Consider the following 124878-nt stretch of genomic DNA (forward strand, 5'->3'; position numbering starts at 1 on the left):
AACAATGAAGAATATGCTTCCCGGGTGGGAGAACAAGGACAGGCTTCAGATGATGCACACGTGCCGTACAACACTGTTAGCTATGGGCTGACGTAGCCCATTTATTTTCTGTACATGCAATTTTAGGTCAGGAAGTCAGGCAGCACAGGACTGTTCGGCCTAAAGCAGGCCGGTGTACTTTGGCCGGTGATTTTCTGTCCGGCCGTTTTCCGGCCGCCATGTTCGGCCCATGTCCAAATGTGGGCCTTTTGGCCGTATACGGCCGTACTCCCATGGCTGTCCAACGGCCAGTGTCCGTCGGCCAGTCGACCGGCTTACGGTCATACGGCCAGATTCCATCCGTAGGGCTCCGGCCATTCCAAAGCCACCCGTGTACGGCCGAAGTACGGCCTCCGGAGGACAGCCGAGATGCGGCCGTCGGACTCCAGCCGGACTACAGCTACCGGAAATACGGCCGTGCTACGGGCATTGGAGTTCAGCCACAGTACGTTAACTGTACTGAGGCCGGTCACTGCATGTCGCGCAAGCAGATGACTCATTCGCGCAGTGCAGAAGCAGCACAAACCCAGCATTTTGGGTCCAATGCAGCCACATCAAAGTGAGTTCGCGCGCAACCACCAGCCGTCAAGCTTTCAGCGCAGCCTTGCTTAATTACCAGCCTCAGATGAAATCAAAATTAATTTATTAAACAGTGCTCACAAATTGTCGTTCCTTTAATTGCTGTGCCTCATTTACTGCCGAGCACAGAAAATATTCAGTTCTTTGTAGAGCTTGAATAGATGTATTGTCCAGGTCCTGATATCCTCTGTGGGGCGGCTTACCTGTAATAAACGGGGAAAGAGGAGGGGGGGGGGGTGGCGGAGGGCGCATACTTTAGTGGGTTGAATTTCAGAGAGATAAATTGCGCCGCTTTTAGCCAATTTCTTTTAGGGCAATATTCCGGAACACTTTCATGCTATGACTACATAAACTATTTTTATAACAGTTGCTTGACCAATTTTGATGTATATAAAACCGGCGTGAATGCCTTTATGAAGCGTTTTGGTTCTCAACAAAACACTCAGGAGCATTTATTATAAATCCTTCACCCCCGCACGGGGCACCTTGAGCAATCTTGGTGGCGGTACTGGCGATACCGCGGACCCCGAGCCCCCAAACATAAGCTGGATCCAACCGTGGCGATGTGTTTATAGGTGGAGGGTTAGAAACCACGAACGGTGGCCGTCGGAGCCCAGGTCAAGCTCCGGCGGATGGGCTCCCTGTCTGTTCACCAGGCAGGGAGCTCCGGGACCTCTTTGGCTACCAGGGTAAGGTCAGAGAAGAAAGTACCCCCGTCTCCCTGCTTTCCAATGTATCATATGGCATTTTCCAAACCCCCCCCCAAACGTGATCGGCCCCCGAAAAGGGGCCGCACCGAAGCTTCGTTCCCACCACTTCCCAACTTGAGTATTTCGAAACCGAACTACCCTCGCTTCTTAGTAATAGAATCCGTTGACCAGTTGAACCCTCTTGCTTCAAAGTCAGTATTTCTCGTCTCCAAATTTCTTGAAGGTGTCATCGGCGAATCATATAAAGCCAAAAAACAAAGAACCGGTGAAATCCTTGTTGAAGTCAGTAGCCAGGATCAGGCTGGTAAACTACTTGCACAAACCCGCATCGCCGATCTGGCCATCCGAGTCACGCCCCACCGCAGCCTAAACAGCTCCCAGGGCGTGATTTCCGAATATGACCTAATCAATGAATCTGAAGCTGACCTGCTGGAGGGCCTTCGTAGTCAGGGCGTAACAGCGGTCAGGCGCATAACCATCCGCAGAGACGATAAACAAATACCGACAAAGCACCTCATCCTAACCTTCGACAAGGCGACCCTTCCTGAATTCATCAACGCAGGTTACATTCGTTGTTCAGTCCGGCCTTACATCCCGAACCCACGGCGCTGCTTCAAGTGCCAACGGTTCGGGCACGGCACAAACACCTGTCGCGGCCGACTTACCTGCGCAAAATGCGCCCAGCACGATCACCCGGCCGAAAACTGCAACGTGCAACAACTTCTTTGTGTAAACTGCCAGGTTCTACATGCGGCCTACTCCAGAAAATGCGAAAAGTTTCAATTAGAAAAGAAAATCATTAACATCAAGGTCACTGAAAACATCACTTTCCCAGAGGCGCGGAAGAGGTTCGCCTCTTTCCCTCTGGGGAGGTACGCCGACGCAGCTCGCCGGGGGGCGGAGCGGCGTCTGGTTTCGACGGGGACCCAGTACCGCGAGTCGGACTTGGTCCCGCCCCCGCCCCCCCCCCCTGGGTTGCCTCTGGCAGCCCAACCCGCCTCCGCACCACTCGCTGAGCCAGCAGCGGCTGTGGTGGCATCCACGTCCGGTGGGGATGCTGCTGCACCCACCGTTTCCCCCTCTCTACCGGCCCGAAGCACATGCGAGGGCCCGGACGAGATGGAGACGGAGGCAGTCGCAGCGACCCCCTCCCCCGCCTCACTGCCTGTGCCATCTGTGGTGCTCCCCACGCCTTCGGCACTGGCAGCACAGGCAAAGAACACCCGAAAGGGTACCACGTCAAGGGGGCCCAGTCCGCTGGGCACCCCCTTGCCTTCAGATGATGACATGGACGTCGAGCCCTTCCGGCTTTCATCGCAGCGGAAGGAACGGGCTGCGACGTCCAGGTCAGTAGAGAAGGCCAGAAAACCCCTTCCAAGAGTCCAAGCCCCGAAAGACCCTACATAAATAGTCACACTCCAGTAGCTCTGAACACATAATAATGGGAAGAGAAAACATTGTTCAATGGAACTGCAGAGGCCTTCTGAATAATCTTGACGACGTTTATGAGATTCTGCATGCCAATCAGCCAAGTATAATGTGTGTCCAGGAAACACATCTGAATTCCAAACACACAAATTTCTTGAATAGTTACATGGTATACAGGAAAGACAGGGATGGCTGCACACACTCTTCTGGCGGTGTTGCCATAATCACCCGCAAATCCTTAGCATGCCACCCTGTCACCTTGAACACCGTCCTTGAGGCTGTAGCAATACGCTTAATAATATTTAAAAGGTTGATAACGGTATGCTCCATATACATTCCTCCTGATGTTGCACTTACGAGCTCCGACTTCGAGGCGCTGGTTGACCAGCTGCCCGAACCATACATCCTTACAGGCGACCTTAATGCTCACAACTCTCTTTGGGGCTCTTCCAGAACGGATGCCCGAGGTCGCCTGATAGAGAAATTCCTGACATCTTCTGGAGCATGCCTCTTCAACAATAAACAGCCTACATATCATAACATAGGACACAACACATACTCATGTCTTGACTTGGCTATTGGCTCCGCAGTTCTCTTTCCTCTTCTCGAGTGGGGTGTGGGAACTGACCCATATGGTAGTGACCACTTCCCCACCTCACTTAGATATATAGGTAAAGGCCCAAGCAGTTCATCTTCCCATAATAGGTTCAATGAAGCACGAGCTAACTGGAACACATTTACAGAGTCATCGAAACTACACCACACATCCATAGCACACCTACACGTAGATGAAGCCGCACAACTCCTCACGGCGCACATCCTCGACGCCGCCGAAAAGTCCATTCCCCACGCCTCTGGTGCCCCGCGCAACCAGCGGAGGCCGTGGTGGAATGAGGACTGTAGCCGGGCGCGAGAGGCCCAGAACAAGGCGTGGGGTGTCCTTCGTCGGTACCCCACGTCGGGTAACCTCATTTTGTTCAAACGGGCCAAGGCGTTAGGAAAACGTGTGCGCCGTGAGGCAAAACGAGAGAGTTGGCGCTCATTCATAACATCTATAAACTCATACACAGACACACGCAAGGTATGGACACGTATACGCAAACTCAAAGGACAACATACACACAGCCTGCCCCTGGTCAGTACAACAGGGGACACACTGGAAGACCAGGCTGACACACTCGCACAACACTTCCAACACGTGTCCAGTTCAGCACACTACACGAACACTTTCCTGAAGTATAAAGCCTCTTGTGAAAAGAAGTCCCTACACGACAACAACAAATCACAGACTTCTTACAACTCCCTGTTTTCACTACATGAGGTGAGGGCTGCTCTGAGCACGTGTAAACCCTCAGCTCCAGGCCCAGACAACATTACATATACAATGATACAGAACTTACACACAGACACTCTTGTAACACTTCTTCACCTTTTCAACAAGATATGGCTTTCGGGGCACATTCCAAAGTCTTGGAGGGATGCCATAGTTGTAGCATTTTTGAAAGAAGGGAAGGACCCTTCTTCTCCCGCTAGCTATCGACCCATTGCCCTGACCAGCTGCCTGTGCAAGCTTCTCGAGAAGATGATAAACCGGAGGCTTGTGTACTTTTTGGAGTACAACGGTCTTCTTGAGAGCTGCCAGGCAGGCTTCAGGGCAGGGAGATCCACAAACGATCAACTTGTGGCACTAGAGTCATACATTAAGGATGCCTTCATTCACAAACAATTCTGTCTTACGGTGTTTTTTGACATAGAGAAGGCCTATGACACCGCATGGCGTTATGGCATACTTACTGACCTTAAGTCGTTCGGTGTCTCTGGTAACATGTTAAATACCGTTATTAGTTATTTGTCAGAGAGAACCTTTCGCGTCAGAGTTGGTTCTGCACTGTCAAAGGTACACGTGCAGGAAAATGGCGTGCCGCAAGGTGGAGTTCTAAGCTGCACTCTCTTCATAGTAAAGATGAACTCCCTTGGGAAGGCACTGCCGCCTACAATTTCTTACTCTATGTATGCAGATGACGTGCAGATATCGTTTAAATCTTGTAATATGTCAATATGCGAACGTCAAGTCCAGCTCGGCGTCAAGAAACTTGCCAGCTGGGCAGACAAAAATGGTTTTAAATTGAATCCTGCAAAAAGCTCCTGCGTTGTGTTCTCTAGGAAGCGCGGGATCCTTCCAGACCCAGACATTACCCTTAATGGCGTGTCGCTTCCTGTGAACAAGGAGCACAAGTTTTTAGGTGTTGTGTTTGACCAGAAACTCACATTCATTCCACACATCAAGAAACTTAAACATAAATGTCTTAAAACAATGAATATCCTGAAGGTTCTCTCCCACAATTCGTATGGTTCCGACAAAGAACTCCTACTACGGCTCTATACTGCTTTGGTTGGGTCTCGTTTGGACTATGGCAGTGTGGTATATGGGTCGGCGAGTAAAACAGCATTTCGAATGCTTGACCCAGTACTACACTTGGGGCTACGGCTTGCGTCGGGTGCTTTTCGCACTAGCCCTGTCGAGAGTCTATATGTTGAATGTAATAAGTGGAGCCTTGAGAACCAGCGAACGTACATGGACTTACTTTATGCTTTTAAAATTTCATCTCAGAATAACCACCCTTTTTATCCTGTCCTTAACGATACATCCACATCTGTGCTGTTTGTAAATCGCCCGTCCGTTACTCCGCCTTTTTCACTTCGAGCGAGAGAGCAAGCCTCGGATCTGAGTGCTTCGTTTTTAGACGTGTACAGGTCATCCTCTTTAAACATTTTACCGCCTTGGCAAGTTCGCCCTGTGTCCTGTGACCTTTCTTTTATAAAGCTTGACAAAAATCGTGTACCGCGAGCTGCAATACTGCAGCACTTTCTTTCTTTGCAGTTCAAATACCCACGTGCTGAATTCTACAGTGACGCTTCTAAAACCTCCACTATGGTGTCGTGCGCTGCTCATGGTCCGAATTTCTGTGCAGCCAGAACCATGAGCGTCCACACGACAATTTTTTCAGCAGAGGCGTATGGGATTTTGCTGATTGTACGACATATCCTTGAAAATCAAATTCCCAATTCTATCATTTACACAGATTCTTTGAGTGTTGTTCGCGCATTGTCATCGCATACACCCCCCAAAAACCACATAGTTAATCTTGTATTCAACACTATCATGTCGGTGTATGCAGACAAGCATCGGCTGCTCCTCTGCTGGGTCCCAGGACACGCTGGGATCGCTGGGAACGAGTTGGCAGACGAGAGGGCCGGTGCTGCTGCACTCAGGAACACTTTAGACATAACAAGCGTACCATATACAGACCTCAAGCCACACATAAGACAACACCTGCGCAGAACATGGCAAACACACTGGGACGAACAGACAGACAACAAACTACATGTAATAAAGCCACACTTGGAACGGTACACAGCTGACTCGCACAACAGAAACACAGAAGTCGCCTTGGCTAGGCTACGGATGGGGCACACGCATGCAACTCACTCGTATCTGCTGACGGGATCTCCTAGACCCCAGTGCGGCAGGTGCGGAGAGGCCCTATCCGTAGTGCACATACTAATAACATGCAAGGCACTTCACACCACACGACGCAAACACTTTCCAGAAATCTACAGACAACAAATCCCACTCCACCCATCGCACCCCTAGTGAAAATCTTTCAGCTGGTCTTAACTGGGATCAACTGGTCCCAGTTGGGAATTAACTGGTCCCAGTGGGGAACTAACTGGTCCCAGTTGGGATGCAATTGGTCCCAGTTGGTAGGCGACTGGTCCCAGTTGGGAAGCTGAAAGGGGGCAACTGGTCCCAGTTGGGAGGCGACTGGTCCTAGTTGGGAAGTTTAAATGGGACAACTGGTCCCAGTTGGGAGGCATGGTCCCAACTGGGAATCTGAAAGGGGCCAACTTGTCCCAGTTGGGCTTAAGCTGGTCTCATGTGGTAGGCATGCTTATCGTAGAATCAATGTATAATGTTACAGATCATTGTGTCCTCTGAATTTGCGCAAGCTTTTACAAAGCAGCTTTTAACCCGAGGTACCCTTAATTAACAAAATCAGACGTCGTAAAATTGCCGTTCTCGCGCACCGGCGGGTGGCCCGAACTCTCTCACCGTTTCCTGCCGTTGCATATTATTTTCTCCTCCCTCGGCTTTGTAAATTATCATCCCTCTTAACTTCTCCTCCTGTGTCCTCATCCATTTATACTTTTCTTCCAGCACAACTCCGCAACACCCAGTCGACGCGTATGATGTAGGGGCGCGCTGGCGATCGAGACGGCCGTCCTAGGGCCGCGAGAGGGACGGTCGCGACGGCGAAGGACGGTCTCGCGAGCACGGTAGCTGAGAGGCGCGCTGCAGGGAATTAGAGTTTCGGATAGGAGGGAGATTTCACGACGCCTGCGACGCGCCAGAAAATTTTTTTTCTTGATGTGCGGGAAAACAAATTAGGCAAGAGCGCTTTTACCGGGCATACAAGCAAATACAAGCATAATCGCGAGGAACGCCAGCTGGAAACAGGTAGCAGACAGAAGTGCAGATGTCGCGGCCACAATTGCCGTGGCAGAAAAACCCCGTGATTAAGACTGCCTTCAACGTGTGATTTTTATGAACTACGTTTATGAGCATGGAGGAAAACCTTTTCTTTCCGTCATGTTTATGAGCCACAGTAGCGTCCATTTTGATACGCCACTACGATGTTAAGTTAGCCGTTTTAGAGGCGTTCAATCATCGTTTATCCAAGTAACAAACTGGTGTACAATTTATATTTTAAACAAACCTAAAAAATATTGCATTCTGTAATTTTTGACATTTTGTTGGGCTAATTAAATGTTAAATGACATATTTATTCAAAATTTTAGTCGTGCGGTTTCTGCAGTTTCGTACAAAGGCAAATGGCGCCGTACAGGTAAAACGTGATCGCAGTAATCGTGGTAACGCTACTGTTCTCTGATAGCCTACGTTTAAATATTTCGTGGGAGCACTATAGATTATATGCATAAGCTCTATAACAAGCAAGTTGTGCTTGAGGTCTCAAGGATTTTTCCCCAGCAAGGTGCAGCTATCGCAAGTTGAATAAGACTGAGGGACAAAGGATTTTGCCTCGGCTGGACTCTTGACAGTGCAGGTACGTGTCTCTGTTTTTTTCTTTTTTTGTGTGCGTGACTATCATGAACTGGCCATTTAATTGCTGCTTGAACTTTAGTTCTACAAATATACTGTGCTCAACAAACGTGTTTTCTACGCGCTTTCGTTCTTGATTGCATCGGCGACCGCTCATGAAGGAAGTTGACCTAAATTTTACTTTATTTTGATTTTATTTTCACAAACCACACGTCCTAGGTATGTTTTTTTGACGCTGTGTCTAAAGGTACGTCGGACTTACGCCGATCCTAGAATCTAACGATACGTCGGACGTACGCTGACCCATAAAATCTGGTTGTCGTGCTGCATATCTAAATTGCCAAATTACACATTTTCAGAGACCGGAGCCTAGGGGGCGGATGCTGAGAACAAGTGCAAGCCATTCTTCCACCTCACCCTCGCCTGCTGATACGGGGACACCATCGAAGCAGAGTGAAAAAATCGTTGTGAGCCAAGGAAGCAATGAGGAGGAACTATATTGATGCAGTTTTAATAAATGACACCATAGAAGCTCTGCTGCCTTGTGCCATTTGTTGGTGCTACCTGGTTGCGCAGTCAAGTGCAGTTGGGAGAAACGTCCCGCTGCAGATGATTGTGGAACGGGGAGTGCCGAAGATCAGCTGCGAGTGGAGTAGGTGAGAATGGCCGCAACTGGTCCCAGTTGGGACCAGTTGCTGCCATTCCCAGCTATTCCACTTGCAGCTGGTCCCAACTGGGACCAGTTTCAACTGGTCCCAACTGGGATTTACTGCAACTGGGACCAGCTGCAACTGGTCCCAACTGGGATTCCCAGCTGGTCCCAGTTGGGACCAGCTGCAAGTGGAATAGCTGGGAATGTTTACTATCAAACGTGTTTTTAATTATCTGTCAGAAGTTAAATTTCTGAATCTCATATCGTATCATGCATAATCACAACCTGGCCCTCTACACCAGCCATCCTCATTGTCTTTATTTGTTTTTACTTCTGGTGCTATTCACTTCTAGTATTGACTTTAATATGTGGTAGCTAACCATCTTTTTTTTGGCGCTCTTTGCCCCAGTTGGCCTTGCGCCATTAAAATGCAACGATCATCATCATAACTCCTTCACAAAAAAGTATGTCCAGTTTTTGCCCATTTTTTCCCAAAGACATTTTCTACTCGATCAACTTTTCTGATGATCTTGCGCAGGGCTGATCCTAAGAAGGAGTGAACAGGTACTTTCATTTTCAATCTATTTTAATGTTGTTTTCATGAGTATACGTCCACACCACTTAATAGTCCAAAAAAGCTTAATTTTCTTCTAATGTCATACTACGTTAAAAAAATTCTAGACGCGTTGCGAATGACGCCCTGCTTCAGGTGGCTGCAGTTGTATCCCTTTGTGTTCACGCAAGGAAAGGCGTAAAATTAGAGTTACATAGTTTGTTTCAAACCAATAACATAGCAATGGTAGCATGCATACAGGAAACCTTGCATACTGCAACGAATAGGGCAATAAATATTTTATTGGTCAAGGTTGAATGTGTAGGGTTCTCAACCCGTCGGAGGCAAACTTGTGCCCTGGAAGTTTATTTATTTATTTATTTATTTATTTATTTATTTATTTTTATTAATTTATTTATTCATTGTTTTATTTATTTATTTATTTATTTGATGCCTGCTTGCCTTTGCATGCATTACAGAAGGGAGATACATAGCACTAGGCATTAAATATGAGACAAAATAACAAAATAATTCTACAAAGCGCGCTTAAAATCGTCAATATAAACAGTTAATGCAATCATACGTGGAAGATAATTACACTGCAGTATTGATGTAAAATAAAATGAATCGCGCAAGGCGTCACCTTTAAAGGAAAGTTAATAATTTGCTTTAAGCTAGCGGTCCCACTTTGCGATATGTAGAATGGCGCTTGCACATACTTCTCCCCTTCTACTCCAGTTTTCAGATGATAGATATTACGAAAAAAGTCCAACCTGTGGTTTCGTCTGTGATCTTTCATGTCCTGCAATTTCAGTTTACTTTTACTTTCTCTCATGCTAAGTTGAGCATGCCAATTACCTAATACGAACCGCACTGACATATTCTGTATGTTTTCGAGCGTATCAACCAGCTCTTTGGTGTAGGGATCCACGAAAAGACATGCGTACTCCAAGATTGAGCGCACATGAGTGAAATGCGGTTGTTCTTTTCAGTTAGATGGAGGTTCACTGCAATTTCGTCTCAGAAAGCCAAAAACATATGCAGCCGTAACTTTTTTGGTGTGAACCTGCCTATTTAACCTCTAACCACTCCCTAAATAAACTCCTAGGTATTTATATTCCTCGGCCGTTGTCACAGCAGCATAATTTACGGTATACGTATTCAATTGGAATGAAGGTTTTCTTGTAAAGGTGCCGTTAACACACTGTTTAACATCCAAAAACTTTTTCTGGATCAGCACACCAGGATGTTATTACATTCGAATAAAGCTGCAGGTATACGGAATCACGTTCATTCGCTATAGTCCAGCAAACTACACGGTACTTTTGAACAAAGCTATAGGGCCAATAGTAATAACAATGCAAAAACCGATTCATTCAGTTCATAGGATGAAATGTACTACGCAGAAGGTGATATGGAACACCATCATTTGCTTTTTTGCACTCCAAGAATATAGAGTCAACCACTTTAAGCTTATCTATTGCAAGAGCCAAATCGTGCGTGAACTCAACAATCTGCGTTGAGCAAGAAAATCCTGACAAAATCAGTGTTTGCTAGGATGCTGGCGATTATGTTTAACCAAATGAGTCATATCCCAAGAGTAGCTAAGCTCACCTTCACACCGGAACTAAATTAACAGCTAGGCTTCGTCAGTGACAAGGCTGTGTTATTATCGCAAATTTAAAATAATTTTTTTTCTAAATAGGCAGTCGTAAAATCCCATGAAGTAACATAGTGCAGGGCATGAAGTTGATCCTACCAATGCACGAGCGAGTCTCTTCTACGTTTATCACCAATAACGTAGTGCAACATTGCTTGTCGCAGTTTAATTGTAAGCAGAATAACTTGCGCTTTTGCTCGCACTTGCCTTTCTTTGGTGGGGAGTCCTTGACATGGTGGCGGTTTAGCTCCTGCGTGGTGGCCGCTTGCTCGACGCCCTTGAAGGCCTGTTATTTTGGTGAACCATCTCCATCTCGCATCGGACATCTCTGCCGGGTCGATGTCTCCAATGCTCTCCATTTCTTGAGGGGGCGAAAGCCTCCAGCTGATGCGTCGATGAAGCCGGCGGCAGAGGCGTGGTAGCGGCGATGACTGGCGAGGCCTAGCTCACCCGTCGGTGTGGCACAGTCTTCTTGTGGCAATAATTAAATGACATTTCGATGGCCTAAAATGTTCCCTGCTAATGTCCAGTGAGTCCTTGCACCTTGCCCGTTCACCGAGAACACTCATTACTGTTTGACAAACGATGTTCGTTCATTTAAAACGTAGAAACACGGAGCGGATAAAAAAGACAAGCATTTCCCAAGTGAGAGGGAAGATGGCAAAGTGCGAATACCCGAGTTTGCCCGAAGTTACCCGAAGTTACCCGATTTGATCCGGAGGGGCGCTATGTTAAAGTCTTTGGCATTCGCACGTTACGTACCTCTCACTTGGGAAATGCTTGGGACCGTTGCTACGCCGAGACCGTTGCTACGCACGCTCTCTCTCCTCCTCCGCGCCGTTGCTAGGGGAGAGGGGGAGCGCGGACGGCGGACGAGTGATTCAGGGTCGCTTATAAAGTGCAAACGCGTCCCCGTCGTTCGGCTCCCTAACGGCTTTTTCTCCCCCCAGGAAAAAACCGGTCGGTCTCCTTCCAAACGCGTCTGTGCATGAATTCTCGGCGCCCAGGCGCGAGCCGTTCTTCGGCTGTATGCCGTTTGCCGAAAAAACTACGTATAACCAGATACCTTACGTAGGCCAGTCTCCTTTTGAACACCGGGGTCCAAATATTCTGTGGCCATTCGCTTGCCGTAATTCGGCCGAGGACAGCTAACCGAATGAAAAACGTATATTCTGGGGCCGTACGTCGGCCGGTATCCTTCATAACAATGGTTGCCCGAAGAAAACGAATATTCTACCGCCGGACGCGCGGTTCACCGTTGAAACAACGAACGCACGGCAGCCGCGCTCCGGCCGGTCTCCTTTCGAACACCAACTGCCGCAAGAATACGCATATTCTGTGGCCGGTCGTTTGCCGTGCTTCGGCCGATTACCGCTTCCCGAAGAAAAAACGGATGCCCTAAGGTCGTACTTCGGCCGTTCTCTTTCTCAACATCGGCAGCCGTAAGAGAACTGAATATCTGGCAGCCGGTTAGCTGCCGTTGTGCGTCCGGACACGGGCGGACGGAAAAATGCCGAAGCGCTGGTTGCCGAATGTTGGCCGTTCAACGCATGATCAGTGGCTGCCAGAACCTGGATGCTGGCCGGACATGCCAGAAAGCGGCAGACGGGCCGGTCTTGGGGCACACTTTCTGTGCCGCCTGGGTAACTATTTTGGCTTTGTATTTTTTCGCGCGTGGCAATATCAGTCCGGTAATAGTGTGAAAGAAAATAGAAAACAAATATTCTGCAACATGCTGCAACATAACATGCTGTACATCCAGCCGTAGACACTGCCTCGTATGCGTCTCTAGTAAATTTGGTTTGATTTGGATTTGCAAAACCTTGTAATCAGTCTGGGCCAACTTCTTCTACGAAGAATGATGAAAACCAGGAGATCCAAGTTCGAATTAACCGCTATGGATGCCGATGTGTTCGAATTATCGGGAGTTTTCCCCATTGAAATATACAGGGCTGTGCCGGGACCAGGGCGTGAGTTCGAATTAACCGGAAGTTCGCGAGGTCGAATTAAGGAGCTTTTACTCTATGCTCTTACATTTAATCTACTAACTTAGTGTTTTCAACAATGCAGGAGTCCAACGAGCACGATGCACGGAAAAATAAATTTGAGGGTTTAATGTGCCGAAGGTAAACCTGGCTATGAGGGGGAGGGGGAGGGCTGTGGATTAATTTTGAGCAACTGGAAATCTCGAACGTGTGTCAAAATCTCGACACACAGGTGTGTGCTATCGCTTTTCGCCTCCATCTGCAAAGCAGCCATCACAGCCAGGACCAAACGCGAGTCCTTGGGCTCAGCTGCACAACGCTTGCAAACAGAAGCCACGTATGCAAATGAAAGCTGCTTTCACAGTAATAGAAGTCCTCGACAAAAATATGTCAGAAATGTAAAGTATACCTTTTTGTCAATTTTTTTAGATCGCCGCTGGCAGCCCTTACAAAAAGAAAAAGTAGGTAGAGAAACCGAGTATCATTAACTCAATTGGATAGCAATTAACTTGTGCCGTGAGTGGGTGTGCGGCTTATTCTTGGTGTTCCATTTGTGCGAATTGCTGCATTCGAAACTAAGCTTTGCCGTTGTATTAAGCAGAACACAGTTAAGCAGCAGGGCCAGCAGGGCCGTACCCAGAAGGGGGGTTTGGGGGTTCAAACCCCTCCCGAAATCTTTTCCAGGCAGCACGTAAACAATACTTACTCTTGCTTTCAGCAAAACTACCCCCTTCCCAAAATCCATAACCCCTACCGAAAAAAATTTCTGCGTACGGCCCTGAGGGCCAGTTGATATCTGTGCTGCGACAAACTGTGTGGGTAAATGTACGGCCTGCTGAGGCGGGTGACTGGTGCCAGTGGCACCACTTTGGCAGGTGCCACCCTGTTGCACCTGCCACATTTATCATTGCAAGTGCAGCTCACAGCACATCCCCTAAAGTATCGGCTCCTGTATTTTGCCGATATCCCACGTTACGTATCGCCCCCATCTCAAAGGGACCACCTAGTCCACCGACTAGCCTTTATATAGTTCCACCAGCCTAATTTGGCTCAACCAGCTGACTATCGGAACCACAAACTCGCTTCGATACTAGCTGGTGTATGGTTAAGAAGGCCAGCAATGCTTGACACCGCTGAAGTTGCGGCGCTCTGACCAGCGATACAAAAATAAGGGCCGTGGCGAAGCACTTCCTATGGAGAAGTGCAAGTACGTAATGTACATGATGATGCTGCTGCTTTCCACCACGCGTTACCTCAAGCTTAACTAAAGCTCTGGGATGGCTAGCACTTGGGGAAGAGTTGCAAGAGTAGCAAGAAGGGGATTGGTTTCGCATGCGGGGCTGATGTGTCTGGCATTGCAAAAATGCAGGAGGCGATGTGAAAAGTCGCACTGTCCGTATTTATGGAACACTGTAACACAGCCTGGGAACTGATAGAAGGAGAAACAAAGTTCCCACTATTTTCACTCCGAATTGTTGAGAAGCCTATACGTTCCATTGCAAACAAATACTTAGTAAAGTATTCTTTGGTGCTCTGTTCGGTGAAAACGATTGTTTGAGAAGGTGTACGTGTCGCACTCCCAACCTTGGTCCCTAGTTTAATTACACTCTTGAGCGCAAGCTCTGGGACCCACCCAGGCCGGGGCTTTCAACCTCCATGGCATGGGCAGCACTGGGTTTTGCGCCACTACGACAAATTTTTATGGACGCAAATAAGCATTGGTATCGATTTCAGCTATGCTATACCTAGCACTGTGCAAAACACTAAGAAGCTCAGCAAACTAGGTCGATGTAATGAAAGCGTCAATTCTAGTTCTACTCTGTGAAGTCAGCACTGGCAGCCCTCACAGCTGCCGCGGAACAATTTTCCAGTCATTTATATTTTAATATTCCTCTTCTGTGCAGTCGCTATTACGTCTACTTTAATGCTTTCTTCGTATAGAGCGCTGTTTTTGTGTGTGTGTGTGTGTGTGTGTGTGTGTGTGTGTGTGTGTGTGCGTGTGCGTGTGTGCGTGCGTGTGTGTGTGCGTGCGTGTGTGTGTGCGTGTGTGTGTGTGCGCGTGTGCGCGCGCGCGTGTGTGTGTGTGTGTGTGTGTGTGATAGCCATCCACCACTTAATACCGCAAGCCGCTGTGGTTATCTGATAAATAATAGTACTTTAATTTGGTCCTGAAAACATTACCGATGCGTTAATACTGTTGTCATAATAAGGCAGGTGTAAACGCACCCAAGCATCGCTGCATCCCATGCAAAGGGAGAAGAGGGCTTGTAGCACAGGTATGGTCCTCGGAGCATCACGAAAGGCTTTCTCCAACGAACAGTCAAAAAACGACGCTCCAGGTGAATGATGAGCGATTCAATGGCCGAGTTGACAGGGTTATCAAATGTGCGTCAGTTGGTTGCCCCTGAGCATATAGCACACACCCTCGCGGGGGATTGGCCAAGAATTAAGCTGCATAGCTAATGAGGACGTGACCAATATTATTTTAGATACCAAAATTACCCAATTAATTGAGAAGAAATTTAATGTTTTTTTTGTATGTGAACGCGTAGAGTCAGGGAGAAGAAAAATAACCAATTGAACAGTTAGCCGACTATCAAGGAAACTGGGTTGTCGCCGCAAAATAAGCGTGAAAAGCATTTTGCGTGGGAAACGTGGGAGCGCCACGGATAAAACTGCTGATGTGTAGAGCGGAAAGCGGCGGCCTAGATGTGCGGGTGTCTCATTGGGAAGGAGCTGCGGCAATTAAAAAGAAAGTTTCTATATTTTCTCGTTCGTCGCAAACGTGCGTTACATCGGCAGCTTTATCGTCATGAGGTGCATAGCCCCTCACAACTGAAAGTTCAGTGATGATCGGCACACTAACACGCGGGGGAAGGACGCTCTACCGCTGTGCGGTGAATTCAGACAAGCGCAAACCCGCAGCGCTAGCGCAGCGGAGCGCTGAGGGTTTGCGCACGCGCAAGCGCAGCGCCCGCACGTCAGCCAACGAAAAAGTACGGGCCCCTCCTCGCACGGGAGGGCTAGACTGCGAGATTGGCGAATGGAGTTCGTTAGTGCAAAATTTTCACATCGCTTTTTGTATTAACTCAAAGCTGGGTTTGAAAACCAAACCAAATCAAGTCAGTAGTATTAACTCTATGCCAAATCAAATTCAAAACAAGAAGTGTCTTCGATTTACCGTTATGAACTGCCTGGAACTGCTTCAGAAGTGCTCGGAATCAACGCTCGGAACTGTTCTTGACAGGCAGGTAAAAGAGACGTTTGCTTCTATTTACCTTGTTTTTACCGTTGCTTCTATTTACACAGTTTTCACCGCTGTAAAAACAAGGTAAATAAAAGCAAACGTCTCTTTTATCTGCCTGTCAAGAACAGTTCCGAGCACTTCTGGAGCAGCTCCAGGCAGTCCATAACGACATATCGAAGACACTTCTTGTTTCGGATTTGATTTGGTTTGACTTGGCTTGCAGATGGTTTTCAAAACAAGCTTTGAGTTAATACAGAAAGCGATGGGAAAATTTATCACTGGAATTTGCCCAGAAGTGAGAAAAGTAATGAGCCAATTTGAGTAAATTGTTGTGACGGTTTAGAATTTATATGCACAGTTTTGCGATGTTGCGACTGGACTACACGAGGCCAATCCGCCAAGCCGTTTGCTTTTTTTTGTTGCACACTTGTTTGGTTTGTAAACACCGCATTGTTTTGTGTCAGATTTTCTCGCTGTACAGCCAGCGCGACCGCGTTGTTCAGTTTCTGCATTTGAAATCAGTGTTCGGAAGAAGGGCTCATGGCGATGCCTCTTCAATTTCACGGCGACCTGAACGTGCGCGAACAACCGAGCGGGCTTCAGTGCTGAAAGGTGGTGTATGCTTGTCGCCTGTTTGCCTTCAAGCACTGCCGGCGTCGCCCATGTGTGAGCGGCCGTGTTGACTTCCATGCACTTCTGGCGGCGAGGTTGTTACCAGTGGCGATCAGCCTTCGACAGCGAAAGTGTTGGGTGGTGTTTATTTTGCTTCATTGACGGTAGCGGCTATTCTGGTGATTGCAACTTATGTGAGAGATTTACGACGTCTACCACCTTTGATGTGCATTTCAAAGTGAGATGGTTTCAGGTAGCTATGTCCTCTCAGAAAGGCGAATTGGAAAGGAGTCGCAATTTTTGTTGCACGCACCATTGAGTCGTTTTAGACTGTTCAAAAAAGCGGTGGTGAAAAGGGGCAATTCGTCGATGCTTGTGTATCCGCAGTCACGCAACTGCAAGTCTTATCGTGCTACTAACCGTTAGCATTTGGGAATCGAAGCAGCTTTAAGCAACGCTCGGAGCAACGTTTAAAACGAACAAGTGGTGCAAGTTGGAAAAAAAAAAAAAAACAACAATCGTACGCACCCGTGTCTACAAAAATAGAGCAAGGACTTCCAGGTTTGATTGCGCTTATCAACATACACCCGTGCGGATTGTCAATTTGGAAATGGGTATTTCTTGTAGCGTACCCGTTTGGCCCTCATTTAACTATGAATTTAGACTCCCTGCTCATCTTGTCGGGTGCCAAGTTCAGCTCAAAGAACAAGAACGAGAACATTGTGTACTTGTTATAGCACTTAGTATACAGGGAGGCTGATTAAAAATATTCCGATGTAGTCCCTGATTAGTGACATTTGAGGGCCTGCTGCAGTTGTGAAAGGAAAAGCTCGTCTCCCTTTACGCCTGTGGCGCGGCAAAATAAACTTGCAGGTGCTGCAGCAGAATCTATTTTACCTCTGCATCCCCTTGAAAGCGAGAGGGAAGCCATTTTTGTGAACAACTCCTTAACCATACGGCAGGTTGGCTAGAGCATCTGTGTTTGCTCGAAACTCCAAACAACGTAATAGATGCATGAGGAAGCAGGACGACATGATACGATAAATTCCGTTACCCTGTCTGGTGAGAACAGGATTAAGTGATTCTTGAAGAAAACAGCTCAAAAAGAAAAAAAGAAACAGGAGAAACTAAGCACGAGCTACACCAAAGCACATCGCTGGCGTAGTTTGCTTTTGGCGCTCTTTTTTTTTTTTTTTGCAATGTTCTAACTAGCCCAACAGCACATTTTATTGAGTGATTCGCATGTGGGCTACAAATTGTTCTGCTTATATGGCGACTCGATCTGGTGAACAAGGTGTGGAAATGTGTAGATATTGGGGGGTGGTGCTGTTGAGGGCCATGCCAGTCGACATACTACGTGCAATTGACACCTGACAATTTGAGCCAAAAAAACGGGTTTTTGGCAGCCTAAAAGTGGCCATAGTTTTTGGGCCACATAGATGTAGGCTTGTTACCGTGGCTTAAACTTGATATCCGCTTTCACTAACAGCGCAAGGGACGAATAGTAGCCCGAATTTCACCCCTCGGCACCTTTCTCGAGTGTGTAACTAGGTCCCAGCAGTTCTGTACTGGAGAGCGTTAACCAGCTGTAGCTCCAGCTACCTCTCAATTCTTATTTGGAGTGAGTGCTGCGTTGCTGCTGGGTGCTTGTGCATCATGCAGGTGTCGTCTGTAACTGCGCCAGTGGCCGACGTATGTGGGGTACATTTTATCGAACAAAAAACAGTCCACACAGTTCTTGGCGTGCTGTTTAGTTCCTCAGTGAAGTGTTCCTGTATTCCCAGCTGCCTACTTCAAAGCACAGGGGTCTATTGGACTGATAATACAGTCGAACACGGATATATCGAACTCCAAGGGGATCGCGAAATAGTTCGATATATAAAAAATTCGATATAAAAAATATGGGCTCTGAGACCTCACCTATGGCGGCCGATCACTTACCGATCGTCACATTCAAGAATTAAATTAATTCCGCACTCATGACGCGACAGGACGCTTTATTTCCGTGGGAAAAAAAAGTCGCTGATCTTGGCCTGCTTCTTCATCCTGGAAATGAAATAAAAGACGCTGGTCTCGATCTTCTTGAGGCTGCACAACTAGAAAATTCCAGCAGTACGCTGCGCCTTCGCACACCATGCACAACACGCACGCAAAAGAAGAACAGCGCGCACGTACTACAAAAACTTTGAAGGTAACAATTCCAAGGCTCTCTGAACGGACTCCAACAAAGTGCTCGCGATGGTCATCTCCGAGAGAAACAGGGATCTCCGAAAGGTGCGGGACAACTCGCCAAACAGCAGTAACAGCAGCAAAATGCAAAAGAAGGAGGCCGCCAGCGCCTTCGTTCCCTCTTCCCTTTCCCGAGACGACATCGGAGGGAGACAGACCCAGAGAGAGAGAAAAAAAACCTTTTTCGGCAAGCCGGGGAACGTACGCAGCCGCAAAACAAAAAAAAAAAAAAGGACGTGCGCAGTCGGGGCATCCCTACCTGGCATTGTCACATTTTCCGAGCGTTCGGGCTTGTGTGCCTAGAGAGATTTAGAATACCGGGCTCCGTCCACTAACGTTACGGCGGCCGGTAGCGGGCCCGACTGGGCAAGCGCAAATTCGTTCCGGTAGGGGGGATTAGTTCCGCGAGCCATTCTTCACCATGCCGGCGCATTCCTGCACATCCTCCTCAACCTCAATCGGGGGTGCAGCGACCGCTGAAGAGCACCTCCCAGCTCGCGCAGCGTTCGATATACGCAATGTCGGAAAAAATACGGTTCGATATAAACATACGAATTCCTATACTTTTACACATAATTTTCAAGGGGATAATTTATGAGTTCGATATAGACAATAATTCGATATAGCCGTGTTCGATATATCCGTGTTCGACTGTATAGGTTACAGTGGTTGAATTGTTGCATTCGTAAGTACTGTTTCGAATAGGCCGCACTGTATCCAGTTTTCTGAAATGAGCAGAACAAGTAAACACTCATGTCCTGTCTAGTAAATGTCTGAATTTTTGTCTGTGTTTGGGCTGCCCACTTACAGAAAACACGTGTCCACCGAGAGGCGGGAAGCCCGTCAGCTGCAGGGACATCAGGGTGACACCATGACCATGCTGATGGAGCTGGGTCAGGGCCAAGGAGTGTCCTGCTGCCAACTGACACAGGCCACTGTTTGGACTACTACCACAGGTACTGCCTCCTTTTTTAAGTGCAGAGCACTTTAGGGGCTCGGCTTTTCGTCATAGCTCGTTCGCTGGACCTAAGTAGAGCCACACGGCGTTCTGTCGGCGCGACGTTCCACAGAGGCTTCAAAAGCCAAGTGGTGTATATAGTCACAAGCATTCAAAACTCATGAACTGCTGGCGCTGGCCATACATGTCCCCATTGTTTAGCGCAAAGAAAACTGAAGGTACAATTGAGGCAAGATATATGTAATTAACCGGCAGCACCCACGTTCATTTAGTTAAGAATGCTCTTGGGCTGACTTTTACGATAGTAAGCAAAACAAGTGGCAGTGCAACGCCGGCACATGTGCGGGAGGAAAAGCAAGCACAAACAGAACAAAATTTCCGCTGGTGCCTTTTCAGACAGAGGGCGCGTGAACACTGCGAAGGCGGGAAATTTGAACTGCATTGGGTGGTAGCAGTGAGCAGATAACGGTGCCACAATCCATTATGGCAAATCACTGCTCTGCACTTCCGACAGCTTTTACATTGAGAACAGCTTTAGATTTTTTCACAGTTTGCCTCTGTGTGTTGCTGACACTTGCGTTTTAGAGTGAAGCTTTATTACTCCAGGTACAAACCCAAAAAAACGACTCGTTCCTCAGTGTTAATCTGACAGTCACGTTCTTTCTTTGGGTTCCATGACAATCCATGAAAGACTCTGGGACTTGTTGCAGGATAGAAGCAGCTTCAGCAGCTACACAGACGAAATTGAACGCTGCAGCTCGCTATATGAAAACCGCTTGTGCGGCCGCTCGTGTATTCTCACCACAACTTTGTTTGTGGACACTGCGAGGTGAAAGGCGCACTTTTCATGCTAGAAACTTCCTGGAGACCTGCCAGCTCTCGGTCCAACATGCTGGGAAACCCCTCTGGTCAATGTCTGGCTCTCGACTCCGCTGCTCCAACCCGGAAAACCCTCAGCTCGTTCTTTCCCCACAAAGGAACAAACCAATCAAAACACACATCAATGCAATGATGACTTTCAGTTGCACACCAGGCTCATGGAGCTACCGTATTTACTGTAAACTAGGCCGCCCTCGATTCTAGGTTGACCCTTGGAATTCGGAAGGTCAGAAAATAAAAAAAGATTACCGCAAATGTTCAGTGCTCACCTGTCATCGTCGTTGACATCACTGTCCTCTTTGTCACTGTCCTCTTCCCACAGCACGCTGTCCTCCCTTGCATCCAGCGTGTTTGAGATGCTACACTAACAGAAGGCCCGCACAATTAGCTTGGCTGGAATTTCGCCCCATGCTGCGGTGACCCAGTTCGCCAGTTGGCTGAGTGAAGCGGCTTGATGCACCCAGTCGGTTTGAGTTTGTGATCTTGCAGCGTCAGCCCGTCATTACAATGCTTCCACAGCCTGTCTATTTGCTTGGAGTCACAGTTGAAAAGTTCGTTCCGCTGCTTCCACCATCGACACACGTTCTTCTCATTGACTCCGAAGTCACGCTGTGCTTGGAGGTTTGAAGTTCTTTCAGCCTCCAAGACTACTTTCCGCTTAAAAGCCTCTGTGTAGTGGCACCGCTTGGTGGGCGCCATTGTGCCACCGCTTCTCGAGGTCACGTGGCAACGTAAGCAGGCAAGAAGGAACACTGGCAGCTGGTTTCACAATGTTGAAACAAGCAAAATGGAGCCTGCTAACCTGCGAGCTGCAAGCACTTTTTCTTCCTCCATGGCTGCAAGCCAGTGGCCGCGAGTTGGCGTTGAGTGTCTAGTGGTGACAGGAAAGTTTCATCCTCAAATCTAAGCCAACCCTTGACTTTCGTAAACGACTTTGAAAAAAGAAAGTACCGGCCGAGGTTTGAGTAAATACAGTATTTTTTCAGAAATTGAGTTCCTCAACCGCTCCCCCTCAAGCTAACGCCAGCTCATGAAGTTATTTCTTTCGAATAGGTGGTATACACAGAAAAGTTTAGTAGGTGATTTCTTCGCTTGGGGACACTGAAAACCGCCATAACAGTGCCCGCTGTGCCAGTGCATGCGCTTTGCGCAGATCTCGCAGAAAAAAAAAAGAAGAAACACCAACGTGCATCATGTGCCACGTTTTAACCCAAATCTCGGAGGTGGCGTCGAGAGACATGTTATTGCTTGTAGTACTCACATTACGTTGTGGCACACTGCTTTCCCTTGAGCACTGCACATCCCTGAAGAATGAAATCGCGGCTGCGGATGAAGGCGACACGGCACGCAAAACGCCGACGCTGCAGTTGCCTGCGACCACGAATGGTGCCACAAGTGACCTCTAATGCGTGGTTGAATTCAAAAACCAAATAATGGTTATGAAGATATGTTTCATGCATTTGCCAATTTAGAAACGACGGTAGAGTAGCAGCTAGTGCATGTGAGGCCATCTCGTGAGCTGGGCCGTGCTCGCGCTGCCCTGCCGCACAAGCACTGTTGAATTGCAAGCGCCCTCAGAACAAATCACTTAAGTTTGACTCCCATGCGGCAACATTTTCTGCAATAATATGTCTATTGTCCTTCCAACAGGGGACAGACCTTGAGTGGCAATCAGCTTTCACTTGCATACGCATGCAACTTGGTCCATGACAACACAGTTGTACGCTCGCATATGCAGGCTCCAAATTTTTAAATGCTCTACCTAGTTGTGCGATGATTTTAATTATGTATGGCAATAAGTAGATTGTATGATGCTGCACTGGACAGTATTTGGCATCGACGTATTTCTTCGCGCTAGGTGGGGCTAGTTTGGAACGTCGAACAGCTCGCAATTGTCATGGCCTGTGCTTTATCAAGTGCCTGCACGAACAAGTACTGCCATTTCCTGGAGCTCGACATAACCAGCGTGGCGTCACCTTAGCAGCACAGGCGCTTGGGCAAAGCATGGCGTTGCACGCGCATGGTTGCCTGCATGCCTGCCATGCCAGTGAGTGCAACTTATATCATCAGCAGCAGCAGCAGCCTATCTACGCCCACTGCAGGGAAAAGGCCTCTCCAATGGATCTCCAATTATCCCAGTCTTGTGCTAATAGCGACCAATTTATCCCCGCAAACTTCTTGATCTCATCTGCCCATCTAACTTTCTGCTGCCACCTGCCACGCTTGCCTTCTCTGGGGATCTACTTTGTTACCCTTAATGACCAACGGTTATCAGCCTTCGCATTACATGCCCTGCCCACGTCCATTTCTTCTTAATTTCTAGTAATATGTCCTTAACATGCATTTGTTCCCTGACCCACTCCGCTCTCTTCTTGTCCCTTAACGTTACACCTATCATTTTCTGCTCCATTGCCCGCTGAGTCGTTCTCAATTTAAGTTGAACCCTCTTAGCGAGCTTCCAAGTTGCTGCCCCGTAGGTGAGTACCAGTAAGATGCAGCTGTCATACACTTTCTTCTTCAGGGACAATGGTAGGCTGCCATTCATTATCTTATTTATATGTCATGTACAAGAGTGCCTCAATTACCTTTCTTCCTGTTTTTGGTCGCCACTTCTATTCCTCACCCTGTTGTCTACGGTGCCCTGACACAAAAATCCTTGACACTGACCGTCGAGCTCAATGAATGTCAAGCCAGTGCCTCATGTGCGGCGTATGCGTCTAATTGTTCTTTGGTCGAGTCGCCCTTGCGCCAATGAACAACACATGCAACGAAAGTGTTTAATTGCACACTCCTTCCAAGGGCAGAGGTGCGGAGAGGAGGATGAGGGGAAAGAGCAAGGCCCTGTGCCATCATTCAAGGAAGCACTGGCTGCATCAAAGTTCAGTGGCGAAAAGCAAAAACGCCCGTGTGTACAAGATTTCGGCGCACGTTAAAGATCCCCAGGTGGTCAAAAATTCCCCCGCATTTCCCCGAGGGGGAGAATGTGAAAGTGCGAATGCACGGTTGTCGGCCCGCTTGCGGCGCTTGCGCTCGGCCCCCGCAGCCCACCGCCTCGCCGCCTTCTCTTCCATCTCTTCCATCGGGTTTGTAGTATCACGTGTACACCACGCAGTTATCAAGCCGCTATAACGCCGCTGAGTCGCCAACGCACGCCGCTGACGACGTAGTTTGAATGCGTTAAAGATATAAGGCGCGTTACTCACACTGATATCAGCGTGGCTTCCGTGGCTTAGTCGGTAGCGCGTCGCGCTGCGGCCGCAAAGTCCTCGGATCGAAACCTGGCGCCGGATGCTGTTTCTTTTTTAAATATAGAGGAGCACTGCGGACGCCGCCGACGCCGCCGCCGCCGCCGCCGGCGGTGGATGGTTTGGGGTCGCTTATAAAGTGCATTCGCACTTAAAATAATTCAGAGTCCTCCATTATGGCGCGCCTCATCGCCTGCGTTGCGTGGGCGCGTTAAACCCTACCATCAATCAATTGATCAATCATCCAAGTTCACTGTGCGGTCGTGCCAAGTGTGCTAAGTAGCGCCTCTGTCATGTCTTGCGGTGCAGTGAAGTGCACATTCACTCGACAAACTTGGCTTAACCACTTTCAACCACAGTACTTTTTGCTCTTTTTAGGCACGCAGTGCTCTCTCCGGCTCTTCAGCAGTACAGGAGCCCAAACAGGAGAGGAGTTTTCAGGTAAGGATGGGTGATTTTTTTTACATGCACACTTTAGCTACTTTTATGTTATTTTATGCATGCGGGCTGTCCTGAAGTTTAAACTGTGCTTGCTTTTTCCTTAGAAATAAAAAAGCACCAGTTTTTCCTCTCCTTGGGTGTGTTCATCAACAGGGGAGGAAATTGTAAGGCAATCGTTCTGCTGCGTGCGGTATAAGTGTGGTTCACCTGTCTGTGAAGCAGAATAGAAAACTGTTGCACTGGGGAAGTTCCGGATGTAATAATGCAAATACGACAAATTGAAAGGGAAGGCAGCTGTACTAGACTGGGTGCTTTCTGTTACTTTTGTGCCCTCTTTTACAGTGTTACATCACGAATCTCCAGCCCTGTGTTTGTTAAGAGAGAATATAAAAACGAGTGCCTCTGTTGCTGGTGTGATAAATGGAAAGGCACATTCTTACGTTGCTTCAGCTTCAAAACTCAGCCTAGCTCAGCTGTTAACAACTGCATGGGGGAAGCAAGACGTGGTTGAGGTGAGCCAGTTTACGTGTTAATGATTGGGATGGTAGGTTGGCTAGAAGGGCTGTGTCACAGCCCCAGGTATGACAGTGACTGCTGATGACTTTGTGGAAAAATAGCTGAGGCGCTTCGAAGGGCACAGTGCATGTGACAAAGTAGTGGTCATTGTACATTCTTGGGTCTCAGTTGTGGGCTGCATGAGTTGGGTGCTTTGTCTTCTTGCACTTTTGCGAGGAAAAGCCAGCCGTTCTAAGTTTTTTCATCACTTGAAGGGCTCAACGACTGCAAGCCAGATGATGTCTTTTGTAATGGGTTGCACTGAGAACAGAGCCATACTGCTACCTGATGATGGCTTTTTTCGTGGGACTCGGATGATTAAACTTTGCTTGGGCAGTCATCCTGATGCATTAAAAACCTGCAAAAATTTGGATCTGAATACATTAAAAGTATCCCAGCCCAAATTAAAAGAAAGAATTAGAGTAAGGCTGGACTTGTGTTGTGGAGAACTGACATCCGATGGACCGCAACTTAAACGGAGTGGCTGTTGAGAGATAGATGTAGAAATACCGCATTTACTTGAATCTAGGCCGGCCTTGATTCTGGGCCGACCCCCGAAATTCGGCAGGTCGGAAAATAAAAAAAACTTACCTTGAATGTTAGCCGAATTGAAAAAGCTAATGGATTGAGACTAGAACATGCACTTTATTTTTTTTAGGTGCTTGTCGCAGCATTGTCAATGCTCACTCGCTGGCTGAACCCAAACTGTGAGCTGCTTCATAAAAAGAGTGACCCAGCCCCTGTTCGCCTTGAACTGAGCCCTCACGATGCCTCGAACGTTGCAATCTCCCTCACCGTTCCCTGTATTATCTCTGTCGTCACAGGCATTCCACCCTCTCTTTACTGCTTGGTAAAGCCAGCGACTTGTCCACCTTGGGGTGTAGATCTTTCTTGCGTCTTGTGAAGGCCATCCGCTTGGTGGCGCAGTCGAAAAGTTCGTTCCGCTGCTTCCACCATCGGTGCACATTCTTCTCGTTGACTCTGAAGTCGTGCTGTGCTTGGAGGTATGAAGTTCTCTCGGCCTCCAAAACTACCTTCCACTTGAAAGTTGCGGTGTAGTGGCACTACTTCGTGGGCACCATTGTACCGCGAACACGGGTACTTCTCAAGGTTATTTCTTTCTCAAGGGTACTTCTCTCCTTGAATCCAAGCTGACCCTCGACTTTCGTAAACAACTTAAAGAAATAAAGTATTGGCCTAGGTTCGAGTGAATACGGTAGGCAAAGACGAATAATGCCATGGAGAGGTGATAGGAGAGCTTGATAGCAAAGAATGGATTCAGGCAGCGCAGAATGGGAGCAGTTGGAAGTCTGATGAAAGCGCTTTCATCCTTTCGAAGGCTGCCTAATTTGTGTTCAGTGCACATCTTTAAAAATTTCTGGCGCTGCATTGCCAAGTTCTGGGCTTTGTAGCTGTTTGCGCACTCAGCAAGCGAAAAGCAAGTGTGGTCTTTTGCTGCCGCATCTGGTGCCGTGTATTTGCAGTCATAAAACCGCACCTTCCACTTTCAATATTTCGCCCAGACAGATGAATCTGATGGTAGCAGTACAGTAAAGCCCCCTTATATCGAACAGCGCGAGGATTGTAAAATAGTTCGATATAGCAAAAATTTGATATATAAAGAGAAGCAAAAAAAAAAACTTACATGAGAGCAATCTTGCTCGCGGAGTCACCAGCTAACGCTGAGCTCTTACCACCCTGCAGTTCACTATTGATACAACACTTTTTCGGAAAGAAAATCATTTATTGGGGCGGAAGAACTACGTGAGTGTAGCCTGCTTCTTGGAGTGCAACGCGTTGCTGGTGACTGCTTGCTCCACGGTATCTAAACAGTCGACAAGCACGAGACCGCTGCCCTTAATGGCACTGCAGTTTCGCTGTAGCAGGGCCGCGGCTTCGACAGAGCGGCGACAAGCATGGATACACGCGAATAACGGCGAACCCAGCAAACCGAGCAAGTGCGGGCAGCGAGTGGGGCGGACTTGAAAATCGGTGACACCGCAGCCCACAGAGCCCAATTTGGCGCTTCCAGATCCAATGGCATGCATGCGTGGAGCTGGTCCACTCTGCCACTGCCGGTTTGGACGCACCCGAGCTCGCGCGGGAGTCGCAAGCGACACTCGCGCCACCGCTGCGCGCCGATGTATTGCGGGAAAGCCAGAGACCGTGCACGAATACGCAAAAACGTGCGGCCTCAGTTGCTCACCGCAGAAATCAGAACTTCTGATCATCAAACCAAGACGCAAGAACGGTGAAAAAGACAGCATACGACTCGCCCTAGACGGCGCCAACATAGACCCAACCAACCAAGCCCGCATCCTGGGAGTCATCTTTCAAAACAACAGAAAGTCAGAGGCATCGTTGTATAAGCTCAAACAATCCACAGATCAAATAATCAATATGATCAAGCGGGTAGCCAACAAAAGAAGAGGCTTCAAAGAGGATGATGCCTTAACACTAGTACAAGCGTTCATCACGGCACGCATAGTGTACATGGCACCTTACCTCAAACTACTTAAGAAAGACAAGGATCAGCTCAACGCTATCATACGAAGAGCCACCAAAACGGCGCTGGGAATACCAATGCACTCATCAACGGAAAGACTCCTTGGCATGTCAAAACACAACACGGTAGAAGAAATAATCGAAGCTCACTTATCAAACCAAAGAGTCCGACTCAGTCAGACACCGACAGGTCGACGAGTCCTCGCCAAAGTAGGATGGCAAGAAGCAGAGAGTAAAGAGAAAGACCGCCTACCCAAAGAATGGGCCAACAGAATAGAGAGTAAACCTTTACCCCGGAACATGAAACCAGGACGCAATGATGGCCGCCGAGCAGCGCGTACAAAGACCATCGTAAAGGAAATAGACCGAGAAGAAGATGACAGAACGCTTTACACCGACGCAACAATACCTAAGGGCACCACAAGGGCCACCCTGGCGATAACAACACGGAGTGAACTCATCACCTGCGCCTCCATCAAGACGTCTCATCCAGAAGTGGCCGAAGAAACCGCAATCGCGCTTGCACTAACGCAACCACAAGTAAAGAAAATAATCACGGATTCCCAAAAGGCATACGCCAGCTACAGAGCAGGTTGGGTGTCTCTCGAAGCACTTAAGGTACTGAAGAAATGCCGCACTCCCACCAATGGAAAGGTGGAGCTTATATGGACGCCGGCACACTCCGGGTTGGAGGGCAATGAACTAGCCCACCAACTCGCCCGAGAAATGGAATACCGGACAGAGGAGTCAGAGCCACGCGCCATCACCAGCTATAGCGACATAACGCACTACTATAAAGAACAAAGAAAGCGGTTCCCTGACCCACACAAGTCACTGAACCGAGACCAACAGACAGATACAGGCTAGGTCCTTTCCACACCCTCTCCTTCAAAATAAGATGTTTCCTGAACGCTACACCCGAAATTGCCCCTTTTGTAAAAAAGAACTCGGCACGCTCCGCCACATAATCGGAGAATGTGATTTTACCAAAAACACCCCTCCACCCCTCAACCATTCCCCCACTACCCCCTCCCTCACCGAGCGATGGGAGACCTTGCTGATCAGCCCCTCTCTGGAAGACCAAATCAAGCTGGTTGCCAGGGGACAAGAGGCCAGAGAGGCATATGGGTCTCAAGAATAGGGAACCACTCCCATCGACGACGCCGGGAGAAGGCGTCGTAAAATCGGTTCAATAAAGTTGTTTCTCTCTCTCTGTCGCATGCCTAGAGAGTGAAAAATCTCGCGTGGGAGAGTTCGATATATCCATTGTGAGCAAAATCGCGTTCGATATTAAAAGCTTTTAATGCACGTCATTTTTACCAGAATTATGCTCGGGTTCGATATAGGCAATAATTCGATATATCCGTGTTCGATATAAGCGGGCTTTACTGTATTGCGCCTTTGGACATTCCAACGCATGATAATAGTGCAGTGTGGAGCATATAATGTAGCTGAACAGCTTGATGCACAGGACCAGATATAAAGCGGGTTTTTAAGGAGAAAGCGTGAGATTTTTTTTTCAAGCTCGTGTGTTGGGAGGCACAGAAAATTGGCGGTATGAGCAAAAAAGTTGCAGTTGGGGTCACTGTGAGGCAGGGATTATGCGCCGGGAAATGGGAACAGCAGTGCGGGAGAGGGTCGAAGGAGGGCCCTGAAAAAGGCCATTAGAGCGTGCGTCAGAAAAAATTGCGCCCACCTCCCCGCGAGGGGAACCCTGTGTAGATGCGACGCATCGTGGGGTTCACTTGGTGTTTCCGTTGTATTGATTCTGAAATTGCGTGAAACGTGTTGGGAACGCGTATGATTATTATGTTTTATGATTATTATTATGTTTTATTGGCCAATCTTGGTCAATCTCTCTAAGTGGTATGCTTGGGGCTTCGCTGTCGCAACGACCTTTACTCCATTATTGTTGCTGTAAGTGGGAGCTTCTTTTCTTTTATTGCAAGTGTTAATCATTGCCCCATCATGCGTTGTATCAGTAGCTTCTTGACGTAGTTTGAATGAGTCAAGGATATAAGGCGCATTCGTAGCATTTGATTCTGTCTTGGTTTTGTGGCGCAGTGGGAAGAGCACCATGTACCTTGCGTTCCGCCCACAGGGTCGTAGGATCGAAACCGGGCGGCGCTAACTATTATTTTTTTTTATAGTGTAGGGGGAGGGGTGTGGACGGACAACAACGCCGTATGGAGGGACAAGGCGAGTGGATGAGATGCAGTCGCATCTAAAAGGAAGCAGCAGTGGCAAAGGAGGGTAATACTAACTGCCTTGAGGAGGCTTCTGGTGATGGCTAGTGAGTAGGATGAGCTTTTCAGGGTGCTGTCGGGGGGGGGGCTGGTCAAGTGGTGAAGGTGCCGCTGCAAACTTCACATCCACGGGACGCCCAACTAGGCTTTTGCCTTCCCATTTCTAAAAAGCTCCAAGGGTCCCCCAGTCCCCCATATTGTGACCAACAGTCTGCCTTCTGTAGGACTTTACGCATAAGCATAGTCCTTATAAACACAGCGACCCAATCGTATTAATGGTTGCAGTGGAGTTTTGGGGTGTCCGCTGATTGATCAGAGCAGCTGGAAGCTGATTTCAGCGTTGGAAAGACGTAATCAGGCATCAAACGATTGTGCGCTCCTCTGCTTCAGCCAGGGCCCAGAAAAGAGGAAATGAGGCTCACAAGTCGCATGAAAACCAACCATTCCTTTCTTTGGCAAGCCTGCACAGACAATGATTTGCGGCGCCACTAGTTGTGTGTGAAACATTTTGCCTGTAATTAATGAATGAATTCATTGTCATCTACCATAGAAAGGAAAGTCCATCAGCATGTGTAGTTTGTCTCTTCTAATGGAGCACGCCAGAACACCTCCTGGTGTGGTGGTGTGGGAGCATAGGGGTAAAAGACAGGCAAATGAGGGAGAAGAAAGAGTGGGCGAGGATACATGTATACATACAGTGGAATCTAGGTGATATGAATTTGGTTGATATGACTTTTCCCATGAAGCGAATTTTTCAAAATTCCACAACCAAATTGCATTGTATATAATGTCAGAAAATTTGAACGATCCGTACGCATTTATCACGCTGGTGCGGGTGACATGAAAGCGCGAGCCGCATGCAGTCGACCGTGGCGTGGAGGGGAGGAGGGAGTGTTGGTGCAGCCGTGCGGCCTTGGTTGCGCGCAGGCCCAAAAGCATGAGTCCTCTCCCATCGACGGTAATCCTTCTCGGGGGGGCGTTTACAATAGCGGCAGGAGAGGTGCTCCGAATGAATGGAACGTTTACCCTCTCTACGCCTTCCTCCCCTCTCCCCCCTCTATTGTTATCTCCCGCTACGTACGTTCCGTTTTCGTTGTGACTTCTGTTTCCACTGGTTGCAGCTCAGGCGCCTCTAGCTTCCCTCTTGTGCGATACTTTTCAGTTCAGAGCACATCAGGGGCTCGCCTTGTCGCCGCAGCTCGCTTGCTGGACCAAGGTAGAGCCACACGGCGTTCCATCGTAGCGGCTGTTGTTGCGGCGTAACCCAGAGGCTTTGAAAGCCAAGCGGTTTATATCGTCGTAAGCATTTGTAACTCCTGAACCTCTGCCACCTGTTATGCATCTCCCTGTTGTTTAGCGCAAGAAAAACTCCAGGTACATTTGAAGCAAAATATATGAAATTAACTGACAGCACCTGTGTTCGTTTAGTTCGGAACGCTCGTTGGACTGGTTTTTTGCGATAGTAAGCGAAAAACAGTGGCGGTGCAGCGCCGGCACATGCGGGAGGGAAAGCAAGCGCAAGAAGAACAGAACTCCCGCTGGCGCTGTTTCAGGCAGGGGACGCGCAAGCACTGCGAGGGCGGGAAATTTGAAATTGGTCGGACAAACTCCGTTGAATTCATCAGGAGAGGAGCGAGACAGGGTGGCGAAGAGCGTGATGGGTGGTAAGAGTGAGTGGATAACGGTGCCACAGCCCATTATGGTGAATCACTGCTCTGCACTTCCGACAGCTTTCGCATTGAGTGGAACGGCTTTAATTTTTCTGAATAAACCACGGCTGGGGTGGCGTTCAGGCGTTTCCTCTCGTTTCTTACGGTCTCGCCGTTTTGCCTCCTTCACATTCCTCGTTGTCCTGCCTTGCCGTGGTGCCTGTGCCGCTTGTGCGCCGAACCGCATATGGCTCGTTTTTGCATGAGGTGGCGATGGACGTACGTTCTTTTGACGCCCGCATTGATGATTCAGCCCAGCACCATTGCGGAATCTTCTGCCTCGGTTGCTGTGCTTAGCGGTGGGAGGAGCCTCACAACTTGCGCCAATGGGGAGATGTGCGCCTAATGGTGGCAATTTCGAAACTCTCATAGCAGCTGGCTGGGCCTCCTCCGTTGCAGATATTTGGTGTGGATGACATTTTGTGGTGCAGTTTTTTGCCCACATTATCAGCTCCGTTCTCGCATGATCAATTTAATTTACGCCTTGAACTGCATTTAACAAAAGGTTTGAAGCAGTCCGCTGAGCTACCTGCCCCTCTTTACGGCAGGACCTAATGCCATGTTGCCGCCGCCTGTCACATGGGCGGCGTGTTTCTATGTGCAGAGACCTTCTTTTTTCTCGTTTGCTGGTGATACGAATTTTGTGGTGATATAAATATCTTTGCAGCCTCTTGTGATGTGTATCACCGAGATCTCACTGTATGTACAGGGCAATAGATTATAGAAAAAAAAAAGTACACTCACGGCCACAGTTCTGTTTGCTATTGGGAGGGAGAGTGGAGCGCTGGGAGGAATCCTGAGGCGTCCATGTAGGAACCCAGGGCCAGCTGCCTTTGTCTTTTTGGCACGTCTGGAGATAGCGAGCCACTATGCCACAAGTTGATGCTTTCAGAACGTGCTGATAAGCGGCCATCTTTTGCATCGCCAGCAAGTGAGGCAGTGGGCAAAAGGAACAGCAGCAAAGTCCTGCGTTCTGATTGGGCTGCATCATCACTACCAGCAAGCTCCTGCTGCTGTGGAATTCGCTCTTCCTAATACCAAGAAGTGGCAAATGCGCTCCTCAACTGAATAAAATTAAAGTCAGGTCTGCGATTTGTTAAAATCTTGCAGCAGCAGCAGCTGATGTTTACATTGTGCCCGAGTTTCTGAGTTTTAAGTAGCATCCCTTTGACTGATGGTGATTAAAGAAAGCTTGATGGGTACTTGGTACACGCATGGTTTGTGCATGTTTTTGTTATAGTGTGCTGCTTCTTATAGTGTGGATTTTCGTTGCTCCTGCAACATGCAATGCACGCTTGTTACAGCGGATCTGGCAACAACGGACTTCCGGTTACAACAGACTGTTTCTGTTGTTTGTTTGGTCCCCATGCATTTTAAGTGGAAGTACTAAGCTCATCCCAGTTGTAGTAGGCTACTGGCTACAACAGACTAAATTTTAGGCGAAAATTGTTTTGACTGAATGTTAATAGCAGGCTTCCACTGTGCCAGCACCCAGTATGCTTTTGCTTTGATTATTTTAGTGAGGAAACTGCTATGTCTCTCAACATTGTTGGCACAGAACGGGTTGTTCGTACAGCCAAGCGAAGCCAGTGGCGGTAGCCTTTGTTCTTTTTTTTTTTTTTGGAGGGGGGGGGCGGGGCAATTAGTGGCAGGGTAGCTGATTTTACTGTCGGATAAACTAAGCATAATACGCTGTTGAGCATGGCAACAAAAAGGCACCATTACCAGCATTACTGGCCTGTCTAAGCAGACAGTCCGCTCAATCGTCAAGAACAATGTCACTGCCAAAACACGCGAGTGCGGTGAGATTGAAGAACAGCGCTCTCGATTGCACAAGTGGCGGACCCGGAGGTCGGGGCTACCCTCGTCACAGTTTTTTTTTATGTAACAAAAAACTCAGGTTTAGTGAATTTTGGCATTTATTATTCCCATGCGCGCGTAGTTCCCGTTCCGTTCAGTGGAAAAGGTAAGAAATGCCTCAAGCAGGGAGATGGTTCTCAGCCATTATGTGAAATCTTCCGCTGGCTCTCTGCAGTGCAACAGGTTTACGTTGCAATTTCACAGCTGTCTTTTATAAGTGTATTTTGGATCGGCCGTTTTACGGGCTAGACTAAGATCATTAAAACTTCGGAAGCTGCATTAAGGGAATGTCAGGCAGCGATCTGAATTGTTTGATCAACAATTTCGGGTAGACCAGCCTCGTCGCTAAGGGTTTGAAAAGAGCCTGGCAAATTCTGCTGGCCTTGACTGATTTTTATAGCTGGTTAGTAATGGCTCCTAGTTATATTCTAGCTTTATTTGCTCAGCTTTGCGTGCATTTCTGCACACTCGGCCGCTAGTCATGGGCCTTTTCCAAGTGCTGGTGCTAAGCTTCAAAACAGCGTTACGTGATTCTTTTACCCCGCTTGAACGCCGTGCAGAGATACTGCAGGTGTGTAGAAAGTACGAATTGTCTACAGCATTTATACGCAATACTGGGTAAAGTTCCCACATGGCGCTTCTGTTCAAATACTACTGCCACCCCTCCTGTTCAAATACTACTAATACTATGTTGCTGAGCACGAGGGTGTGGGTTCGATTCCCGGCCGTGGCGGCCGTTTTTTTTATGGAGGCGAAAAGCAAAAACACTCGTGTGTACGAGATTTCGGCGCACGTTAAATATCACCCAGGTGGTCAAAATTAATCCGGAGCCCTCCACTATGGCGCACCTCATCGCCTGTGTTGCGTCGACGCATTGAACACAAAAATCAATCAAATCAAATACTACGTACTTTGAATGCAGTGGGCATTTTTTCCAGGTTAAGAGGGTTTGTTGCAACAAACGTAGACTGTATATAAGCGGTGTACTTGGTAAGTAAAGTGGCAAGTTGTAGTAGTGCCTCTCACGTCACCAAGACTGCCGTACAGGTTACCATTCGAGGTGGGCCTTCAGGGCATTTGAGGAAATTGTGCCCCTTGCTGCAGCTCCGTGGCTTTAGTGTTATGCTTCTGAGCACGAGGTTGCATTCGATTCTTGTGTGGAGTTGCGGTTTTGTAGATGGTGATCATAACACACATGGTTAACGTTAATTCTCGGGCGAGTTCATGGCTTACAAAAAATGAAAGGCAGAATACTGATTATACACAAGACAATGGCTAAATATGGCCACAAGCGCTCACTTGCAACCACAGAGCAAGAACAAGACAGGAGAGGAAATGAGGTTTCCTGGCACGGCCAGATAATATCACAAGCACTCGTCATAGGTTAAAGGAGCCATGAAGACAAAATACAAGTTGGGTTTATTAGAAAGACTGCTTAGTCCCGATAACAATGATGCTGATATCATCGCAATCTTCGAACAAATAACGGAGATATTAGAGAAAACGTGTGAAGCAGTCGCGACCCCCTAGCCAATTTCCCGCAACTTTTCTATGACGTCACGAAACCTTGTTTGCGCGATTGGCGGCCGCCTAACTGACCTGTGGCGATGACACATGACTGGACGTCTGTAATGGGGCCTCTGGTTCCATTTGACCGCATCACTTGAATGCTAACGTGCAGTTAACGCACTGAAAATTGTTTTATTGTTGGCCCGTATGACGTCATTCTTGCTCATAACACGTCACTGTGGCGCAAAATTTGAAAGTTTTTAAATACTTCTTGCTTTTTTTTCGCAAAAAAAAACATCTTTTGTGGCTGTAATGGAGCTGAGTGAGATACTCAATCCTAGTTCTTTCAAATTAAATGAAGTTGTATTTTCTCTTCATGGCTCCTTTAAAGGGGCCATGCAGACAACAAAAGTTTTTTAAGTGCGAATGCACTTTATAAGCGACCCCAAACCATCCACCGCCGGCGGCGGCGGCGGTGGCGGCGGCGGCGGCGTCCGCAGTGCTCCTCTATATTTAAAAAAGAAACAGCATCCGGCGCCAGGTTTCGATCCGAGGACTTTGCGGCCGCAGCGCGACGCTCTACCGACCAAGCCACAGACGCGACGCTGATATCAGTGTTAGTGACGCGCCTTATATCTTTAACGCATTCAAACTACGTCGTCAGCGGCGTGCGTTGGCGACTCAGCGGCGTTATAGCGGCTTGATAACTGCGTGGTGTACACGTGATACTACAAACCCGATGGAAGAGATGGAAGAGAAGGCGGCGAGGCGGTGGGCTGCGGGGGCCGAGCGCAAGCGCCGCAAGCGGGCCGACAACCGTGCATTCGCACTTTCACATTCTCCCCCTCGGGGAAATGCGGGGGAATTTTTTTCATTAGAATCATACTGGCAGCACTTTTAATGCACACTTCACTTAAATGAGCTACCTAATTTGGGAAAAAGGGAATGACCATGCGATCCACTAGCTCATTTCCCACAACAGAACCTATGATGTCATGTGCCCAGCCCGGCGATTGGCTGAGGCCGGCAAAAGCAAATGCAAATTAGGCAGAACTTATAAGCTTGCTGAACGAGCTATTTGCGCTTACATTTAAATCAGTAAGAAGGTAAAAAGTGGAAGTTACGAAGTTACGCGTAAACATTGAAGTACCGATGCATACGGTTGTTGGTACTGCGCGCACTATGCTGTTTCAGCTGCATAGCGCTGCGGCCTTTTGGGGTTGTCTCAGACGATGCTGGCCGATTGGCGTAAGTGATGGTGTTTTACGTGACCATGTTTGTCGAGTGAACACGTTTCACGAAACAATTATTTTCTGCATTAGCAAAAACAAGCCAGGTACAAATGCAGTCAAAAACAAATGCAGAAAACGGCCTGCCGTGGTGTGGTGGCAACATCTAGGTTGACTGACGCTAAACAAGGCTCTCCAGAACATATGACATCATTGCAGACGTCACGAAAACGCATGATTTGGTGGGAGAATCAAAATTTTAACGGAAACTTATTAATTTGTCAGTGAATAAAACATCATTTGCTTCTGGACAAGTGCGGGGGGCACCACAAAGCATGAAATCTTTCGAAAAAAGCAAACTTGTATTTTGTCTGCATGGCTCCTCTAAGCTAGCGGCATCTGCCGCATGAGAAGAAACTGCGGAGCCGTCGCGATCGGCATTTCACTGCGCAGCCACCAAGTGAATTGTGGCCACTATCATTTCATCCATCAGATGCGGCTACCCTATCCTTCACCATCACAGCTATGAAACTTTGCATTACGCCTTGGTTTTCATTGCAACATTATGGGGTCGCTTGCCCACTCTTGCCGCAAAAGGCCGTTTCCCCTCCAATGTATTCTTGCTCCACGCTTAATACTGAGTAAGTGCGCACTTGTGGTTGCCCTTTTTTTTTCGTCTTTTATCATCTGTTTTGCAGTGTGTCCTCTCTCTTTTTCAACCAAAACAGCCTGTTTGTGCCTGGTTGAGGCATACTTTAATAGTTCTGTGCTGATCTAAATAAATTAGTAGCCATCTTCCACGTTCTGCCTGCAGTGTGGGTGTACCTTTGACGTGTAAAATTACAGTTAATGTCTCTAACCGAGTTGTGTTAACAGTGGCTTGTTACTGTTTTATCGCTTTTTTTTCCCCAGGACGTGAGGCCACCAGTTCCCAGCCCAGTGTTTCCTTTGAAAGACTGCCCACTGTGCAACTCGGTGTGGACAACACAGCAGGGGCTTCAGCGCAACTGCAAGGGAACCATGCCGGCTCCAGCTTCTCACACATTAGCTACACAGGGTGAGTAGTGTTATAGCTCCCTTGTTTGTCGTCTTTGCATTGCGAGGGTGACATCCACAGAAACAAAATGCAGTGGAAACTTGGTAATACATACCACTTTGGATGTGGCAAGTACTCTTGGGACGTGGCAAACCATAGCAAGAATATTGCTTCAGATTCATTGTTGCTCTGGAGGAGGTTATTTCTGGGTTTATCACCAAGCGCGAAGTTAGCACGTGCTTTCGAGAGGGAGCCTTGGGGGGCACAGGCGTGTAGAGAAGGGAGGCACGGTTGTGCTCTTTTGCTGCGGCCATATTGGCTCCTGGTGTGTTGGGATGTCCGGGTAGCATCGTAGTAGTGGAGATGCTTTCACTAGATTGTGAAACTCTGTAGACGTTGGTCTAACAAAACACCCATCCATAAAGTGAGTGCTGCGACACCATAAGCCCAATGCTATCACCGAGCAAAGCAGATGGAAGGAATTGTGCAGTCGAAGCACCGCCCTCTCAACATGCCACTCACCAGAAGGTGTTCACATAATGAAGCGCCTTTATGTGCAGAACAGCAAGGCTTTTGTAGTACGAGGTCACATTCTGTGGCTGATTTATGTCAACATGACTGCCTGTGCAGCACATTTTCTTGGAAACTTAGTACTCTTTATTTTATCCCCTTGTTCACGTTTTCTGCAGATTTGCCTGTTTATGCCAGTAGTGGTTGGCAAAAATTGTGAAGGCTCTTCTTGCAGTGCCTGTCTTGGGGTTCATGGACCAATTCTGAGTGGTTCCTTCCAAAGTGCGAACTCTGTGTGCATTTGTCTGCGCCCCATCTGTGGTGGCCACCCACTCGCTTGTACTGCTCTATCCGGTCTTTAGCATCTTTCAAGTTGTAGCGATGGAGTCATTCGGGAATGTGCGGTGCAAATGGCCAGCAGATGACTTGAGAGCCGAGAGGTTGAATTCAGTGGTATGATGTGGCAAATGCTGGCTTTGTTTACGTTCCTTTTTTGCTCCACTAGCAGTAGTCAGAGTTCCGGTGTCTGGTTTTGCGGCTGTTGGCTGGTGGGAATGTCAGGTCGTCCGGGAAAGGCTTGGGCTCCGTATTGAGCTGCGCCTGCAGACCCAAAGGAGGGTCATCATCATCAGCAGCAGCAGCAGCGTATGTACACCCACTGCAGGGCAAAGGCCTCTCCCATGGATCTCCATTTATCCCGGTTCACTGCGAACTGCAACCAATTTATCCCCGCAAACTTCTTGATCTCATCTGCCCATCTAACTTTCTGCCGCCCCCTGCAACGCTTGCCTTCTCTAGGGATCCACACTGTTACCCTTAATGACCAACGGTTAGCTTGCCTGCGCATTACATGCCCTCCCACGTCCATTTCTTCTTAATTTCTACTAGTATGACCTTAATAACCCGCGTTTGTTCCCTGACCCACTCTGCTCTCTTCTTGTCCCTTAATGTTACACCTGTCATTTTCCGCTCCATTGCCCTCTGAGTCGTTCTCAATTTAAGTTGAACCCTCTTAGTGAGCCTCCAAGTTTCTGCCCCGTAGGTGAGTACCGGTAAGATGCAGCTGTCATACACTTTCTTCTTCAGGGACAATGGTAGGCTGCCATTCATTATCTGAGAATGTCTGCCATATTCACTCCACCCCATTCTGATCCTTCTAATTATCTCTGCCTCATGGTTGGGATCCGGGGTCACAACTTCGCCTAAGTAGATATATTCACTTACCACTTCCACTGCCTCGCCACGTATCTCGAACCGCTGTGCTGTCCCGAGATTATTCATCATTACTTTAGTTTTCTGCATATTAGTTTCTACTGGGTTGGGTTGGGTTGGTTTTTACGATAGTAAGTGAGAAAAAGTGGCAGCGCAACGCCGGCACGTGCGGGAGGAAAAGCGAGCACAAAGTGAACAGAACTCCCACTGGCGCAGTTTCAGGCAGAGGGCGCGCGAGCACTGCGAAGGCGGGAAATTTTAATTCCATTGGGTGGTAGTAGTGAGTGGATAATGGTGGTTTCAATGCTGTCCACAAAACTAAGTGAGCACCACTTTGTTGATGTCCAGAAAGGCCACAGCCGTTGCTGTTTTGTTTTGCCATCGATGGTTTTGCGCACGTGTGCCAATAAAGAGTGGTGTCCTTGCTTTCCAAAATGGTAGAGCGAGCTTCTGGAGGTTTAAAACTCGTCGCCACTATCCACCCTTTTTTCACTTGGGCCACTGAATTGGGCAGTGATGGCTGCCTTATCTTGTGGCGATAAAAACTTCCACTTTTGATTGAGAGTAAATGTGCAGATTGCCACCCACACAAGGAACGCATGCACACTGTACAGCGGTAGCCAGCTAGTGTAGCCAAAGCCAAAGCCGTGCCGTGAGTCACCATCTGTTGACCCATGGTGGTGTTGTTGCAAGGCTGCCTCCACGGCCGTCTGTTGCAGTCTTTTATGTAAACAAATTGGCGGCGACCATGCAAGCGCACTGTGGCAGAAGTTTATGCACTTTGAATCCGGAAAAAATGCATTTGAGCACTTTTTGGACACTTAGCCTCAAATGGATAGATAAAATGTCGACCAGACTCACAGCCAATTTCAATAATGCGGGATCGCTTTCCAAAAACATTTCGCTGCTGCGAGATATGAAACGTTCGCCAGGGACACGAAAATATTTCGTTGCTGTGGGAATTTCGTACTCGTGGGATTTCATTGTCGTTGAGTTTGACTAAGTTTTTTTAAATTGGAAAGTGTTTATCAAAATAGGGGGGGGGGGGGGGGGGGAGGGGGGGTGTCTGCTTGCACGAACTTGCTTCAAACAAAATCGATAGAGGTGGGTCATGGTGACGTATACAATGATCAAAAACTCTTTTGGAGGAACATTTAATTGCTTCGAAATCCATCAAAGGACTCGAGTTGTCAAAGTATAGGCTGCAGCATTTGGCCTACAGACCATTGTGATGTTCTGGAGGAACGGCACCAACGTCAGAATTGTGAGCCATGCAGACAACTGTCCTCTGATCCGTCAAACACAGTAAATACCGTATTTATTCGAATCTAAGCCGATAGTTTTTTTGAAATACTGATGTATCAAACTCGAGGGTCGGCTTAGATTCGAGGATTTTGAAATACGCGCCAATTTCCAAGTGAAGTAGCGCGCAGCTAGCGCCACCCAGAAAAGAAAGTATTGTAGCCATTACTAGACGAGCCAGTAGCCACTTAAGGGCTATAGGCCGCCATTTTGAATTGTGCGGACAGTGGCCTGCGTGCGGTGTGGCGTTTGGTTTCGACAGCGCAAAAAGAAGCGGTGCCATTATAGTGCCGCTTTTAAAAGAAAAGTTGTTTTAGCCGCGGAGTTGTCGTCAAACGTTCGGCGTGGATGAAAAAAATGTCCGTCGTTGGAGGACGCAACGGGAGAGGATATTTGCGTGCGCCGCAACGAGGTTGGCAATCACCGAACCACGAGAATGCCGTCACCATGAAATGGAGATGGCATTGGCTGACTTCGTTCAGACGCAGCGAGCAGCTGCCCTTCCAGTAACGACGGAAGTGCTCCAGGCAAAAGCAAGGGAGCTTTTAAGGGAACGAGGCTTATCGCGGGCACACTTCAAAGCCAGTCGGGGCTGGCTACAGAAATTCATGAAGCACTTCGGCTTTAGCCTCCGTCGTCGAACCTCAATCGTCCAGAAGTTGCCCGGTGATTTTCAAGAGAAACTGATTGAGTTCCAGCACCGCATCTTCCTGTTCAATTAACGTGTTTTCTTTTAGTGAACGCTGACCTCGCCTTTTTGTTCGGCCTACATTCGAGGCAAGTTTTTTTTTTTTTTTCGCGCCTTTGGACTTTCGGGGGTCGGCTTAGAATCGGGGCCGGCCTACATTCGAATAAATACGGTATCCTGGAGCCCTTGAAGCTCTGGAGAGCAGTTTCTTCTGGTAGTTTTGCATTCTGCGACCTCAAATATGGGGACATCTTGACGTGATAGTTTCTGCAGATTGCCTTTCACAGCTTTTACAGGAAAGCTGTCTATGACTAGGAGCCAGCAGGCCGTCACTGGCAAACAGAGTGATGTAGACGAGCTGCATGCGAGTGTAGTGCCATGTTGCGGCGCTCTCTCAAATCTGCGCAATTGTAAAATTGTGCGCTACACCTTTAGCGTATGAAAAAAATGTGGTTGACCCCTCTGTCATAGGAAGGGGTAAAACACGAGAGTGAAAGGTGCCTTCACAGGAGCAGTTAAATGTTAAAGAAACCTCGTTCATGTGCGAAGGGTTCGCGAGCCTGATTGGTTTATTCCGGGACAACAAAACCAAAAATGACATGCACAGAAACAGCAGCTTGAAACACAACGGTCATGGGAGCAACGCCACATCGCAGCCTTGCCTCAATTCACGCACGTCCCCTGTACACGAAGGCGCTGGCATCGAGACGCGAACTGTTGGCACTCATCAGCGTCATGATGCGCTACTTCGCTTCACCTGTCCTAGACGGCAGCACCATCTGAATGAGTCATAGGGAAGGACATAAGGCGCATTTGTAGAGCTGCTCACGTCGCTGCTCCTAGCGCAGTCGGTAGAGCGTCACGTACCTCTCGTTGTGGCGAGAGGGCATGGGCTCGAAACTGGGCGCCGTAGTGTCAGTGGCACTTTTTCTTGCAGCATCACTTCCGTGACGGATATGACATGACTGAGATCTTGGTATACCCAGGCATAAAACACTTTCGTGTTAAAAAAATTCATCAAAAATAAAAAGAAGTCCTAGGTACTTCAAAGTTAATATAAAACAGCTTTTATTTCGCTTGGGAAAATATCTTCCTAGCAATGCATCTGTGCTTACAGGCGAAGCCGACTTTAAGGGAATCGTTGTAAGCTTGGTCTTCGTAAGATGGCTTTCCCACATTGAGTGTTGTACAGTGAAGCGCGTCCGCCTTAAGAGGGTGTATCATTACAAAAAGTGGCTTTGACTCTTGTTTTATTGAAACTATCCTGAAACCAGTTATATGACAATTAGCCACTATGACGACTCTAACAGTACGCCAAGCTTTATTTAGTTTTCAGAATTACATAGTTCACAGTGAAGTTTTAAATATTGTGGAATTCTTGTATGCGGTCAAAACATGGGCTTCTGTGGGAGGAAAACGGAGAGCTCCATGTTTGTCTACTGGAATGAAACTCTAGGTCGTTCAAGTTTCATTGCGTAGTTCGGTGAGGGAGTGTGCTCAATGGCAAGTTAGAAACACGTGTTTTGCTTCGTGCACTGCCTGGACTACAACCCAGTCAAAGCATATTGTAACTCACATTGAGGGCTCAGCACCCCAGCTTTGCTGGTCATCCTTCGTCACAGAGTGGGAGGACAATAAATTTCTTTCTGTCCTGCGCATGAACTCCTCCCAGCTCGTGTGAAGGCTAACTTTGAACAGCCGGTTCCAGTATAGGTAGGCTGGGTGCAGTAGGCTCGGTCAGCCAGCTGCGTGCGTGCAATGACCATCTCCCATTCTACTAAAGCATGCCTTGCTGCCTGTGTCTAGAAGTAAGGCACTTGATCTAGCACCAGCAACTGCTTCACATTGTCAATGTTAGGGCCCGAAACCTTTGACAGTGATTCTTCAAATTTGTCTAATGACTTCATCTGTTAAATGCATTCACATGGACATTCGCTATGAGGAAAAAATGTGGCGATTAGACCTTACGGTAAAGAAGTAGAAACCCACACGGTGCATGAATGTTCGTGAAAACCTTTACCGGAATCTTGCAGCTGGGCATCTTCAAAATAATAAAGGCGGGGAGTTTTTTGGCCAGGTGCACGGGCATTTAGTGCGACTGCGAATTCTCTCCAAGCATGTACGGTATTGGCAATGGCTACAGAAATTTCACCAATTATTTTGTTCTTTTGGATCATTGTTCTTTCAGACACGCAGACCATTGTCTGGTCTATGTTGTCCACATTGAATGCAATATAGCCGTGACCAAATCGCAGCATGTTCAAAAATGACCGAAAGGCACTCACTTGTTTCTGTAGCCATCTGGCGTCTTCTGGCTTCCATTTGTCGCCTGTCGCACGGAGATGCAGAAACACTGCTTTCACCTGGCAATACAGGGGTTGAAGCTAGCAAGTTTCCCATCTGCAGGCTCCTGGCCGATGCATGGCTTCTTCTGGTGGCAATGTATTACTAACAGCACGTCTGGCAGTGCTGTCATGCTAAGAAAAACTCGAACAGGGCAATGTTTACCTTCACTGAAAACTGGCACACTGCTGCTAGTAGTGCGTTGCAACCTTGCCATGCCGCAGTTTTGTTGCAGCAAGGTTTCACACTTGCTTTCAGCTCCCACATCCGCTTGCAATCAATGCTGTAGTGCCATAAGGCCTTGTGCGCATTTTGTCCAGCTTTGCAATGTGTCACGAAATTGAGAGGTGGTTTAGTGGCCGATGCCTCGGATGGGAGGAGCGACAAAGAACTCTCCCCTACGTGCAAATCAGATGATGTGGTTCAGACCTGCTAACCGGTGATAGGTCCACGCCTCATTCACTGCTGATTTCAGGCATGAGACGGGGCACAGGATGGCCATTTCAAATTTCAAAATAACTTTCACGACACGCATAGAAAATACAGAAAAGACCAACACGGAGGGTAATACACACAAAGAAAACGAAGCTCAGCTTAGGAACTAGGCGACTGTAACACGAGAGGAGGAGAAAGCAGACAATAGGCAGGCTTGGCGGCTTCTCCCAACTACTTACAACTGGCCTGCTAGATACCCCCCCCCCCCCCCCCCCCCACACACACACACACATACACAACACGGTACACTAAGAGAGGCGGATAATCAAGTCCGGTGAGTTTATGTGAAGGAGGATGGTAATAGAGAGGGAGGATGTCTTAGCTGCAGGTCAGTCAGTGAGCTCACTGGGTGCGTCGGTCCGCCGGTCATCGGCGGTGGGGTCCCTTTTATCGGCAATGCAATTCGGGTACACCTTGGCCACGCGCAGTTCCCTCCTTGAGGGGAATTCTCAGGGCCCAAAGTCGCCGCTGTCATCGCTCTCGGGCCGCTACGTCAACCGCACAACCTTCCACTGCCGCTTCTCCCTTCTTCTCCACACGAGTCGCAAACGCCGTGCTGCACCGAGCACGGAACTCTCATCCCTTTTCCGCCAAAACAAATGGCCCATGAGCCGCAATGGCGGCGAAGACACTCCTACTCTGCCGGCATTCCCCCACTGACCCCAAATATGGCAAGCGAAAAAAAAAAAGAAAGTCATGGAGGGACACGAATTTTGCGACGCAATGCCACTGCAAAACCTTGTGCGAACAAGAAAGATTTGACGCAAGACCGTGACAACAAACCAGGTGCTGCAGTGTGAACGGCCTCTTGTCAAGAAAGCTTTATCTCAGGTTTTAGGAGCTTGGAGCCAGACAAGTTCGTTTTTTTAAGGCCTAAAATTTAGAAAAAAGTTGTGCACACCTTCACCTAACGATGACCATGGTTGAACGCAAAGCTTTCTCCTGAAGGATTCGTTGATTGTCATTCGTTGAGTTTGGGCTTCCACTCCCAAACGGTCTGGCACACCTCAACCTAACGATGACCATGGTTGAACGCAAAGCTTTCTCCTGAAGGATTCGTTGATTGTCGTTCGTTGAGTTTGGGCTTCCACTCCCAAACGGTCTGGACTTTGACTCTTTGACTATGACTCACAGTGGCTTTGACATTGACCCTTCGCCATTTGATTTCACACAAAAAAAGCTTCACATTCAGCCATTGTCATTATTAGGCTTCGCCATTTGATTTCACACAAAAAAAGCTTCGCATTCAGCCATTGTCATTATTAGGCAGAGGGGTGCATGATTTTTCTTTCTAATTTGCACGTCCATGCACCCCTTTCCAAATCTAAACTGGTTCATGCATGTTGGAAGGGTGCAGTTGGGTAGATGTTGGCTTCATAACGCGAGGGAACCAGGTTTGATTACGACCACTGGAAGCATTTTTTTACTTCATTCAGGATCACCATGATCATCAGGGAAAGTTGCATTTCATGCAGTGCGTTTGGTGCGTGTGGATGCCATCAGTGAGACCTAGAAAGCTTCGATTTAAGAAAGCATAACAGGTTTAAAAAAGATCATCTTTCTTTATCATTTAAACAGGAATCAGGGTACTCGGGGACTATGCCAGTACACAGGTAGGCTTTCTTATCTAGGCAGTGTTTATTGGTTCAGCTTGAGTCAAACCACATTATCAGGATGCGAAAATAGATGCACAAGATGTTACATTGGAGAAGGTGTCCAAGAACTGCCTTCCTTCATGTTGTGGTAGTGCGGTAAACGAGCTGCTTGCAGGAGAGTTTCCTCCGTTCTGACGGTCAGAACCAAGAGCCAAACTATTTTGTTACCGCGGGAAATAGACATATTTTTGAGGGCCTAAAAAATTTTTTGTGTGCTGAATTTATTTGTTAGACACATGTTGCAGTCACATAAAATTCAGATGATTGAATGCCCCATCCAGAACCCAAGTTTTTATAATGTTTTCTTCAACGGTGGTTGCATAAAATTATCAAATTCAAAATTTTTGTCCTGACATCGCAGATAATGAAAAAAAATGTAGCAAACCATCTGTAGTAGAAAAAATTTAGAATATACATTTTGTAGGCACACACTTCAAAAACCCGTCTGAAAAAAAGGATTGGGTTGTATGGAACAATTTGTCAGGTGTGAAAGAAAATGTTAGCATGCAGACTGCTCGCAGGTTGTGGTGAAGCCCAACCTCCATTTCAAAATTGCAGTTTTTGATGGTTCTCTGGAAGAAATCTAGTGGTTTGACTATATTAGAGGCACCAGTTATTCCCCGCTCGATGTAAACGCCAGCACAAGCTCCAAGACAATCAAGCGATCCACTTGGAATTGACTGTCTAAATCAGTGGTGGATGCTTGTTGACATTCGAATAATCACTTATCTGTCAGAATTTTCACTTGCGGTTTATTATCTTATGACTAACAATGGCAGCCCTGCCTGCAGGAATAAGTTGCAATGTCTAGAATCATGCCCTGCAAGCCTTCACCGTGCACCTGTCGCGCGGCGAAGAGTTCAGCACTACAAGCCTTCTACATTGCAGCACTAGCTGGCATTTTCAAGAAGAAACAATATCAAACCCCTCGGAGACTGTCAGAATAGAAAGTTCTACTAAGAAGCGACACTAGACCTCTGGAAATACCCTTGTACGGAAACGAAAGTGGCCGGTGAACAGCTGTCGGTGCTCAAGGCTGATTGGAAGTGCTGTTCTTGTCTGAAATGATATCCGACAAACTTGGTGTTATCTTTTTGTTTTAAGCTGGAACTGTTGTCACCAGAAGTAAGGTGTGGGCGAAGTAAAATCATGAGCGTCATCCTTTTTTCGATGAACAATAACGGGCGATGGAGGTGCCACGGCAAATCTGCTAAAGTTGTGTAATTGCGTAGTAGTACCAAATATATAAGCTTTGGCAAAATAAAGCTACCGTTTCTCCAGACCAAAGGTCACAAGTGAATGGCTGGTGTCATTTTCAGGTAATTATCAGCCCTTATTGCTGTCAGATTAGAAAACTGGCAGCATAACTCAGTGTTTAACTGGCTTAGCACCTTTTGATCAAGAAAATGTGATGGCAATGTAATGTAAATATAAACGAGAACTTAACCACGAGTGGCATGCTTTTTTCTCAAGCGCAGCAGCCATGCCCCCTTTCAAAACACACGTACCACCTCAGCTCGCAAAAAATGCTGGCAAGAAACAACTACAACGTGTCGAAAGTGGCACTCTAAAGCATCAACCACCGGTAACCAATTTTACTAGGCATGGTAACGAAAGAGTTAAGTGGCACGGCCAGAAAAGAGCAGCGATGATACAGGAAGGAGCACACTGACGTGCTTACAACTCGAGCGGACAGAGCAACCTCCTCAGCGGTGGCCCACGATGCACTGACTGACTTGCGGAGAGGCAAGCTTTTATAACCAGAGATCCCAGCGGTCAGTGCACATCTATTGTGTTGCGAACGACACCTCAAAAGTACAAACACACAGAATACCCTCCAAAGGTCTCATGATGGAAGCCGGTGCACACTGTGCCTGAAAGAGGGTTGAAAAAGAGGAGTCTAACAGATAGTAAACGCACACAAGCAAAAGCACTTTTGAAGAGCTGGAGAAACAATAAATCGTGCTGCTGCTGTCACTGGCCACTCCTGCAGGCTCCTGTTTGTTCACGAGGGTTCTGGCCGCGCTGTACTCGTGAAGTCGCATGTGCGAAGCAATTAGTCTTCCTGTCCCAGCATCAGTGCTGTGCAAAAAAGTATCAGGGTGTGCCACTGCGCTGTGGGAGGCAACACACACACTGTTGATTTGTAACAGCTTCTCCACCGGGGGCTGGAGATCCCAATGGATAAGAGTCATCAACCATTGGCCAGAGGGCTGGTTTTGCTGAGTTGTCCTTGGTAGGTGCTCATTCCCAGACCTTGGTTTACTGATGTTGTGCTGGTCTCCTAGGTGAATACATCAGGTCAGGCACTGGACGAAGCGTCCAACTGGGATGGCTGTGGCTTAGTAAGGCATGCAACAGAACAATATTGAAAACACAGCCGCATTCCGGCAAGCACGAAGACCAATCAACACTAAAGCTTTACCAGGCATTTAGGTGCGACAAAAATATGCAAGTAACTACAATAGTTCATATTTTAGGCCAGCAGAGCTTTAGCCAGGCACACTAACTCTTAATAAAAGGCTGACATTTCGCATCATCGGAAATACCCAACACAAAAAGAAATGCAATCAAAACCTGAGTCGGGAAGAACACAGCAGTCGAGAAAGTGAGGTGTCTGGAGCTGGAGGCCACTTCTCTTTTTGAGAGCCACGACTGAAGCTCTCAAAACCACTGCGGTGACTCAGTGGCTAAGGAATCGTGCTGCCGAGCCCAAGAATGGGGGTTGGATCCCAGCTGTGTTGGTCGCTTTTTTTATGGAGGTGAAAAGCAAAATTGCCCTTGTGTTCGAGGTTAAAAATCCCCAGGTGGATGAAATTCATCCGGACCCCTCCACTATGGCCCGCGTCATAGCCCTGGTGTAGCTTTGATGTATATGACAGCACATGAAAGAAGACTAGAGCTCTCAGCATTTCTCTGAGCTTACCCCCTTTTGGGTAGCACCATAGGTGTACCCGTTCTCTAAAGGCTGCTGCGACCGCATGAGAAAACAATGGTCAGTCTCTGCGACAACTGTCAAATGTGGAGAAAAATGCCGAAATTTCCACCACTCGAGCTAGGTGCACGCATTTGCTCTTGGAAGCACAGTATGCTTGGCAGGACGTAAGGCTCTGACAGTACTCATTGGCATGCCCACACTGAAACACTCGCTGCAAGTTTGCCCGAAAATTTCTGCTTTCTGATCGTCCCTTGCCTCTTTAGCAGCATCATCAGTAAATAAACACTGAAGGGTGGTAGTGTTCTCCTCCTTGGCGACCACGGCTGCACTAGGCCCATGCTGCCGTGTTTCCACCGTCGGCTCAGCTGACTGTGGACTGTCGTCGGGTGCCTGGACATTGTTTAACAGGGTGTTGTTTAACATTGTTTAACAGGGTATGGGGAAGTAAACTTCTTGTGATGCTTTGTTTGCTCAATTTAAATCTACATGAGTAGGCAAGTAGTGAGCTTATCCTTTGCATACCTTCAGCAACCCTCCACCTATCCCTTTCTCAATTTTTAAATTTATGGCTTTATCAAAAAATGCTACTTTCAAGGTGCCAGCACCATAAAAATGAACTACGTGTCAACCACTGTATTGCATGTCCTGCCAGTTGCTTCTATTTCTCTCTTGTAGTACAACTGTTAGGCTAGTTAAAAATAGCATACATCAGTGACCAGTATGGCATAAAACTTTGCTTTTTTTCTTTTTATCAACATAGGTACCCAACCAACAATCTCGAGAGGATCAGTTTCGAAGGGAAGCCATATGCGTGTAAAGCCAGTTAGCAACACAGCCTCATGAAGACCACATTCATCATTTATGAAACCACGGACGCCAGCAAACGGCCCTACACCTGCAGTGTCTGCATAAAAGTCTTTGCTAAGGAATGCTATGTTCTCGCACACAGCAGAGCACACTCTCTTGAGAGGCCTTACTTATGCGAGATCCTCCAGAAGAGATTCCCACAGAAAGGGATACTCGTGAACCACATGAAGCTGCACAGTGGTGAAAAACCCAATGTGTGTGATATTTGTCAGAAGGCATTCGTTAAAAAAGGAGACCTGAGTCGGCACAAGAGGTCCCACAGCGGTGAAAAGCCATTTGTATGTAGTATCTGTCGAAAAGAGTTTACCCATAAAGCACAGCTGGTAGCCCACAAAATGTTGCATGCAGGGAACAAGCCGTACACGTGTGGTACCTACCAGAACAGCTTTGCAAAAAAGGATAATCTTGTTAAGCACGAGAAATCTCACTCTGGCGAAAGGCCATACGTGTGCGATAGCTGTCAGAAGAGCTTTGCGAAGAAAGAAAGCCTGCTGAGGCACCAAAAGCTACACGCAGTCTCAAATCTCCACGTCTGCAGTACCTGTGGCATGAGCTTCCCCACGAGGGATAGCCTGCTTAGGCACGAGAAATTGCATACTGGTGAAAGGGTGCACATGGGCAATGTGTGTCAAATAAGCTTTGCTAATAAAAATACCCTGCTTAGACACGAAATATTGCACAGTGGTGAACGACCGTATGTTTGCAGTTTTTGCCAAAAGAGCTTTGCTCAGAAGGTTACCCTGGTCAGGCATGCAAAATTTCACTCGGGTGAAAAGCCGCACGTCAGCAAGACCTGCCATAGGGGCTTTGCTAAGAAAGGTAACCTGGTTAGCCATGAAAAGTTGCACATGGTTTAGAATCCAGGTGCCTGCAGCTTCTGAAGCAGTTGTAGAACTTACCATTATCATGTTTCTCCAGGGCTTGGAGATGAGGAGAGAGATAGGTAGTTGGGTCGTATAGGCAGAGCCCATGGCTTGCACTTTAGGGCTCGCCCCCTCAGGCAGTTCGTACTTGAGCGTCCGGCTGAGAGGCCATCCAAATAATTCCTCTTCCTCATTTGGTTGCCCTACGAGACCTGTTTTGCCGACAGGTTGCGCACTCCGCGTGGGTCGTCGGGTGATGCAAGTCAGACATGAAATCGCGTCGGATAACCCAGCTTTTTAATACATTTTTAATGCAGGGACTTTGGCAAGACTCGACTTGCCCGTCGTAAAACCGGCTTGTCGTGAAACCCGGGGACATATAACTAAGGGTTCCACTGTATTTTACAGTGTGAAACGTTTGAGGCCGCGAGTGCCTCAAAGATTTGAGCGAAAAATCATTAAACTTGTCAGCAAGCTCAGCACACTCTCATCGCAAGAATACTTAAATTGGTTTTCCAGATGGTTTGTTTACGTTTTTTTTTTTTGTGCTGTCATTTTTAACGCGAGCTGTCAAAGATGCGCTTACCTCTGTCTTTTTTGGCTCCCGTTTTCTTGTTACATTTATTTTTGAAAGAGCTAAACAGCAGCCATTTATTTGTATCTCTAGCCTTGACAAATTATTACACAGTGCTTACTTTGTGAATCAGTTTTTGTGCACCGTGTAATTTAAGCTTGCACGAATTTTGGAGTTTTTGAAATTCTATATTTGTAAGTGAAGGATATAATGGGGATGTATGTCCCTCAAGTTAGCATTTGATGTATATTTGTCAGAAAGAGAAGGCGTGTAAGATTCCCGGTGGTAGTAGAGGTTATTTAATGCAATGTGAATTGTTCAGTTTTGTGGCTGAGTTGTGCAGTTCAACAAATACTCTCTACTCTCAACAAGTATTTTGTCTACTCTCTATTTGGATAAATAGCCTGTCATATCACTTGTCAGGAGACAACTGTGATTTTATGACTAGATAAAGGAGTACATCTGTAGGCTATGCCCTCAGTTTTTTAAGTGCCGAGCACTTTAGGTGCTCGCCTTGTCGTCGTAGCTCGCTGTAACGCTCAATGTTAAGCGATTGCCGAAATAGGTGGCGCAGCGCGATATTGGACGCAAGCAGAGCCCAGCATACACATAGTAAGGTGTCCCGCTGAAGCTTCGAAAGCCAAGCCGTTTAAATAGTCATAAGTGTTCGAAACTCGTGAACCGCTGGCGCTTGTCATACATCTCCTTGTCGTTCAGCGCAAAAAAAGCTGCAGGTACATTTTAGGCAAAATATACGTAATTCACCAGCAGCGCCCGCGTTCATTTAGTTAGGAACGCTCGTTGGGTTGGTTTTTGCGATAGTAAGCGAAAAAAAGTGGCAGTGCAACACCAGTACGTGTGGGAGGAAAAGCAAGCATAAAAAGAACAGAACTCCCGCTGCCGCAGTTTAAGGTGGGGGGCGCGCCAGCACTGCAAAGACGGGAAATTTGAATTTCATTGGGTGGATAGCGGTGCTACAGCCTATTATGATGAATCGCTGCTCTGCACTTCTAACAGCATTCACGTTGGGTGGAATGGCTAACTTTTTTTTTTACATTTAACATGGATTTTTGAATTGGAAAAGTGGATTTGCAGGTGCCATTTATCTGCATCATCTTTCTCACCAATTTATGGATGTCAGCTATGTCGACAGGCATTCCAACCTATGGGCTAAATTTAGTAGAATACTAACATGTTGAACCTGTCAGGCCTGTGCCTGAATAATCGAAAAGTAAGTAGCTGTGATACAATACAAAGTAAAAATTTGGAATGCAGGAATAGCAGGAAAATGCCATACAATATAGCATGACAGTTTAATTGTCAGCTCAGCGACTGGAACAGGCACATGGTGTTTTCATTTTTTTCAGCAAGTGCCAGTGACCTAATGCTCTAGATTTTGGATAAAGAGTAATATGATGGGGCATATTTGTTGAACTATACAATGCAGCGACAACTAAGACTTTTACCACACTATTTTCAGTCGCATTTAGGTTGAGTGCATAGTAGAAACTTTCAAATATCAAAGCAAGCATTAACCTAAACTGATTGAGCTGGATAGCGATATATTTGAAAGCTTGGATTGCGTTCTTAGTATTTGAGGTACAAAAATATACCGTACAATGCGGAATATAGGTAGAGCCGGAATATAGGTCAACCCCCTTACCTTGTAGCCGAAAAATTCAAAGAAATATTTCGGTACCTGACATCAATTTATTGAAGCTATAACTTGTTTCGTCTCAGATTACTCGTTAGGGTTGTCTGAAATGTCGTCAGACGACTGCTTCTTGCTGGATGTCGCCCACACAGCAAGTCGTCCTCGATGCAGTCCAGGGATTTGTTTATGCGGCATTTCTTAACCTTGCAGTCCCGACGTTTTTTTGTAAGCACAAAAATGTTTTCTCTGTGTTAAACTAATTTCTACGGCTCCCCTAAGCCCATAAACAAAAAATAGAGGAGGTAGTGCAAGTAATTACTGATTTATTAATGAGGACAATAATCGAAGACACCTGGCAATTAAAAATGTTATTTTGAGTGGAAAAAAAATCCCTGTTGTGCTAACTTTTATGGCCACATAAGCCTACAAGCAAAAGATGAGCTCCGCAGTGCAAATATTTACAGATTTACAAGCCTGGGAGGACTTCTGGTTCTTTTAGCCTCGACGTCGTAATTTTGTGTTCACTGGAGCTTTTTCTTCTTTGTAGCGTCCGGCTACACTACACTACTACAATGGTGATGTATATCGCAAAACTCATCCTTGAAGGACAAGTCCCAAAAAACTAGCAGTCTTGGCTTTGTTCTCTATGCACTAGAGTGAATACGGCAATGTGATTTCATTTGGAATCACCGGGACAGAATGGATTAAACACAAGACCATGTCATCGTGAAGCAAACACAAAGCAAAGAACACTCATGTGCAGACCGCGTAGTGAGAGCCAGTCTGTGCAGGCGGCCAGCAGGTATCTTGGGGTATCCAGTAGTAGAGATATCGCAGGACACTCGTGGACAGAAGTCGCCACTTTGTATGGGTGCACTGGTGCACAGGGCAGCACCCATGAAATGAAGTCTTGCGAGCGTCGCATACGAAAAGCCGCCCCTTAGCTAATGCCAATAGCGTACACTTCCTTTGGTGACACTGAATTAGTGCAAGGCTGACACCTTGTTGGCTATGGAAAATGCCCAAATTTCCTTTTAAATGCTGCTGTGAACTGGCACCAAGCACCTAAACAGCGCCTAAACTCATTTTGAGCTGGAGGAAAACAGCACGCACTCATTTACTCACAGCGAGAGAAGCAACAATACAAAGATGGCAGCACGTCCGATTGATGGTGGTGGTAATGGTACCTTTACGGTTTGGATGGGCTTGATGGGCTGCCCAGTTGCCAGATGACAACTAGAATTAAGCCAGTGACCTCTATATAGGTCAAGTGGTGACTTCGGCAAATTTTTTGGGTAAAATATCTCGCCCTATATTCCGCCTTTATGGTGGTAGTTTAAAGGAGCCATGAAGAGAAAATGCAAGTTGGTTTTATTCGAAAGATTTCGTGTTTTATAGTGCCCCCAGCGCTTGTCCGGATACAAACGGTGCTTTATTCACTGAGAAATTAAACAATTTAGGTTAAAATTTTTATTTTCCCGCTCAATCGTGCGTTTTCGTGGTCCCAACCCCAAAGCCCCGCAGTGCTGGGCAGCTAAACCATAGTGCGCGGAGTACCAACAGCAGTATGCATCAGTGCTTCTATGTTTACATGTGCTTTCGAAACTTCCACTGTCGGTCCCACCATTCCTATTGCTTTAACTCTTTCAATAGGGCACCATAGGCCATCGGACGCCGGTGTCCGATGATTTCAAACGTCCCACGAAAGCTAAAAAGGCGCCTGGTGGACAACTAACGCCATCTGGCATATTTATTGAAAACTCATTCTTCGATTTTATTATGTTTTGTAGATATTTCGCATGCAGAGACCGCAACAAGAGTGAAATTTGAACCCATGATAGTGGCGAAATGTGTGAAAATGGCGTCCATCGGACACGGAATTCCTGATGATTTCAAACGTCCCACGAAAGCTAAAAACAGCGCCGGTCAGACAACTAACGCCATCTGGTGTATTTATTGACAACTCATTTTTCGATTTCCTGATGTTTTTTATATTTCGCGTGCAGAAACTGCGCCAAGAGTGATATTTGAACCTGCGGTAGTGGCGAGTTGTGTGAAAACAGTGTCTGCTGTATTTGGGCTGTATTTATAAACAAAACGGGCTTCCTGTTCGACGACTGTGGCTTTACACATTGATGTGTATGTAAAGTCTGGACAACATACGGTAGGGATATTTTGCCAGATGCGCTGTGTCATATCGCGTTATCACCTTTATGATAGGCTGGCACTCGTGTCAGATTACCGCTACGGAGCGATGTGCGACACTTCTCAAGAGCGCTGGATTTTTTTCTGGTTTTTTACCACTAAAGTGAAAAGGATTTAGTGTCAGAACACAAAAAAATGTGCTTGGATGCATGACCGACTTGCACATGAGTGGCTTCGAGAAGTGGCACAGCCGTCAGTTCCGCTAGGTTGCGAGTTGCAAGGTATTCAGAAGGAAACGTTGCCGGGAAATTGTCGAAAGTAACCGAAAAAGTCGCCACCCTAAAGTGAATGTTGGAAAAAAAACGCCAGAAAAATCGCCATTTTCAACAAGGCGATGCTAGTAGGTAATTTTGATTACCTTTGTGGAAAAAACGCAAAAATTAGGATATATAAAAAACCGTATAACAAGATTTATTCATTAGTTGTGGTGCAAGAAAGTGACAGCGGCTGACTACTGTCTACAAAAAAGCTAAAATATGCAAGTTTGGGTGAAGCGTTCAAAGAATAACGACAACTTAAAACAGGCGTTCGCTGCACACAATGTTGTCCCACTTTCGACGCCTTTTTACGTTTCCACGCCTATTATACATTGTCATAAACACTTCCAATCACTCTGCATAAAATCTCAAGCCCATTGTAAACTACTGAAGCAATACAGTTTAACCGACGGCGTTGGTAGAAAGCTTTGACACTACAGTTGAACACAGATATATCGAATTATTGTCTATATCGAACAGTGCAAACATCCCCTTGAAAATCCCATGCAAAAGTATAGGGCTGTTGTTCGCGTGTATCGAACTCCTGATCACGGGCAAATTCGATATATCGAATTCCGCGCCGAAGGTGCCCCTGAAAGTTGGCTTCCTCTGATGGGGTGGAGTTGATGATAATGTTGACTCATCGCAGGAGCTGCCTGGTTTGGTGAGACGGAGGCGGCGTCCGCGGCATTATGTCGCTTCGATGGCCTTCAACAGCTGTTTTCACGCTAGCACGAGGGGAAGCTCCATGATAGCTAGAACGCGGATAGTGGTTGGGGCGAAAGGTCATAAAGGAGCAACTTTTTCTGTGATTGAGCTGTTTGGTGGCTCGTGCAGGGGGACCGATGCTGCGTTGTATGTTTGTTTTGTCCAAGGCATTCATTTCGGAGCAACGAAGGCGGGAATTCGTCGGGTGCAGGCTGCCGAAAAGATGTTGGTTGAAAAGGCGTTCGGAATTCCTCGCAGTAGTTTTGAGGGCGATGCACGCATCAACGTTCACGTAAAGGCCAATGCAGCACAACCCGCCCCGGCAATTACGGAGCGTGTCGGGTACAAAGCGACTTCGTTGCACGCCTCCAGATGGGTAAGGTGTTCGGTTCGGATACTGAAGATAACGGCACTCAGTGCCTGACAACGTTCCCAACCGCCTACTGCAGCCGAGGTTCCGTCAGCGTTATTTGCCTCTGTTGTGGCACAGTGTACAACGTTGATTTTCTCATTTGTGCATGTTTGTAATCTTGAAGACAATTTGGTGTACTTTACGACGCAGAAGAAAAAACAAGCGAAGCTCAAAGACATTTCAATGTTAAATAAAGTGCGGTGGTCATCATGCTGCGGTTCGGATTTCCCGTGCTTTGAGGGTCAAAACGGTAAACTACCGTTTTCCACGACTTCAGAAACCTCTCAGTGATGTGCGGAGTTGTCAGATAATCTTCAGATAGGTGTATTTTATATATCGAATTATCGATATATCGAATTATTTCGCGATCCCCTTGGAGTTCGATATATCCGTGGTCGACTGTATATATACGACAACCGGTGCTGAATATTAAAACAGGCAAGGCAAATTTCTACTTGTGCCGGTAGGTGGCGCTGTACGGTGGATGGATGCGAAGAAGTCCTTAGATATCTACAGGATCGGGAAGCAGGAGATCACAAGAGAAAAACTATTTGATAATACCAAAGGGAGTGTATTGCTTTTTGAAGCCGGAGCGGGTTGCTTGCGGACAAAAACACTTATCCGCGAGCCGGTACAGGAAGAACTATGTGCAGGCTGCGGAAATGAGCCAGATACCATGCAACATATTGTAACCGAGTGCAAAAGTATCCGTCCTCAGTGATGGAGCCATCCAGCTTTGGAAGCCCTTGGCTTTAAGGTTAGCGGAAAAGTGAACTGGACAGCATTAGAGGTTAGTAAAAGAAGGTTAGAATGTTGGCGGGAAAAGAGCAGAGAACAATCTGGGAAGACATGCGAACAAAGAAAAAAGAAGTCAGGCTAGCACAAAAATTTTGTAAAAGTATTTTATTTTTTATTTTGACATCATTTTTTATTTAGTTTGTATTTTTTTGGCGAGGTGACTGTACAGTGGCATTGCGACTAAGGCCGCTGTGCAATGCCACCCTGTTACAAAGGGGAAGCCACTAAGCATCATCATCATCGTCATGTTTTGCACTGCTTCGCAGGCTCTATAGGATTTAGCCCTGAATTTTCATATGGAAAAATATTGTGGATCAAACTGAATTACACCAAATAGCCAGAAGATATTGTTATTGAAGTGGTAGTAGCTCAAAGTTTTCTATTTTGGCTCACCTAGTTTTTTACTGCCCCAGGAAACCCGACGACTACAAGGGGATCCCTGGTGAAGGAAAGCTCCATCCGTGCCGGCGCGGTCAGCAGTGCAGCAACACAGAGACTGCTTCTACCATTCGTGAAAACTTGGATGGCCTGAAAACTCCTTACACCTGCAGCGTGTGCAAGAAAATCTTCAAAAAAAAGCGCAATCTTGCCCTGCACAGCAGGGTACACACAGGCGAGAGGCCCTATGTGTGCAGATTTTGTCAGAAGGGCTTTACTCAGAAAAAAACGCTCATCACGCACGAGAGGGTGCATACCGGTGAAAATCCGTTTGTCTGTAGTATCTGTCAGAAAGGCTTCAAGCAGAGAGATAGACTGGTAAAGCATGCAAGATGGCACACTGGTGAGAAACCTTATTTTGGCAACAAAAACTTTCTCGCCAAAATGGGCCTCAGTAACGAAGTGCCGCAGCCTGTCGGAAAGCCCTTTGTGTGCAGCCTTTGCGAAGAAAGCTTTCCGCAAAAGCAACAACTGGTTACCCACATGAGGTTGCATGCTGGTGATAAACCACATTTCTGCAATATCTGTCAGAAAAGGTTTACTACAAAAAGAGACCTGAATAAGCACAAACAATCACACCTTGATAAGAGGCCCCACGTCTGTGGTGTTTGTTATAGACAATTTGCTGAGGAGTCATCGCTCTTTAATCACGAGAAATGGCATTCTGGGGTAAGAAATTATCTCTAAAATGTTTGTCAGAAGAGCTTAAAAAAAAAAAGCACTGATGAGGCATTAAACATTGCTCGTTGACAAAAAAGCCCTAGGTATGCCATGTCTGCCAGGAAAGCTTTGCTCAGAAGTGGATGCTTGTCAGACACGAGAGATTACAAAGTGGTAACAAGCCGTTTGTACGTGGCATCTGTCAAAAGAGCTTTATCCTGAAAGGTAGTTTGATAAGCCGCAAAAGATTGCACTCTAGCCAGAGTCCATCTACCTGTGTTTATTGCAACAAGAACTTTGTCAAGAAAGATGGCCTGGTAAGGGATGAAAAACTTCACAGTTGCAAAAAGCGCAGTTAGCCCACTGTCGCCACAAGAGTTGTTCTTGATACATCATACAATCCTGTACAACAGTCCGGGCACTTCCATTTCAAATCGTTGTGCTGTGCTTTTCTTTTAGCTGTGAACTGTTCAGTCTCTTTCAGTCACCCAGTGGCATTAAGCTGTCATTTGCAAGCGTTTATGAAGTAGTGTGTGCACAAATTATCACTCACAGGCAGATGTTTGTCTACCAGAACCCAAGCGTACAATTTCTGGATACGTTGCTTTTGTCATTGAAAGGTACCGAAGTTAGTTGAATTCTTCTTTCTTGCCTTATTGGGCTGTTTTTCCCATTTGAACCAATATCTGACTATATCGCAATGTTTCCACCCTCCGTTTCTCTGTTATGGGCAGTGACAAAAAAAGACTATGCTCCAGATGTGGCCACCACTATACCTCACTGGAGTAATTCCACTGCGTTTTCATGCCACTATAGCCAACATCAAGAAACTGGTGGGAAGGCTAATGCAAGCGACACAGCAGCATCAAACTCCCTGTTTAATGAGAAAATAAATATAAATCAGCTGGAAAATCATGAAACATGGCCTACACATTTTATTTTCAATTTGGCAGCACCGTTGGTAGATATTGTTTGCTACCCTAAAGCTCATATTTATTGATTTATTTTACGTACCATGAAGCGCTTACGTATTGTAGAGGGGAGTGGGGTGCACATTGAAAGCAACAAAAAAAGCAGGTGACACAACTTCAGCACGAAAAACACGCTGACTAACCATACACTGATGATACAAAAATGTGCAAAACAGCAGCATTGAACCATAAACAGTAACAGCATGACCACGCATACCCACATGTATGCAGTGACAACCTATTCATTAATCATGTGGCCTCATGGCCCATAAAACGAAGCAAAGCCTGGCTGAAAAGAGAAATGTCTGATATCTTGCCATGTCGCGGTGCAGATGATTCCAATCTTGGACGTATTGGGAAGACACAAATGAAGGGGGTATTTGTGTGACATTGTGTTAATAATAATTTATTTTGGTGTTCTAGATTGCGAGCAGAGTGGAACGCATCCATCGAAAACAGTTCTTTTTCAAGAGGCATGACTATATGTTTGAAATAAAGATTATGCAGATGAAAAGCTGTGTTTATGAGATGATTTCATAATGACGTGAATGCCCTGGCCAGCGTTTACCACCCTGGCAATCAAAAGGTTTTAGATCATCAGGTATGCCTACAGCATCCCTACATGCCACTTGCCAGTAGGCAGTGTTTTCCCGTCCAGATCCCACCCTTGCCTGTGAACCCGCACTTGTTCGGCAAGGGCATACCTCCTCTCTTCTTTCCCACCCTGTGTCCCCTACAGACATGGGATCCCCTTCCACCCCACTTGCCCTGCACCCAAATGCCCTTCCAACCCTTTACTTGGAGTGTAAGTAAGGAAGACATTTTTGCTCGGAGTGTCATCCACCTACCTACCACCCCAGCCGAGTGTCTGCATCGCTTAAGAGGACTAGCTGAACATGGATCATGGCATGGATTTCAAGTCAATGTAAGAACTCCTGGAAGCCCGCTGCCTTTGTGTTAGTTCAGACTCTTGTAAATTATGGACCAGCCATATCCTAATTGAGATACTGTGGCATGACTGCCCAGACTAGGGCTGTCTAGACTATTAGTTTCTCTCTCTCTCTCTCTTTGGTTATAATGCATACTTTTCTAAACCCTGAAATACATTTAGTGCCTAGGGGTATTTTTTCAAAATTAAGGATAATATGTAAACAGGCCAATCAATTATTCCAAGGCGGAATGCTATCAGAACCTGTGCTGAAATTGGTTTATTTCTTCACTTGTTCCTCTTGTGGGGAGTGGGACATCTCCAGTGTTTTGCAGTGCTGGAGGGCACGCATTCCACTTTGATGTGTGCCATGCATGATGTCAGAGTACAGCAGCCCCACCACACTATGCCAATGCAAGCACTGCTGGAGTCGCCACACTTATGCATCTGCCAGAACTGGCTGCAGCAGCCACCGCGCCATCTCCTTCTGGCACGGACTCAAAACTACAAAAGCGTGGGCCACATACACAGGCACTATTTCTTCGCTCTGTTAAAATGAAGCTTTCAGGCTCGGTGATTATGTCCGTACACGAAAATGCACCACAGGATGCCAGTCTTACACAACCGCTGAACACACCGTCAAATGTACTGGGGCCGCCCCCTGGCTGAGGCCCTAACAAAGGCACGAACATGCACAGTTGATTGGTGTCGCCACCTGACAGTGGCCCTGGCAGATACACACACATGTGCAGTTGAGATGTCGTGTGCGAGGGTGCGTGTCCCACTGCGATATGTTGCCCTCTTCTCACTCGCATGTTCGCCTTGTCGCCATGCCACAACAGTGCAGAAAACAACTGTTAGCGATGTGGCGCGAGATAGCAGGCAACACTGGCCTCTGCGTGCTTGGTGCACACGAGCACCCGCTCCCAGTTTGTGCCAGTGTCACACAGCTGACATAGCTTTGCAAGGGTGGGGCAGTGAATCGAGCAGTTGATGATAGCCACTTGATTGACGCCCAAGGCTATGTTCAGTGCAGCCGGCCTGGGAGTTTCTATTGTAGTTTTGTTTTGTTGTCGTTTGGTTTTGATTCGATTTCGACTTTTGACGGAGATTTTAGGCTTTGATTTCTATGGAGTTTTGGATTGATTTTAGATCCAAGAAATACTCATGTTCCCCATCATTGGCGTTAGACAGAGGGGTGGTTGATTTTCCCCCTCTCCCAATACCAGTACCCATTACTGCACCGCTGTCACCACACTGTCTCGCTCTTCCTCAACTCGCAGTCATAATTATTGTCCCCGATACAGATGTAAGCCATCCAGAGCACCCCCCGAGAATGCATGCCGGGCATGTATATGGGTGCTAGAGGCATGTATTCATTACGACTGCCACTATGTTGTTTGAAATGCCTAGGTAGCATTGTATGAAACGCATCGTATATTCATGTGCTTTTTTGTTTCATGTTCTTTGTTGCAACCACTCTACTCTAATACTTTTGTCGTGAGGGTATACGGAGTGTTGACACCTCAGAAGAAGGTAGGCCACTCTGCTGTGGCAGTGCTGCTGCTGCTGCTGATGATAATGAGGATTGATATCGGTATCCTCTTTGTAGTGGGGTGATGACGCGTCCCTGCCACCACTGGCCGCGCCGGCCGCAGCGTCGCTTTGTGGCAAGAGAGAGGCACTGCAGCCGCCTAGGCAGGCATTGGCAAATGCAATGAAAATAATTTAGCGAGCTCAATTTCACTGTACTGCCAGCGCTGCATTTTTTTATTAGGGCAAATGAAAAAAAGGGGCAGTCAATTTTTTAAGAGTGAGCATGCTTTTGAGGCGTCTGCGTAATGCAGCATGGCGCAGAATGGGAATGTTAAAAATCGCTACACCCGTTATGCAAGCATAAACCCTGTAGACAAGGAGAGAGAGATGACTTCACTGAGTTGTTACACCGTTGTTTTTCAGATTTTAAACCATTTTTAAATAAACTTTAGCATAGTCTGCTTGTAAATAGTAGTGCAGCTGGTTCAAAGAGCCCGTCTGACACAAAAACTAGGCAAAAAGGAAGCGTCAACCCACACTGGTTCTTTCTTGCAACTTCCTCCCTTACGAACTGACACATGCTTACCTCAGGAAAAAAAAAGGACATGCTTATGCTTTTGTGACACTGGCTTAACAACTGACAGTTTAGCTCAACAAAGTTTGTGTTGAGAAAGCCATTTATGGGCAGAACTATCACTTCCTTTCGTTTCCTTAAAGACCCCACAGGGGGGTGTTACACAAGGGGTGGGTTGTACAAACACATATAAAAAGCCACCGCTAACATTGCAGATGCATAGACACACTTTGAATAAAACGTGATGGACAGGTGATTGAAACAACATCGTGGGGAAGGTCATTCCGCTCTTTGGCAGTACGGCAAACAAATGGTGGAGAAAATGTTGAGGTGCCAGATCAGGGTCGGAAGACTTGAAGTGGATGGCCAGTGTGCGGGGAAATGCGTGCGGCGGGAGCTAAGTAAGGTGGTTGGCGGAGTGAGCTGTGGTAAAAGTTGTGGTAGAGAGACAAAGTTGCAATTCTGCGGTGAAAGGAAAGACTGGACAGACCAGATTAATTTTTAAGGGATGAAACAATGACATCGTAAGAATAAGAAGAATGAATGAAGCAAGCAGTGCGATTTTGCACTGCTTCGATAGCCTTGATGAAATAAACTTGGTGAGGGCTCCAGATGGGTGATGCATATTCAAGTTTGGACTGGATGGTGACTGTTGGGCCAAAAGACGCACTTGATACGATGAGTGACGTAGGTGACGTTTTAGAAAACCTAATGATCGGTTGCTGATGAAATGATATAAGTGATATGCATTCGCCAGGAAAGATCAAGGGTTACTGTCACACCCAGGTATATATAGGATACAGTTGTTTCGACTGGTATGTTAGCAATTTTCATAGGAAAATCGGAGTGGATTTTTGCGGCGTTGAAAGGAAACTAATTTGCATTTGTTAGGATTAATTAATTTAGGTTAAAATTTTGATTCTCTCGCCAAATCGTGTTTTGATGACGTCTACAATGAAGTCTACAATGATCGGCGGGTACACAAACTTCCAGTGCGCCATTCGGCTCTACAGCCTTGCTGTTGTCAAACCTCCCAGGTGGCGCTAGCATACTCAGCACTGCGCCATTGCTTTGTTTTTGAACGTGTTTACACCTGGCTTGTTTTTGTTACGGTAAAAAGTAATTATTTCGTGAAACATGGGTATGCTTGACAAACAGGGTCACAAACAGGGTCGCGTAGGGCAACGTCGTTTACGCCAATCGGCCAGTCTCAACTCCAAAGCGTCAGACTGCTGTGCAGCTAAAACAAGCACAGTGCGTCCGGTACCAACAGCAGTGCACATCGGAACTTCTCCGTTTACGTGTATTTTCGTGACTTCTGTTGTTTACCGCACCATTCTTACTGCTGTAAAATGAATATGCATTGCATTTAGGAGCAAATAGCTCGTTCGGCAAGCTTATAAGCTCTGCCTAAATTGCGTTTGCTTTTGCCGGTTTCAGCCAATCGTACAGCTGGGCTCATATGACATCATAGGTTCTGTTGCGGGAAATGAGCTAGTGGGTCGCATGGCCATTTCCTTTTTTCCTAATTATATAGCTTATTTGAGCAAGGAGTACGTTAGAAGTGGTGTCAGAATGATTGTAACGAGGCAATGTTTCGAATGAACCATACTTGTGTTTTGTCTTCATGGCTCCTTTAAACATATCCTAGCTAGCTGTGATGTAGAATAGGGGCATTACCTATGGTACACGTGGTAATGGTTGCCTGCGTCTTTTGGCTGCAGGATCCATCCATGATGCAGCCTGTTGGAATTGGTGATCTTCAAGTACCCGGCATGCGCCAAGTCCATATTCTAGTGTCCTTTGGAAGGAAAAACAGACACCAGTAAAAATTCGAACACACAGAAACCCATGAATATGGCATTACGCTGATTGCTAATCAGGCTCCCTCCATAGAAAAGTGAATTGGAACCACATTCTTGCAACAAGACACATGTTTGAACTGTTCATCCTGCATGTTATGAGAAATTTTATGCAGTGTTGTTCTGCATGCCCTATATGTTTTGCTGTTACCAGTTAGTGGGAGGCAAAACTCCTAAAGAGGCCATGATGACAGAATGCAAGGTTCCTTCATTAAAAAGATCCCCTGGTTAAAATAACCTTGATATTACATTTACCATAAGCCTTACTCAGTTAAACCAAGTAATGAGGAAAGGAGACAATAAGCATGCAACTGATCAATTACTTTCCCGCAAAACAATTCATGGGTCGCTTGATGTGATTGGCTGAGGCCGACCAAATGTAACACGAACTAAACAAGGACTAGAAGCTTGCAGGACGAGCTATTTGCGTTTGAGAATTTTGTGCATATTCCATTCATAGCAGAAAGAATAGTGAAAACAGTGCAACTTGCGAATCCACTCGGAAACATAGAAGCACTGTGCACGGCACTAGGGCACCTGACGCTGCCTAACACAGCCACCAAGCATGTTGAGTTTGTCTGACGCAACAAAGCAGTGCGACAGTAACCAAGGTAACGAAGGGCATTGTGCAGATAGCGGCAGCTTAAGTAGACATACGAACTTGGTTTAGGTACCTGCCCTTGATATGTCCCTGCTGTAGTTACGAGACATACGATGCCGCAGGAAAGTAACAATGCTGGCTTAAATTGCTTAATTTCTTAGTGCATAAGGTTTGTTAGCTGCACAACAAGCAATGATGGCACTATAAAACACCAAATATTTTGAACAAAACAAACTTGTATTTGGTCTCCACGGCCCTTTGAAGACCAATATTAGTAGGCACAGAAATGCAGGAGTTCCTTTGATTACAAAAACTGCAGTGAAGAGGCAAAACCAACAATTGCAACCTTCTTTTCCTCAAACATGCCCAGAAATCACAAGGACTGTGCAACGTGGCGGTGGCTCTGCTTCCTGGATCCGATCAGAATTTCTGGCAGAAGAGCCAATGGACAACAAGGGCATTGAAAATGCAGCTATTCGCAATGAAACCCATTAACTGTTGCAATGTCAATGGAGCAAAAAGACACATCTGTGTAAAAGGAATGAAGTTAAAGATGAAATTCTGTGGGTTTAATGTACAAAATCTACACCTGGGCTATGAGGCACGCCATCCTGGAAGATTCTGGATTAATTTTAACCACTCGGGGATCTTTAACGCGCGGCAAAATCTTGACACAGAAGCGTTTTCGCTTTTTAGCTTCTATCTGAAAAGCAGCCTCGACAAAGTTCGAAGAAATTTTCATTCCACAGAAATCAGTTTAAATTACATATGAGCATAGCTCGTATAGAATAGGCCAGGAATAGTTAGGACAACCAAAAAGCTGCAGTAAACAGAAAGAGATCAGGATACGAAAAATGAAACAGGATGTACTGAATACTGTGTAACGGGCAACCGCAAAGTAGAAAAGCAGGTGTAAAATAATCCACTGATAGGCATCGGAGAATTCAATGTGGCCATTGGCAACAAGAAGTGGTTCATCAAGTTCATTTTGGAAGTTTGCACTACACTAAAATGTATTACCATCAGACTGACAAGAAATAACTCGTGTATACAGTTCTTAACTCAAGCAAAACATCTGTGAAAAAAATGCAGGCAGTCATTTTGGAGCACACTGGCGCAATATTTTGTGTTTATATCAGTTTGGAGCAGAGAATTTGCCTTGGTGCAAATTGGCGCATTTGGCACAAGAATGGAAGCCCTGATGTCTGAAAACTCGGCAAGATGTGGTTCACTCGGTTTTTGTTGAGAGAGCTTGGACAGCAGTGTTATGGTTATTCTCCTCAAGCAACACTGCAGATAAATCATGCACAGACTTTCCCAAAACACTTTACACCCTCGATTTGTAGGAGGCCAAACACCCCCAACTGTGCGGATGTCTGGGGCGTACAAAGCAAAGTATGGAATTCTGAAGTCCACGTATTTCGTAGCACAGCCAGACTGATACCAAGGAGTTTGTGACCACACGGTTTACATTGGTTAGCCGTGACCCTACCCCTGCAATCAACAATGAAAACGTTTCAAAACTGCACAAGCAATGGTCCACTCAATCTGTGCTTCAGGAGTTTGCTTTGAATCACAACACAAATCCCAGTCATCCAGGTATTTAACTGCCGCACACCAATTTAAACTTTGGCTAACAATCTGTTCAATGTTGCAAGCTAACCAATCAGTGCATATCCCAGTAATCCTAAAGCTGTCATTTTACCATCACCTAGAAAAAAAATCCCAGTAACCCCGGCTCCAGCGGCTGTAGATACATTCGACACACCCGCACGTGTATTCTGAACCACGCGTACCAAGTTTTGCCGCTGTACAATGCAACCGTCCTTTACATGCGTCTACTGTCTTTAAAAGACCGACAAGGAGCGAGCACGCACTGCGGGGCGGCTTTGTGGTTCCTTCTGAAAATGCAAGTCCGGTGCCACGAATGAAGAGCCTTCCAAGTGATCTCACGCAATTTACACCGGATGAGACTACTGTAATGCAGGGGTGCCTAATGCAGCATATGTTCCCATTGGGATATTAGTGACGAGGCAATGGTCGCACGATTGTTCATCTTGTTGGGCGTCTGTCTTGGGCATCTTAGGAGCACAGCTCCGCCTGGCTCCGTGGCTACGCCTCGAGCTTGAATGAAAATGCTCAGTTCGAATCCCCCTTTCCTGGGGTTCCCTTTTTTTTGGGGGGGGGAGGGGGAACCAACTTTGCTATGCATTTTCCCATCATTTTTACAAGATGGACTGGAGCGGTATGTGTACCAACCTTCATTACACAAAGTACTGCAATAACTCGATTTTTGGAGGCTGTTGGGGAGTGGTACCATTTACCTCATTTGCCACACAGCGTAAACAAGCACGGTTTAAATTTCGGGAACACAGCCAGGCATTCAGCTAGGGAGTATATTTCAGGGCAGACTCATGATGAACTCACTACGAAAGAGCAAGAAAAGTAAATTATTACAGAACACCCAGAGCAAATTTTTCACAGTAGTGGGTTGTGCCACTGCAGCACACTTTTGGCAAAACCAGAAACTTTCCCTGCTTCGGCTGGCTAAGGAAGCACAGACGTGATGACAGCAACACAGACATAACTTACAAGCTACAGATAGGTCCTTTCTTTTTGAACCGCAAGTGGGGGAAAGCTTAGGAGGGTGGCGACTGGCATCTCAGACGGTTCATCTTGTAAAAATGATGGGGAAAATGAGTAGCAATGTTGGCTTTTCAAAAAAGAAAAGAAAAGGAAAGAGAGACCCCAAGGAATGGGGATTCGAACTGAGGATTTTTCATTCACAAGCTCGAGGCGGTACCTCGTCGCCACAGACGCAGAAGACAGATGTCCAACAAGATGAACAATTGTGCCACCATTCCTGGCCACTATATCCCAATGGAAATTTATGCCACATTTGGCACCCCTGCATTACGGTAATCTCGTCCGGTGTAAACTACATGAGATCACTTGGGAGGCACTTAGTGGCACCGGACTTGCATTTTCAGAGGGAGCCACAAGGCCGCCCCGCAGTGCGTGCTCGCTCTTAAAGTCAGCAGATGCATTTAAAGGACCGTTGCATCGTACAACAGCAAAACTTGGCACACGTGGATCAGAATACACCTGCGGGTGCATCCAATGTATCTTAAGCATCTGGGTATCGGGGTACGTCCGACGTACTACCGTGATACATTGAAATATGAACAACGGAGCGCACGGCATTCAGTACATGCTGCTCATTCTGGCGACGGGTCGCGTATGTGCAGAGCGAACAAGTGAGGAGAGTTCGTGACCAAACTTGATATAAAAACACTCGTTCGGCGTGTGAGCGCTTTGGGTTGTCTGCCCACCGGGGTTGGCACCCGCTCACTTAAGCGTTATCTAACTTCGTTGCTGCGATGAGTAGAAATGGCACATGCAGCTGAGCACCCAATAGACGATGGAAATACAGCGGTCTTTCCATATCACGGTTGGTCAGAAACTCTCATAACTTGTTCGCACTGCGCATACGCGACCCGTCGCCAGGATGCGCGGCATGTACTGAAATCCACGCGCCTTGTTGTTCGTATTTCAGTTTATAACGATAGTAACTTTAGATCCTGGGACCGGTGTATGTCCGACGTATCTTTAGCCGTTGGGGTCAGATACACCCGACCTACCTTCAGATTATGGGATTGGGGTACGTTCGACATGCCATTAGACACAATGAAAAAAAAAATGCATGTGCAACACCGTCGCTGGTTATCACCCTTCACAGAGTGTAACTGCTAGCTTTTGAGAGGCCAGTGACACAACACATTCGACACGATTCATCGTAACATTCGACAGTGACGCAATGCGACCAATCGCGCTGTTACCTGCCATGGAACAGCGGGAAAGTGAAGGTACCAGAAGGGCGCAACGAGACATGCACAAAGCTCTCGCTGCAAAGAGGTCGATCTGACCATCTCGCCGCTAGAAATGTCCGACAAACAGCATCACTTCAGCCACAAACCCGGCGACAAAAACCACTTCAGCGGAAGGGTGGCCGCCACGAAAGTACGCATCTCCGCCAACTTCCGCAAGACTGCTCAAAGCAGCGCACACGCAAGCGGCCCCACGCGTCAACAAATGTTTGGCACAGACAGCAATGCTGGAGACACAACAAACACCACAAACCACACCAGGCATACCCTCCAACGCAGAAATGTGGGCTAGTTGGTGAAACGACTGCGACATGGTAACAAGCGCGACAATATTGGGACACAAGAACAAACACTAAACACGACGTCCGCTAGACAGACACCGCCATTAGCGCACCCCAGATTTTTGTCTGGGGGGGGGTTTGAAATTTTGACAACAAATATAAAACAAAAATATATAAATGTAAAAATATAAAAGAACCAATATAGACATGTAAGCAATACAAATAAATAAAAATAAATAATCATAAAGCAGGAAACATATAAAACTATAATGAGTAGGCGAGTTTTTATTTTTACACAAAAAAATTAAGCAATAAATCAGCCGCCATAACCTATACAATGCGCCTGCAGGAGGAATATAATAATGGGTGCACCTTCACATAAAAAAAGAAGATACGCGAAGCCTTTTTGCCTTTGCCCAAAGCCCCGCACCCAGGTTTGGAAGTAGAATTGGAAGGAAGGGATGACGGGAGATCGGGTTGAGGAGGAAATAGAATTAAAGCATTCCTGAATACCTTCTTCACTGATGAAGTAAAGCCAAGAGTAAAGCACGTGCAGTCTCCTCGTGACGTTTATTTTTACAAAAATTCAGAGAGAAAAAATTTCGCAGTACAGTTGACTATTATGTAATAATGAATATTGTCCCTTCTCTGCCGCTACCGTAGCATGGTGATCGGCAGGGAAGCAGTCGAGAAGTTTCAGTATTTTTAAGTTAACTGGTTCAATATACTAATAACATTGGCAGATCCTTAATGGGCCTGATAAGGTGTCGGCACCCCACGCCAGACAGTTTCGGGCCCTTTTCACCACATCTTCCCCCCCCCCCTCAAAAACCTCATCGCATCGCAGATCATTAACACATACAAATTTCAAGCAATACACTTATTACATGAAACGAGAAAATAGTCAAGAGAGTGTACGTAGCAACAAATTTTGGCCAATAACTGCCGCTACGGCAGCATGTTGGTCGAGCGGTGAAGCAGTCGACACGTTAATTTACTGATCTAATTTACTGATGACCTTGTCTGATCTTGAACACAAATTTGAAACAATACAATTATTACATTAAATGAGAAAACCAGTAAAGAGAGCAAGAGTACTTATTAACGGGGCATGGCTGACTGGATCGCGGTCTCCTGGCGAAAGGGCCGGACGGCGGGCGGCAGCGTTTCTCGAATGATTTCCTGGTGCAGGGCCCCCTTGCAGCCGGCGGAGCGGGTTTATAGTTACTTCAAGTAGACCCATGGAAGAAAAGCAAATTCTGGCCCCACTTTCTGCAGCCAATCCGGTAGACGCTTATGAACACCAATCAGCCATGTTCCTGCCAAAGAGAAAAGGACCAATGACATGCAGACACAAAGTTTGCACTGGAAAACACGCACTTTCAGAATTATTGACGCAAAGAATGTAGTTCAGACAAAACACACCGAAGTAAACAGTGGAAAAGACAGCAAGGTCGTTTGAACTACACCCAGTGCCCGGAACCCGAAACCGGCCAGTGCCGACGCCACGGGGGGTGTGGAACGCCGCTACCGCTCTGTAACCCAAGCTGGGACGATGGCTCCCCATAACAGCCGTTTCTTCCGGTCGGTCGGCGTGCAAAGATACACTCCACATGCATTTTTTTAAAAACCTGGGCCTTGGCGGCCGAAGAAGTAGTTGAAAGAAGAAAAAAGCAAATTGAACGGGGGCTTCGCGACAAGAGCAAGAGTACTAAACGGAACATAGCTGATGGTGTGGACCAACGAAGTGCAGCAGCGTTTCTTAAGTGAGACCTCGCCGCCGGCAGCTGCTCCCCGTGAACCTGGCGGACAGGGCTTTGATTTGTTTCGACCAGGTCATTGAAAAGAAAAGCGCATTCTGGGCACATTTTCCGCAGTCAATCAACCATGGTCCCGCCAACAACAAAGGAACCCAACACTAACAGACACAAAGTTTGAACCCGAAAACGCGCGCTCCGGCAAAAGAATTATTGACGTAGACGAAATAGTTGAGACAAAACAGGGAAGCAAAGAGTGGAAAGAACAGGAACGGCCATTGGAAGTAGAGAGAGGGCTCGGAGCCCGGAACGAACACCACAGGGAGTGCGGAATCTTCTACAACACGGATACCCGATGCCCTGCGACACTCGGCCAGGACGATCTCCTCACCCCGTAATAGCCGCATCCTCCGGTCAGTCTTGACCGGGCCTTGACGCCCGAAGTAGTTCTAAACAACACGAAAAGACAGCAAACGCAACGAGGGCTGCGCAACTATTCGCTGCTATACCAGATACTAAAAAAGGCTGTTCGCCTGTCTACCAACTGCAAAATACGGTTTACACGGCGAAGCCAGTTTCGAGGAACAAAGACAGGGCCCAAACTTAAAATACGTCAGAATGTGAAAGTTTACTCAAATTCGATTTATCTGCAAGTGAACGAAATCTGTTCGTATAGGTTGGCACAATTTGCACTGAACAGTCACATTAACACATATTTCTGAAAGCCTATTCAACACAACATCATTGTTATCCATGATCAGTGGTTTCGTAACTGTGCACGTAGCGTTGCTGCCTTCCTCGCTATGTTACAAACTCAGGCGATATATATAAAGGAAAACCGAACCTTTCTTTATTCAACGGGAGAGGGGGGGCTCGCACAGTGCTTTGTATTGAAGGAAAAACTGTTGTTTAAGCTTTCAAACGAAATAAAATAACTTCGATCTGATCTTGTTAGATTTGATTTGAGGCCAGAAGGCAAACTCGACAATACTAAGTCCCAACCTATGGGAAATTTCAGCGTCCTTTTTTTCTAGAAGACGACGAATGACTCAGATCTCGTGATGGAAGTTGCGCACAGAAGTTCAGAAAGTGGTATAATCTGGCCCTACAAGAATTGTGCTACTATTTGCGGTTTAGCGTGGGCTATGTGGAGTGCCGTAGGGGGGAGGGGTGGCTACGGAATCATTTAAAACCCCCAGGGATTCTTGAGAATTCAGAAATTTCCTGACCACGAACACTTTTTGTGTTACTAAAATTTTTTCTCAAACTACTTCAAGTTATATACGCAAGCTGGTCCGCACAGTCTTAAAAGCACAATCCTAAAAGCTCGTGCGCTACTTTTCTTTTATTTTTAATGCCGGTTATACAATATTCTTCTTCGAGATTTAACTGTGAATATCCAATAATAAAAGCTTCCGAGACTACACACTTCGCTCGGTGAATTAACTTCGGTTTCGGTTCGGCGGAAGAGGCGTGCGTAGGGGTTTGGGTCGACGGACCTCTGAGGGGAGGGGGGGGGGGGGGGTTACAACCCCCGAACCCCCCCGTGGGTGCACCACTGGACACAGCTTCTCGGAAACAGCGGTGGTGTCCTGTAAACACGTTCTAGCAGCTCGCGGGATACTCGCACGTTTCGACGGGAACACATGACGCTGAGCCCAGGCGCGGTTAGACACCAACCACTTCACTGGACTTGGCTTCTTTGCGCAGACAACAAGACTTTGTGAACCAGGCACAAAACACCGATGCACAGCAGGGTCACGCAGAGCCAGGGTGTAGAACAACTATGCCCAAAAGCGAAGCATTGAACAAAAGCGATGTTTTGCGATTCCTTCCAAGAGAAGTCACTTCGTAGGGCTTACCGTTGTCAGGAGGTGGGGGGGTTACACCAGGAACACTAAGCAACACGGGAAAACACTTGCCAGAAAACGTCCAGTCAAATGGTTCGAGGGGTTCGAGCCGCAACGTCGTTAGCATCCCACGCTCGCGCGTAAACATCGCTTCCCATATGGCGTAACGTTGAAGTACAAGTTAGTAGAAGAAGCTACAACAAAGACTAGTCACAACGATTAAAAAGGCGGTTATGCATGCACCGCTCGGAAGCGCTACAATCGCTAGGCTTAAAGTATCCAAGCTGGGGATGCTTTCGTAGTTTCTCTCTTTAATAAACCACAAACCTTATAATTTGACTTTAGGGGCTTCTTTATTTACACTTTAGATCTATTTTCAGTTCTGCCGTTCCCAGCCGTGCTGGCTGATTTTCTGGTGGAGGCGAAAAACGAAAACGGCCCTGTGTCGAGAATTGGCCGTACGTTAAAGATTCCCAAGTAGTCGACATTATTCCGGACCCCTTCACAACGGCAAGCCTCACAACCCAGGTGTATCTTCGGCGAGTTAAAACTTACATTAAATAAACCAATAAATCAATCACTCAATCAATTTAAACGTCGGGTAATGCGTACTTCCGGCCAATTTGAGCATTTAAACCTCGCACGTTCCAGCTATGATGTCAATGTATTTCAAAGACGCACTGACATGCACAGAGACAGACAGGCCAAAATGCACCCATTTAAGTATCATATGAAAGACTCACAGTCAAATTTGGGGTCTATTCGATTCAGCCTGCACCTCTTGAACCAGTTCACAGCAATGCAAAGTGGGTTCCGCCATTGGCGGAACCAGCCCTGCACTTTTGTCGTCTGCTTCTGCACCTCCTCGGCAGGGAGTGCAGGCAAAGCCGTGAACTCGTCCTGCACCCGTCGGCACCACCGGTGAATCGAACGGCGTGGTTCAGGTGCCGCGAGCTGCACCACTGAAACGAACGGCGAAGTGCTGCACCGCCTGAACTGGTTCACGTGGTGCAGGTGAAACGAATAGACCCATGTAGTTTTGCAACTCGGCATTGACGTGAAAAGCTATTAGAACTGAACGGCAACTGCCAAATCACGATTCTAGTATCAAATTTACAAAGCCAATTTACGAATTGTTACACTGGATAGGGCGTTTTCTTGAGTAACAACGGTGGATGATTCGGCGAGGCCGGCGAAGTTCTGCAGGGACATGGAGAAACGAAAAAGTATTCTTTTTCTTTCCAGAATACCAGACAACCAGACCCATGTGCAGGGGTCTGGTTGTCCGCGAAAAATCCCGGATTTTAAAACTTTATGGATGTCAGCGTGTGGGCGGAAGGACAAGAAGTTCTTGCAATGAAATCGGCGGCATGGATCGGCGGGTGTCATTAGTACGGCCCACAGAGATTAACAAACTCTCTTTGACTGTCTCTCATTTGTTCCCCATAAAGCGACTACATTAGCTTTTAAACAGTGTCACTTATACTTTCTTTAATTAACTGAAAGTCTTTTATTTGGACCTTAAATGAGTTGGAATAGCGCCGTAGGAATACGGGGGTCCTAGCGGAAATTTTGTCAACCAGAAACAGCGTCGGTCTTGCACGACATCGCAAGCGTTTCGAGCAGGCTTAGTTAATACAGGAGGCAGCAGTGGTCGCGTCCGCAGCATCCGCAGTGTCCGTAGTCGAAATATCAAGGAAAGCCTGCTTCCAACCTGTGCTGTTAATTAACCAATACGTTTTCTCATTTGTGCTTCATCAATTTACACCGTGTATGCATTTCTTCTGTGCACCGGGGTTGTTTCGTTCATGACTTCTCTGAGCAACTGACGTGCTTGAAGTAGTTGTTTGACGGATTTGCACGGGACGACGCCGTTCAGAAAAGTGGTTCGTTCTTTTGCGAAACCCCGCGGGAGCTCAACTTTGTCGGAAACCCCGTCAGCGACTGCTCGAAAGCTTTTGGGGGCCGTCTGGATGCTTCGATAAAGGTATGCCCCCCGCCTACAGCACTTCGTGTCGGTCTTGCTCCCGTATCGGGCGGCCAGGTACACAGTTTTGGATGGTCTGGCGAACTTTGCAAGGCTGGCCCGAGTGTGTTCGGTTGCAGTTGTGTTTTGCCGGATTTTCCCTGAGCGGACTCGTCAGACAGCGCAGAATATACGGTCGGATATGTAGCGAGTCCGGGAATAGGTGTAGGAAGCTGTTTTGCCGTTTCGTGTCAGATACGGATGTTGTGTACTGTATAAAATGCAGGTTTGTTGTGACATAGTGCAGTTTGAATGGTTTCACTAGTGCGGATTTCGTAGGAATAATCTTACTAAGCGATTTTGGCTTGCGACGCGGAGGGCGTGCACTGACGTAGTGGTACGGCCGACGAAATTGTATGTGCAGTGGTGATCTCGCTAAGGGTGAACACGGGAGCGCGTGGCCGCCGGTACTATCAGAGCAGCCTACCGTGTCCAGCGCGAACCATCACGCATGCGCTGTGCGTGCGAGCGAGACTATGCTTTCAGCGCGCGCACAGCTTCATCGGAGCGTCTGCGCGTCGTTTTCTATGTTTATCACGCGTGTAGCGGTACAGCTGTCAGCCACTGTATGAATGAGTGGAAACTAGAATCCACATAAAAATTGTTTCCGTGTGAGCGGTAATTCGTTCTTTAGCTCAAATACAATGGTTTCGGCACAGCAGCGTAACTCGCCCACTTGTTTCAAACAGATATAAACGTAACTGCTCTAACGGGTCTTTCAAATGAAATTGTAGCGACTCTGAAGGAAGGTTTGATGAATAATGGTGTCGGGTCACTTATTTACGACTTTCTTCGCAAGTGAACTCGCGAATTGAATTGTCAACGCACGCAGTACAAGCAACATCTCATGTTTAGCTAGGTTTTCACAAAGTGATAAGCAGGTTTACAGTGTGCAAACCAAGCTTCTGGGACCTCACAATGAGCACAAATTTTCTGTTACGGCTGCTCTGTTCACCATTTGCATTCCTTTTAAAATCCAACATGCGCCTGCAACAGCGAGGTGTGTTTGCATTCTTGCGTATAAGGTCGCTTACGAACTCTAAAGATGGCAAATGAAGTTACGCTGTTGCAGATGTAGTAAAACGTTTCCTTTTTATTTCTCGTTGCGAATCAGCGCTACGGGTTCCCGGTAACTACTTTGTTTTGTAAACTGAACATCGCCTTTGTCTTGGCATTTAATTCTTGAGGATTGCTTAAAAAAGTGCAAGGATAAATGTTTTTTCTACATTTCGTTTTTTTTTTTTTTTGGAGGGGGGGGAGTCTACCAACGTTGCAAGAGCAGCGAGAAGAGAACGCATGTAACGCGAAAAGCCAAACGTTGGTTATCAGTATTACCAGAGTCCTTCAATGCTTTACTGGTCACGAAACTTCGGCGCTCGTTTTATATAGGGACCGCGCGCGCCACTACAGGCGCCACCGCCTCACGAAGGTCATCCAGCCGCCGCGAAATTGGCCTGCTCTTGGCGTGCAAACGCTCGCTGCTTTTGGTGTCTGCGCGCTGATTAAGTGTGGTTTTTTTTTCGTAGTAGTTAGCGATGCATAGTCCAGTAATCAGCTTCCATCAATGGGGTTTTATTTTTCGTAGTAAATTACCGTAGACTTCGGCCGCGAACGGCAACGGCTTCTGCGTGCTCTGGCACAAGCGCTGCGCCGTCGTGTTTTCGGATTTTTAAATCTCTATTTCTTCTTTTCTTAAAGCAAAAGTTGTAAATACCACACATACGGTAGCTGCGTAGTCACGGACTGCTGAGGGCCTATCGATAATACAATAAAAAAAATGAAAGAAACCAAGTACGCGTCGTTCAGACTACGCTTAATGAATCCGTTGATTGCTCTGGAATGCACAGAACACTAAAAGAGATAGCCCAATATTATTGTCGTTTCAATGAGTGGGTACATACTTGAGAACATCCAAAAACGCTGCAGAAACGCGAAGGATCAAAACACGAAGAGATATATGTTGCACCATGTGTCTTTCCGCTTCCACGCTTTGCAATCCTTGCAAAAAGAGGAAGCGAAAAAAAGAACAATAAAACTGATTTTATCACACGCAACAAAAATTCAATGTTACGAAGGGAGACAAAGAGCGTGGTCCAGCGTACAATTTTTTTTTTTTTTTTTTTGCGCTGCGATGTGCAGCACACGGAGGAATCAGAATATTGCCACGTAGCCAAGAACGACGCAAAGCTTTTCTGAACGCAGCGAGCTAGCGAGATCCTGCACTACAAAAGACTAGAATGAAACACAAATGTCGAAGAAGCAGTACGCAGTGTGACGTGCACAGATGAACGTCAATAAAGTGTGTTGCGCGGCGTTTGCTATGCATGCATTACTCTCGGAACGTTATTAATTTCAGATTCATGGAAATGGGATCGAGAACATTGTCGAAGAAACAAAAAATAAAGTTGGCGACAAGGTGGCAACCCTTTTTATAACAAACAATATTGCCCGACGGGACGTACGACAAAAAGAACAAACGGGCGCTCCGGTTGAAACGCCAGATAAGAAACCGGAATCGGCCACGCGCGGTTACAAAACAAACAAGACGAACCCTCAGGGATGATTCGCGGAAATATGAAAATAAAGCACAAGGACATCCCAAAGCTTTTTTACACGCGAGCCTGAGCGCAAGGTAATACAAGTTTGCAAACAGGTAATGAAGCCCCGCTGCAACCTGACTGATATGACAAAAATCTGGCTTTAAGTTAGCCTTGTACAATTATAGGTCCACGATGCTCTCAAAATGGTACATTGCTTTTTCCATTCTCACACACAGTGCATTTCCACGCACGGTCACACACTTATAATCGAAGCTGAAATCTCCCGTTTCTTGCCTTGGAATGGCACGCCTCCATTTCTCTCGCAGCTCCCCGTCGCTCGGTCAACAGAACAAGGAAACATTTTCTGTGGTATCGTTGCACAAGGAACGACATCCCGGGACGCAACACATGTTAGGCATCGAGCGCGAGATGCACGTTACATTTTTTTTCCCGCACAAAACAAACACAACTCGCCGCGGCTCCGCCGTTCGAGCCAGCGCAACGCCGCCCGAGGAGTGACCTCAGTGAGAGGGTGGTGCCACCGCGCGGCGGCCAAACGCAGCATATGAAGCTCTCCCATTCAGTTACGGAGCAGTTTCGTGACCAGTAAAGCATTGAAGGACTCTGGTATTACTTACAATCGAAAGTACGCTAGGCGTCGTGTTCTGTAGAGGTGAAAAAGCATTACTTCAATACGTATTTTCAAAACTGCTAAACCCCCTTTGGTCCGAGATTGTCCAGGAATTGTGGCTCGCCTTTTTCAAAATTGTATTGAAAGCAAGCATTGTGGGAAAAAATTAAAAAAAAAACAGCGAGCCATGGCACACACCACCTCTCACACATGTGGGCCACAACGTTCATTATATCACGCGATTTTTCCTTTCTGTAAACTTAGGTCCACCTTAAGAGGTTAAGACGTGACCATATTAGGCATTTGGTTACGCTTAGTGAGACACATTTCTGGACAAGTTGATTGATGTCGGGATTTGAAAATGTTATATATGCAAATGACACACGAAATGCCACATGACAGACGCAAACTCACAACTGCTTAATTTTACCGAGAAATCCCCCGAAACACTCTTGCACATCCATAGAAACGTATTTTAAATAATACGTAAAATTAGCAACTCAGTATAAACAACGACTGTCCAAAAAATGGTATTTATTTTATAAAAGGTACAGGAAGAACACGATCACACAGGCGCTTGTGGGTGTAAATACATCCCCGGTAATGTATGGGCGAAAGCACATGGGTTGTGGGCAGCATGATTTTTTTTTGTTTTTTTTTTCTTTCTATAAGGAAACAGCGTAATTTTAGAAGGGTGTGGCAAATGCACGGGTACGCACAGGTCTTGTTGCTTCTTACCTGTTTCGCGTACTAAACTTTTATCACCTTCGAAAAGCACCCTTCGACGTTCCCGAAACGGCAGACGGCTGCATTCAACAATGAGAAAAGTGCAGTGTGTGGAAGCAATGTTTATAGCACGTTTCACACTCAAGCGGTGACCACGGCGAAGATGTTTCGTGCTATTAAACCAGCGCATTAACCCACAACCGCCGCTGTTTATTCTGTTTCTAGAGGAAATGCGCAAGCAGAGGTAACTATGTCATTGTTTACTGTCAAACGAGTACACATATTGGTTGTTTTGTCGTACGCAGCACACGTCTTGCGCCACGCGCAACGTGAACAAGCAGTTGACCCGAGAGCGCCATCCACACTAGGAGTGGTTCGTTCCGCCGCCGCCAGGGGTCGACTGTGTTCGCGCTCGGGGCGAATACTAAAGAGGAAACTGCACCTGGTAAGCTATGTCGTCGTGGGGGTTCATGGGAAGACCCCCTTTTTGGCTTGGGCTTGGCATGACAATTGGATTTTTAAGCGGTTTTTGGCATTTGCTTTCTTCACTATGCATTAAGGCGTTTACGATCTGTAAGGAAGCCGAAATCCTGCCTGTTCTGCTGTAGCTGTGTTCGGTGAAACAGCAGGCAGTAGGTGATCGCGCTTGACGTTGCTTATGCCGCAGTCGAAGGACTTATGACTGAGCGGGTAATATGCCGCCGCAAAATTTGTAGCAGACGAAAAGAAGAAACAAAACGTACTTCAACGAAGACAAGATACGACGGATACGGGCGCTTGTATGCGTCCTATCTTGTCATCGTCCACTACTGTTTAACGCGACGTTTTCTTTTTTCTTGTTAAACTAGCTGACGGTGGGTGCACCGGTTCACCACGAAGGCAAAGTTTTCATAGGCGTGCTCAAAAAACTTTCCAAACTCTTCAACCAACTTATTATTTGAAATAATAATAAAATTCATAATATCAGAGTCTCTAATGAGTTTCCCCCACCAAATATTAGCATTGTTCGTAACTACAACCTAGGCCTGCGGAATAGCAGGCACAACCGTTCCGGCAAAACTATTGCTTTACTTCCTTTTTCTTTAGTTTAAAACAGCCTGTTTTTATTTTCCACATACACAATTGCATGTTATTTGTCGCATTTTTGTTGCACTTTGTTTAAATTTGCGGTCACTAAAATGTTTCAATCCAAGCCAATGATGAAACTAAGGCGAGCACGATGTATAATGGCGGTTCATGACGATACAGACGGCTTGACGTGAGCTGCATAGACGCTAGCGCCAGATTCCTCTCTAGTGTATTTTGTAAGAAACTCTATGGCCACCTCAGAACCAAGCAATGCGCCAAATGGCGGCTGAGGAGTGCCACAGCGGCCGTACTACGAAGATACTGTGGGCGTTAATGGCAAACTGCGGTACCTCCTGGAGAAAGCTATTTAATTTTTGTTTGGACGTTTAGAACTCTTTCTGATTCAGTTTTTTTTTCACTGTGAAAATGGATTTAGTTTACCATGGCCATGGTGTTTCCAAAAAACACTATGCATTGCAAAAATGCGTGCGTGGAAAAAAAGATACCTAAGCCAGCCGGGTGAAAGAGCTAGCCTTCTGACAAGCGCGGGTAAATTTTGTTGTCGTGTGTGGGGGCTCATCCAAGGGGCTGTTTCAGCTTTTATTTGCGCTGAAAGTAGTAGGTGCTTTAAACGCAGTGTGTCCATGAAAAATCAAACAATGTCAGAAGGTTCTTTGGATGTACTTGACATACCTTTAGTCGATGTGCACTGGGTCTGGCATAAAATGCAACTACAAATAACAGCTGCAAAAATGTGGTCAGATTGACAGTCAAATTTTCTGGAATGTACCTGTTGTCCACTGTGATCAGACCAGTGGTACTAACTTTTGTTGCCCTTGTTGACTTCGTCATGCACTAAGTTGAAGTTTGAAGCAGATTGACTATGATAACATCGAGTAGTTCATAAGAAAGCTCCAGTTATGGACAGCAGACCACAAAGCAACGCATAGAGAAAAAAAGGAGGGGTTATGACATCCGTGCTGTGCTTCATGGTCTGTCCCTTGGCCACATCCTATGCTTGGTAGAGAATTTGGGATGCAGACATTTATCAGTGCTAGAACGAACAAGCACTGGAATCAGATGCTCTTTTGCTGCTTGGTCATTCGTAGTGGTATTTGACTCGCAACAGGCTCTCGCTGTGGCCAGCATCAACATGAGCAACCCATCTTATAAGTGGCTTCACCAAATCATGGAAAACCTGAATCCGCCTCTTTCATTGCGGTGTGCTGCCACCTAGCATTCCCAGCGGAAGTTGAAACGGTAGGGTTCGCCGGCGTTTCCTCCGCGTTCTCGTTGTATGCACACCAATCCCACATTTCGGCAAGGAGCAGCCAAAGTTTTTCTTCTGTGTTGGTGCAATCACCCTAAGACGACAGCCCCTGGTCATCACATAATACCAGGCGGCTTCTTATCCCTGAATGAGGGCTGGCAGAGAAATCTCGGACAGATCCGTGTGCCGTCCGAGCAGCAGATTGAGCAGTACTTGGAGTCGTCTGGCATGAACTGCGATCACCAGCTCAACAAGCGCCGGCAGTTCTCACGCGGCCTTTAAGCGCTGGACACATGTATGATTGGTACACGCGACTCGCATGCGACTGATCGTTACGACTGTCGCCACGACTAGTCGTATGCGTGAGTTTGAGACACATGGCCTGATGCGCGCATGAGATGCGTCGTCGGCGTCGCTCCGCCCACTCTTTTTGCTCCATGGTCAACTACGACGATCGCTGAGCTGAATTTGTAGATTCTGCGCGTTTGTTCACACGAAATGGATAAAGCAAGCAATCGTGAAGCCTTTTCTGCCTTCGTAAACAGTCCGCGCACATGCCGTCCACGCCTGCCACCTCGGCACACTCAGCGGCTCGAACCAGCGCAGACCACGGTAGCAACCGTGCTTGTCGCTGCTCTTCTGAATCAATCTGATCGCTAAAGAAGTTCCACATGCGAGAAAGTAGATGTTACTGTGGTGAAAAATTGTGCTAGGGATTGTTATCAGGGCTTATTTTAAAAGCGGCGATCAGATATCTGCCGTGATGCAAGCCTACGCTGACCGGTCGCCGCTGCACGCGGTGCGCCGAGCGGCCGAGAGATGGCGATACTTGCGCGGAAGCATCGAATCAGGCTACGCCATGGGCTACGCAGATGTCTTGGTCACCGATCGCTCAAACGGCAGCTATAGCTTAAAAAGTTCCACATGCGAGAAAGGGTATGATAGTTTGGTGAAAAGTTGTGTTACGGATTGTCCTTCGCAGTTGCACAGATAGCGACGATCAAATATCCGCCAGGATGCTAAGCCTAAAGTTCCCATCACCACAGCCGACCCGAGCAACGCAAGCCGCCGTAGCCGATCGTGTGCGGCCGACGGAATGCGATAGAAGCCGACACCGTTCCCTTTTCAGCACTCCGAGTTACAGCGGAACGTAGCACAAGTTGTGGGCATTGTTCTGTGCACAACGAGCACACTAAAAAATCAAATGATGTAAATACAACCACGATCCCTTCTCGCTTGTGCGGGAGCTGTGGGAAATGTCGTCTGCTGCCCCTGCCGGACTGCTTAGAGACTTGGCCGCTAGGGGACTGCACATGCGCAGTGGGGTTGTGAAAGAGGCGGATTGGTAAGCAGTCTTGCCTAGCCAGGGTAGGAACTTTCGAAACCTTGAAAACAAGCAAGGTTGGTGGCCTGCCATCACTATCGAAGTGACGGATGCTTCCTTTTGCTCAAAACGCTTAAAAAGTACCAAACATTTAAAAGGTAACCAATTCTTGAGGAACAAATATGAGAACGGACTGGAATGTGATATCGAAGGGGGCTATGAACAGCTCGCATGCATCGAATGGTAATTGAATGGTTCCAGCATATGGCAACCCAGCCACTGTGGTATGTTGTTGCACAACACTACTGGCTAGAGCGACATTACCCCCCAGTGCACAAACAGTGCAGCCACAACGTACAGCTGCTAAGTTGTCGTTTTTCGTTCTCTAGATTCCGGTACCAGCTCGCCGGCGGCGTATTCAACTGCGTGGGCCACATCGCACCTCATCCGCTTGGCTGCCTCGTGCTGCAAAGAGAGGGTGCGCGGACCTGACGTCACAAGTTCCGGCGCCACCGGAGCCTACTTAAGGCATCATCGCTGCTGTCAAGACGGGATTTGCAGCCACAACGTACAGCTGCTAAGTTGTCGTTTTTCGTTCACTAGCAGGGTTCGCACAGGTCCTTGAAAACCTTGAAAACCCTTGAATTTAGAAGTGTCAATTTCAAGGCCTGGAAAGTCTTGGAATTTTTACATGGTCCTTGAAAACCCTTGATTTTTCTGGAGAGAATCAATTGCCATGTATTGTCACAAGAATTTAAAGTGTTTGTCATGGATTCCAGGTGTTAACAAATGTAAGGAAACATTGTAACAATCAAGTTTCAGTGTATTGCGCGAAATTACAAGTTTGGTGGATTTTCATTATTACAAGGCAACATTGGGAGCAGGCACTTGTCGATCCAATCCATATCACGATACAATCTAGTAAAAGCCAGCTCTTGTTCTCTATCTTGCATCTAGTCTGTGGACGCTTGCTCATTGCATGTTCACTGTGCCTCATACGCTCCATCTACATTTGCTTTTATGTGCAAATGGTAGACGTGTACATAGTTCATCCTGCCTTGAAGCAACACTTGCTCGATTTAATTTCAGCTGATACTCTTGCTGACGAAGCAGGAGATGCAGGCAACATTAACCAAGTTTTGAAATCAAACAGCCTCAGAAAAACACAAAGAAAAAAGAAAAACCTGTAAATACCAGCCATGAAATAAAAAAAATAAAGCTGGGGGAGCATTTACGGACCCGTTAGCACCTATCTAGATGTGCACTAATGTGCTTAGGTATTGTGCTATAAAAAGCTTTTGCATTGTGTTGGAAAAGTTATAAATAATCCCAGATAAAACATAGATGGGGACCTTGAAAATGTGTTTTCTGGTCCTTGAAAGTCCTGAAAAACTCTTGAATTTTTGCTTTTGAAGCCTGTACGAACCCTGACTAGGTATGCATAGTTTTTAGCACTGTGTTTCGGCTCTGCTTATTTCTTGTGGCTGCTGATCCCAATTTGTTTACTTTGAACCGATGTCTCAGGGCTAAATGGTTGTAGACGTGTGCACATATCGAGCGCGCACCGGCTCGTTTCGAGCATGCCGTGTACTCGTGCATGGTGGTACCGAACGTTTTGTCGCCAGTGCCGGCCTTGTTCGCGGTCTGTGCCCTAGGGTCACCTCGGTGCTTTCCGCGTGCCTCGTGCTTCTTCTGTCGTGCTTCTTCTGCTATGTGCAGGAGATGTAGAGTCTAACCCTGGTCCTAAGATTGAAGATGTTCTTGTGCTTTTGAGAGAGTGTCACGCCGAAACCTCGGCCACTTTGCGCGAACTCAAACTAGAAGTTACTAACATCATTGCTAAAGTCAACTCAATCGAAAAAGCAATCAGTAGTGTTCCCCAGTTTCATAGCTAGTTTGCTGCTGTCAATAATTCTGTTCAGCAGGTCAAACAAACCATAGCAAAAACTAACGATGAGCTAGCCGAGGTTGTTGATGACATGAACAACAGGATGCGACGAAACAACTTAATCGTGAAGGGTTTAGACGAAGTAGAACGCGAGGGCTATAAGGAATCGGAAGAGATCGTGCGAGAGTTCTTCTCTACTCACCTCCAGCTCGAGGTCGGTGACATTGAACACGCTCACCAAATAGGCCAGCGTCGACCAGGCGCCCAGCGTCCTATTATAGTCAAATTTTTGAACTTTAAGGCTAAATCAGAAGTTTTACTTAATGCGCCGAAACTCAAAAACCTTGAATGGCCAAAGGTGTGGCTGGAAGAGGGGTTTTCGCCTAAAATTCAGTTAGCCCGCAAAAAGCTCCGTGATTTCGTGAAGTCAACCCGCAAGGAAAATGAGAAATATAATATTCGCCTCAATAGCCTCCACTTTCGTAACAGTGTCTTTCGGTACAACCCTACTTCAGATTCTGTAATCAAAGTATTCCCCACATGAATATTCGCCTCAATAGCCTCCACTTTCGTAACAGTATCTTTCGGTACAACCCTACTTCAGATTCTGTAATCAAAGTATTCCCCACTGCACAATGACATTCCGATTCAATTCTTTCTCCAGTAGCCGTATCGGAAAAACTATCGATAATACTAGCAAATTTCCGCAGCTTGCTCCCTAAAATAGATTTTTTGAAAACCTACATGCATACTTGCTCATCGGACATAATCATTGGAACAGAAACCTGGCTTTCTGTGTCATTACAGACAGTGAATTAAGATTTCCTCGCCCGTTTGTTGTTTTCTGCAAAGATTGAACTGTCTCTCGGGGAGGAGGTGTTTATTATCGTAATCAAACAGGACTACCAGCCGTCACTAATAACAATTGACTCCCCTCTCAAACTAGTCTGGATTTCTGCCACCATTGGATCTATCAAATGTGTTATTGGGGCATGTTACCGCCCCCCGGATTGTCAGAATAACTTTGTTGAACTCCTAAATGAAACGCTTCAGGAAGTGTCTGCCAAGTTCTCGAATCGTATGATAATTTTAGCTGGTGATTTTAACTACGCCGATATTGAGTGGTCAAACTTGCATCTTAACAACCCTTACAACCGTGCGGAATATCTCCGTTTTCTTCATTGCACTCAAATTCACAACCTCAGTCAGCTTGTGCAAGAGCCCACCCGTGGAAACCACATCTTAGATTTAATTTTAACAAATCACCCCGTCAACGCCTGCGTTCGTGTTTTGGAAGATATTAGTGACCATAAACTTGTTCATTGCTTGCTATCGCTGCCACATCCAGATAAAACTATAAAAGAAAAGCACTTGCGGAACTACGTGTGCGCAGACGTCGATAAAATGAACAGCATGCTCGCGGATTTCACCCTTCACTTTCACAGAAACTTCGAGAGTAGACCTACTAACCAAAACTGGTGCTTGTTCCGCAACAAACTAAAAGAAATAGAAAATGCCTGCATTCCCACACTGACCGTTAAAACACAAAGCAATGATCTTTGGTTTACACGGGATGTTAAGCTCTGCCTAAATAAGAAAAAAAGCTTACAGGAAGGCTTCGCGAACCAATGCAGTTGCTGACTGGCTACAGTACAAACAGCTCACTAAACTGGCACTGACGGCGGTTGTTGAGGCCAAGGATAAATACTTTAACTCAACTTTACCTACTCTATTAAAAACCGATCCAAAGAAGTTCTGGCGCACGGTAAACCCTAAGCAAACTAACTCATTCCCTGCATTAAAAAGTGCTGATGGCAGCTTACTTTCCCTCAGTGAGTGCGCTGAGACTCTAAATAACCACTTTAGTGAAGTATTTACTGAAGAACTACCAATAAATGAGTCATTAAACCTTGCTGAAATCGCAATAAGTCATCCATTTCCTGAAATAGCTATCACTGCAAATGGTATAGCCTGCGCTATCAATTGCCTTTCCCCTAGCACCAGTCCTGGATCCGATGGTATCACCACCAAACTACTGAAACTCAGATGGATAAATCATCTTTTCTTCTAGCTCTAATTTTTCAGCAATCACTTGACTCAGGATGTATCCCAGACGACCGGAGAATAGCAGAAGTAACTTCAATTTCAAATCAGGTGGTAGCTCTAGTCCTTGTAATTACAGACCAATTTCTATTACATCAGTTTGTTGTAAGATATTAGAACACATACTGCATTCCCAAATAATGACCCACTTGAACCTAAATAATCTTCTCCTGGAAACGCAGCACGGTTTCAGGTGCAATAAATCCTGCCAGACACAACTTTTTGAACTAATAACTGATCTCCACACTTCTTTGCATTCTTCTTCTTACATCGATGCCATTTTTATAGATATGTCTAAAGCTTTTGACCGCGTGCCTCATAAGCGATTACTGCTTAAAATTCGCAATCTCCAGTTGGACCTGAACACTACTCGTTGGATTGAGGCATTCCTAAATAACCGCACTCAGTCAGTGAAAATAAATAATTTCTTATCTAAAAGCGTGCGCGTTAAATCTGGGGTACCACAAGGGTCTGTTTTGGGCCCCTTACTGTTCCTAATATATATAAACGATATAGCTAGCAACATAGACTCCCACATACGCCTTTTCGCTGACGACTGTGTGGTTTACAGAACAATAGTTAATCCGGATGATGTTGTTACTTTACAATCTGATCTAACAAAGTTAACAAATTGGTGTCGTACATGGCAAATAGAAATTAATACGGATAAGACAAAATATGTAAAATTTTCTACAAGTACTGATCAATCCCCAATAGTTACATAATTAATCATACGCAAGTTGAACCAGTTTCCTCATTTAAATACTAAGGAGATATTCTTAATGCAAACCTGACATGGAATTCTCACATGGAATTTATCATTACCAAAGCGCTTAAAAACTTGGCCTCCTAAAGCATCGATTACGGCAGGCTAACTCTGACACCAGGCTTCGCGCTTATCTTTCGCTAATTAGACCTTCATTAGAGTGCGTCAATAATATGGCACCCCCACCATCTATATCTTACAAACTAGAATCCGTTCAAAATAAAGCTGCAAGGTTCATTTTATCATCATACTCCCGACAGCAAAGTGTATCTTCCATGAAAAAATCCCTTGCCCTTCCACCCCTTGCCACGTGCAGAAAATCTTCCAGGAAAAAAATCTCTTGCCCTTCCACCCCTTGCCACGCGCAGAAAATTTTCCAGACTGTCATACGTCCACTCTCTGTATCACAGCGCCCACCCGTTTGCACGCACTCACATTTGTACAGCCCCGCACGTTTCATCTCGCCTTGATCATGCGCATAAAGTCAACCCTATATTCGCCAGAACAAACGCTTATCAAAATTCCCCACTTCTACTCAGCATCGCCAAATGGAATTCATTGCCATCCCACATAGTCATCTTGATGCAGACGTCATCGTTTCAATCTGCACTCTTAGCTTTCCTTGAAAATGAATATTTATGATGTTAATTTTTTTTTACTGTTTCACATCTGTATTTCCGCTGTACGGCGCTTCTTGTGCCTAAAATGTTTTTTTTTCCTTTTTAGTGTTGTAGTTCCTATTGTCCATGTGGTTGATTTATTGAACTGTGTTGCCAAGAACTGATTTTATCTGTGTATAATTTAGTCCCCCCCCCTATGTAATGCCCACAGGCCCTTAGGGTATGTATATGAATGAATATGAATGAACGAATGAACTCCCCAAGAAAGTTGAAGCGATTCCTCCGGGTCCTACAAATAACGCTTTACCCCACCCCACCAGAGGGCGCATTTTGGCTCCTATTTGTTTTTCCCCCACAGTTCCGCTTCTGCGAGGCCCCTGGGACACCCTATCACATTGTAAGAGACTGCAACCAAGCCCCACGTCCATTCCCCAATTCCTATCCCACCCATGAGCTTTGGGAGGGAAAGGAGCCTTGGCCAGCTCCACCCTTGAGGATCAGCATCATGCGGTCGAGAGGGCTGTGAACGCGGCTTGAGTTCAAGGTGTCCAGAACTAAGGAAACCACCCCGAAAACGCCATTGTATTTTTTATTTTTTTCTCAATAAAGTTTATTCTCGCTCCCTCTCATTGAACTACCCCTTCGGGGGCTAAGGTATTCTGTTGCTGAGCCCAAAAAGTGCCGCTTTTATCTGAGCCACAGTGGTTTCTCTGATGGAGGCAATAATATCACATAACGATTACTATACTCCCTAATGCAAAATTTGTGCACAGCGCGAACTGCAGTCTTTTCGGTAACGGTGCATACCTACGAGGTCGCGGGTTCGATTCCCGGCCGCGGCGGCCGCTTTTCTGATGGAGGCGAAAAGCAAAAACGCCCGTGTGTACGAGATTTCGGCGCACGATAAAGATCCCCAGGTGGTCAAAATTAATCCGGAGCCCTCCACTACGGCGCGCCTCATCGCCTGCGTTGCGTCGGCGCGTTAAACCCCACAATCAATCAAACGGTGCATACCTGCTCTGTCTTAGAAAGTGGCCGTGCGATCAGCAAACTCACGGCGGTGTGCGCTACTCTGCCGTTATCTTCAAGCATTTCGGTACCGCCAACGAGGTTGTTGCAAGTAGTGTTTGAACCTCCCGCGCAAATGTATGTGGTTCAGATAAGTCCCAAAGGAGTAGGAGCGCCCGGCGAAAGTGTGAGGGAGGCCGTAAGTCATACTGAGCCGTAGCAACACGCTGGCAGATGATACCTTAGCAGCGTGTGCCGCCCTCCCTTTCACCAGATGCTGCTGCTCTGTTTTCTTTCTGCCTGAGGTGCCTCGTTCACTCTTTCCGATATGGACACTGCCGTCTTTCCCGCTGCAAAACCCCTGCTCTAGCTGGCAAAGCACTCCACACTAAAATAAAAATGCCCATGTGTCAAGACTTGTAACAGTACATATTCAGAAGGTGGTCTAAATTTAGTCGTAGTTTTGTAACACAGTGCACATCATTGCCAAGCTGTACCTTTAGCTTATTAAAGCCGAAAACTTGAACTTTTAGTCACAACAAAGCTGCATTTTTACGGGCCCAATGCAGTAGTGGTCTCCTTGTGAAACAACACACCATCACTTTGGAAGATTTTTATTACTGCTGAGCACTATTAATAGTGATAATCAGTGGCAGCATTTAACTGTTGACTGTGTTTTTGACTGTGCAGCGCCTGCAATTTTCTGAACTAGTTTACTGAAAAAAAATGTGCCTTTAAATCTGATTGTATGTTCCTCCCGTAGTGAACTTTTGTATTCAAATGAAGTGTCACGCTTTCCTTGCCCATTTAAGACTAGCTCTCTCGGAGGTTTATGCCTACCAGAAATTTGCGAGAGAAGTTATTTTTCCCTCATCAGAAACTCCTTCGCAGGAACTTGCTCCACCTTGGTAATTCACCTTAAACTGGTTGAATAATCGCCAAGAAATTTGAATTTGTAAAACAAGTATGGCGTGCATTGAAGGACATGGCATGGTAGCTTCCGCAGTCTGGTTTAGCGCACAAGACCATGAACAATGCCTGAATTTTTCATAGCTGGAAATTAATTTGCTGAATTATTTATTTGATGGTAGAATCTATTTTCTTGGTTAGTCTAATTAAGCCTGTGTCTGGTTTCTCAGGCAGGAAGTAAAACTAGCAATTCGCCTTAAATACTTCTTTTGGCCTTGTGTGCGATTGTTTGAATTTTCGCTGCTGGTCTTTTTTTTTCACTTCCAGAGGCCACCACAATACCGGCAGCTCGTATGCTACAAGCAGCATTACCAATGCTGAAGGGCTGCAGTATGGCAGTGTCAATGGATGCACCCCTCAGCTCGGATACATCCTTGAACCAAGGGACACAGGCGATGATTACCACTGTTAACATAGGTATTGCCCATATTCTGCTCCCTCAGGGGATGTATGCCTCACTAACTAAATTTTCTTTTCAGCCACGCAGTGTGCACTTTCTTTGCTCATCAGCTCAAGCTCTCAAACGGATGGAGTTCCAGGTTAGCATTTTCGGTTTTCTTTCTTGTACAACCATTGAGATACACAGCACTCAACACGTTACTCAATTTTTTTTTATGAGGATGACATTCGAATCATCTTTGTTTAGCCAATAAATGTTTGGAAATAAATGTTGATTACTCAATTGCTACTTCACATTTGAGGGAACTAAGCAGGGAAGGATAACTGAAAAATTTTTATATGTGCACTGCCCATTCCAGGATGGTTAAAAATGCAGCATCAATTATATTTTAAGCGTAGAAATTGAGGTTTATTATGAATTTGTAAATACTAACATCTGCATTCGTGTCAAGTAATGACTGCATGTAGTATAATTCAGTTTGATGTTGAACCTTCAGTATTTGATTTAACAAATCATTTGAAAGTTCTGAAATTTGCAAATAAATTGCGTACTTCCGCAAAGCCTTGCTGCAGGTTTCATGTCCTAACCAGCTAGATTAGTGTCAAACTCCTTCACGAAAATGGCTGCATATAAATGTTTAGATGCACTTATTTCAGCATCTTTTGTTGGCCCCTGCAACTCCTCAGTTTTGCTCACATGCAACTGCAGCTGATGCACAGTATTAGCCAAGCTGCGGTCTGTTTCACTCACTCTGTCCCAGAAGGAACCTGCTGTTCATGGCTGTGGCTGGATTAACCTCAAAAGGTTGTTACAGAACTGAAACATCAATATTCGCTCCAAATTTGTCTTGCAGTCAAAATCGCAGTTTGTGGGGCCTTATTGGCACCCGTTAACTGGTTTTAACAGCTCCACATGCGTTCTTTTGTAAGAAAAGATAGGATCTCATTTGTGTAGGAAAATATTAGGTAAATTAGGCTAATGTTTTATAGGCCAGCTACACTAAAAAATTCGACCTTTTGAAAACTTTATTGCCATACAGTCTGCCTAAAAATTAGTGCCCTTTTACTGTGAAAAAGGAGGACCTCCAAGCTACACGCAGTCCTTGGAGTGCACGAAAAAAATAACACTACTTCGTAAGTTGTGATTTAACATACTTCCTAGTCAGTTAGCTGAATGAAACTTCGAAGTACTCTTGCTTTAGTCTTGTGGGCAATCATGGCGCTGTCTCTTTCACTCCTGCATCATCACCGTAATACAGTTTGTGTAACGCACCAATGCGGTGCGGTCTTCTTGACCACTGAGAGCACACCGGATGGGTTGCATTGGCCCATTTGGAGCTCATGTTTAAACCTCCTGCTGGCACAGTAGACATGTCATCAGTAAGGGCATGAAACCCATGGCTACACGTGCGTGCCCCCCTTGCTTCACTCCCAACCTATGCACGCATAAACCGGCAACCGTTTTTTTTTTTTTTGCACAGGTAAAAAGTAATATTGGCTGAATAAAAGTAATATTGGCTGAAGTCAGCGTTCCAAGTGGGCAAGTCACTGTTCATTCGAAACGAATCAGCAGCTATTTCACGAGCTGGAACTTGAGGGGGCAACAAACAGTGGTGGCAGCAGCTTCCCATTGTCTTCGCACTCCTGTTCGGGCTGATGCTTTGATTCCCGCTCTTCTTCCTCCAAGTGAATGACATGCGTTCGTCCCACAGCGAGGTTGACGGGGAAGGCCTTAAGCAGAACCAACATTCTAGCAAACAACATGTGGCTGTCCATTTCCGTCGCATGTTCTAGGCGTCTTACTGCGTGACGCACCAACCCAGACCCACATTGCTTGATTACAGAGTACAGCTGACCAGGCACATTGAGCCATGGTACTCCCACATTTAAATCTCTCACCGGCACAACCAACAGGCATGTCATCAATAGTGGCATGAAGCCCAGCTGTGCGGGCATGCCCCAGTCCTTCCACCCTCAACTCGGACGCATAACTGGCAACCGGTGATGTATGCATACGTAGGCATGAGATATGCTGGTGAAACTGTCACTCGGAAAGCCCTTTAAGCTGGAGAAACATGGGCTTATGTTGGCATTCCATTCGGGCAAGTTGTTCTTATATTATGGTAGATTCACACCTACTCAGCGAAGGAGAATTTGAGGCAGCAACGGTGGCGGCTACATGTTCTGCGGTGAGGCTATTAAACATTTTGACGACCATCCGCACTTCTGTGTGTTCTACACAATAATCTGATAATGGCACTACTGCCAGTGTCACCCGATTGCACAACTTGTAAAAGAGGCATTGGTGGTGGCGAAGAGAATAACAGTTGTGAAAGAGGAATCGGCAGTCGAAAGGAGGAGCACTGGACCGGTGCCAACTAAAGCCACTTCACCGGGTTGAAAACTGGCGGTTAGACACACTGCTTCACATTATAAAGACTGCTAGATAAAAAATATGATGGATGAAATATGTGTATCCATGCTGCAAACGACCATAAAAAATATCTGCTATTTTGAAGCCAATATTGAGAAGGACGTGGTCATTGATGCCATGCTGCAGCAAGAGGCTGCAGCATGGCATGGCTCGCAGCATGGCTGTGAGGAGGAGGCTGCAAGTGGCCGGCTGGCCAAAGCAAACCTGTACACAATGCTTCTTCGCCTTCGCAGAAGACCTTGGAGAAGTGCCCCCAGTGGAGCTCGACTGGTTCTCCTGTCAGGCCACATTGTAGTTTCCATTTCATTGTTTACACGATCCACTGGCAGGTGCAGCGTCGCGTGTGACGGCTATTTTAAACGTTCCTAATTAACAATGCATTTCACAAGGCTGTCGATCGTGTCCCAGTTGGTTTGGTGGTACATATTGTGTGTTCTAAATAAATTTGGCCTAGGGGAAATTTGAGTGCAGTTGGCCTTTAAGTATAACATTTCAGGCCTAAATTTGTTTTGCTTGTTTTTGTAGGGATACCACAGAAACAACAAGCATCTGTTTTTTTTAAGGGCTTGGTCAACTTAAACCCTCCTACAATTTTCTCCAATGTGGAACACTTTCCACAACTGGAGAATAATGTGTGAACGGTTATTCTTTAAAATTACCCGCTTGCTCTGCTATTATGTGACCTGATGTGCTGCGTGGTTTCCCTGGGTGAGCAGCTAAGTTGAGGTGATAGGTATGCTCACTCAGCGTGGTAGTGAAAAAAAACCTACCGTAAAATCCCGAGCAAGCGCCCCCCCTGTGGTAACAGATAATTTGAGGAATTTTTGAGGGGGGCCCTTGCTCGGTCGTCGACCGAAATTCAAAATGGCGGCGTATTATCCCGAGCTAGCGCCCCCCTCCCCCAATACCTATCCCGCGAAAGTTTTTACGGTAGCGGACCGGAACTCAATATGGACGCAAAACACTCGCTGAGAAAAGAAATAACTTTATTTCCACCTCTTGATGTATTGCGACGATGCTGCGAAGTTCCCGAGCTTCAGGTTGTCCGCGATTTTTCTGGCCTCTTCAGCCAACAGCCTGTTGCTGACGGCACGACCGGCGCTCCTCTTACTCTCGAAAAATTCAAAAAGAGCGTCATCTAGTTCTTCACTAAATACAGGCGCACCGTTGCTTAGCTTCCGTTGTGCCTTTCCTTTTCCATAGCTGCGCTGTAGTAGGGTTTCAAAGTTCTTGTCCCATTCGCGCACTCTCTTCCGGTCGATCCCGAAATGCCGCGCAGTTGCGTTCACGTTTCTGCCGGTTTGTCGATGCCATTCTACAACCTCAACCTTTTTTTTCACTGTGTACGAATGCATCCTTCTCGCTTACGTCCCGCACACGTGGGACGGTCCACACGTTTTTCGATAATGGCAAATTGCGACTGACAGCAGCTACGCTGGCTCCGGCTGGCTCACGTTTCGGCCAGCTTCGGCTTCGGTCGTGTGCTGGCTACGCATGGGGAACGGATACTGCATGAGACATACGTAAGCCCAAACAGTTTATTTTTCCAAAAAATTGCATCATTCTATAATTTAACATGCAAATATTTAGCAAAAAAAGAAAAGAAAATACTAAACAACTAGGTAAGAGGTTTTGTGAAAATGGGTGAAGCGCCGGAAAAGGTTAAAAAAAGGCAGGGGGCGCTTGCTCGGGATTTGGCGCAAATTTCAAATCACTCGAGAATGGAGGGGGGGCGCTTGTCCGGGTAGGGGCGCTTGCTCGGGATTTTACGGTAGTAAAAACTTTCAAGGCATACTCTTTGTTCTTTCTTCATGTAGTGGAAACAAATGGCTTAAAGTAGACAATGTAAGCTCACCAGAACCTTCTGCATTTTTGTAAAAAATGGGTGCGATTTGTTCACAACTGTTTCAACTTCAAAAGCTGTCGTGCTCTTGCAAGAGCTAAACTGGAGGTTGCACCTACTTAAACTTTCCTAGGTGAGTTGGATGTTTGTTTCCAGGTTTCATGGCTTCGCTAGTCTACACTGCCCATCTATTATGTATGCCAGCCTCTTACCTCGTAAGGCTGCATATTCAACAATAGAAGGGGAAAGACTTGCTCTCGTTTGGGTTGTGAAGAAATTTTGTCTACTTATTTGGGGAGCCCTTCATTTTACAAAGCGACCACCAGCCACCTGCTTATATAATGTACACAAAGCACACGAACGCCCGTGTACTGCCGTGGAGATTGGCTGTAATGGAATGGGTGCTTGGTTCTCTGGTCGCCAGCCTGGAGAGCCAGTTGGGCTCTGTTGGACGCGCTTCTCGAAGGGCTGCTGCAGGGACGAGGTGCAGGTTTGCTCTGGCCAGCTGGCCCCGTGCAGCCGCTCACTTGCAGGCTGCAACATCACTTCAGCCTAACTCTAAAGACCGCGCTCTTCTCAATTTCAGTTTCAAAATCGCCGATTTTTCTATAGCTGTGTGCGTCATGGGCGTGCATACTTCAGCAGTCATATTTTGTATCTTGCAGTATTTTTAGGCAGGCTGTATGGAAATGAGGTATTCAAGAGGTGAAAATTTTGACTTCATTTGGCCTTTCAAATGGTAGCCATAAAACACTGATGTCATCTTTTCTTACAATCTCACATGGTACACACAATTAAGAGGGGACGCATGAAGGAAGTTGACAGCACGAGAACTTCTGCTGTCCACCTCGTTTGTGTGTCGTTTCTAATAGTGTGAACAGTGCTAGATTCTTCTGGCCTTGCAGGTGTGTGCCGCATAGAAACATAACTGGGGAGAAAGGGAAGAAAATGAGTTATATTTGCAGCGTTTGCGATTGTGGAAAGAGAAAGGAAAACTCAATACAAAACAAGGGACACAATGGTCTAAGTTGAAGTTCTTGAATGGCAGGTCAAGTGTAGAGAAAATTCAAGTGTTTTCCTCTGAATGTAATGCAACCAAAGCTTGTTGATGTGTTTGTACTACTGGAATCTTCGATTCATATTTTTTCAGCATGTTGATGTGAAACAAGCTGCTTTGTTTGCCTAGGTCGATGACACAGTCTACGTCATTAATTCTTTCAAGGACTTCCATGTCGGAATGAGCTTGTTTACGTCGGACGAACGAGCAGCAATACTTGATCTCCATCGCTGAGTTTGTGCCTTTCTGTGTGTCTGTCGTAGTATCGCTTTTGCACTTCGTTAAATTGTTCGTGTTCCGTACGACAGGTGTCTTTCAAGCAGCTTTTCAGGCTGACAACATAGCCATACGAGGCATTAATTTTTTCACGGATACCTACTCCTGTCCATAGCTCTTTTAGAATCACCATAATACCCCACATGTATCGATCATAAATAACGTCAAAAAGCAAGACTCGCTTGAAGAACTTTACGATAAGGAAAGAGTAACGGTGCCAGGTATTTATTCCAATTCTTGGGGCTCTCTTGGCACGTGGCAAATTATTTGTTTCATCATGCCATTGATACGCTCAATGAGCCCATTGCCCGTGGATGATACGGTGTCGTTGGCAACTGAGTAAATGAGAACAGACAGCTCAAATCATTTGAGGCAGTTTGAGAGACTTCCACTACCCTAAATGATTCCTTATAGAAAACCAATGTAGAAAAACATTTGAAGCAGACTTTCAGCCACTTTCTCCATCTCGATTCCTAATAGAGCCTCTGTACCTGTCTAGCATGTCACAAAATCTACCATTGTAAGGATGTAGCGATTTCCCTTTTGGGTGCTTCAGGAGAAAGGACCGATAATGTCAATAGCTACTCATTGGAAGGGGTCTCAATAACTGGCATGCTTCCTAGAGGTACACACCCCACCATATGTTTGGATACAGTTCACTGGCAGATGTCACACGATTTTACAAAGAGTGTGATGTCAGATCGCACGCGTGGCCATAAAACTTCTTTAACACCCTATCCATACTTCTTTTTATGCCTGTGGTGGCTGCAGAGAATCCTTTCATGGGCCATTTTGAACACGAAGTCTCAAATAACGGTTGTACCTGCTGGCTATTCCAGCTCCTCCTTAGGTGGCAGCTGACTCTGGTGGAAAGAATTTTGTGCACCAGCCCAAATACCGTTTCTGCTGTCCACCGTGAAGTTTTTCAACAAACCAATTTAAAGCAGGATTGAAGAGTGCAGTATTCTTTCTGCATCACAGGAACCTCGGTAGGGCTTCTGTTGAATGGTCAGATGGTAGCTACACGTACTGGTCGACTCGTTCTGCAGCACTTGCGCATTCCTCCTCCTTCACATCTCTCACGGACGGTGGTGAGGCAACTTGGTGTGGCCTACTTGAACTATTGAAGGCCTTGCTGGACTTCTACTTTCACTTGGGGGAGGTATGTCCCTTCGGGGAGACAGCATTGTGCTGCTGTTCCCTCCGGTTGGCATCTGGCACTGTTGCGTCACGAACACCAGCGACATTTTCCCAAATCACCGTGTAAAGAGTGTTATTCATGCAAGTCTCTGTCCCATGGTTTGTGAAGAATGAGCAGTCTCTGCATACTTCGGCTTCACATAGGCATAGAGAAGGGCAATTTAGAAAGTACGCAGTGCTCATTCTTCCTGTTAATTTTGAGTCAGGAACCAAAGCTCGGTTTACAATTATAATGCTACAGCCAGAGTCACGTAACATAGTTACTTCTGTCCTGTCTAACCTGTGATTAGGTGTAGGTACTTGATCACTGCAAGCCTGAGCAGTTTTGTGGCTGTGCTCGTGGCTCTGTGGCACATTCCTGTCATGACGAACCGTTGGACGGGACAGCAAATATGACGCTTTGTTCACAGCGTCGCCATCATTGGGACATGTCTCTGCTTTGTGACCATTTTGTAGCACCTAAAACAGGAAATAATCTTTTTGCTGGGTGCCCTGGTATTTGGCCAACAGTCCTCTGGACTGGGCTCGCACTTATTACTAAGGAAGAAATGTGGGTGGCTCTTCTGCCCCTGACCCACTGCAGTGGCTCTGTGGCTAAGGCGTTAGACTGCTGAGCACGAGGACGCGTGTTCGTTTTTCAGCCGCAGCGGCCGCTTTTCGGTTGGAGGCAAATAGCAAAAACGCCGGTGTGTACGAGATTCCGGCGCACGTTAAAGATCTCCAGGTGGTCAGAATTAATCCAGAGCCCTCCACTACGGCGCACCTCATCGCCTGCACTGCGTCAGCGCGTTAAACCCTACAATCAATGAAAACCTGTGCTAACCTTTCACTTTTGCAGTGCTGGAAGGGGATGACACCCTGTCTGGTGCATTGGATGCTGGTCCTCTTGCCTGCAATTGCCTGCGACTTTCTTGCCTTACACGGTGGGTTCACTGTTTCTGCTTTTGTAAGCTGTTGTTTTGGAACATAGTGTGGAAACCTTTCATTCGCTTCTGTTTTACTTCAGCCTTCATAATAAGTGAGCCGTCATAATAATGGATGGAAAGGGCACCATTACCTCGCAAAACAGTGAAAGATTGAACATACAAACCTGCATGACATATGGACATGAATACAAACCCACATGAAATTTTTCTGTGCCAAAATTGGCAAAAACTGTCATTCACATGTACTGCTGTATAATAATGTTACAATTAAGTAAGCTGAAGACTCGTGTATTTCACAAGATTCTTGTTAGTGTTTCCATTTGAATGCTGCAATTATTAATTAGGTTCTGAACTTCATCTTCAGGTTATTTTAATTGGGAATTGCCAGACATGTTCGGAATTCCCCTTTCCATCTTGAGTTGCCAGTGCATAGCTGAGCTGTATTATAAATCCCCTCACTGCATAGCCCCCCATGGCTACGGCACCAACGCAGTGCTGTCTAGAAGGCATGGGCTATAAGAGTGGTAGTGGAGGCAAATGGCATGCATGCACTGTCAGTGGATGGTCGATAAGCTGAAGCAGAAGGAGCTGCGGGGCATGCTGTAGGTGATGTCGGTAACCTGGCGGACCACATGGTAAGGGCTGGTGTAGCACTTGAGAAGTTTTTCAGACAGGCATACATGATGTGAAGACCACAGCAAGACAAGTGATGCAGTAGCAAAGTGGATGGTGCAGTGCCTTGGGTTGTAGCAAGCTTTTGTGAACTTTGTGAAATGGAGAAATGGGTGTGAGCAATCTGACGAGCATGATCAACATGGGTTATAGCCTCGCTGGAGTACTCAGTTGGGAACAGAAACGATGGCAGCAAAATGTCCTTTGGCAAGGTTGGCTCATGTCTGTATACAAGATAAAATGAAGAAAACACGAGGTATCTTAATGGGATGAATTACAGCTGAGTGTGACATAGACAAAGCAATGTCCCAGTTACAATGGTTGGCAGATAAGTTCATGAATACCATGTCCCTGAGCGTACAGTTTAACCTTTCTGTCAAAACCATTAGTTTTGGGGTGGTATGCAGTGGAGAGCTTGCGCTGTATCTAGCAGGAGCGTAGGATCTTGTTGGCAACTTTTGATACAAACAGAGTCTCTGCCTGTGAAGAGTTGCCGAGAAGCAGCATAATGTCGGATTACGTCATGCAGAAATAGATCAGCGACATTTTATTTTGCATGTTGCAGGAAATGTGTGGTGTTCAGGAAAAAACTTTTATTTAGCTTGATTAATCCAAAACCATGGAATGTTTGTCATGATATGACAGTGTAGCTCCATATTCTAGTGATAAAAACTCAGGTCTTAAAAAGTTGATCTCAGCATTTTCAAAAACAACTTGATGAGTACATCAAATCTAACTAAAAAACTCGGGAGTTTTCACAAATAAATTACTTAGGTTTAAGCTCACAACAGCATCTTCTTCACAGATTGAAAAATCTTCGGTAGCCTATATGTCAGTGTTAAGAGAACCTAGCAGTATGCATAAAGCATGAAATCCAGGGCTTGCTAGCTGGAAAGTCAGTCTGCAGAGTTTCGGTTTGGTCTGCCACTTACCTTGCGATCACATGCAGCATATCAATATTTATATTCATGTGGAAAATGCATTTTTGTAAGAACTCGGGGCTAGCTTGATGTCGGGGCACCTTTACTTCATGCCACAAAATTGGTGTACCGTTTCACGAAAAACGGCTTTCTCCCTTTGCCGACCATGGTGGCTGCCTTCATTTACCCAACTTCTGCCTTGCAGCAGAGTTACTGATGCTTTTTGCCCTGGCGTTAGAAAGGAGATGATTGGTATCATAGTCATAGCATTTCGTCTGGCATGGATGCATGGTGTTCACTTAAGGGGTCAAGGTCATTAGAAGGCTGTCATGACACAAATAACACATTTAGTGCAACTTCTGCCTTTTACCACCTTTGAGAGCTGCAGCTTGCCTGTCCTGAAACTGCTAGATGGCGTAAAAAAACATGCATGAAGAAAAAAATACTTGTCAAGCAATGTCTCGAGTTGTTGAAGGAGCTCCGTGACCTTGCTGCACTTGTGGGCAGATTATAAAGGCAGCTTATGAGGGCTATTTCAAGGTCTCATTTTGGCATCACTGAATATTTATTGCTTTTTTGCGGTTGGGCGGCAGTGGCGGTGTAATTGCTGAATGGAAGGCAGGGGGGAGGATGAAAGAGTGAACGTAGAGTACAGCTGAGAATGAATGGCATTGATAGTGAGGAGAGTGTGGGGATGGAAGCAGAGGGAGGTGCAGTGGTGGTATTGGTTTCCTTGCACACAACTGACGAGTTTTCCAACCAGCTCGGTGAATAAAGGGGCTTTTTTTCCAGGAATTGTTTTTTTCGCACAGTCCGATTTCCCCACACACTATTTCGGTTCCTTGAGGGTCTAAAAAATGGTTCAGCAACTGTAAATAAAACAGTTAGCAATGTGTGAACTTGTTGCTAGCATTCACGTGCTACAACAAGAAGCGGCACAAATAAGTCTCACGGTCATGTCTCTTGGCAGTGGCTTTATGTAGTCCTAGGATGACATTAGGGCTGGCGAAAAAAATAGCAGGTACGTTGTCCCTAATATCTGGCCTAATTGTTTGAAGATGACTTTAATATTGCACCATGTTTATTTGGAGAAAGCAGCATTTTGATTCCGCCAAAATTGTTTTGACTTTTGTAGTGACTTTTTTTCACACTTCACTAATTATCCAGCTTTGAGAAGGTTCGCTATTCGGTTTAAGCTTCCAAACCTCACACACTGGTTCGGTGCCTCATTCAGTTGAATTATAACTCAACCAGAATGAAATGGGTTTACCTGGACGGTACCCGAACCAATATTTTTTTCTGGTTTGACACACTAGAAGATTCTGAAACTCCTTACAAAGCATAAAATTTGGTGGAGATATAGTCTGAAACTTATACATATAGGTGCCTAAGCTAGATATTTCCTATTGCTCAAGCTGTGACCTTTTTGTTCTGCAAACATTGCACCAATGTCCACCTGACTTGCTTACAGAGCAGCTACTTCCCTAGTTGCTTCCACAAGGTTGATGGTGACTTGTGTAGTGGCCGAGGCACGCACTTCCTTAGAGATGTTGTGGAACATTTCAGAGCAAAGTGGTTTGTTTGGTATAAAAATGTCATAAAAGCATGACAGCTCGTCATGTTTGTGCCCATTGCAACTGCAGCAAATACCACCTTCCCAATAATTGCAAAACTATTTTGCTGACTTCTATGATACAGTTCTGAGTTGGAGCCTTCATGGCCAGTGGTGACAGCGTGATGGTATGTGTACACAGCAGAAATCAGTGCTGCAGGGAACCCACCATTTACTAGCGATATTTTGGTAGTGGTTTGAGACTCTTCATGCTTTTATATGACCTCAACGACTGCGGATTTGCAGTTGGGGCTGCTCACACTTCGGGTCATGCGAATTGCACTGATGACTCTGCCTGTACTGGGCACTGCTCTCATTCCCGGCTACCTCTTCACCTTGGAATGATGTCAAATTCTTTGACACACTGAAAATTGACGTCTGTTGATAAATCGGCCACACCTGACTGAGCAATCCTCACAACGCTTGGAAGGAGCAGTACCATGCCGCAGGCCAGTACAGCTTTCCGCCACCGTGTTCGTTACATTCCTTGGCTTTGTTTTTGCATGTCCTTTGCACCGACCGGCAATGCCGCTCTAGTGGACAAAGAGGTCACACCTCTTCTCATTGCTTACCCTAAAAAAAAAAACGTTTTTTAGACCAACAGACAAAAGCTGCTCTGAGAAGTGTCGCTGCCATTACCCATGAGTAATGGCGGCAGCCAATGGCAGTCTCACTTTTGTACCACGTGATTTAAAGGCCCAGTAATAGCGCTTGCGAGAAGTGCAAAAACATATCCCAAATTCACCTTGCAAGTGCGAAATGGACCAACATCATTATCGAAAAAGGGAGGCCTGGCACCTCCAGCACAAGTGGCCGTCATGGTGGCAAGAATATGTGGCGGCAGAGTGAAGCAGCTGAGATGGGTGAATGTTGACCATGCATGCAATTTTTAAAGGCACCATAGTCATTCAGACCTTTTTTTAACACCGAAGGTGTTTGGCCGAGCATTATTCGTTCGTCGCACCAAAAAACCTCGAAGTGTGAGGAGAAGTGGCAAGGAGGCAAAAAGCCCGCAAGCAGGTGTTAGAGTGTACGCTTCAAGTAAAAGATGCGGCTAGGGGGTCGCAGGAACTGAACCCGGGACCTTTACGCTCTGAAACCAGCAACTTAACCACCGAGCCAACGCAAAGACCCGAGGGGTACAGGGTCAGCAGCGGTGGGAAACAGTAAAATGTGCGGCCAATTGGAAAGAAAAAATGCTCCCCGCAGTCGGAATCCAACCTGGGTTCCGCGTTACGAAACCGGCGTCTATGCGATTGAGCTATCATCGCATCCCGGATGCAAAGCATTCATTTCCTTTGGGTTCGTAGCGCAGGCATTGGCCGCGGTCTCTATTGCGTCCTAATGCGGTCTACTTTGAGAGAGGTAGGAAAGCCTGAGCACAAAACAATCCGTGCCTGCCAGTCCTGCAGAAATTTCAGTGCCAAGTTCGGGTATAAATGTCAAATGACAAGCTGGGTCTCCGACAAAGGGAGAGGGGCTGCAATCTCTATTGGCTCTGGCCTTGCACAATAGGGCAAGCTGTGCCAATTTTTTTCGAACTCCCCTTTTGTTTTCATTTTTTCGTGAAAAATTGATAGCCAAAGATAATGAAGCAAGTGAAAATAATAATGGTAATATGAAAAACTGATTTTTTTTCCACCCGAATCTCCCCTTAAAATTTGTGTTCAGGAATAGGGTTTAAATGCTGTGATTCCAGTCCACCTTGGTTTGGTAATAATGTGTACCACTGGAAAGGCAGTGTTACATTTTACTGTGAAGGCAGTGACTATTCTTCATTTCCAAAATTGTCGTCAGTTTGAAAGTTTTATATTAAGATGCTGTACCGAAACCTTAAAAAAAATTATGGAGACACGTAGGCCCTGTACATCTTATGTTTGTTGATATTTGTGGCATCCGGCTTCTGCCTCGCCTTGTATTGTATTTGGTGAGTGCTGCAAGTAAGAGGAGCAGCTGGCCTATTCACATTGTCAGTGTGGTAGATGAAGGTGTTGGTGCGGCTGGCTGAATTTGTAGGACGCAATGACCAGTGGGTGTATGTAGAGGGATTTCAGAAGCATGAGCAGATGTTCAATGGTTCATGGCTCTGCTTTTGGGTGCAAGGAACTTGGCAAGGCAATGTCCTTCAGGGAAGCTAGGCGACTTGGAAGAGACTGATACCTGTAGGGTAGTCGAGTGGCTGGGTGTGGCAGAGGCGCAGGGCTTGTTTGTAGGAGTACACAACTTAACAGGGCCCTGCGGCCTCCGCGGTGGTGTTGCCACTTGAATGCATAGATGAATGGAAAAAACGTTTGTCAAAAAACAGTGTAAGGTATGGTAAATTGTTGGTCGTAGGGAGTGTCGACAAGACTATATCTTCCAGCGACCTCCGGTGCTCTTGTCACGGTCCAAACTAGCATCGTCACGAATGGACGCAGTGGTTTTGCTTGCGTAGCAACAGGTGGTTTGTGGGGTGTGCAGTGGGGCGAGGCCATGCAGGCTGGCGTACCAGCAGTAGCACTAACTAAGCTGTGGTGGCTGTTGGGTTTAGCTCAAAGCTGTTGGTTTAAGAGCGGGAGTTGAGTTACAAGGCCCTTCGAAACAAGGAACCATTGGTATCGACTTAAAGCGGTGTGCTCTGTGGATAAAGAGAGACCACTCAAAGTAAGGTCCTAAATTAATCGCAGGGCCACTGCGGCACGAAAGCAGGAGCCAGTGTAGAGCCATTTCGTTTTTTGATGGCTTCTGTCCACCTGGAAATTGGTGAATTGGCTGTACCTAGTGGGACCTCTGGCCAATCCGTGTGAACAAGAATGTGACATTTATTGGCCAATTGTGGGAATTTCGCTCAACATAGGTTCACTTCATGCTTGATTTTCACAGACTGGGCAATGTAGGCTTTCTCCTTAACAGTCAGAATTTTGTTAACATTTTGTGCCTGCACTGCTTTGAGGTCTAGGAGAATGTTAGGATGAACACGATCAGTTTATTAGCTTGAAAGAAGGTTTTATAGCTAAAGAAGTTATTGAACTTGTTTCCTGCCCTACTTTTATGCCATTTTTTTTAAATACTCTCTCATTTTGTCCACTTAGGAGCGTTTCCACGAACAGAGGGGAAATGTAGTTTGGAGGGATCCTCTATTCCTGCCTGTCCCATCGGCAACGCAACCATCAGGCCACTCATGAGAAAGTGCGTGCCAGTAAGGTGCCTTACACCTGTATAGTTTGCACAAAAGTCTTCTGTGAAAAACGCAACCTTGACAACCACATGCGAATCCACTCTGGAGAAAGGCCTTATAGTTGCAGCGTCTGTCACAAAACGTTTGCCCAAAGAAGGTACCTAGCTATTCATGAAAGAGTGCACTCTGGACAGAAGCCCTACATGTGTAGCACCTGTGAGAAGAGCTTTACTCAAAAAACCCACCTAAGTACCCATGAAAGGTCACACACTGGCGAAAGGCCCCATGTATGTAACATATGTCAGAAAAGCTTTACTAAAAGAAGTGACCTCTTATACCATGAAAGATTGCACTCTGGGGAGAGGCCCTACGAGTGTAGCATCTGTGGAAAGAGTTTTACTAAAAGGAGTCTCCTGGTTTCTCACGAAAGACTGCACTCTGGCGAAAGGCCCTACGCATGTGGCATGTGCGAGAAAATTTTTTCTAAAAAAAGCCACTTAGTGGACCATGAAAGATCACACTCTGGTGAGAAGCCCTATGTATGTGTCATCTGTCAAAGGAGCTTTACTACAAAAAGCCAGCTCGTTAGACATGGAAGAGTGCACTCTGGTGGGAAGTCTAATGGAGAAATGTATTCACGTGTAGAAGCAACCTCGTTTATCCTGAACAATCACACTCTGGCAAGCAGCCTTACACAAGGGGCAGGTGCCACTAGCCATTTTTGGCTGCTACAAAATACCTGTGCTGAATACCTGGCTGAATGCAAAAACCTGACAATGCTTGGAGTATTTGTCAAAAATACGATATTCAAAAAGCATAGAGGTTTTACAGTGTTCAGTGTGTCTCGGAAAAGCTCAATATACAGTACACCAGGAAAATGTTTAGAGATTGTGAAAGGGGAAGTGGCATGTGTGCTACTTGTGTGTGCTGCTAAAAAGGCTTTACCTCCACACTACACCACACTTGTTTTGAGTGCAGTCCAGTGAGAGGCGCTGTTATCAGTTACAAAACCTGTGATAAATAGATGTGGCTATGCATAAATGTAAATGAACTCCCAAAATTGTTGTTGTAGAAGCTGTCGGAAAGCTTTACCAGTGAAAGCAAATCTTGTTCAGATGTGAACACTGAGGGAAAGCTTCTGCTGTGCCCATAGGCAGAGAGTTTTCATTTTCCTAGGGGGTGCTTGGCCCCCCTTGACTTGCAGCCCACGATGATGATGATAATTAAATGTACTCATCATCATGTATACTGAGAGGCAGTGCCAGGAGACTTGGCGGACGACGTTTATTCGGCGAGCGGTACCCTGGCCAGAACAGGATCAATCACGATGGTGATGATGGTGTGTCCGAGAAAGACGATGAGCGATGAGATGATGATGGACGCACACAATGCAGCGACGACGACGAAACACGAAGGCGGTATTGGCCAGTCATAATACTGAGCTATGGCCTGATGACGGGACATTTAAGATTCGCGCTTACAATACATACATACATGCATACCTACATAGATGCATACATGCGCTTCTAGAGCGATTGTGTTCCTATGGCAAGAATTCGAAGGAATAAATGGAAAGTATGAAAGACATTCACGTCTGCACTAATTCAATAGACCCTTTGCAAAATGGTCAAATCGTTGGCGGAAAAGCAGCAAGCCACTCTGGCAACACTGTGCACCCGCTGCGCCGCCATTAGAAAGGAAGCGAAAAGGCTGCGAGCACAGAGTTTCTATGGAGTAGCTACCGCGTACGTCCACCGTCCACGTAATTGCATACGCGTCGTAGGGCAACAGACTCGTGAAGCCGTGGGCGAAAACGTGCAACCGCCACGGCGTTGCTACGACCTGCTTCCTTTCTAATGGCGTCGTTGCGTTCACCACCAGTGTTACCACCGCTGAATTCTCAGTGTTGTCCGCCTTTTTGCAAAGGGTCTATTATGCAGTAAGCTTTTGGCCACAATAAAATTTTAAGCGAAAAGGTAAAGGCAACTGTAAATGAATGTAAACTGATAATGGCATTGGTAATGGCACTTTGGGGAAGAGGGGGAGGGGCAGAGATCAGCAATGAGCCCCCCCTGTAGTCTCCGCCTATGGTTGTGCCCATATCAAAGTTTACAAAAATGAAAACCTCGTAAGGCAAAAAAATTGTGCAGTTGGAAGGGGGGGGTCAGATGTATGACGCCAAAGCCAGGCTGTACTGAAGAAATGGTGTTTGCTGTGCACGAAAATGCAGTGGTAAGATATTTGCAGTTTTTTGGATGCAGTCAGCTCAAAGCTCATAGCTGGGACTGTGCAAACTGATTTTTGTCTTTGAATAGCCTCAATAGTTTCAAACAGTAACCAGCCATTGCTGTGACACTGCAAGGAGAACTCAACTGTCCATAATGCAGCAGTAGGTTAACTTCACTGACAAATGTACTGAGCAGGACGCTTCCATAGAGGCTCCAACTTGGGTTTTAATGCCCAGCGTTACCACTGTCATCATTAGAAGCTGCCCTCACCAATAAGCCAGCTATGAAGTGACCACTTGCACGCACACAAAGCTCGTGTGAAACTCCTGGTGCAGTTTTATAGTGCACTGGAACGGATCCACTTGTCCTTTGGAGAACGAAACAGCAGAAAATGCACTTCATTTTCAGGTCTCTCATTGGGTTTTTTTGGGGGGCTGTAATCTATGGCTTGTCTACTGAAGATGTACAACAAGTCAAAATGCTGGTTAATTTATTTCCTCACATCCAAGTGCGTTCGAATGTGGTGGCATAATAAATGCGTGCATACTGCTCATCAAAACTCTAGAACTACCAACGCTGTAATACATTAAGGTTCCCCTGCTGCAGATATAGCCCCAGGTAGGCTGCAGGTAGCAAGTGCTCTCCTGTTTATGCATAGTATAGAACCTGCCATGCCTGTTATCGTCTCTTCTTGCCTCTTTGGAATGAGCCTTCAGAGATGGAGACAAACTTGTCACTACCTCTTGTTAAACGTGTTTCAGCACATTGCGACTGTCGAACGAGTGTATGCAGCGGCTATGTTATTTTGCGTTTTAAGTAAATAAATGGCACCTGGGTCTGACAAGCGCACCCCAGGCACGCAGAACTCCAATTCTTGGGAACGTGTGGTGTGAAGGGTTGCGAGTCTGCATGTCGAATGGATTTGCACTGAGAAAGGAAAGTGACAACAGAGGTGCAAGCATTATGCACATACCAGCAAAGAATTCCGTGATAAGCATTGCCCAGGGATGCCATTACTGTAAAATACAAGCAAGTGCACCCCCCTTGACGTGGGGATAATTCAAAGAATTTTGGCGAGGGGCCCTTGTTCAGAACTTCCTCATAATTCAAAACGGCGGCACAAAGCAGTTAACCTTCCATAACCTCCCCCCCCCCCTCAGAAAAAGAAAAAAAATAATGTGGTGCATTAGAGAGAAAAACATTTTCAATAAATATAAAGACTGCAAAGCCCTTCTTTGTGCAACCAGTGTTTTTAGTTCGCATGGTGTCTACCATTCACTTTGTTGGTCCTGTTAGCCAGAGTGCCCATTCTAACCATCGTCTGGTCTATTTTTGAGATGTTGAACAATGTGTACGCGTGGTGTGTTTGGTGGGTGTTAATGGAAGAGCGAAAGGCCTCTGCTGCATCCAAAAACTTTCGGTGTCTTTTGTTAGTGGCACGACACATTGTAACGCCAAACCTCTGTGTCTTTTGCTTGATGTATTGGCTCGATGCAACAAAATTTCTGAGTTGCAAGCTGTTTTAACAGTTTCATCAGAAAGAAGCCTGCAGGGTGTCTACCAACCTGGAAAATGGAAAACCTGGAATTCTCAGGGATTTAGAATAGTCGGAAAAACTCGGGGAACATTCATGGAATTTGTGCATCTGTCAGGGAAAATTAGCTGTACTTCATAAAGCAAGCAAAGTTTATGGTAATGCTGGCTCAAGTAACAGCAAGTCAAAAGTGGAGAGCCCTCCAGAGCCGTCACTGATGGCGCCGTCTGAAGTCTCTGGTTCCAGTGAGAGCTAGCTTCATACAGATTGCAAGTCACCCCCCCTCCCGACCCCCTGTACGCTCCCCTTGTGTTGTTTCATGTTTCCCAGACTCCTGAAAAGCGGAAGAAAGGTATTTGCATCCATGATTTTGTATGAGTTGAAATTCTCGTTTGCCAGGAGAAGCATTTATTGATGACATGGTTGGATCTCCGGCTCATATTTCATGTTTCTGACAAAAGTTCCCCTTGAGCAAGAAAATACCACAAAGTGCATGTTGACAAGTGTCCTTCACAGCTCGCCTTGTTCATATACACTGCTGCTGTTGCTTTTCTCTGGAAGTACATTTGTTGCTGCAGGATGTTTACAATTTGGGCTCTGAAGGCCTAAAACAGGCTGTTTCAGTCAGGTGGGCTTGCATTGGCGATTATAGCTATGATGAAAAGCGCCCAGATGATTCACCTTCACCCATTTGACCACGATACGAACATACCCACCCACAATTCTCACTACGGTTTCCACCTGCCCGACCGGTTATTAAACAGCGGGCTGGTTGCCGTGCATACTTAAAACCGGCCGTCATTGGCTGGTTTTTCGGCCCTTGTGCCGTGATTATGTCCGTTTTGGCGTTTTATAAGCGTCAATTCACCACCTGAGACGATAAATATGTGTCAACAAGCTGCGCAAAGACACGCGAGCAGAGAAAATACGCGGGCGAGCGCGCTACCTGAGATGGAGGGTGGCCTAAGGGAGGAACAAAATAACGAAATGCTGCCGCCGCCGTCAGCAATTGCGGTTACTTTTCAGTGCAGCACATACAGAGCAATAACCGAGCTCTCAATCACTTTCAGTACAATGGTTATGTTGATTCCTCTCTAAGAAAATGCTACACTACATGGCACTTCATGTCAAAAACATGGCATTTTTTTTTCAACACAAATATTCTATATGCCACGCCCCCCCCCCCCCCCCCGGGCCGGGGTTTTTTTTTGGGGGGGGGAGAGGTGGCAACCCTAATTCTCACATACCCACTTGGGGAGTGGCAGGGTCAGTGACAACTGCCATAAAGCTCGTGGATGAATTACCAATTCTGATTGGCTATTATGTCAACTTGCCAACTGACAACTCTCACAAACATACCCGCCGCGGTGGCTCAGTGGCTAAGGCGTTGCGCTGCTGAGCACGAGGTCGCGGGTTCGATTCCCGGCCGCGGCGGCCGCTTTTCTGATGGAGGCGAAAAGCAAAAACGCCCGTGTGTACGAGATTTCGGCGCACGATAAAGATCCCCAGGTGGTCAAAATTAATCCGGAGCCCTCCACTACGGCGCGCCTCATCGCCTGCGTTGCGTCGGCGCGTTAAACCCCACAATCAATCAATCAACTCTCACAAACATACCCACTCAAAAGGAGTTGGCTAGTGAAATCACCAGCTGTCATCAGAAGCTCGTGGGCAATTTCTATGCGCATATTCATAGAAAAAATGCTCTTGCCTATAGACAAGTAAGGAATATCACAATTGTGTCTGAATTTTGCTTATTCTCAATATGAAGCCACCACAATTATTCAGTTTGCCCAATTTTTTGCTATTCCTACCAGAGAATGGACTTATCTTCCATATAGGTTTCAGTGAAGGTGTTGCAGTAGAGTTGTTCAAGCACGTATCTGAAGTTGTCTTGTATGAAGCGCTCCATGCATTTGCTCTTTCACATTGTTGCTTGTAAAAGATCTAGCAAGGCTCATGTTAGTACTTTCATAGCTTGAACAGCATATGCTTCGCTATCTGTTCAGATGAGTAGCTGAATTGGGGCTTTTTCATTATTCAAACCTTAATATACTTTTAATTATTCAAACATCTCAAAATGACCTACTAATGTTTTTGTTATCTGTGGTAGTGTCACATCTTGACTAGTTCATAGGTTGAGTAGAACGAAGGAGCTTATTGTATCAAAGTACAATGCAAAAAACGTGTAAAGGGTAGTTGGGTCCAAACCTGATTAAGATATTTGGTAGTATGTTGCATTCTGGCTAATGCAAGCATAGATTGGTGGGTTGAAAAGAACGAAGTTCGTAGATCAAAATACAATGCAAAAGTTTGTTGAAGAGACAGTTAGACACTTAGCCAATATGGCTGCGAGTGTATTCATTTCAAACTATTGTTAATGGAATCCTTTCTCAAAAATGAACATTGCCACATACAAGTAGCAATACTTTTAGTACATGGAGCTGTGAAGCGTTTTAATGTGGGAAATAATTATATATAAATACATTGTAGTGAAGATTAGAACACCAGAAGATGGACGCTTTTTTTGCCTAGTGGCTATGTCCTAAGATAGGATAGTGGTTGGTGGACAGTCTTCCAGGAGGTTACGTTTTATGCGAGGCTTTTTGAAGTGTGCGTGCTCGCTCTGCTCGGACTTTAACCCCGGTTTGCTACGCTCTCTTGTACTCTGGCCTAGCTAGACGATGTGACCGTTTGCAGGCAGTTTTGGCAATAAACTTTCACAATATAATATATATATATATATATATATATATACATATATATATTTATATATATATATTTATATATATATCGGCAGTTCTGGCCATAGGCGTGCGCACAGGGGGGCGGGGGGGGCGGCCGCCCCCCCTTATAATCTGGAGGGGGGCGCCAAATTCGCCCCATGCCTTAACTCAATCGAAGTTGTCCCGTAGGATTATGAGTCGACCACGCGTGTTTTCACGATCATGGCAACCAAAGAACCCTCAGGTTACCTTCCAAAAGCTGTTTACCTTCAGCCCCGGAAATGCGGGGACTATGTCGCTGTGAGAAACACGTTATCACATAATTTTCATATTTGCAGCTACTGCGGAGCTTGTCCTCCTTCTACTTTTCCTCGCAAATAACGTGCCTAGTACCAGAGTCCTTCAATGCTTTACTGGTCACGAAACTTCGGCGCTCGTTTCATATAGGAACCGCGGGCGCCACTACAGGCGCCACCGCCGCACGAAGGGCATCCAGCCGCCGCGCGTGCGGCATATTGGCCAGCTGTTGGCGTGCAAACGCTCGCTGCTTTTGGTGTCTGCGCGCTGATTAAGTGTGCTTTTTTCGTAGTAGTTAGCCAAGAATAGTCCAGTCATTCTCTATATCACCTCCCTTCAATTGCGTTTTATTTTTCCAAGTAAATTACCGTAGACTTCGGCCGCGAACGGCTTCTGCGTCCTCTGGCACAAGCGCTTCGCCGTCGTGTTTACGGATTTTTTGAATCTCTATTGTAAATCTTAGTTTTAAATAGTTGTAAATTTCTTAGTTGTAAATTTTTAAATCTCTAGTTGTAAATACCACATATACGGTGGCTCCGTAGTCACGGACTGCTGCGGGCCTATCGATACTAAAATAAAAAAAACTGAAAGAAACCAAGTACGCGTCGTTTAGACTACGCTATTAATGAATCCGTTAATTGCTCTGGAATTCACAGAACGCTAAAAAAGATAGCTTAATAATAGCTTAATAGCTTAGACAGATAGCTTAATACTGTCGTTTCGATGAGTCGTTTCGAACAACTAAAAACGCTATTTTTATGCCAACGGGCATTCTATCGCAAAAAAAAAAACTAAAAACGCTGCAGAAACGCGAAGGATCAAAACACAAAGAGATATATGTTGCACCGTGTGTCTTTCCACTTCCACGCTTTGCAATCCTTGCAAAAAAAGGAAGCGAAAAAAGAACAATAAAACTGATTTTATCCCACGCCACAAAAAAATTCAATATTACGAAGGGAGACAAAAGAGCATGGTCCAGCATACAACTTTTTTTTTTTGCGCTGCGATGTGCAGCACACGGAGGGAAAAGAATATTGCCACGTAGCCAAGAACGACCCGAAGCTTTACTGAACGAAGTTTATTAAAGCGACCTCCTGCTCTACAAAAGACTAGAATGAGACACAAACGTCGAAGAAGCAGTCCGCCTTGTGACGTGCACAGATGAACGTCGATAGAGTGAGTTGGGCGGCGTTTGCTATGCATGCATTACCGTAAAAACCAGCGTATAATACGAGGTTTTTTTCCAAATTTTACTATGGTAAATTTGTGCCTCGTATTATATGTGGATCCCAAAGTTTTCAGCCGAAAATTTTCACTTTCGGTTTCAGTTTAAGCGGAGGGTGGGCCATCTTGCGGTGGCGTTAGCTGGCTGCTGCTTCTCTCAGCCGGCGCCATTTTGATTGTTTTGACCACGCGAAGGATCGGCACGTTCGCCGCAAGTCTATCACTATGTCGGGTGCACGAAGGCAGTATTCAGCGGCAATTAAAAGAAAAGTTATTTTATGTGCCGAGACCATTAGGAATTGCGCCGCAGGACGGCAGTTCGGCGTCACCGAAGGCAGCATTCGCGGGTGGAGAAAGCAACTGGTGCTTGACTGGATAAAGTCTGTGGTGTCGGCGGCCTGGAGCACTGTTGGGGTTTCCGTCAGTGCTCGTGTTGGACTCCTTTCGCTGCCACCTTGCCGATTCCGTGAAGAAGTTGTTGCGCGAACCCCGCATCGAACTCATTGTCATTCCAGGAGGAATGACATCCCAGCTGCAACCGCTAGACGTTTGCATCAACAAGCCTTTCAAAGACTGCATCAGGTCCTTCTACCAAGAGTGGATGAGGTCAGGAGACCCGTAAGTGACAGCTACCGGATGGCTGACGCGGGCTTCTCCAGCGGTGCTTTGTGGCTGGATCGCGGATGCGTGGGCCAGCATCCCAGAGGAGCTCGTCAGTCGCTCTTTTAAGAAATGCGGCATCTCGAACGCCCTTGATGGCACTGAGGACCACTTTCTATGGGAAGACATTTCCAACAAGGCGACTTCAGGAGACAGCGGCAGCGAACCTGACGATGACTGAACGAACGTCAGGAGACAGTGCCAGCGAAAACTGACAATGACTGAAGGGTTGAAGGGTAACTGCAGTGCAAATAAATGTTTTCTGTGCTGTTTACCTCGTATTATATGCGGATGAAAACTTTTTTTCTGATTTTGCTGTCCCCAAATTACACCTCGTATTATACGCGGGTCCGTATTATACGCGGGTTTTTACGGTACTCGGAACGTTATTAATTTCAGATCCATGGAAATAGGATCGAGAACATTGTTGAAGAAACAAAAAATCAAGTTAGCGACAAGGTGACACCCTTTCCATATCAAACAATATTGCCCGACAGGACGTACGACAAAAAGAGCAAACGGGCGCTCCGGTTGAAACGCCAGATTAAAAAAACCGTAAGCGGCCACGCGCTGTTGCAAAACAAACAAAACGAAACTTAAGGGCTAATTCGCGGAAATATGAAAAGTAAACGCACAAGGACGTCCAAAAGCTTTTTTTACTTTTTTACATGCTAGCCCAAGCGCAAGGTAATAAAAGTTTGCAAACAGTTAATGAAGCACCGCTACTACCTGACTGATTGTACAATTATAGTTCCATGATGCTCTCAAAAAGGTACATTGCTTTTTCATTCTCACACACAGTGCATTTCCACACATCGTCGCACACTTGTAATCGAAGCTGAAATCTCCCGTTTCTTGCCTTGGAATGGCACGCCTCCATTTCTCACGCAGCTCCCCGTCGCTCGGTAAACAGAACAAGGAAACATTTCCTAGAAGAACTGCGAGTTGGGCGTGTTGGTATAGGTTCATAATGGTTTCATAATGGTTCATAATGGTATAGGTTCATAGTTTCGTTTTTGCGCTGTTTCCCATTATAAACATCTTCTGTTGTATCGTTGTACAAGGAACGACATCCCGGGACACAACACGTGTTCGGCATCGTCGTTGCACTACTTAAGTCGCATCACAACAGCGCGAGATGCACGCAACATTTTTTTTTCCGCACAAAACAAACACAACTCGCCGCGTCTCCGCCGTTCGAGCCAGCGCAACGCTGCCCGAGGAGTGACCTCAGTGAGATGGTGGCGCCACCGCGCGGCGGCCAAACGCCGCATATGAAGCTCTCCCATTGAGTTACGGAGCAGTTTCGTGACCAGTAAAGCATTGAAGGACTCTGCTAGTACTGATCAAAATAGCCGCGTAAAAAGGATTTAAGAACAGACAATATTACCTTCTTAAATTCTTACGAATTTCAAAAGCTAGCGTTCGAGCGGTACGCACGGGAACCACGTTGCAGTTTACAAAAGACAGATGTGTCATATGTTTCTGTGGTTTAGGGAGAATGGAAGTTATTTCGGCAGCTCGTTGTGAAATTGATGCCGCATCCGCCCTGGGACCTGCCCCCTTTGCCGATGTTACATACCTCGACTTTCCACTGCGTTCTGACCGGAGGAGGTCGGAAGTCCCGAGGGGGTGGGGGAGCGCTCGGGTAAGACTTGGCCCCCCCTAATCGAGAACCCTGCGCACGCCTATGGTTCTGGCAGTCCTGGTGCCATAGGGAGTCTTAAGAGGGTTCAACGCTGGTCGACCACTCTCGACATGGTGTAGACACTCGAGTCACGGCCCGGGGGTTAAAAAGAAGGTCCCCTTCATTCCGAGTAGTTAGAGTGGCGCTGGCTACCACCCCCAAGCGCAGGAAACAAAAATACCTAACATGATACCCAGAAAGTGGAGGGGAAATATAGCCCCGCCGGTAGCGTAGTGGTTATCGCACCAGACCGGTATTCTGGAGGTCGTGGGTTCGAATCCCACCTGGCGGGCATTTTTTCTCCACTTTTTTTCTTTCTTTCCAAATTCTTTAGCTGTTTCAATTACCTACCACATCCTCCCTGTCTGCTTTCCGAGGTTTTCTTGACTGCCAATCCTTATTTCTGTCTTACCTTCAACGAGCCCCTCATTTCCTATTCTGATTCGCTACATGCATAGCGAGGGCCTCTGTTCTGGCAGTCTTGGTGCCATAGGGAGCTTAAGAGGGTTCAACGCTGGTCAACCACTCGACATGTCGTAGACACTCGAGTCACGGTCCGGGGGTTAAAAAGAAGGTCCCCTTCACCCCGAGCAGTCAGAGTGGCGCTGGCTACCACCCCCAAGTGCAGGAAACAAAAATACCTAAACATAAATACCCCAGAAATTGGAGGGCAAAATCGCCCCGCCGGTAGCGTAGTGGTTATCGCACCAGACCGGTATTCTGGAGGTCGTGGGTTCGGATCCCACCTGGCGGGCATTTTTTCTCCACTTTCTTTCTTTCCAAATTCTTTATCTGTTTCAATTACCTACCACATCCTCCCTGTTTGCTTTCCGAGGTTTTCTTGACTGCCAACCCTTATTTCTATATATATATATATGTATATACATTACATATACATAAATACAATTTAACACTTTTCGTTCATACTTGAATTGTGTACTGATGTTCAGTGATAGTAGAAAATTTAGAAGTTTCAAGATACTATTTGGTGTGGGGGCTTTTTTCTTTGCTGCCACGAAAGAAAAGGAGCTCTGATTGATAAAATATGTATTTTCGACACGTTAAGATTGTTATGTAAAGCAGCCTGATATTGCATTTAAAAGTATTTAGGGTCGATGAGCAGCACATCTTGATTATGGTAGGTATTTTGTAAATAGCGAAGCCGTGTTATAACACTGAACTTTCAAGATAAATGGCAATATGTTTAAGTCAGATAATAGCGCAGCTGACCACTGATTTCTTTACACTGATGCAGTGCCAACAGCTTTATCCTAGAATAAACTTTATCCTAGTATATGGCAGGGTTTACGTGAATTTACCAGGGTGATGCAGCCAAATGTTTGGTACTTATTTACTTGCTCTACCAGTGTGATGCACTGTTGTCATGAAAACACTCTATTTAAATACTTATAGGTGATAGCAAGCTCAACTGGTGTTTCGCCATGCTTCAAGCTACATAGGGCGGGCACTTTTGTAGTGTTTATTTCGAGCTATGTTGTAGTGTATGGGCGGATTCCTTACATATTGGATGATGATGTTGCATTGGGAGAGCCATAATTCATGTGCGCATTAGTGAGTGCTGTTTATTGGATGTGTGGGTTAACTAAAGAGGCATTAGTGTGAACGTTTTGTGGTGAAAATAATGGGGAGACCCAAGCAGATAAGCTGGTGACCAATATTTATCACCTTTTTATTCACTACACTGTAAAAAAAATTTGGTCAAAATGACGGAAAAGTTCTGGCAGCTCTATTTCCAAGCGGTTGGCTGTCAAATTGACGGGTGGTCGTCAATACAAAATAATGGCGTTTTTAGTCATTTTGACGTCTTACTTGTCATCCTGAAATACAAATTTGTCGTCAAAATGACGGGCTGACGTTTTTTTCATTCTGTCATTTTGACGTGTCCTTGTCAATATGAAATACTAATGGCCCGTCAATATGACGGCCTGAGTGTTTCACGGCAAACCGTCATTTAGACGTCAAATGTAAGTAAAATGTAGTCTTCGGCTGAACTGCCCAATTTTCACATTCTGTGGGCAGTAACTGATAAAAGATGCTACGACGATTAGCTTCAGTGCTCACGTATTTATTGCTGCAGAATGGTACGTAGCAGAATGGATGCAGGAATGCACAGCAGACTTGTGGCTTTCCTGTTGATTTTCTGAAAAGCCATGGACCACAGCACCTGAAAAATAGAACAGTTGGTATTGTGATTAGGTGGAACATGATATTAATGGTATTTGGACAAAATTGCATATAACAGACAACAAAAAGGGATCAACCTACACAAAAGCAGGTGGTGGACAATGCAAACAAATATGACAATATGTTAATCCAATCGAAACAGCATCTTTTCAAGAATACTAGCTGTGCAAAAGTTAAATGAAAAAAGTTTGGTATACGTAGTATGTGCATAAAACTGGCGTAAAAAGATAAAAAATAAAAACCACATTTCAATAAGCCACGTCGCGCTGTGTAACCACAGAACAAAGGAAGCTGCCAGAAAGTCACAGTAGCTTTCTTTAGTCGTGGCCGCAACGATTAGAAAGTTAATAAAACTTTAACCGTTATCGAGATGAAGTTGTTCCACACTCATTTACCTTTGCAAACTCAATCGTCAGAGTGAGGGTGGCCGTGTCGGTAACAAACGTTGAACATGAAGAATCCACGATGACGGGTGACACTTCTTGCTTCACAGTATTGTTGTGGTGATGCTGTCGTGTCCGTCGACTGCTATGAAGACCCGCTGGAGTCCACCCATCTTCGAGCCTGCATGGCGACAAAATTACTGCACTTACGTACCGTCGCAGTTGAAGGAGCGATGCAACGATCGCGAGTAACAGTTATACGTACTTTGCACAAGAAGGCGACGCACGAGAAAAAAAGACGCGCAGAGTTTAGATGTGTCCAGAAGTTCTTGGCCCGTCAAGTTTAAGCAGTCGTTAGTCTGCTCGCTTTCTGCCCTTTGCACGACCCGATGAAAGAGTCGACAGCCCCCTACCCTTCCCCACCCCAACTTTCGGAAACAGTGCTGCGGCGTGAACAAGCGACAAGTCATTGCTTATTACCGAGTTTCGGCGGGTGCGCGGGCACGATCAAAAGCGTTGTTTCGCGCAAAATTATATTACAACAATACATACTCGTCACGCACTTAACGAAACGCCCGCCTACTGCGGTGTCGAAATCAGCCGCTGTCTATTCCCGCCCATTTCTTCCCATGTCGACATTTCGAAACTGTGTCAGTTGGAGACAAAACTCATCAAAACGCAAACGCGTTTCCTGTTTGAGGGCAATTAAAAGTGCTAGAAAAAGTAAAAGCTCCAGGCCGTGCAGCGGCCGGCACGAAGGTGGTCATCGTTCTCACGGCGCAGTTATCCCTCGCCGACCGCTCGCACAGACGAGCGTGCTGCCCTGTTCAAGCTACAGATGCAGAAACACGGTTCCAGTTTCTGACACGACGGCCCTCATAGTATTCGAGCCAATATACTCTGCACACTTGAACTTGCTTCACAATTATTGTGTTCACAGATTTTATTTATTATTACTTTTTTTTGCGCGGGAAAATCTCTTGATGCGGTAAATCGTTCACTTACCACTATCAGATGCACTTGCTCTGTTGCTGCAGCTCCGTGCGCATGGCTGCTTGCTGAAGGAGACCAGAAAAGAGACGTTTGCTCGGTCGCAGTTTCAAAGTATGTGTGAGCCCCCGACATGGGAAAGGAGGGCAACCCAGATGCTTTCCGAAAACAGAAGAAAATGTCCCTTCCTTCCTCCTCCCCCGATCGCGCGGACGGCGGCGGCCGCGGCGACGGGAGACAAAGGAAGCGTCCCTGGAAAGACCCCCACTCCCCCCGGCAACAGGCAGCGGTGCCTCTCGGAAGGGTCCCTACAAAGGAAGCATTCTTCGACAATCCGGCGTCGAACAAGAGAAAAAGCAAATGGCCCCACCGGCGACTGCGAGAGCCGCCTGGGGCGGCCAATCAGAGTGCTGTATTACCGAAATCAGTTTGTTTGTTTACTTTCGCTCCCTGTTCTATCCCCTCTCCCATCGAGTTGACGGCGAAACAACAGTCTTCACCATTTACGTCGACTTCCTGTCAAAAATCACGGTCACTTGGCCGTAAAAGTGACGACCAGTTTTTACAGTGTATATAGCAGAATTTTGTGTCTTCCCTGGTAAATGCAGACATATAGGAATGTCTTAATGACACTGTCTTTTTATCAAGTCTCTCTTTGAAGCCACAATACAGATCTGAATATATCAGCCACGTCCTCCTATTTCTGGCGGTTGCCTTCATGGTGTAGTGGCGGTACCCATGCACACACGGCAACATATTTTGACACTTAATGGGTTCCTGCTTTTCAATGTGTTTATGATTGCTATGTTCTTTTGGCATAGAGTACAGATTTTGGAATTACAGTTGCTTTTGGTTTGTTATAAACGTAAACTACTGAACTTGGAATGTGAAAGGGCTTGGCTTGTGCATATGAAAGCTACTGCCATTCAGAGAGCTCTAAAATTACACTCTGGAGGAATATCTGAAAACAGGATTTTTAGACACCCTCTCTTTAGTGTTAAAGAAAGTAGTGTTAGAATGAACGGTATTAATTTATTAGCTGCCAAACTTGCTTATTTAATCATGCAGTTGTTGTTTAGCTTGCTTCCTGCCTTTTTATTGTGCAGTTTTGATGGATGTTGTGTCATTTTGTCCACTAAGGATTTTTCCCAGCGACAGTGGTGGAATGCAGTTTGGAGAGAACCTTCATTCCGGCCTGTCCTGTCATCAACAGTACCACCAAGTAGCTGATGCACGAGTGGGTGCTCCTAGTGAGATGCCCTACATCTGCCCAGTTTGCAAGAAAGTCTTCAAGCTAAAATGCAGCCGGGATGCGCATATGAGAGTGCACCCCAGCACAAAACCCTACTTCTGTGGAGTCTCTCAAAAAAGCTTTACTAAACGAAGCCAGCTGGTTTATCATGAAAGTTCTCACTCTGACCAGAAGCCCTACAACTGTAGCACCTGCCAGAAAGGATTTGTTAAGAGAAGTGATCTGGTTTGCCATGAAAGAGTGCACTCTGGTGAGAAGCCCTTTATATGTAGCATCTGTCAGAAGGGGTTTACTCAAAGTAGCCACCTGCTTGATCACGAGAGATCACACTCAGGTGAGAAGCCCTATGTGTGTAGCACCTGTGGGAGGGGCTTTGCTAGAAAGATGAACCTAGTTTGTCATGAAAGGTTGCACTCTGGTGAAAAGCCTCACGTATGCAGCATCTGTCAAAAGGGATTTACTAACAAAGCCCACCTTGTTACTCATGAGAGATTGCATTCTGGTGAGAGGCCCTATGTGTGTAACATCTGCCAAAAGGGATTTAGTAAAAGATGCCACCTTGTTTCTCATGGAAGGTTACACTCTGGCGAGAGGCCATATGTGTGTACCGTCTGTCAGAAAGGGTTTAGTAACAGTAGCCGCTTGCTTTGTCACAAAAGAACACACTCTGTCCAGAAGCCCTATGTATGTACGATCTGCCAAATGAGTTTTGCTTACAGAAGCCACCTAGCTAATCATGAAATGTCACACTCAGGTGAGAGACCCTATGTGTGCAGCATCTGCCAGAAATGCTTTGCTAAAAAAAGCCACCTGGTTTGTCATGAAAAATTGCACTCAGACAAGCCCTACGTGTGCAACACTTGTCAGAAAAGTTTTACTAGAAGAAGAAACCTGGTTTCTCATGAAAGATTGCATTCTGGTGAGACGCCACATGCATGTGGCATATGCGAGAAAACTTTCTCTGAAAGAGCTCACATGCTTGATCATCAAAGGACACACTCTAGTGAGAAACCCTACATGTGTACCATCTGTCAAAAAAGCTTTACTCAGAAGCACCGTCTTGTCAGTCACGAAAAATTGCACTCTGGGGAGAAACCCTATGCATGCAACATTTGTCAAAAAAGCTTCGCGTTAAAACAGTACTTGGTCAGGCATGAACTAAGACACATTGGCACTGACGTCATTGGTGCGGAAAACAGTGCCGGAGAGCAAATCCTGCTCCATCCTGCTACATTTTATGCAGCCGGCACAGAATCTGCGCCATAAGTCGTTTTTTGCTATTTGTACAAACAAAACCAATGGCCCAACCTCGTACTACTTTCCATGCAGGAGGGACATCACTCCGAAAATGCACGCAGCCCTTCTTTATGTATGCAGGAGAAAATGTAAAACGAAGACAGCTATTCGGTTGCTGCCACATTTTTTGATTGTCAAATTTGACCCAGGTGTTAGAAAAATGCAGCAATGTTTCTAGTTATTCACATTAGGTGTATCTGCAACTACGTGCTGTCCCTTCAGTGTGCAAAGGCGTATGCAGAAGTTCATTTTCAGAGACTGAAAAAAATGGGAGAGACCTAATTTTGGAAATGAATGCCCTCGTATATTCATCATTTGCGGGGGGGGGGGAAGGGAAGGAAGAGCACAAGTTCAAATAATAGTGAAATATATTTCATCGTGGATTGGGCAAAACAATGTGCCTGCTGCACTATGAATTCGTCCAGATGGCATTTCCTGCAAAGGCGACTGACAAGAGGCGTGGAGGAGATAGGAGCTACAACTATACGTAGATATTTCTTTATAAACAATCGTCTGCTCAAAGCGCGGTGTGGCTCACGTACGCAAACATGTTTCCATGCCTTTAATCAATTAAAATTACCTTTTTTTTTTCAACCGTAGCCATGTGAAAAGTTGCTCCACCAGCACTATCATTAAAGCTGCAACTATCGATCAAGCAATGATGCCACAACATGAAGTGCACAAAGCATGTCAGAAATTTAAACTTCAAATGCACTGTTTAAATGCTCTAAAGTCGTTGCATGACTTCTGCATAGCAACTGAAACAATGATGGATGAACACTGTCTAGCCTCTCACATGCTTTTTTGTCTCTAGGGCCTGGTGTATGTAATGCTTGCTTAAGATATGTGCTCACCTCAGTGTTGACTGTTTGTGTGCTGAAATGAAATTATTTCAAAGTGCATAATAAAGGCACCTCTCGTGAAAGTTGTGGATGTTTGATCTCTCTGCAGGAAAACCATGACCTTTTTTTGACGGGAAGAATGCAGCTGTTCAAGCAAAGCTTGAAATAAGTGACTTGAACTTGCGATGTGTGTATGCCAAATGCCACACAGTAAAGCTAACCTTAAGAAGAACTGACGATGATGACGACATGAATTCACATTCGTAGGTCTATGGGTGATCCGTTCAGTGGAAGAGAAGGTGGTTGCAAGGGCACATGCTCGTGAGCGTGCGCATATACAAATAAAATTGAACATCTCTTTTCTAAACAAGAAAAGTAAACACGCAAAGCTTGATGGCAAACACACTGTGCACAATGACAACTTTAGCTGAGCCTAATCCACCACACCTCATAAGTATATATAAATAGAAACAACATTGAGGATAACTATATGCCCGCCGCGGTAGCTCAGTGGCTAAGGCGTTGCACTGCTGAGCACGAGGACGGAGGCTCCATTCCCTGTCGCAACAGCCGCTTTTATAATAGAGGCGAAAAGCAAAAACACCCTTGTGTGCAAGATATCGGCGCACGTTAAAAGATCCCCAAGTGGTCAAAATTAATCCGGAGCCCTCCTCTACGGTGCCGCTTATCGCCGGCATTGTGTCGGCTCCTTAACCCCTACAATCAAGCTTGATAATGGTAAGGTGTGTTAGATGAAGCTCAGCCTCAGTGGTTGTGCATTGCATGTTTTACCTTTTCATTTAGGAAATGGACATTCGATCTTATTTTGCCATTTACGGTTTGTCCTCCACAGACCTCTTAGTGTGTAGATTTCAGGTTCTATACAGATGTGCCCCACATGTGCGAGGTGCTGTTTCTGGTATCGTGAGTTATTATGACGTTTGACGCGCCGGCACCACACAGGCAATGAGGCGTGCCGTAGTGGAGAGCTTCTGATCAATTTTGGCCACCTGGGGATGTTTAGCGTGCGCCAAAATCTCGAACACACAGGAGTTTTCGCTTCCACCAGAAAAGTGTCTGCTTGGGACAGGAATCGAACTGTCATAGGGCTCAGCAGCACAATGCCTTAGCCGCTACGCCACTGCAGCATTGTGCCTGCTATCTTCATCGGTTTGCTTTTCAGCGCACGAAAGCCTGACCTTTGAACTTCAGAAGCATGCCAATTGCACAGATAAGTTTACACTTCGCTTTATAAGTCGAATAAAAGATGACGGGTAGTGAATCTCAAATAGGAGTATTCACTCTAGTTCAACACAGCAGTCAGTAGTATGTTAGGTGTGGTTTGAACATGCATCCTTGATTCCGTTTAGGTAATAGTCGGTAGTCCATTTGTGTGTGAAAGTGCAATGCAGGTATGAAAAAAATCTCATAGGTGGTCTTGACCGTGCCAATGCGATTGCCTAGTGAAGCTATTCCAAAACTATCATACCTGATGGGCTTTCTTAATGCACTGCCTGACGTCCCTTCTTAATCAATGATGGGTACCCAACTAGGCCAGCATGGCACTTCAATACACCATTAATGTGAAAGCATTATGAAGTGAAAATCTCAGCTGTTTGAGCTGCAGATGGCCCCAAAATTTACACGCTAAAAAGGAAACATCCCCCTCGCGAGGGGCACGATCAAATGCAGAGCATTTCCGCGGGGGGCGCGCCTGCAAGTCGTATGGATTACGTATTGGTTGTTGTAATTGTTGTCTTCCAGCGTAGACATTGTCGATGAAGTCGGTGGTGAAACGTGCCGTGAACCCCCTGCCGCGTCTATGACGCAACGTGGAGCGGCGATGACGCAACACAATCCACTTTAATCCAATCGAATTCAATCCAATGCCCCTCGCGAGAGAATATTATAGCGCCGAAATCGCGCCACCACACGAACGCGTGATGTTGACGTCACGATCACGCCACAAATGTTAGCGACCGGAGCGCGCTTAAACGACATGTGGTTTAAGCACGAACCGACCGCGGCGAGGGAGCGCGATGCGAGCGCCCCCACCTATTCTTGCGCGCGAACCGGCTGTTGCTCAGCGCGAACCCAACGCGGCGAGAGAGGGTGTTGCGCACGTCCCCACCTGTTGTGCGCCCGAACCTAACGCGGCGAGAGAGGGTGTTGCGAGCGGAGAGAAGGGGAGGAGGACGCGGGGGAGAGGGCGCACCTGTGGCTAACGGTTGAATGAGTCAAGGGTATAAGGCGCGTCCGTAACCTTCCATTCTGTGTCGGCTTTTTGAGGCCGCAACCTATCGATGTTCGCTCGTGCCACTGTCTGCAACATGTTCTTCCTGGCAAAGCTATGGTATGTGATGCAAGTAATACACTGTTCGCCAGTAAATGTGCACCGTATTTTTGCTGTATTCATCGGGTTCCCAGTGGGAAAGAACCAGCCGTACGAATCTCTTTCGTAAAGTTCGAACGGGAGGGGTGGCCTTATCACACCTGTTTTTGCGACAACTCAGCAGATTTATGTTCTTCGCGATGCGAGTGATGCCTTTCTGCGCACATTTCTACAAAGTGTCTTGGTGGGTTCACTCCCGCAGTTTGTTGTTTCCAGTGTTGATGAACGTTACACATTGAAAGGTTACCTGAAGGAAACCGTTAAATCTTTAAGATTCCTCTGTGTAAGGTTTTCCCTTGAATATCTTTCAAGTGTTTCAAGAAAACGTCTGTCAGAAGATCTTAGAGATGTTCTTTTTCCAGTACCGCTGTACAGAACTATGTACCGCATTGGGCCAGGGCAAGATGTACTGTGTCACGTCAAAAAGATGGCAGTCCCAGCATGTATGAAAACATTCTTTTTTAAGCTTCATTCGGGAACTCTTCTAGTCAAAACATGGATGGCTGAAAAAGGGTCGTTTGTGCCATGGACAACAGTTTGTCTTTTGTGTAAAAAACCCGAAATAGACCACGTTTTCCGAGACTGCTGGGATGCCGTCTTTTTTTGGGACGTTCTTCAGCGTACCCTGAAAAAAGACTTGCCTGTGACACCACATAGAATCCGTTTCATTCCCGTAGACAAACATGACAGTGTGCCGTAACACCTGATAATGCTTTTGGACCTACACGCCATCTGGCTGAGTCGTATGGCGGTGCGCCATTCTGATGCTGACGCGAAGACCGTCAGCAAGTACTTTGCTCAGAATGTCAGTATGCTGAAGGAAGTAATTAATATGCAGTGCCCAGAGCTTACGTGGCTACCCACGTATTTTGGAGGAATTGTCTTCTTTCGATGTTTATAATAGTTTTCGCCAACCGAAGTTCGGTGAGCGGGTTTTAAACCGACACTGATGCGTCTTAGAATAGCATTGTAGACATTGTAGGGACTGTTTGTTCAATGTGCAATAAAGAAAGAAAAATCGGCTTTGTGGCGCAGTGGGCAAAGCACCATGTACCTTGCGTTCCGCCCGCAGAGTCGTGGGATCGAAACCTGGCGCCGGTAAGTATTATTTTTTTATATAGTGTAGGGGGAGCGATGCGGACTACGGACGTGAACGCGGGTGACATCGTGAGTTACTGAAATGCTCTGCATGTAAAAGGAAAAAGCACATCAGGAATAGACATCGAAGCCAGGGACACTTGTTGACCACCCGCTGTGGTGGCTCAGTGGCTAAGCCGTTGCGCTGCTGAGCACGAGGTCGCGGGTTCGATTCCCGGCCGCAGCGGCCGCTTTTCTGATGGAGGTGAAAAGCAAAAACGCGTGTGTACGAGATTTCGGCGCACGTTAAAGATCCCTAGGTGGTCAAAATTAATCCGGAGCCTTCCACTATGTCGCGCCTCATCGCCTGCGTTGCGTCGCCGCGTTAAACCCTACAATCAATGAACACTTGTTGACCATCAAGTTCCTTCACTACTGCGCTACTCCTTTGTTTCACATGAAATATGGCTTTCAAGGCACTTCAGTCTTATCGCGTGCTTGGATTACAATAACATGCTTTCCCCTGCTACGAATTGGTTTGTGCTACCCAAATTCAAATTCATAGCTTCTCAACACAGATTCTCTTCTGATCTCTAGGGTTATCTACGTTGCTCCATACCTCTGCCTCACGAAAGGAGACTTGGACGCCCTTGACAAGTTCATACGCAAGGCATTCAAACAGGCATTGGGCCTGCCTATGAACACCTCTACTCAGCGGCTTCTACAACTGGGCCTTCATAATACGGTTTCAGAATTAATTGAAGGCCACCTTGCCAGTCAACGTGTCCGGCTCACTCAAACACCTCCGGGCCTTTGGCTACTCAAACGCCTACGACTCG

The 124878-nt window shown here is 46.3% G+C and overlaps 3 protein-coding genes, 3 long non-coding RNA genes and 1 other non-coding gene across 18 annotated transcripts; 5 read left to right on the plus strand and 2 right to left on the minus strand.

The window, feature by feature from the left end:
* The first annotated feature begins 7637 nt into the window (after window positions 1-7637).
* Window positions 7638-8409, plus strand: LOC144158684 (uncharacterized). The gene is made up of 2 exons (XR_013320163.1): window positions 7638-7882; window positions 8238-8409. It is a non-coding gene; the product is annotated as an uncharacterized LOC144158684 (long non-coding RNA).
* A 7967-nt stretch (window positions 8410-16376) lies between these two features.
* On the plus strand, window positions 16377-58110 carry LOC144158685 (uncharacterized). Of its 6 annotated transcripts, none has more exons than XM_077689725.1 (5): window positions 16377-16840; window positions 19627-19772; window positions 24277-24339; window positions 36865-37009; window positions 56883-58110. In XM_077689725.1, exons 2-5 carry the CDS (start codon window positions 19688-19690, stop codon window positions 57592-57594), a joined length of 1005 nt encoding a protein of 334 aa, XP_077545851.1. In that variant the 5' UTR covers window positions 16377-16840; window positions 19627-19687; the 3' UTR covers window positions 57595-58110. The 6 variants fall into 6 exon arrangements, with proteins under 6 accessions (XP_077545851.1, XP_077545849.1, XP_077545853.1 ...); XM_077689723.1 differs by having other exon boundaries at window positions 16377-16725; XM_077689727.1 differs by having other exon boundaries at window positions 16377-16682.
* Window positions 58111-68336: 10226 nt separating this feature from the next.
* LOC144158686 (uncharacterized) lies at window positions 68337-72017 on the minus strand. The gene is made up of 2 exons (XR_013320164.1): window positions 71827-72017; window positions 68337-69526 (listed from the first exon to the last, which is right to left on the minus strand). It is a non-coding gene; the product is annotated as an uncharacterized LOC144158686 (long non-coding RNA).
* A 1388-nt stretch (window positions 72018-73405) lies between these two features.
* On the plus strand, window positions 73406-120667 carry LOC144158690 (uncharacterized). Of its 7 annotated transcripts, none has more exons than XM_077689735.1 (8): window positions 73409-73801; window positions 78043-78182; window positions 81789-81967; window positions 87135-87173; window positions 89021-89170; window positions 89233-89292; window positions 96801-96885; window positions 118321-120667. In XM_077689735.1, the coding sequence occupies exons 5-8, from the start codon at window positions 89047-89049 to the stop codon at window positions 119696-119698; spliced, it is 1647 nt and encodes a 548-aa protein (XP_077545861.1). In that variant the 5' UTR covers window positions 73409-73801; window positions 78043-78182; window positions 81789-81967; window positions 87135-87173; window positions 89021-89046; the 3' UTR covers window positions 119699-120667. The 7 variants fall into 7 exon arrangements, 6 of the variants coding, with proteins under 6 accessions (XP_077545861.1, XP_077545865.1, XP_077545859.1 ...); XM_077689739.1 differs by lacking the exon at window positions 87135-87173 and adding an exon at window positions 103164-103270; XR_013320165.1 differs by lacking the exons at window positions 87135-87173; window positions 118321-120667 and adding an exon at window positions 100339-103153 and having other exon boundaries at window positions 73406-73801.
* On the plus strand, window positions 103279-108194 carry LOC144158695 (uncharacterized). The gene has a single exon (XM_077689751.1). It carries the CDS (start codon window positions 103339-103341, stop codon window positions 104233-104235), a length of 897 nt encoding a protein of 298 aa, XP_077545877.1. The 5' UTR covers window positions 103279-103338; the 3' UTR covers window positions 104236-108194.
* Trnat-ggu (transfer RNA threonine (anticodon GGU)) lies at window positions 113822-113894 on the plus strand. Its single transcript has one exon. It is a non-coding gene; the product is annotated as a tRNA-Thr (tRNA).
* Window positions 115672-117285, minus strand: LOC144158702 (uncharacterized). Its single transcript, XR_013320167.1, has 3 exons — window positions 117196-117285; window positions 116203-116371; window positions 115672-115787 (listed from the first exon to the last, which is right to left on the minus strand). It is a non-coding gene; the product is annotated as an uncharacterized LOC144158702 (long non-coding RNA).
* Window positions 120668-124878: the final 4211 nt, after the last annotated feature.

This window comes from Haemaphysalis longicornis, unplaced genomic scaffold (assembly GCF_048455015.1).
Source record: "Haemaphysalis longicornis isolate Haplotype H1 unplaced genomic scaffold, Haemaphysalis longicornis Haplotype H1 scaffold_10, whole genome shotgun sequence".
Taxonomy (NCBI): Eukaryota; Metazoa; Arthropoda; class Arachnida; order Ixodida; family Ixodidae; genus Haemaphysalis; species Haemaphysalis longicornis.

Excerpts from the sequence above, each read along its gene's own strand:
- LOC144158685 (XM_077689723.1), top strand. The coding sequence starts at position 16,664 with ATGCACTTCTGGCGGCGAGGTTGTTACCAGTGGCGATCAGCCTTCGAC. Across the intron at positions 24,340-36,864 it reads AACAGGAGAGGAGTTTTCAG|GACGTGAGGCCACCAGTTCC; the intron begins GTAAGGATGGGT and ends TTTTTTCCCCAG. Across the intron at positions 37,010-56,882 it reads TCACACATTAGCTACACAGG|GAAACCCGACGACTACAAGG; the intron begins GTGAGTAGTGTT and ends TTACTGCCCCAG.
- LOC144158690 (XM_077689735.1), top strand. The coding sequence starts at position 89,047 with ATGCTACAAGCAGCATTACCAATGCTGAAGGGCTGCAGTATGGCAGTG. Across the intron at positions 89,171-89,232 it reads GATTACCACTGTTAACATAG|CCACGCAGTGTGCACTTTCT; the intron begins GTATTGCCCATA and ends TTTTCTTTTCAG. Across the intron at positions 89,293-96,800 it reads TCAAACGGATGGAGTTCCAG|TGCTGGAAGGGGATGACACC; the intron begins GTTAGCATTTTC and ends TCACTTTTGCAG.
- LOC144158695 (XM_077689751.1), top strand. The coding sequence starts at position 103,339 with ATGCGAATCCACTCTGGAGAAAGGCCTTATAGTTGCAGCGTCTGTCAC.